Source organism: Podarcis vaucheri (genome assembly GCF_965113315.1).
Source record: "Podarcis vaucheri genome assembly, chromosome: 8".
NCBI classification, from domain to species: domain Eukaryota; kingdom Metazoa; phylum Chordata; class Lepidosauria; order Squamata; family Lacertidae; genus Podarcis; species Podarcis vaucheri.
This window is the reverse complement of record NC_138766.1, coordinates 9,228,142-9,349,120: the sequence shown is the minus strand read 5'-3', so window position 1 is coordinate 9,349,120 and position 120,979 is coordinate 9,228,142. Positions and strand designations below refer to the sequence as shown.

The 120,979-nt window shown below is 44.5% G+C and overlaps 2 protein-coding genes and 1 long non-coding RNA gene across 5 annotated transcripts; 1 reads left to right on the top strand and 2 right to left on the bottom strand.

The window, feature by feature from the left end:
* Positions 1 to 2,806: 2,806 nt before the first annotated feature.
* Positions 2,807 to 21,243, top strand: RGCC (regulator of cell cycle). The gene is made up of 4 exons (XM_082234734.1): positions 2,807 to 3,305; positions 15,794 to 15,901; positions 18,141 to 18,203; positions 18,982 to 21,243. The coding sequence occupies exons 1-4, from the start codon at positions 3,020 to 3,022 to the stop codon at positions 18,987 to 18,989; spliced, it is 465 nt and encodes a 154-aa protein (XP_082090860.1). The 5' UTR covers positions 2,807 to 3,019; the 3' UTR covers positions 18,990 to 21,243.
* Positions 21,244 to 21,284: 41 nt separating this feature from the next.
* On the bottom strand, positions 21,285 to 117,696 carry VWA8 (von Willebrand factor A domain containing 8). 3 transcript variants are annotated; one of them, XM_082234156.1, is made up of 46 exons: positions 117,504 to 117,696; positions 112,333 to 112,410; positions 109,463 to 109,593; positions 107,102 to 107,212; positions 105,894 to 106,061; positions 104,858 to 105,022; positions 103,700 to 103,749; positions 99,996 to 100,104; positions 98,459 to 98,563; positions 96,303 to 96,434; positions 94,991 to 95,125; positions 94,339 to 94,416; positions 93,135 to 93,295; positions 89,796 to 89,909; positions 86,937 to 87,105; positions 86,174 to 86,251; positions 81,508 to 81,623; positions 77,189 to 77,295; positions 75,683 to 75,789; positions 74,985 to 75,056; positions 73,835 to 73,911; positions 72,145 to 72,220; positions 71,652 to 71,787; positions 66,167 to 66,286; positions 63,921 to 64,126; positions 60,003 to 60,154; positions 55,150 to 55,249; positions 54,801 to 54,939; positions 54,101 to 54,294; positions 49,216 to 49,332; positions 48,072 to 48,136; positions 47,834 to 47,959; positions 45,832 to 45,941; positions 44,804 to 44,952; positions 43,214 to 43,415; positions 41,979 to 42,060; positions 41,607 to 41,811; positions 38,839 to 38,947; positions 38,347 to 38,503; positions 36,626 to 36,734; positions 32,895 to 33,020; positions 29,005 to 29,163; positions 27,233 to 27,331; positions 24,352 to 24,590; positions 23,038 to 23,174; positions 21,285 to 22,105 (listed from the first exon to the last, which is right to left on the bottom strand). In XM_082234156.1, the coding sequence occupies exons 1-45, from the start codon at positions 117,679 to 117,681 to the stop codon at positions 23,066 to 23,068; spliced, it is 5,727 nt and encodes a 1,908-aa protein (XP_082090282.1). In that variant the 5' UTR covers positions 117,682 to 117,696; the 3' UTR covers positions 21,285 to 22,105; positions 23,038 to 23,065. The 3 variants fall into 3 exon arrangements, with proteins under 3 accessions (XP_082090282.1, XP_082090281.1, XP_082090283.1); XM_082234155.1 differs by having other exon boundaries at positions 21,285 to 23,174; XM_082234157.1 differs by having other exon boundaries at positions 21,285 to 23,174; positions 54,101 to 54,291.
* Positions 24,598 to 27,216, bottom strand: LOC309538946. Its single transcript, XR_014222535.1, has 3 exons — positions 26,921 to 27,216; positions 24,850 to 26,033; positions 24,598 to 24,679 (listed from the first exon to the last, which is right to left on the bottom strand). It is a non-coding gene; the product is annotated as an uncharacterized lncRNA (long non-coding RNA).
* Positions 117,697 to 120,979: the final 3,283 nt, after the last annotated feature.

Genomic DNA, 120,979 nt, shown 5'->3' with positions numbered 1-120,979 from the left:
GAACACTGGGTTTTGTGAAGGTTTCTCTAGGGTTTCGGTGTTAACTAATTCTAATATCCATTGTGGGATGTTCATGAATCTCCGTGAGAAAGGAAATATGTAAGAAGTCTCTAAAGAAAACAAGAAAGGCAAAAGATGAGTTTTATAAACAAATGCACGCATGCATGCACACACACATATTCTATATTGCTTTGAGGAGCTCACTTCCAGGTCACCGATTCAAAACACAGCTTTTAGCATTTGTTAATTATTATGTTAATGCCTCTGTGATTTCTTATGTTAAGTTGCCTTCTTGGCTCCCGCTCAAGTTCTGCTGTTAGACATCTGTTCACATTACAAAATCCACAATCGTAGCGAAGTTAGACTGCCAAATTCAGTAGCAGCTTCTGGGTTTGAATTTATCCAATTCTTGTAATATGATGTAATAGAAGCAGATTGGTAAAAGCTCACTTTATTGAGTTACCTGCTAAGTCACAGACTTATTTATCTATTTATCCCCTTCCCCTTTTTATGAAGATTACCCGGGATCCCACAGCTAATTCTTCCCTGGTCTCCTCGCTGGATTTCCCCCTAAATTGATTTTTGAATTCTGAATTTATTGTTATTCACATTTTATACTGTATTTTAGGCTGTTTTTTGTTGCATCAGTTAATGTTTTAAATTTGTTAGCTGCCCTGAGCCTGGTTTTCTGAACCAGGAAGGGTGAGGTATAAATAAAAAATTATTATTATTATTATTATTATTATTATTATTATTATTATTATTATTATTGGCATCCTATAGAATAAAAGTTTTCTTGGTGCTTACAGTAAGTAAATATAAAAGCAATCATTTCTTGACTGGAAGGTTCTTGGGGTGATCATGTTTGCTTTGCACTGAAAGAAGGGAGTTGTTGTTTAGTCATTTAGTTGTGTCCGACTCTTTGTGACCCCCTGGACCAGAGCACGCCAGGCACTCCTGTCTTCCACTGCCTCCTGCAGCTTGGTCAAACTCATGCTGGTAGCTTCAACAACACTGTCCAACTATCTCGTCCTCTGTCGTCCCCTTCTCCTTGTGCCCTCCATCTTTCCCAACATCAGGGTCTTTTCCAGGGAGTCTTCTCTTCTCATGAGGTGGCCAAAGTGTTGGAGCCTCAGCTTCAGGATCTGTCCTTCCAGTGAGCACTCAGGGCTAATTTTCTTAAGAATGGATACGTTTGATCTTCTTGCAGTCCATGGGACTCTCAAGAGTCTCCTCCAGCACCATAATTCAAAAGCATCCATTCTTTGGCAATCAGCCTTCTTTATGGTCCAGCTCTCACTTCCATACATCACTACTGGGAAAACCATAGCTTTAACTATACGGACCTTTGTCGGCAAGGCGATGCCTCTGCTTTTTAAAGAAGGGAGTACTGCACATGAATTCCTGCTCACCGCAGCTCAGCCCCCTGACCTTGGCTTTCAGCAAAAGAGCTGGAGGGAGATCCATGGGGCAAGAACATGTGGCGCAAGGAGGAGCCTTGGGCAACAGGGCCGCTCAGTCCCAGGAAGGAGCCTCCAGGGGTACAGCTGTGCACTTGCATGCTCACTGTTCAGAGCTGCTCCTGGCTCCATTGGGGGGTGGGGGGCAGAGCAAGTGGACCCCTTGGGCATGAGGCAAAGCACTTGGAGGGGCCACTCCTTGTAGCTGTCAACTGTCCCATATTTGGCGTGAAACTCCCTTATCCCAGCGCCGTGTCCCGCTGTGGTCCCGGATTGATGATGTCCCTTAAATTTCCCGGATTTCATGCTCGCCCGGCTCAGGAGGAAAGCGGCGGATTGGGGTCCTCCGCCTTGAAAGAGAGAGCGCACAAGCTGCCATGTCTCCGTCTCTCCCTTTTCCCCCTCAGGGGCGCATCGTGAGGAGATGGGGGGCGGGCGAGCAGGCAGCCCCTCTCTTGCGAGACTTCCTGAGGGAGGAGGAAGAGGAGGGGATGGGGAGGGATGCAGAAGGGCGGCGCTTCAGCTGCCGCCGTGGCGCCGCAACCACCTCATGCCAGGCTCGCGGACGGCGTGGGCGAGAGTCTCCCTCCCTCCCTCTCTCTCAGGTGGGGAAGGGCCGATGGAACTCCTCGCACCAGGACGACGGCAGCCCCGACGTGCTGCTTAGCATCCCCTCCAACCAGTGCAGCATCTTAATGTAGTGATTTCCCCCTCTGCATCCCTTTCATAAGTCTATTTTTATAAATCATTTGTCCATCCATAGTTCAAATTTTTACTACAAGTTTTCTGTCAATCCTACCAATGTATGTAACTCTTTACAATAGCTTTTCAGCTAAATTATAAGCTTTCCCCATTCTTTATTAAAGAGGTCCTCTTCCCGGTTTCTAATTCTGCCTGTAAGCTTTGCCATCTCGATGTCATTCATCAGTTTTGTCTGCCCCTCTTCAGAGCGGTAGACCCTTAGGATCATCTAGTCCAACCCCCTGCAAAACACACAGTCAGTCGCAGCAAAAGCAGCCTGGCTCCATCAGTGCCGGATTCCTGTATAAACTAAACCAAAACCCCTTCTTTTGGCTGCTGATCCCTTATTTTCAAATCTGTAAACTGACAGCTATGTTCCTTCTGCATTTGCAGAAACGCTCTTATTCCCAAGACATGGGGAGCAATGCACAAAAGAGAAATCGCGCACGATACAGAGCATATGCTACTTCAATGAAAACTTACCAGAACAGCATCCTGCAGTTTAATCGGCGATAACTGCAATTGCACGCACGCGCGCACGGATATCCCCATTTGTATGCCGCCCTGCGCGCGCCAAGACCGTCGGGCGGTTCGCAGCCAGCAGCCGGCGTCGCTGGGCGGGGCGCCGGGGAGCCTTCTCGCCTCCCTCCGCCGGAGAGACAGAGAGAGACGGGGCGGGGAAGAAGCCGGCTCCGTGGGCGGCCCCTGCCTCTGCCTCCCGTTCCCCGACGGCAGCGGCGGCGGCGGTTCCCGGTCGGCTCCGTCGGAGGGGGAATTGGGCGCCTCTGGCTCGACGTCTCTCTCTCCGCCCGGCGGCCATGCAGCGTCCGGAGGAGCAGCAGCAGCAGCCCTGGGGCGCCTTGGAGCCGTCGGGGCGTCGGGGATCAGCGGAGCTCGGCGGGCGGAGGCGCCCCTGTCTCTCCGCCGACGGGAGCGTCTCGGCCAGGCGGCCCCCTGGCTGCTCCCTCGACGGGGCTCCCGGGGACCTGGCGGAGGAGCTGCGCGAGTTCGACGCCGTGCTGGACGCCTTCTCTCCCGGCGCCCAGGAGCGCCGCTTCCCCGGCGAGGAGCCTCCGGAGTCCCTCTTCCGCCGCGACGCCCAGAGTGAGTCCATGTTCTGCTGCTGCCAGGAGGGAGCTCTCCCTCTTTATTTCAGCCCCTCGGCCGGTCGTGGGCTTAAGGATCTCTCGGGGATCCTGGGCTCATCTCCTCCCCGTCCTTTTGCTCGACGGACACGCGTCTGCCCCACAGAAAGCGCTTGCTTTCTCGAGCGCTTCAGGGGGGAGCTGAAGTCGACCCGGTCGTGTGCATGAATGATGGGGATTCAATTGCCCAGAGCAGAAATGGCTCTGAAGTTCCCGGTTCAAGTCCAGCTCTATGGAGCACACACGGGGCTGCTTCACCTGTCCTGGGCATTTGAATGTTAGTGCGCTGAAACTTGCTTGCTTGTTTAAAATGTGCAGATAGATGTGCAGTCCTGTGAAATTGACTGCTGTTCTTCCTGCCTTGGCAACTAGGAGATGCCCACTCTGAATGGTCATCTATGGACTTAATTTCGGGTTGGCACTTAGCCTCCCCCCTCCACCCATGCGTTTGAGAACCTCAGGTGTGCTGCCGCTTAGTGTCAGTGTTCTTCTGAAAAAGGTACTGGCTTGACCTTTATCTTTTGCATCTCTACTCTGATAGGCTCCCAAAATTGTTTCTTATTTACAAAAAAACCCCCTCTTTACGACAAATGCGTTTTCTGACAGTTTGCTCAGTGCCATTCATAGCAGAGCCGGGACTTGACTGCTGCACTTGAGAATTAACTGCTCCAAAACATTTGCTTCCAGCAATTTGCTGCCCAAAGCCGTCTGCTTGTTTACCCGGCTTGTTCTTGAGAGAGGAATGCTTCTCAAAGCTATTTTTACCTGTCTTGGGACACAGGCACCCCCACCCAACAGAAACAAAAGCGCAGCTTTGTTTTGTGCCCGTGTTTTTCCTGCTGACGATATTTATTGCGATATATCTTGTGTCATTAAAACTCTGGTGGTTGGGAGATCTAGTCCTAAGCCCCTAGAATTCACTGGAGTGGACTTGTATAGAAAAGTGCTAAAAATCTTCATGATTGGCCATGGAAGCAGCTAGGGCTGGGCAATATCAACTTTCCAACATCGCAATGTATCGCCAGCTAAAGAATGTGATCATAGTGATTGTAGAATTGTAGAGTTGCAAGGAACCCTGAGGATCATCCATTCGGGGATCGAACCGGCAACCTTGGCGCTATCAGCACCACGCTCAAACCAACTGAGATCCATTGTGATGTTGAAAAGGAAGGGGCGTCATTTGGCCCCGTCCCCACGTGGCGCTGATGTGAAACCGCCTCGGCTCTCCCCACTGCCAGCACCCGGCTCAGGGAGGAAGGAGGCAGCTGGAGAAGGAAACCAAGGCTTGACAATATACCTCTGAGTGAAGGTGCCATCATGCTCCAGCCCTCAAGCCAGTCCTGGGCAATGGGTTGATACATAGCCCAGGCCTAAAAACAGCATCTCCACTGTGTTGAATGTGAGGTGCCACGCAGTATTGAAGTCCTCTAATCCCGAAAAGATAAGCAGAGTACTCCCACCCGTTCTTCAATGGAACAGTAGAACATCTGGAGGGATCTCTAGAGAATGGGGTTGTTGCAGTTGCTTCAAACCACAGCTGTAAGCTTGTTCCATAAGTGCCAATTCCTAGGGTCCCAGGTCCCTTCACACACACCCCAGTAAAATATTTGAGGGGGCTGGTCTTGTGGTAGGACCAGGTGACTGACAGATGGTGACCCTACCTACCTGTCACAAGGGACTGTGGGGAACCTAATGGTTTCCCAAATCTGCAGTGTGGCATAATTTAGCACACACAAAATGAGAATTCAAACATTCTGTTTCTTAAAAAAGAAAACACAATGCAAATGGGCAGCTGCTGTATAAAGATATTTGGAACCACACAGGCAATATTTGGAAAAAAAGGCTTCTGTTGCCCTGCCAGCCAACCTGTCCTCCTCTTGCAGCTTCCATTCAGACAACTTTTAACACCATCCTTCTTGCTACGATGTCGTTTGACCACAATCATATTCCAAAGCAACAGTGAAAATCCAAATTTAATAATGCCTGAAGTATTGCCATGATAAAGCATATGAAATAGGGGCTAAAGCACCATGTCCAGTCTGTTGAGTGGGTAGAACGAGGGAGATCACCAAAGATGGTTGTTGGGTTCTCAAGAAGACGATTTAGCTCTAGGGCAGGAATGGGGAGCTTGTGGTCCTTCAGACCTAGCCAGGGATCATGGGAATTGTAGTCCACCAACATCTGGAAGGCTACAGGGTCTCCATCGCTGTGTATATCCATCTCCTCAGAGTATTGCGGAAGAACAGTGTCAATCAACATTTGATGATCTCCTTCTTCCGGTCCACAATAGAAAGTGTCCTTTCATACTGCATCACGGTGTGGGACGCTGGTTTGACATCAACTGATAGGAAGTGCCTACAGAGGGTGGTGAATATAGCACAAGATATTATGGGCTGTCCCGTGAATCCACTGGATGAAATAGCAGAAGAACGTTGCCTCAGGAGAGTGAGGAAAATTCTCAGGGATGATTCACACCCTGGCCAGCACTTTCTTGATCTCCTGCCCTTGGGCTGAAGATATGGAAGCATGATTAGTCGCACCAACAGGGTAAAGAACAGCTTTTATCCGTTGGCTGTTAGGCTGCTGAATGAAAAGATAACAACCGGGCAACTGACTTTCGGGTTTGGCGGGTGTGAGTCAGTAAACGAGGGGAATTAAGACTAAGAGAGCTGAGTGGGAGGTGCTCATGTAATCTCTCTGTGTACAAGTGACAATAAAGTATTTCAATTATATAAAAAGACAAGTCGGGGTCTGGGGGTGTTTAAACCCTCGTCAAATTGGGAGGAGGCAGACTTCTAGTTACATGGACATGCCTTGATTTCTTTCTTGGTATTCTTGAATGGCCAATATAAAGAAACGACAGTGACCTTTTGTAAAGAAATCTGAAAGGCGTAGCAGGATTAATAGAGAGGGCCTTTATTCTAGGGAAATGCACAGATGTCATAACTTGACTGCTTCTCCTCCTTGGCCTTCTATGACACACACTGCTAAATTTACAGCCGCTCACAGTCCAGTACTGTTCAAACATCGACTCTCCCTCTTTGAATACAAGTTTATTCCCCTTTTTGTCTCTGTAGCGAAACTGTGGTGCCAAATTCATTACCCCGCCGTTTCCTTGGTAACGCTTATGCGAAATGTCAGTGTGGGAGAAGCCAGGCCACAAGGAGACATGCTCTAAAAACACAAATCTGCAGCAACCGCAGTATTAAAAAAAGAAGGCGGCTGCTAGGTGGTATTTTGTCGGTAAACAACTTTTATTGGATGGAACAGCAAGCCACCTTACACATACCCTCTCCTCTGGCTTCCTGCAAATTCATATCGGCTTCTTCTGATCTCTGCTAGCTAGTAGCTTAACCACAAGCCAAGAAAAGCATTCGACCAGCTCTTTCTACAGATCCTCTCTCTCTGTTTTGGGACTAGGGCTGTGACTGTACTGTGTCTCTGTAACCATCTGCATTGCGCAGTGGATCGAAAACTGAGAGTCTTGATAGCTAACCTCCCCACTTTGCCTTTGACCTGCCCACTCCGTGTGTGATCGTGATGGGTTCCAGAGCAGGAGGTACTAGGTGTAGGTTCTAGGTGTAACTGCAGCACCAATGTGAGGGTCTCTGCTACCAGCACTGGAGCTCCTATTGCCTTCTGGCCCTTGGGATCCAACAGTGGTTTCTCCTTACACAGCAACCTTTATTTCTTCAATGTAGAATTTGCAGAAGAGTCGAGTGTAATGACTAGTTTTTATAAAGGCTCTAGATGGCCATTTCCTTTTGTGACCTTCTTTGGAGCAAAGTATAGAAGATGAGTTCATGCGATTTAAACAGATTTGCGAGCTAAGATTTGTCTAAATCCAATTCTGAACGGACTAAAGACAAAAGCTAAGGCCGTCCCTTGTCATCACTGTTATGTATTTGCCTTGGTTTCAGAACCATTAGCTACAAAAATAATCAGTTAATTTTTACATCAAAACTAATTCCCAAAACTTATTTATCCAGTCACTACTCTGAGGCAATAATAGAGTTTTCCATTTGTGGGCAAACAGTATTGTCACTGCAACTATCATGTAGAAGGTTAATTCTATATGTTCTGTACTGACTAACTGAGATGTGCAATTTCAGAACAATAGTAGGGAATCTAATATTTTAGACAATAATCTTATAATAATGTTCCAGTACGTATTTCTGTCTCGTTTCTATTTCAATATATTCTTTTCTATACAAAAATGAAATGCTTATTGTGCACATTAGTAAGACTTTCTTGTGAAATATAAATGGGAGATCTAGGGGTATTTATTAAGTAAGTTAAATTCACACTACATGTTTGTAGTAATTCTTAGCTGCTCGTTTCTCTGGCTCTCTTCCTGGATTGGAACCAAGGTGTATTTGCTTGCATCCGAACAAGCTTCCCTCACTGCTGGAAGAATAGCTGGGCAGCAGACCTACAGTGGATAAGCAGTACCATCAAAAGAAGGACGTTGTGCACGATTGTGCAGCAAATCGGAACTGGCCATCCCTGTGTGGTTCTCCTGAACCAGGGCGCTTAATGCCTAAGAGCTCCTCCATCTGGAAACGCCTAGTTTGTGCCAGCAAGGCTGGTGGGTGTCTGAATCTCTGTGTGTAAATATACCAAAAGCAGCATGTTCACATTGGAGATGGAGGGAAAAGGTGATGTTCCAGTAACACATTAATGAGCCATAGAAAGACTTTCCACTCATGCAGAAAAGTTGATTCCCCTCCCTTCAAACCCCGCAGTCCTGGCTATGGACTTTTGTCGGTGGCCCCAGGACACACATGGGGCCTGATATTCTACACCAGGGGTAAAGGTAAAGGAACCCCTGACCATTAGGTCCAGTCGTGCCCGACTCTGGGATTGCGGTGCTCATCTCGCTTTGCAGACCGAGGGAGCCAGCGTACAGCTTCCGGGTCATGTGGCCAGCGTGACTAAGCTGTTTCTGGCGAAGCAGAGCAGTGCACGGAAATGCCGTTTACCTTCCTGCCGGAGCGGTACCTATTTATCTACTTGCACTTTGACGTGCTTTCGAACTGCTAGGTGGGCAGGAGCTGGGACTGAGCAACGGGAGCTCACCCCATCGTGGGGATTCGAACCGCTGACCTTCTGATCGGCAAGCCCTAGGCTTAGTGGTTTAACCCACAGCGCCACCCGCGTCCCACACCAGGGGTAGTCAACCTTTTTGTACCTACTGCCCATTAATGCATCTTTCTTGATGGTAAAATTTCCTTACCGCCCACCAGTGCCCGATGGAAGGAGGATTCAGCTTGTGCCGTAGAACCGCCTACCGCCCACCTAGAATCCTGAAATGCCCATTAGTGGGCGGTAGGGACCAGGTTGACAACCCCTGTTCTACATGGACAGTTATTTGCAGATGCAAAGAGAGTTTGGGTGGCATCAGCACTTGGCCAGGGGTGGGGAACATCTGGCCAGATTTTGCTGGAACTCCAGCTCAGATCAGCCCTAGCCAGCATGGCTGAGGGCCAGGGTGGATTGAAGTTGGAGCCCAACAACCTCTGGAGGGCCACAGGTTTGCCCAGCCCCATAATTACCTATTCATGGCACAGATTTCAGTGGGGCGTTGTCAGAACTGGAGCATAACCTTGTGAAGGCATGGATTTTGTGGCTTGTATCCTCCTGGAAACTTTGATATTGTGCTGGATTGTAAAATGCTCTGAGGATTTCGCTAGTTCTGCTGACTCTTCTGTCTCAGGTTTGGATGACTACCACTTGATTGGATGTTAGACATAATTTATTCTTGGCCCAACAGCCAAGCTTGGTCTCTCCATGCTTTCATGCTGAATTCAGTCAGTGGAACTCCACCAAAGATGGATTGTGCTTTTGTGGCACAAAGCTATAGGACTAAATCCAACTCGACACAGTTTAGAACTGCATCTGTAGACTTCCATCTCTGAATAATAGAAGGATAAGTCAACCTTGCCCACCTATTGATGATGTCAAGGTCTTGGTGTTTTGCTGCAACAAACCTGCAAAGCATGTCTCTGGCAAAAGCACTGGGGTCTTCTATTCCAAGTTAGACCATTTTGAATAAGTTTTGTTTTTGTTCGCATAGAGAGATGCTGGTTGTGATGCATACAAAAAAACCCCAGAGGTGTAGCATGGGGAGGCCCACGGGGCCGTGGCCCCAATGCGCACCTGTTGAATAGTTTGTTTAAACGTTAGGGTTCATTATTGTTTCACAGGATGTGTACCACTTTAAAAGCCAGGGTGCATATCCTGACCTAGTTTTTACATCTGTGTAGTGGGTGGCGCTGTGGGTTAAACCACAGAGCCTAGGGCTTGCCGATCAGAAGGTCAGCGGTTCAAATCCCCGTGATGGGGTGAGCTCCCATTGCTCTGTCCCAGCTTCTGCCAACCTAGCAGTTCGAAAGCACGTCAAAGTGCAAGAAGATAAATAGGTAACACTGCGGCAGGAAGGTAAACGGCGTTTCCGTTCGCTCTGGCTTCTGTCACAGTGTCCTGTTGTGCCAGAAGCGGTTTAGTCATGCTGGCCACATGACCCAGAAAGCTTGTGGACAAACACCAGCTCCCTTGGCCTGAAAGCAAGATGAGCGCCACATCCCAGAGTTGCCTTTGACTGAACTTAACCATCCAGGGGTCCTTTACCTTTTACCTCTCTCCTGGGCATCAAAGGATTTCTGTTTGAATCCAAGACTATCAGAGGAAATAAACCATGTATCATTAAGACTCCACAGTGCCTCATTCCCAAAGGAAATACAATCCCATGGAATCTTGCACTGCTCGGAAGTTGGACTGGCGTGGAAGAATACGTTTAAGTCAAAGATGCAGGGTGACTTTCTGCTATAACACTAAGGATTAAGGGTTGTCTTCTAGGACACTGGTTTTCCACCCATTAGTGAGGCATGATCTGACCTCAAGTGGGTTTCAGCATCACTGCTATCACTGTATAGATTATATGGTATAAAGTTAAAAATCGGATCCCGCAGTGCATGTCTGGACTAAAGGTGGGTCCCCAGTCAGAAAAAATAGTTGAGTACAGCTGTTCCAGACTAAATGTGTTGTTTAAAAATAATTGCATGGTGATTTCTTCCCTTTTTGCTCTAAAAGGAAACTCTGAGTGTTCTTCCACTGCCCTTTCGACTAGTGTAATAACTAACTGTTGCTTAAGCGGCAGTCAGTCCTGCATGTAAGTAGATCTCTTGAGGTTTCGCTGAAGTCTGGAATAGAAATAACTGGAGCTAACCATGAATTATTTTGCCTGCCAAGGTAAGCATCCATCTTTCTGTACTCCAAACCCTTCATTAAGTAAGTTTTGCTTCAGCCAAAGCAGGCTGAATCTGCTTAGGAACTTGAATTCACATTCAAAGAACTGGGCTTGACGATACTTTCCTTAGAATTTTTCGTAGTCTGATCCACCAAAGTTAGTGCGACCGGCAACAGGAGTCAGACGCAGGCGAAGGACATGGTTGGGACACTTGGTGCCCACATTCTATCTGGGGTGATGCTAAATATTAAGCGATACATTCCCAGGAATCGAATCCCCATGCTACGAATTGAATCCCCATGCTAGGATCCAAGAGGGTTGAAGAGAGAGACAGTACAGCCCAAAAGCTTACTGTTCGGTATGACATGGTACTTGGAACATCAGAGGGCTGGTGTGTAGAGCCATGCTCCCTTCAGCTGATGACAGTTACAACTTCATCTTCAAGGGCAACCCCACATGAAGTGCATTGCAGTAGTCATTTTTTAAAAAAAAACATTTCTGCTTTAGGTAGTTGAAAATTTCTAATTAGGAAATAATTTTGTAGCCTCAATCAAAGCATCGCATAGTGCCAGTTTTGCAGTAGTTCATACCAATAAGTTTGATGTGGGTCCCAGTAGACACCAGAGATTTCCCTTATGCTCACGGCTCTTTGCCCTTTCCCTGGAGCCTTTGGCAACAGCCATGCATAATGATAGAAATAGAAGGGCTTACAGGAGGGAGGGAGAATAGTATATCCTGAACCTCTATGCAGATGATATGATACGCATGACTCAAATGACGCAGAATACCTTAAGAGCATTGTCGAAAAACCTGGCGAATTTGAAAGGGTGGCTTTTTGGATACATCTTAAATAACGTATTTCAGTATACCCCCAATGATTAAATGCGGCTAAAAGAATGGATAAATATTCCACAATGCCATAAGGATTTCCAATACCTTGGGATCTGGATACCCTGAAACTTGAACAAATTACATGCTTTAATTTGTTCTTTTAGTGAGTTTTTTTTTTAAGGGCATGAGTAGATGGAATAAATTACAGCTTTAGGAAGAGTTGTGGCAGCACATATTATGATACTTCAGAACTTACCCTTTTTGTTTCAAGTTCTCCCCACCCCTCTCCAAACAGGTAAAGGTAAAGGTAAAGGGATCCATGACCATTAGGTCCAGTCGTGACCAACTCTGGGGTTGCAGCATTCATCTTGCTTTATTGGCTGAGGGAGCCGGCATACAGCTTCCGGGTCATGTGGCCAGCAATGACTAAGCCGCTTCTGGCGAACCAGAGCAGCACATGGAAACGCCGTTTACCTTCCCGCCGGAGCGGTCCCTATTTATCTACTTGCACTTTGATGTGCTTTTGAATTGCTAGGTTGGCAGGTAGTTTGAAACAATGGTCCAAAATTATACCTGTTTTTGCATTTCAGAAAAAGTAACCTGAATTGGCCAGCGGAAAATCGGAAAGGGGCAGGTGGAGATTATGGTGCTTTTCAGCCGAGGCAACTCAGCTTTATTCAGAGAAAGATTGATAAAAAATGGATTATGTTGGAGCATGAGATATTACTGCACGTGGATTTAGAGGCATAACCATTTTGTAAATTGCAATACAAAAAAACCCATATACATTAAAAGATCAGGACACGGGGGGGAATGGAGGGTCATTCTCCCCCAATGCGCTTCTTACTGTTTCCGCTGGAATATCATCCTCAGGTTGTAGATTTACCTTGACAGAAAACCATTTTGTATTGGGAAAAGAAAATTATGTTCAGCAGCCTCACATTTCTCCTCAGTTATCCCTACTATATATGCGGACAGAAGCTATGAAACCAATTGTAATGGGAATTAGAGCTGCTTGTCATCAACATACTGATTTCTGCACATTGGATAGTTTAAAAATGCTTAAAGTTGCCTCTCCAAGGCAGATTCCACTGTTTAGAGTTGTGGGGTATCCTTCAGGTTCTGCTGAAGTTCATTTACTTAATTTTTATTATTATTAAAAAGAAAATGCTACCCTGAGGAGCAGACTTCCAGGTTACAGCATGGTCCACATTCAAAATGTTGCCTGCCTGTCTGCCTGTGTGCGTTTCATTTTTAAAATACCCAGTTTCATCTTTCATTCTCTACTAGCTTTTGTAGTCCAGCACCCATATAGCCATAGGAACAAGAAACTTTGAAAAAACGCTCTATATTTTCACCTAATAAATAGCATAATTTCAGGAGTGTTGCTATTATGGGAGCCCAGAATGTGGAAGGGGTGATTAAAAACCGAGTGGAGCTGATAACACGGAATTGGTTAAATATTTGCCAGTTATCTGAACCTTTTGTTTTCTCTGCCGTGCCATCAGGCCATGAAGATCTTGCTCCCTATTGTGATAGGAATTTTGAGGTCTTAGATATATGGTAATGTTCATAAGCGTACCAACCAAGCACGTACATAGATCAGAACAGGAAGACCGACCTGGAACCATTTTTATTCCTAAACTGAGCAAATGTTTTCTCCGCAAGGTCAAAGTGGGAAACCTCCCCATTGTCTCTTTTATCACAAATCCTGTCTTAAGGGCACATTTAAGATATGAATAGGGTGTGAGCCTGTGACCTGGCCCAGGAACTAAGTATTTATCACTACAAGAGAATGGCCAGGCTCCCCAGGCAATCCAATCAAGTAACCTGCCAGACAGGAGATAAACAACAACAGGAGAAAACAAAAAATTCCTTCCAGTAGCACCTTAAAGACCAACTAAGTTAGTTCTTGGTATGAGCTTTCGTGTGCATGCACACTTCTTCAGATACGAAAGCTCATACCAAGAACTAACTTAGTTGGTCTTTAAGGTGCTACTGGAAGGATTTTTTTATTTTGACTATGGCAGACCAACACGGCTACCTATCTGTAACTGAAACAGGAGAAAACAATATTGAAATTTCTGTTTTAGACTGCCTTTTCTGTGATGTATGTATGATGTTTCTGGGGGTGGTCTTGATCTACAGGGTGGCAATTTTAAAAGTCTTTATAAGGCCTTGCGCACCATTTTTCTGGGTCCTCCTCCTCTCCTGCGGGTGAGGGGAGCATCCTGTTGCAACCAGGGACGCGGACTTATAAAAAATATTGGGGGGGCCCGGGAAAGCTCATGAATAATAAATAAGCTCATGAATATGCAAATAAAGTGGCGCCGCCTCCTCGTGAGCGAATAGGGGAGAGCGTGCTGCGCCTATTAATCAGCTCCAAAGGAAATTGGGTGGAGCTTTTGCTCGGGAGGGAGGGCAGGAGGCATGCAGCCCGACCCTGTGCATTTTGGGCTGGGGGAGGGGCGGCGGTGGCGCTCTGCTGGAGGGGCGCCCGAGATTATTGGGGGGGCCGAACCCCCCCAAACGAATTTTTGAGGGGGCTCGGGCCCCCTCAAGCCCCATGGAGTCGGCGCCTATGGTTGCAACAGATCAATGAAGATCAAGCTTACTAGCTGCTTTGCTTCTCAATATTCTCTGGTTGGCCTCTGTTATCTTCTCCTTCCAATAGGGAACCTATGTAAGGACTCTATACGGGCTCTTGGATACCCCATAAGGAAAAAGGGCATTTTTTGTTTACAACACTATCGAATGGCCCGAAGGCAGAAGTTTGTTTTCAGCACATCCGAGCTACATCAGATCTAATCAGCCGGGGCAGCGCATGCTTTCATGTGTCTGGCCAAAAGCACACAAATCCACACAGATCAATTAGATTCCTATTTTAATAGACACTCGGATGCAGGGGAGCTTTTCAGCCCCTTAAAACCCTCCCCCTATTTCTAGAGCTGTACTTCTGTGGGCACGGAGCCCATAATAGCCATTTACATAGGGGCCTGGAGCAGTTTGGGGGAAGGTCTCAGCCTAGTTAGTGAACAGGGGCTTTATGCCAACCTCTCCGAACTTCGCGAAGGACGAACAGAAGTGTAAATAAACACACATACTGTAGCTAGTTGTGTTGGGTTCAGTGGGATGTCTGCTGCATGCAAGAGTACATTAAATATTTTCACCCCCTTGCCCACCTAGCCTATTTCATTCCGTTAGAAGAAGCCGACAGCAGAAGAAACCTTTTATGAGCTGCTGCGCATGAACCACAGCCAAAGAGGCAGAGAGCAGCTGGTAGAGACAGAAGGAGCATTAAGACTGAAGCACAAAAGTCAAACAGCATTAAATCTTGAGAACGCCTTCGAAGCCACGCTGCCATTGTCAGCTGCTGCCATTGTCCGTTTTGCGAGTGAACACACCATCTTACCTTTAAAGCCAGGGCCTTTTCAGTGATGGCTCCGACCTGGTGGAATGCTCTGTCCCATGAGACCAGGGCCCTGCAGGATTTAACCTCCTTCCGTTGGGCCTGTAAGATAGAGCTATTCTGCCTGGCCGTTAATTTGAATTCAGCCTGATCTTTTATTTCCCTTCTCTTCCCTCCCCCTCCCCTTTTATGAAGATTACTCTCTCTGAGACCCCACAGCTAATTCTCCCCTGGCCTCCTCGCTGGCCCAAGTAGGACCAATTCAGCCAGCTAGCCCTGGGGATCATCTAATATTTATTAGATGGATTTCCCCTAAATTGATTTTTGAACATTGAATTTTATTGTTGTTCATGTTTTTATATTGTATTTTATGCTGCTTTTACAATTAAGTGTTTTAAATTTGTTGTTAGCTGCCCTGAGCCCGGTTTTTGAACCGGAAAGGGCGGGGTATAAATAAAAAATTATTATTATTATTATTATTATTATTATTATTATTATTATTAGTGGGAGGGAGGGATGTACCCATTATTAAGACACCTTTGTGACTTTTATCTGGTCTTGGAACCCTGAGGCCGTTCTTGTCGTCTATAGCTGCACCTCAGACTATCTGTCTCTGACTTGGTTCATTGCAGGCTGTGAATAAAGCTCGCTTCCCGCCCACCCCCCTTTTACACGTAAGAGCCTCTGTTGAAGATTTGGGACAGGAGGCAGGATTAGCACACAGAGAGTTAACTGTGAAACCCTTCAGGAATCTGTTGCTTCTTTTTTCTCATTTATTTGGGGTGGTGGAGAAGGGATTTTAATCAGCTCTCATTGATTAAGTCTACGGGGTAATCAAATTTTGCAGCACTAGCAGAATGGCATGGGTATAGTCATTCGTTCTCTCTCTAGTGGTGGGAGGGGGTTGAGGAAGGGAGCTACTTTCCTGCCCTAAATGCTTGATATGTTTTTGTTGCAGGTGCAGATTCACTCTGCAGAAATAGTTTCGGTTTCAGTGACGGAAAGCTAAATTCCCCAGCGCTATCTCCTGCAGCTGTGTCTACTCCAACAATAGCTTCTCGCAAAGGTAATGCAATTCTGAATAGCACAGGTGTGTTTATAAGGTCACGTTTATGCTGAGCATCCATGTATCTTATTCAGTGTTGTAGAGGTAATCCACCCTCACCCCCCAAACCCCTGGATTGGCTTGATTAAGCTCCCACTGTGAGGAGGAAGAAAAGACCACCATGAGCTCAGAGAGTGTGCAGGCTAGAGAGGGATTTCTCCTTAGGAACCACCCTCTTTGGCCTCTAAGCTCTCACATGTGGCTCCGGGCCCCTTTTTCCGTGGGATGGTGGCCATTGGATGCCTGCCCTACAAAGACAGTGTTTGCCTGTGCTTCAGGATCGCATTATGGACCTCATTTCTGCTAGTGCTCAATTTGTTTCCATGCCAAGGCAGAACCTTTAGGATCTATAAAGTACAGTGGTGCCCCGCAAGACGAACGCCTCGCAAGACGGAAAACCCGCTAGACGAAAGGGTTTTCCGTTTTGGAGGCGCTTCGCAAAACGAATTTCCCTATGGGCTTCCTTCGCAAGACGAAAGCCCATAGGGAAATCTCCGGGACAGCGGGGAAGCGCAGCGCGTCTTCCCCACTGTCCTCGGACCTCCTCCGAAGGCTTGCGGTGGGGAGAAAAGCCCTTCTCCGCACCGCCAGCCTGGCAAGCGGTTTCCATAGGAACGCATTAATTGATTTTCAATGCATTCCTATGGGAAACCGTGCTTCGCAAGATGAAAAACTTGCAAGAAGAAAAAACTTGCGGAACGAATTAATTTCGTCTTGCGAGGCACCACTGTAATGGGAAATAAAACTTGTTTCTCAGGAGCGCAGGTGCATTTTCCTTGCCACTAAGGAACTCTACAAGACACTCCTTGCAGCCAAGTTTAGGAAGAAGGGCTTCTGGATCAGGGAGAGCCATTTTCCTATCCTGCAAGGGCCAGACATCTTTTCACAGAAATAGGGAGAAATCAGTTAACACTTAAAGGTGGACCTAACACGATTTGCACCTTGCAAAACAGTACGAGAACTGAAACACAGCCATCCTTTGAAATTGGTGTCTCTCTGAATTCCCAGTGCTGTTCTCTAGCCAAGTATTGCACACAAATATGCACTGACTGCAGTAAAGTGTGCATAGAAATGCATATATAGCATTAGTGAAAATAACGTACAAAAATTCATTATATTTTGAAAAATTACTTTGCAAAAAATGTTGATACTGCTTACAGACTTGTGCATATTAGGACAAATTAGTGTGTGTTTTAATGTTATTGTCAGGGGTTCAGGAGCAGAGACGCAGAGAAGGGAGGAAGCAGAGAGCGAGGGGGAGGAATCCGAAGGGAAAATGAGTGATGATGACGACCCGAGATCTCCAAGCCTAAGCAGTGAGTCAGAGGACTCCCAAAAGGGAGCCCCAGTGAGCAGAGCAAGGGGGGGATCCGGGGGGACACCCCAGGAGGAAGGGAACAGAGGAGATTCAGAGAGTAGCAGCTGGAAGTCGGGACCCACGCTCATAACTGAGGGCGGCAGCAGCTGGAAGTCGGGACCCACGCTCAAGACTGAGAGCAGCAGGGAGGAAGGTAGCCAGGCATCGGGTTCCGGAGGCTGTCAGCAGGAGGGAGGGCACGAGTCAGGGGTGGTCACGCCCTCCTCAGAGAGCGAGGCAACGGTTAAGAGGAAAGTAGAGAGTTGGGCGCGCGCGCCAAGTTCAAATGCAGCGGAAGCTGGAGCAGTAAGCAGCCCGGAGAGTGAGCCAGGTCCCAAAGCCCGCCGCAAGGAGGCAGAAGGATCAGGGGGGTCAGCGTCAGAGGAGAGTAGAAGGGAGGAGGCCCAGGGGGGCAGAAGGACCCAGAGACGTAGGGAGAGGCGAAGGAGGTGGAGCAAGGCTAGGGTATTAAGCTGGTGTGCAAGAGGCGGGGACTCAGACGGGTCTTCGCCGACCTAGGGCAGAAGGTGTAGAGCTGCACGCTGCAGTTCGGAAATGAAACCTGTAACTTAATAAAGACTCTTATAAAGTGAACGCTGGCGGACTTGGTCCTATGTGAGCTGGGACTGGGTGGCAGCTCTGACAGTTATGTTCTTTGCTGGGTTTTGATGGATGGATGTAGTTGTTTTCTTTCTGTAAGTTACTTTGGGTTGCCTGTGAATAATTTCTCAAGTGGCATTAGAACTCTGGAAAACTCATGAATTTGTGTCTTTAAATGTTCATTGTTATTTATTTAGACATGCACCATAAAGCACCGTATCAATCTTGGGCTTGTTTTTCCAGGAAAACTTGGAGACACAAAAGAATTAGAAGATTTTATCGCTGATCTTGATCGGACCTTGGCAAGTAAGTCAGGCTAATGGGAAACCAGACTCAAATTCATTTATTGCAGATGGCTGGGAAAGGATGGCTGCAGTCTCACCTCTCAGATCCTGGGCACGAATACCAGGGGAAAACTGGAACCTACTTTAGACAGCTGAGGCAAACCACAAAATGGCATCTGCCAGGGAAGAAGGGGCGAGCGAAGATCTACTCGGAAACAAGGGGGAAATCCAACCAACCTTACTCAACAGTTGAAGTGGGAATCAGAGGTCGTTGCAGGGGAAATCTGAATCACTCCGGGTGTGTGCAGAGCCCAGGAGACCCCAGAGGGCAGCCCTTGCCATTACCTTCCTAGGCATGGGAGGAGACCCCCCCAGTACCTGCTATTCATTGAGAGGCCACTATAGAGGCGGCCTTGGGGGGAGGGGGGCTGAGCAGGAGGCAGGTCTGACCCCCCCCCCAAAGTGGCGCCACAGCCATTGCTGCCACCATGGCAGCAGCGAGGAATGCATCCCACCGGATCTGCTCCTATGGATTCTGCCACCTGAGGCTGATCGCCTCACCTGGTCTCAGGGGTGGGCCGGCCCTCGCCTACTTGTCCCCATTGCATCCTCAGTTTGGCCATAAGGGCTGGAGTGATTACTCCTTGTTGGTGTAACTTGTGAACCTTCCCAGCAGCGGTGTGTGACCTTAGCAAGGTTATCTTGCTGTTGTAGAGGTTTAAGGAAACTGACCCCAAAAATACGGTTGAGTCCATGACAGCAGGCCATTTTAATACCTGCCCTGCCTTATGTTCTTATAGGTATGTGAAACAACTGTTTTTGCCTGAAACTGGCCTACAAAAGGATGAGGTTGAGTCTGGGCTGATCCTGTTCTGTACGACAGAGACATAGACGGAGACCCTCATCTCCCAAGCGTGCAACCTGCCATCTTCTCTTCCACTTTTAACCGTGACGACTCTTGTAACTTTCCCTTCAAATAACAAATTTGCTGATGCCGTACTTTTTCATAAGATATAGCTTAACATTAATTTAAAAGTGCTGACGAAAAGATTTGTAATTTTATATAGCTAATGTAAATGCTTTTTTTGGTTAAATATATTTTTGTATGCAAATAAAATACAAACTGGATTTTTTTTGTTTTGAAAAAGGGGGCTGTCTGCTATTTGACACTTTCATCCCATTCTTTCAGAAGCTTACAGCGGTTAACTTGGGAAGCCGCCATCCTTCTGACACAGATCAGTGTGGTTCTAGTTCACCCTGTGCCCATTGGCTTGCAAGGATTCCATCTTGCATTAGATAGCACGCTGGCCGGCTGGCTGGCACAATTCTGCCTCTCTTTCTCAGTGCCCATTTACAGTGACGAGAGGCGTACTCATCTGATATGACAGACATGGATGGGAGCGACAGAGCTGTAGCAACTGAGCTTCTATTGAGCATAAAAACAATGGGAACGCTCGGCTGGCGTACGTACGGTAGTCTGTGAAGCCAGATCTCTTGCATTCGGTCTGGTTTCATAAGGAATACCTCCCCCTCCCGGCATGTTTCCTGACCCCGTTTTAATTAATGTAGACATTCATTTCAGTAAAAGCAACATTGCGTGTTGCACAGTCTTTCAATATTTGGTTACTCGTGATGAACTTTGAGGGCAAGAATGCTGAGCCTAACTATATTCCTGATATATTCATTTTTGTTGGGAAGAGGGAAATTCAGTCGTCCTGTTCTGAAGGAGGGTTGCACCACAGGGCTATTTTGAATGTGAAGATTATTTGAGGGTTGCATTGAGGGGACTCGTATCATACTCGCCTCCTGGGTTTGTACTGTTTTAGAAGCCACCTTTAAATAAATCACTTGGACAGCAGTAAAGGTTAGTTGACTCTCCCCCCAAAACCTTTTATCAAATCTCGCAGCTGCTTTCCCTGAACTGAATTCCTCCCTTCTCCAAGTGCAAATTTCTTTATGGCTGTAGTACATTAACTTCCAGAGAGGCACTGAAGCATATTTTCAAAAAGAACACTCGTGGGAAATTGTTCACATAAGGGTGAGTTCTGTTATGAGTAAGAATAGAAAATAAAGACCTACACACTGTGTTCTCTAGATACAAAGAGACCCTTATTTATTCTTTTAAATGTCAGAATGGGGAAAACGGGTTATTATTGTTCACACGTTTTTGGATGCAGCAGATGGACTATTTAAAGAAACATTTGCTGGCTTGCCAATGTGGCTGAGCTGGGAAGAGATCCGAAAACTGACTGACATTGTGAGTGTAATGCAAAGTCTAGAAAACAAGGAACGAGTCCAAACGCCAAATTATGAAGAAATCTTAAAAAATAAGAGTGCTTTGTACAGCCCTTCGGGGTCTTAGGGCACAGAAGTAGAAATGCTATCATTGTCCTTAAGAAATCAACCTTCCCCTTAGGTTTTCTATTTGTCATTGAGTTGCACATAGGAAAAAGGTTGTAAGAGATTTGTAGGAAGTGTATTTTGCATTTTACATCCAATTCTTAAAAAGCCTGGTTCACACACTGCTTTGTTGTTTCTCCAGCTCATTCTCTTGTGTATCACAACACATACAGTCTCACATGGGGTGTGTGTGACTGTTTCAGCAAACAACCACCTTGCATTGTTATTTTCCCGGGAAACAATGTTAATGTTTGAAATCTTAAAACATTTTCTAGCTGAAGATATTCTGCTGACCCGCTTCGTTTTCTGATGTACTACCTGCCTTGCCTCTCTCTCTTAATCCAAAATTTTGAATTGAGACGTTTACATTTTGAAATACATTGTGAACCGCCTTGAGGATTTGTTGGGGAGGAATGAAATCCACAATATTATTCCTCTCTTCCCCCTGGTTTGAATTTAGCAGATTTAACAAACTGATAGTAACATGTGGTCCAGAGCCAAGTGACGCATGAATTGTGAGGCATCTTAATACATAACCATTATTCACTCTTGCAACTTACTAAACTAAAATGGAATTTCAGAGCTTGCCATACGTGGATGGTGGTGCTTTCACGCCAGTCTGCTTACGAATGCAATAAAATATTACCGTTTGTGTCTCTTGATTCCTCGCATTGCCCCTAAGCTGTTTTTTTTTTTTAAAAAAAAAGTTTCACATTTAGAGGGAGCTCACGGCCTTTTCCAGTTTTATGCTATTATCTGTTGCCCTTCCATCATCAGGAACATTGTCATGCCCATGTACAGCAACATCTCACTGCCTTGGATGATGGAAAATGATGCTAAGGAGTTTGCTCTGATATTGTACTGCTCTGGCTTTCAGAACGACTCCACATTTTTCTGGCTCATTCAGTGGACAGGGAATGGCTCTCAAGTACCACTTCACTGTGGATGGCAGAGCTCTCTCTCTCTCTCTCTTGAGACTTTTTGCCGTCTCTTCATAATTGGACAGAGTCAGCATCGTGCTATGCAGTGTTTTTCTCCTACAAGACAAACAGCAGCTTCAGGAGAAACATTTAGATTGGGAAAATCTGATTTGGTTCTTAGCCTGGTCAAATATTTTCACTTAACACAGCCTCAGAAAGTCAGCTGCAACCAAATATAATGCCTCTGGGCATTTTCTTTCAGTGTTTGCAGATGCACTGTTGCTTATAATTACAGTTAGATGTCTACACAGAGCGGGAGAAAATCCTAAGCTTCTGAAAAACAGTGACGGCCATTCTAGTCCAGCAGGCATTTAAATGAAGCTTTGGAGTTTTTAATGATATTTTATTTTATTCGTTAATATGCTTTTGCAATTTCTATGTAAACCACTTGGAAACATTCATGATTAAGTGATATATAAATAGCTGAAATTATATATTTTTTAAAAAAACCGCTACAGTACTGCTTGTTCCAATTGTGCAGTACCTTTCATGGGCGAACAAATCACTGCTCACACTGCAGCCAACTCAAGGGTAGATTAACGATCTAGAATTAAACAAATTGGTTTTTCATTTGAAATTCTTGGAAGTTTTCAGATGCCTGTGAAACAACTGCAAATCATCCCAGCACATTAGCCTCCACACCTTAACACTCAAGGCAGAAAACGCAAAGGAAGATTATTAGATCTGTCTGATGTGCACATTACCACATTCATTCTTATTAACAGACAGAAAATTGTTATGAGTTTTACCAGCTCCAAAAAAGGATCAATGGGAAATGGCAAAACATCCTGCTTTTTGCAGTAGACCAGTGGTGTCCAAACTTTTTTCAAAGAGGGCCAGATTTGATGAAGTGAAGGGCTGTGAGGGCCAACCAAAGTTGTTGAGCTTTATTTAGGGTTGAAATTGCTGAGGTTTTTTTTTAGGATTTTACCCAGGAAATAAACTGCCACAGGGGCTGGATTAAACCGACCAGATGGCTGGATTAGGACTTTGGTCATGCCTGCAGCAGACAAGATATTCAGTGCAAATCAGTGTCTAAGGAAACTGTAGATGGAAAGTTTAAATTACTGAAAGCTTTTAATGTGGGTGGGGTTTCTTAAAAAAAACACCAACCACTAAGGTTTTTACTCAAATGTAGCAGTAATAGGTAGATATGCCCATTTAAGTACAATATATACTCCAATGTAAAGTATAGTACTTATTCGAATTGAAGGCCTACGGGTTGTATTCTGTGCCATCCATGAGCAGCACTTACACGTGTAGAAGGCAACTTCTTCTTCCTATCCTTTCTCCTCTAATCATGTTGAGGGCTCCACCCTCCACAGAAAACATTGAGGCGTGTGGGCTTGGGGAGGGAGGCAAAGTCCCTTTACGGAAGCACAAAGTCCACCGGTACAACGCTAGATTCCACCCAATGTTACTAGAATTAGATCACCCTCTTAAACTCCACCGAGGTGCTTCCCATATACAAGTGACCAGTTACAGATTAAAAGCAGACCCCTTCCTAGGCGTTTGACAGCATGGTGGAGGTGAAGATCTGCTGTAGAATCTGTGGGATATCCTTGGTGTCCATGGCAATAAAGGAACGGCCGGCTGGCAGCGTCCTTTGCAACCTGCAGATCAGGAAAGAGAAAAATACATGATTGCAAATTGTGTCCCACTACAATAAATATGTGGACACATGTGGCGCTGTGGTCTAAACAAAGAGCTTAGGGTTTGCTGATCAGATGGTCGGCGGTTCGAACGGGGTGAGCTCCCGTTGGTCGGTCCCTGCTCTTGCCAACCTAGCAGTTCAAAAGCACGTCAAGTGCAAGTAGATAAATAGGTACCACTCCGGCGGGAAGGTAAACACCATTTCCGTGTGCTGCTCTGGTTTGCCAGAAGCGGCTTAGTCATGCTGGCCACATGACGCGGAAAGCTGTCTGCGGACAAACGCCGGCTCCCTCGGCCAGTAAAGCCAGATGAGCGCCGCAACCCCAGAGTCGTCCGCGACTGGACCTAATGGTCAGGGTCCCTTTACCTTTACACTAAATACATCAAATAATGTTTAAATGCTCTTAAGAAGAAAGTAAAAATTTCCTTCTAAATCTCTTGTACTGTAACTGCAACCTGAAAGACTTGAAAGCTTTGGTGGGAGCAAGCGGAAAAAGCTTTGCCTCTGCAAAAGTCTTTCTGCAGCAAGACTCCTTTCTTTTTGTGTTTGCTATGTGCTATGCACATGCGTGGCAGTCAGCACAAAGGAAAGTACAGCATTAATACTCCGGATATTATGGGGCTTGTCCAATGGGACTGCGATAGGGTGTCGCCTAAGATGTGGGATATACAGCAAATCCACGAGGAAACGTGTTTTGTGTTCCCCAGAGCACAAAACCAATGACTGATTTAAAGTAGATTATTATTATTATTATTATTATTATTATTATTATTATTATTATTATTATTACATTTCTTAATTGCGAGAGGTAGTCTTTGGAGGCACAGAATACAAGCAGCCCTTTGGTAAGGTAGCATTTTACTTCAGCCAATACTGAGTTAAACACACAGCAGAAGAAAGGCCGAATCTCTCATTTGTCACACCGAACTCTGGCATGGGCAGCAGTTTTTGCTTTCTGCAAAGCTCAGCTTGGCATGAGTTCTCTGCCGCTCACAGCACAAGAAACTCTGTGTGATGCAAGGCAACCAGCCTGGCCAGAATGCCAGACCTGAGCAGATTTGTGGAGAACTGTGCAGAACACATTTTTAAAGAAAACCTATGCCATATGTATGCATGCCATGAACTCATTGACCTACCTGTCTGCCTGATCTCCTAAGGAGCCTATGAATATGGCAAATGCGTTCACTTTGGGGTTGATGGTCAAGGCTTGAGCAAACCGGGCTGCGGGGATGCCGTACCGCTCAAGGTTGGCATCGCTTAAGACTATGACGAAGTACTCGTCTGCCTCTTCTTTCGCAATCTCCCGAATGGCGTGCTCTGTGCCCTCCAGAGTGTGGTCGCCACTCATACAGAACTGCGCGTGGGCATGCATTATCTGCAGAGGGGGTGGAAACATCAACAAAAAGAGGAACGGAAATGAAAAACAAGGAAGCAAACATTTCAGCACCCATTGAATGGAAAAGCCTATTGCATGCAGTGGCGTAGCGTGGGTTGTCAGCACCCGGGGCAAAGCAAGTAATTTGCGCCCCCTAACCCATGGATTTGCACCCCCTAACCCGTGGATTTGCACCCCCTAACCCCCAGATGTTGCACCCGGTGCGGCCGCACCCCCTGCACCCCCCACGCTACGCCACTGATTGCATGTGAATTCGTGTCCAAATTTTAGTTCAGACAATAAAGCAACTTTTTGATTGGGAAAAAAAAGGGAAATCTTCCCATTTCACCTCAGGCAGCAAAATGAGATGGGACACCCCTGGGACAGAAATATGGAAAATAAATGGACCCGTGAACCAGAAACTTATCTCACTGGGAACATAAGACAAGACTTGTAGTGCCGGCTGTGGCGATCACACAGGGTCCCCGGACGTTTCACCGTCTATTGATCCCTGTGCCACCACTTTATTTCTCGCTGCCACCACCCAGGCCCTACCCGGAACAATACTGAGTCCAGTCAGGGTTAAATCGGAACATAAACCTCTGTTTATTTATTGCAGTTTAACAAGCGTGTGGTTCCCTAAATGGTATCAGTCAATTACAATCATGGGGTGCCTATCCGGTCCTATAACTTCCGCTACCTGCTCTCACTCACTAAACCGCCTCTCAGATATTTACTTGTCTTCCTAGCCCCTAACTGTTCCTGACTCAGCTTATTTCACTACACTAACTCAACCTACCCACAAACTCTATCCCAATTCACTCCCACTCCAACCAACCACCCAACTCCCAACCAAGTCCCCCCTTTGCCCCTCCCAGAGCTGGTTTTATAGTCCCTCTGACTCCACCCCCCTGGGTTCTGATTGGGTATCTTGTTTAACTATTTCACCTCCAGCACTCTCATATGTTAATGTCACACCGGCTTTCTTAGGCAAATCCCCAGTGGACTGAGAAGGGGGTAGCCTGGGTAAATGAACCATGTTGACCAAATTGGAATTAAAGAGAATGGCCCTTCATTTCTGACAGCATCGCTCCAGAGCAGAGCAGGAAAAAATGAACGCCATCCATAACTGGCCTTTGCTGGAAGGCTCAAAGTGCATGCAGAACAACCAGTGCCTAGCATTTATTTCAATAGTAAAATATGGGATATGACGCCTTAACAACAAGAGATGAGAATTTGCAGAAAAATAAAAATAAAATGTTTTGTGGTTCCTTAGAAACAAAAGGATTTGTGAAGCGTTATCTTCAGTTGACGAGATTCATTATTTGTATCTATCTCCATGCGCACACCGTTTTTGGAGAAAGCCCGTTAAACGCGAGAGGTCCAGGTGGTCTGTGAACCCTCTGCAACGCTCAAATGCATAGAAGAGAACTACAGTGGTGCCTCGCAAGACGAAATTAATTCATTCCGCAAGTTTTTTCTTCTTGTGAGTTTTTCGTCTTGCGAAGCACTGTTTCCCATAGGAATGCATTGAAAATCAATTAATGCGTTCCTAGGGAAACCGCTTGCCAGGCTGGCGGTGCGGAGAAGGGCTTTTCTCCCCACCGCAAGCCTTGAGGACAGGTACGGGAACAGAGGGGAAGCGGCGCAGCGCTTCTCCTCTGTTCTCGGGGCTTGCGGTGGGAGGAGGGTTTTTCCTCCCCACCGCCAACATTCAGAACAGCATTCTGAATGTTGGCGGTGGGAAGGAAAACCCTCCTCCCACCGCAAGTCTTCAGGACAGCCTTCCGAAGGCTGGCGCGGGGAGAAGCTCTCTCCGCCCCACCGCCAGCCTTCGGAGCAGCCTTCCGAAGGCCGGCGGTGGGGCAGAGAGCTCTCCGCCCCACCGCCAGCCTTCGGAAGGCTGCTCCGAAGGCTGGCGGCGGGAGGAGGGCTCCCCGCCCCACCGCCAGCCTTCGAAAGGCTGCCCCGAAGGCTAGTGGCGGGAGGAGGGCTCCCCGCCCCACCGCCAGCCTTCGGAAGGCTGCCCCGAAGGCTGGCGGCAGGAGGAGGTCTCTTTGCCCCACCGCCAGCCTTCGGAAGGCTGCCCCGAAGGCTGGCGGTGGGAGGAGAGCCCTCCTCCCACCGCCAGCCTTCGGAGGAGGTCCGAGGACAGTGGGGAAGACGCGCTGCGCTTTCCTGCTGTCCCGGAGATTTCCCTATGAGCTTTCGTCTTGCGAAGGAAGCCCATAGGGAAATTCGTTTTGCGAAGCGCCTCCAAAACGGAAAACCCTTTCGTCTTGCGGGTTTTCCGTCTTGCGAGGCGTTCGTCTTGCGGGGCACCACGCAACAGAAGCAACTGGTGAGAACACCATCTGGACAGGGAAGGAAATCCGTATGTTAAAGGAGGCCATTCTAGAAAGCCACTCCATAAAAACAAATAATATATTGGCAGCCACTGTGAGAACAGGATCCCCGACTAGATGGGCAAGGGGTCGGATCCAGCAGCTTCTCCTTACGTTCTTATATTCAGATTCCTAAGTGCCAAAGGTGGGGGTTTTTACAGCATGTTTATACTTTCACACTCCCTGTCTCGCTTGGTTCTCTTTCTGGGATACCGGGCACTACACAAACGTCTAAGAATTTCAGTCAGACAGGTTTACCTTCAAAATTTCCAGTCTTTGTTTATTGTTCTTCGGAACATTGTCATTCTGGACTACGGCAATGTTAAAACCATCTCCCGAATGCCCAGTGATGTCATACTGCATGGAAAAGATTTAAACATCATTTTTAAGCATCATCCCCATAATAAAATGTATGTTTTATCATAAGGCACCGATCACAGTTTGGAGCCTTGAACCACCATTTGCCACCCACCAATTTCTGTGTTATTTTTTTAAAAAAAATACCCTTGTGCTCACAGGCCAAAGTACAAATTAAGGCTGGAAGAGGCATATTTTGTGCCTTTAGTTACACATTCAAATTCTTAATATTGATTGTTCAGCCCTTTTAAGCAAACCACAACAGCATGTGCTTTTCAGCATCAGCTTGCATGGACAGATCAGACAAATTCATACTGGAATACCAGGAGAAGGGTTATCTTTTAAGCTGTCCAATGTCTGATTGCCTATATTTCTATTTCTATTTCTATGAATATTTATTTTATTTTATTTTACAAGACTTATATGCCACTTAATCAACAAAAACTAAGCAGCTTACATAAAAAATATAAAATATTCATTTAAAAATATTGATAACATTAACGTTAAAACCAAACGGACAAAAAATGCATAAACACTGTACTAGACATGTAGTAAAAGCATGCTCTGACCAACAGACATTTAAAATGTTTCCGGATAAGAGAGGGATGTTGAAACCTCTCTTACAAAGACAGAATTGCACCATGAAGACTCACAAATCTTTTGCACCATTAGCTTTTGTGGACTAGAATCAGAGAGTTGGAAGGGACTCTGAGGGTCATCTAGTCCAACCCCCTGCAAGTCTCAAGTGTGAGACTTGAACCCACGACCCTGAGCGTCTCATGCTCTGTTGATGTATGAAAAGGTCCGGGGGAAAGGAAGGCACATGAGATACCGTATTTTTCGCTCTATAGGACGCACCGGACCATAGGAGGGGGAGAACAGGGGAAAAAAAATTCTCCCCCTCTCTGCTCAGCGCCCCTTCAGCGAAGCGGCAGGAGAAACGGGGCCCCTTCCATTTCTCCTCCCGCTTCGCTGAAGGGGCGCTGCGCAGAGAGGGAAAACTGTGCAGGGCCTCTCCAGCAAAGCAAAGCCTGGAGAGCAAGAGGGATCGGTGTGCACCGACCCCTCTCGCTCTCCAGGCTTCAGGCGGCCATCTGCAAGCCTTCGGAGCACAGCGGGAACTCCTGCTGCGCTTCGAAGGCTTGCAGATAGCTGCCTGAAGCCCCCGGAGCGGAGCGGGCATTCCCACTGTGCTCCGGGGGCTTCAGGCTTCAGCGAAAGCAATGTGAAGCCTCCGGAGCGCGGGGGGAGCTCTCCCTCTGCGCTTCGGAGGCTTCGCGTTGCTATCGCTGAAGCCAAGGAGCCTGCATTCGCTCCATAGGACGCACACACATTTCCCCTTCATTTTTGGAGGGGAAAAAGTGCGTCCTATAGAGCAAAAAATACGGTAAATAAAGCTAAAGTTAAAGCTATATTGATGCAATATGCTGAAGCCTCACTACTACCAACATTTAACATGAGCATTTTAGACACTAAAGCTAGAGGCAAAACGCAATTGATTTTTGTACTCTGCAATGCTCCCAAACAATGGTGGTAAGACTGCTTTTTGGTTTCGTAAGAGAAAGAAATGTCTGTTCCTTTTGGGAGCAGAAGTGCAGTCTACATATTTCTACTGGAAATGGTCTACTGGAAAAGCTAATGCCGAAAAGTTAATAGGTTCATGTGCAAATCACCTTAAATTTCTGCTCGTAATTCTCAAAGGCTTCCATAACCATGCAAACAGCTTCCATGGAGCGCTCCAGCCGCCCGTCCACCCCGTTGAAGCGGTACATGCTGCCAGAGACATCCACGACCAGGCGGAGGCGTTTCGGCTTTTGCTGAGGGCTCCCCAGCTGAAAGAAAGCAACAGCCAGTCACGCTGGTGGAGGGGGTGGGTGAGCTTCAGTCAAAAGGGACGAACAGTTACGTGCTAGCTTAAAGGGCAGATTTAAAGAAATGTTCTAAGGCAAAATTGGTACAGAAGTACCTGGATGAACTGGGCACAAATCCTTCTAATTACTTTTTCAGGTACCTTTCTGAATCACTGTTCTAAGAGCAGGTGAGCTCCTTCTCTGCTACCTCTGCTTCCTTATTGTGCATTTAAGACGGACCCGAAGGAACAATTCTCTGAAAAGCAAGGGTTAGCTCACTGTTTTGTGAATTACACATGGTCCTCATAAAGGTCACGGGTAGCGCTGTGGTGTAAACCACTGAGCCTAGGGCTTGCCGATCGGAAGGTCGGTGGTTCGAATCCCCGCAACGGGGTGAGCTCCCGTTGTTCGGCCCCAGCTCCTGCCCACCTAGCAGTTCAAAAGCAGTTCAAAGTGCAAGTAGTTAAATAGGTACTGCTCCGGCGGGAAGGTCAACGGCATTTCCGTGTGCTGCTCTGGTTTCACAAGAAGCGGCTTAGTCATGCTGGCCACATGACCCGGAAAAGCTGCCTGCGGACAAACGTCGGCTCCCTCGGCCAGTAAAGCAAGGTGAGCGCCAAAAACCCCAGAGTCATTCGCGACTGGGCTTAACTGTCAGGGGTCCTTTACCTTTACCTTTTTTACCTCATTATACATTATACATTATACTTAGTCATTATACATGACTAAGCCATTTCTCACCTTCTCACCCCTTGCCTTTTCCTGTAAGACCTATTACAGTCGTTAAGAGTCGTCAACAGGCTCATCTCAGCTATCTGCCAATCTCCCATTCCCACCACCCTTCTGAGTAATACCCCTCCCCACCTTCTCACTATATAGAAGGATCTGGCAACTTCTGTTTCAGTGTATCTGAAGAAGTGTGCATGCACACAAAAGCTCATACCAAGAACTAACTTAGTGGGTCTTTAAGGGTGGCGCTGTGGGCTAAAGCCTCAACGCCTAGGGCTTGCCGATCGAAAGGTCGGCGGTTCGAATCCCCGCGGCGGGGTGCGCTCCCGCTGCTCGGTCCCAGCGCCTGCCCACCTAGCAGTTCGAAAGCACCCCCGGGGGCAAGTAGATAAATAGGTACCGCTTACCAGCGGGAAGGTAAACGGCGTTCCGTGTGCGGCTCTGGCTCGCCAGAGCAGCGTTGTCACGCTGGCCACGTGACCCGGAAGTGTCCCCGGACAGCGCTGGCCCCCGGCCAATAGATGTGAGATGGGCGCACAAACCCCAGAGTCTGTCAAGACTGGCCCGTTCGGGCAGGGGTACCTTTACCTTTACCTTTAAGGTGCTACTGGAAGGAATTTTTTTCTTTTTTACCTCATAAAGGTATTGTGATCCTGTTAAAATATTACGGAAAACACTTCTTTTGAGATACAGTGCTACCTTGGTTCTCAAACACCTTTTTCTTTTGTTTTTGTGACTGTGTGGAACCCAGTTCAGCTACTGATTGATTGATTGATTGATTGTGTGACTGTAGCACATTGTTTATTGCTTTCATTTTATGGATCAATGGTCTTGTTAGATAGTAAAATTCATGTTAAATTGCTGTTTTACGGGTTGTTTTTAAAAGTCTGGAACAGATTAATCCATTTCGCATTACTTTCTAAGGGAAAGCGTGTCTTGGTTTCGGAATGCTTTGGTTTTGGAATGGACGTCCGGAACAGAATGAGTTTGAGAACCGAGGTACCACTGTATTGAGAAAAATCTACTGAATAGATTTCTGGATTTAAGTTGCCCATACTGGAAACAAAATCCAAGAAACATCTCACATAAGGTTCTGCAGGTAAAAGTCTTTTTTAAAAACAAACAAACACTAAAATCTCAGATTCAGAATTCATTCTAAAAGCAAATAGGGATTTTTTAAAAAAACATGCACTGTGGGGATAACTCGGCTTTGTGTTGCAAAGCTTGTCTGCGGACATTACAGCCTTTAAAATGGGATTCTGGGCGACACTGCACTCAGACTATAAAGTAGATCATTTTAAAAGTGAAGCATCTGTTTTAACACTTTCTGGCACTGCTCCTGGATCTGAAAAGGTATTTCATGACACATGAAACAAGGCAAGCCGGAATACAAATACCAAGCTGCTTACGGAGAGTTTGGCAAACAGATAAAAACGCTTAAAATATTTGTTTTGTTCTACCAGCTTCCAATGTCATTCTTTCACTGAATCACCATTCAAGCATTTTGTTTTGAGTTCTCTTCTTCTCCACTGAAATAGAGATGCTTCTTATAATTCGGTTCTTTGTCCCCATTATTTATGATTTACTTCAATCCAGAAGACCCAGAGCAGACATTATAAGAAGAGGCTGGAATTGCGAACACTAAGCTCTCTGGAGTTCCAACAGTTGCAGGCCTTCATACATCACACATCCAAGCAGAGGCCTTCATGGTCAGCCATGGGAAGGAAATTCCCCAGGAGGGCACACAGCCAGCAAAGAGAGCCCAGAATGTGGCTGCTGATTCAAGTTGCCCATTACGAGGTTCATATAGCAATTGTCTCCATATTCTGAGGGCCAAATGGCAGAAGGAGGAGGAGTATCAGGAAGAGTGGATTAAATTTAATGATTATTTAGTTACATATGTTAAGTTAAACTAACTGAAAACAGCTTGCAGATACTTAATTGGCTTGGGATTTTATTTATGATAAGTGATGAATTAATATGTTTAATTTCATAAAGTGAAGATTTAAGGATGTTAATGTTTAAGTTAAATTTTATAAGAATTGTGACTTGGAAAACCGTTAAAAGGATATGCAATGAAATTCAACCAAGGGGAAGCGGGGAAGTCACTTAACAATGTTAGTAAGTGTAATTTTCAACAAGGCTATGATTTATGTTTGTTTGTCTTGTGTGTGTGCTTTTTTATAATACTGTGAAAATCAATACAAAATTTTGAAGGGGAAAAAAACAAATGGCAGAAGACTGTGGGAAATCTGTAACTGGGTCTCCTGCTATTCTTTAAAAGTGTGCTACCTGCAGAGAAAATAGCAGCTTTGGAGAGGGCAGTTTTATGAGGAAAATGGAGGGAGGGGAGAAAAAATCAACTTCTTCCAGCCGCACTGCAGTCCTTATCAGATTCCTCCTCACCACCTCCAGCAGCTACTTAGTAAATAAAAAGGGGAAGCTGCTCTAATCCCAGACCTAGTTGCACCCTGGGTCCAGAAAAGGTAAAAACAGCTGACTCAATATCATAAACGCAAGACTGAGAAAAGTTGCTCTCAAAGGCATGTTTGGAGACAGAGTTACGTCACACAGAGCTGCAGCACAAAATGAAACGAGCACAAACGAACTATCTCAATGGACTCCGCAGGAGAACTGACTCCATCCCAAACATAATGCACATCATGTGATTCTGGAACCTGCATGGAGCTGCAGGACGGCCACAGTGGCACAGTGGCCTCCCAGAACAGGCAATAATTCTGTGGAAATTCACTGTGCCAGACTCCAGGGGGGCATGTTGGCTGGGCAACATTTAAGTTGCCATGCAGGCTCTGTGCAAGATCTGCCCTACGCGTGAATAAAATGTGTGAATAATGGGGCGGGCGGGCAGAATTTTGTAAATTACACCAAATTACCCAGCAAAATGTTAAATGGACTGAGAAAAGCATGTATGCCAGGAGAACAGTTGGTGTGCGTGCACTTTAACTTTGTCTCAGTTAACTTACTTGTGGGTCAAGATCGCCCCGTCGCTTATAGATAGTTTTTTCTCCTGTCAGACTGTCAATTATCTTGGCATCATCTAGTTCTCCAACAGCCTGGTTCCTGAGCCACTGTCTTTCCTTTCCTTTCGCCTGTGAAAAAAAAGGAAACACTTGTCTTTACAATTATTTTCTTTCTGAAAAGTCTTTGGAAGTACTAATGGGACTTCTGCTGCAAATTCTACAATGAGGTTTGGCAGAAATATTCAAACCAAAACACGAATAGGCAAGTATTTAGGAACACAGGGCTCTGCCTTATACTGGACCCGGACATTTCCTACCTAGAGATGCCAGGGATTCCAGCTGGGACCTTTTGCCAATGAACGACAGCCCTTTTCCATTGATAATCAATCCTTCCTATCAAGCAAACTGTTAATGGTTCAAGTTGCATGGCTTAAGTGATGATGGGCAGATGACACAGCAAATACAGATAGCAAATATAACCCTCAAAACACAGTTAGCTTTCAGTTACTGACATAAGTAACTGGACTTTGAGAGACGTGTTAATAGCCGGCCATCACTTAAGCTACATGTAGTACAGTGGTACCTTGGGTTACAGACGCTTCAATTTACAGACGCTTCAGCTTACAGACTCCGCTAACCCAGAAATAGTACCTCAGGTTAAGAACTTTGCTTCAGGATAAGAACAGAAATTGTGTGGCAGTGGCGCAGCGGGAGGCCCCATTAGCTAAAGTGGTACCTCAGGTTAAGAACGGTTTCAGGTTAAGAACGGACCTCCGGAACGAATTAAGTTCTTAACCCAAGGTACCACTGTACAATGTCGTGACTTGCCCTGTTTCACTGGTCTAAGGATGCTTTGTGACTCTGAGCAGGAGGGACTATTGTGTGCATGTTAAGAAGAAGCTAAGTCCAGACCACGTCTCTGTGGCATCCATTGTCCATTCAGCCACACGAACCTCCAGCTTGAAGCAGCACCACACAGGCGCATGTTTATCGCCTCAGTGAGAACTAGTCCCAAATAACGGGATCATACACCAAATGAGCAGGTTGTTAAGTTTCACAGTTATATGAGTCTTTTCCTCCTCCTTTTTTTTTTACAGGCGACAAAGAATGTCTGGTTTCTTGGTCAGATAGTTTTGCTACACATTTCCCGGGAAGACAATGCAGCCTCAGGAAACAGAGCATACGGCGCTTTCCCCATTAACTTAAAACAACCTTTTGTTAGTCTAAAGGAAAACGGATGCGCTTCCTTCCCTGACGTTGTGGCAAGTGCTGCTCTGTGTCTCTAGGCACCAGGGACCAACTCCTGAGACCCTGGCCCTGAGGGAGGGGGCACAGGGCTAGCGGCTGCTTCCTCCCTCCCCCTTCTGCCTCAGCAGTCCTGAATTGTGGAGCCCAAAGCCTAAAATTCAATATATAACATGTAACAACAGTAAAGTGTCTTCAAAAAGAAGATTTTGATCATATTATTATTACTTACTACAGTGGTACCTCGGGTTACATACACTTCAGGTTACATACGCTTCAGGTTACAGGCACTGCTAACCCAGAAATAGTGCTTCAGGTTAAGAACTTTGCTTCAGGATGAGAACAGAAATCGTGCTCTGGTTGTGCGGCGGCAGCAGGAGGCCCCATTAGCTAAAGTGGTGCTTCAGGTTAAGAACAGTTTCAGGTTAAGAACAGACCTCCAGAACGAATTAAGTACTTAACCCGAAGTACCACTGTACTACCACTACAAACAGAATTTTGAAGGTTTCTTCACTTATGACCTGGAATAACTATTTGCGGGGCTTTTTACACAAAAAGAGAAGCTAGGGGGGGAAGCACACTGTCTTAACAATTTGGGGGCACAGTCAAGCTCTTTTAATCTCTACAAAGTATGAGCTCCTCAGATTTTGAGAAAAAATATTTCCCTGCACACTTTGCAAATGGAAGCTCATCTTGATTCTCTCTCTGCATTTCTCCTTCTCTCCCTGGCTTTCAGACAGTGAAACACAGATGTCAAGAAAGATCACGCCATGGACAAATAGCTGAAACACTCCTGGAGCAGATGTAAAGGCTCACCCAGCTGAAAGCATTCTCTGAGCACAATGGCATGAGTTTCAAGGATCAGTGAACTATGACACGAATCACCCTCTCTTTCAAAACTAGATGCAGCACCTCCTAAAGCAGCAGCGGGAGACGGATGGACAATGGCCCAAACGAGCTCACAAGGCCATTTCCCACAAGCTCCACCCACCTTCCCGGCATCTGACATTAGATATAAGGTCAGGTGTGGAGCAGGAAAAAATGCAGCTCACCTGACCTCATGGCAAAATCAAGTGAGTGACAGATGGGGAGCCCTACCCACCTATCAAAATGGACCTGTCAAGGGTGCTGGGGGAGCTCAGAGTCCGCCTATATATTTACGGCTGTCATTCCAATATTCTAACCCCTGGCCACAAATAAGCTTAGCCCTGGTTCATACATGCACACATTAGGGAACAGAAGGTTTTCCATGCCTTTCCATTCTGTGGATTCCCTGCATTCTGTTCTTCCTTTTGGTTTAATTTAATAAATTAATTTTCGAATTCACACGTTCAGAATTTGCCGGTTTCCACATGTATCGTCCACACATATTTGCATTGATTAAAATTCACACAAAATGGAATCTTGGACGGATCTTACAACTCCTTTCTGAGCTGCGATTTAATTTGTGCGCAAATATATATGTTGCATGATCACATCCTGATCCTTTTTTGTGCTGTGTGTATCCTGCCAGGAAGGGATGTGAACTGAAAACTGTGGCAAACTGCACAGAGGCCTAGGGAAACTTGGAATAAAAAACAGGAAAACAGGTAATTGATGGTGCATTGGTGCAGCTTCAGAAAAAAGGCTGAGATGCTTTGGGACTCCAAAATGTGGATTTAAATTCAAAGCAGGAAGCACCTCTTTTTCACATGGATCTACTGTTCACAGCTGTAGACTTGATGGGCAGCAGCTGGATGTGTGAGTTGCCTCTGCTGAAATGCATAATGTATAGGGGAGGTAAAGAGACGCAGCAGACATGACAAAAGATCCCTATTGTGACAGTCTACTCAGACATGCAACTTGTGTCCAGTTGGTTGGGTCAGCAAGTAATGAATTCAAATATCACAACTCATTCCTAGCTGATAATATAGTTTTCTACAGCTAGAGAATTCTGAGTGGGACCCGTAAAACAGCCCCCACAAGTCATCCATTAAACCCTCATACCAGAGAGACCCCTCCCGTCTTTTCATATATTTTTTTCCCTTGCCAGTAGGTTGAAAATAAATAATTTCCTGTCAGGTAAAGTGCAGAAAGGGACGCGGGTGGCGCTGTGGGTAAAACCTCAGCGCCTAGGACTTGCCGGTCGCATGGTCGGCGGTTCGAATCCCAGCGGCAGGGTGAGCTCCCGCTGCTCGGTCCCAGCGCCTGCCAACCTAGCAGTTCGAAAGCACCCTTAAGTGCAAGTAGATAAATAGGGACTGCTTAGTAGCGGGAAGGTAAACGGCGTTCCGTGTGCTGCGCTGGCTCGCCAGATGCAGCTTTGTCACGCTGGCCACGTGACCCGGAAGTGTCTGCGAACAGCGCTGGCTCCCGGCCTATAGAGTGAGATGGGCGCACAACCCTAGAGTCGGACACGACTGGCCCGTATGGGCAGGGGTACCTTTACCTTTACCTACCTTAAAGTGCAGAAAGGGGAGTTTATCAGTTTTTAAAAAGTCAATTAGTACCTGTAAATTATCCAGGATGATTTGGAGTAAATGAACTTGCCGTCGAACAGCTCCAGAGAACCTCTCATACGTAGATGCATCATATTCACTCATCTGGATTTCTTTTAGTCTGAAGAAATGAGATGGATATAGAACAGAATGAGTAAGAGGCATTTTACAGGACATGCAAGTGCTGCAGTGCAGAATAAAACAGGCCTTCATAGCTTAAGTTCTAAAACAGACATTCTACCACATTAACTGGGATGGTCCAAATATCAACAGAATTTGAATCTCAGCTAGACTATTTTTATACTGAACTCTCACATCCTGAAATCTGGCTTGTCTTATCCTGTTTCGAGAAGATATAGAAGTGAAATCAAGAAAACTGAAGCATTCAGGTAGGCACTTTGATTTCCTTCACATATACTGGAGGTTTTTAAACAGAGCTTTTGTGATTCCTGCCTTGCAGGGAGTTGGGCTAGAATTAGGTTGCCATATTTTGAAGAGCAAAGAAGGGAACAAATCTGCTGACTTCTACTTTTAACTATGAATCACTATGATGACTCTATCCATGGCGTGTCATGGAAAAAGAGGGCATGTGACAACTCTAGCAGGTTCCCTTCCAACTCTATACAGTTCTATGACTCTGTCTCACAGCTCATCCAGACTTCCGCTTGTCCTGCCACTTTCTCCCGAGGAAACCCAATCTTTAGCTCCCCATAAGAGCACTTCACTAACAATGTGCCCGCATGCTCCCAATGCGATCACGTGTGTAACGAGCAGGTTTCAAACTAAATAGCACAATATCTTTCAAGTAATGGCGCAGTCAAGACAATCGGTGTAAATTATACATAACTGCAAACAACTTCCTGGGGGGATGAAGAAACAAATCAAGTGGAGAAAGGAGGGAAAGGAGCAAATAATTTACTGAGCAACTGCATGTGCCTTCTTATGCATACTCATGTTTTTACAAGAGCTGAATGAATCCCTCCCACGCATAGCTGTCAACTTAAGGATTTGAAAATAAGGGATCAGCAGTCTCGAAAATAAGGGATCAGCAGCCAAAATAAGGGATTTTAGTCAACCGGCAGCCAAACGAAGCCTCAAGCGGTGGTTCCCACAGCGCAGCAACCTGGCAAAGGGGATGCAGCAAGGAAAACCACCGTCACCTCTCTCAAAGGCGAGTCCCCAGGCAACGCGGCCGATTTGATTGGCACAAGGCATGCAAGCTTCACCCCCCCAGTCGTTCTTAGACTCCTTATTGGGTGAGCAACGCAGCCAAGCAACACAGTTGGAGCCTCTCTCCTCCCTGGCCGGCAGGGAGGGAGGGAGAGGAGCTGCTTCCTTTGAAACCCGGGAAATTTAAGGGACATCATCAATAAGGGGCAGCAGCGGGACACGGCGCTGGGATAAGGGAGTTTCCCGCCAAATAAGGGACGGTTGACAGCTATGCTCCCATGTATTAGCATCCTTTTTATTAGAACTGCAGCCTGGGGCAGGGGGGGGGGAAAGAGAGTGAACTACCCCTGGTCCCTACATGGTACAGTCCTGATCGGTGCTCCTCTTGTTGCTGCTTAAATGACAAAGATCAGGCATGTTAAATGCACACACATGCATTATCTGCTGGGGCCCTTGATGGATCATGTGTCTAGTAGGCACAAGGGATTTCACTTTATAAACCCAATGTTTCTTTCAAAGTGTCCATTGCATGAAGAGAAATCCATTACAAAGTGAATATTAACCTCTGTTTAAAAGCCTTTTCTCCCATCTCCCTGGCGGCTTTCTTCACCTCTTCAGGCACAGCATCTTTCTCCGCTTGAGACACCTGGTAGACCTTGTGGCCAGCATCCAGCCGGTACGGACCGCCTTTGCCGCCCAGCCCAGCCGTGTCTCTTCCACCTAGAAAAGAAGCAGAAACAGCGCTCTTGATTTTGGATGGAGGAGAATCCAATGGCTTTTCAAACGTCTCACATTGGTGACACACTTTTTAGACATCGTGCATCATTGCGCGACACAGTCGTACAGTTTTACTAGCAAACCGAAGGTTGTGTTGTGTTGTGACACACAGTTTGGAAAGCTCTGCCCTAGAGAATGAGGAGATCAGCACACTGTCATTTCAAGCGAATTGTTTAGAACTGCATGCTACTTACGCAACAGAGCCTGGGACACCCTAACCACTTCAGCACGTTTCAGGGATGGCTCCTGAATATCAGGCGCAAACAATGGTTTTGTACCTGTTCCACCAGCCCACATGTTTCCACCAACATGAGGAGTGTTATCTGGATCTATCTTCCCATGCTTAGGAGAGCTGACATCCAAACCGCTTTCTCTCTCGATAGTTATCTGTTGAAGCAAAAACAAAGTTTGCAGGAAAATGATGGTTATAGGATACTCCGCCATGCGCTCTTTATAAGATCTAGGCATAGAACCAACTTGACCATATTAGTATTCCTTTACGCAAAGGATGGCTGATGGACTGCATCAAATAAAAGGTTTCCTGGGAAGGAAAGAAGATCAGGGCTACATCTGGGGCACTGAAAGAGTGTGAGCAAATCAAAACATATAAAGCATAACAGAAGGGTACCTGTTCAAATGAGCAGGGCTCCTTAGAGAAATCAACAAGGGGGCGGAGAGAACGAAAGGAGTTAATTTGAATTTTGTCAAAATGCTCTTTATGCTTCCTTGCTCCCGAGAAGTTAGGGCACAAAATGCGGAAGTGTCTGAACTTGCTTCTGAGTCTGGATCTTAACTTCTTCCACCATCAAAGGTGCTAAAAACATGAAACTTCCCGTCAAGTCCAGGCACCTTGCCCTAAAGATCAACATGCTCCTCTCTCCTGGGCAACTCAATTGCATGGCCTTGAACCTCACCGCTTCCTTTGATGGGCCAACATGAATGCCTTCTCTGTTTCTTCCAAAATAGTTTATTATATATATTTTAAAGTTATCTTTTAGTTCAGTACTGAATAAATTCTTGAGGACAATTTCTATAGTCATTTCCAATCTTCATTAGAAATTTGATGCTGAACACACTGGATACATTTATCACCATGTGCTCCATCCATGTCCCTCAAGGGATTATAGATACCTGCTGTGGGTTAAACCACTGAGCCTAGGACTTGCCAATCAGAAGGTTGGTGGTTCGAATCCCTGCGACGGGGTGAGCTCCTGTTGCTCGGTCCCTTCTCCTGCCAACCTAGCAGTTCGAAAGCACATCAAAGTGCAAGTAGATAAATAGGTACCACTCCGGCGGGAAGGTAAACGGCATTTCCGTGCGCTGCACTGGTTCGCCAGAAGCGGCTTAGTCATGCTGGCCACATGACCCGGAAGCTGTACGCTGGCTCCCTCGGCCAGTAAAGCGAGATGAGCGCCGCAACCCCAGAGTCGGCCACGACTGGACCTAATGGTCAGGGGTCCCTTTACCTTTAAGCAGTCTTTTACCACAGCCTTTACAGAGAATGACTCTAAGGGAAATGCCACTCTATGAACTGTACTGTATATTTATATTTGACCAATGGATGGTGCTGTTGTTCCTCTGTTCTCTGATGAGAGCAGATAGCCCTGGCAGAGCAATAACACCAGGAACAGGCCGCCAGAAGCCTTTTTTTCTCATGACCTGCGAAAAGCATTTGATGACTCCAATAGCAGGAGCACGTCAGCAGTTACACAAGGTTCTGTAAACAGAGAGCATCTTGCAAAAAGGGAATATGGGACAGAAAAGACCGCCCAGTGAAAGGAACTTTGCTTCCTGCATCCTGGTTCCATAACCAGCCTACCAGGTGCTGCTGAGGTTTAAGACATATTGTTCAAGATGAGAAACGATTATCATTTTAGAAAAGGCAGAAGGTGGAGGCTAAAAGTGGTTGCCTGGATATTGTTGGTATTATGGGCTGTGTGCAGCAATCTGTGGCTCCGTGTCTGGATTCTTTACTACATTCTTCTGCGTAGTTAACCTTGCCATCTCCTGCAGACATCTGTGAGGAGCCTTTTCTTCAGATGAGAAGCATTCTGCCTTTTTGTACTTTCAGACCAGTCTGGTACTGTACCCACATCCAAACCTGAAATATGCTGTCTTCAATCCAGGCTTTGAGGGAATCTGGAGCCATAAGGGAGGTTAGGGCTCTGGAGCCTGCAGGGCGGCAGGCAAAGATAATAATGGCCTTCTGGTAAGTTCAGGGCAGAAAGTGGGGCTCCTAGTACTGACTGTAAGCTTCCTTCCTAGATTTTTATAGCTGCCCCATAAGAGAAGCTGTCTGCGAGGTTCACAAAATAAAAAGCAAAAAATTAAAGCACAGCATAAAACGGTAAGAACCCTAAACTATTAATAAAAGCCCCACAAAATGCAAATAAGACACAATTTTAACAGTCAAACCAATCCAGAGCCATCATACTGAATGCCGTTTTCAGGGACTGCTTTCCCTTTCTGTCCTTGAATAATAATAATAATAATAATAATAATAATAATAATAATAATAATAATAATTTATACCCCGCCCTCCCCGGCCAGAGCCGGGCTCAGTAAAATTACAGTAAAAACATAATAGAAAAAAACCACCAATTTAAAATACAGGTTAAAATGCAATTTAAATTGCAGCCTCATTTTAAAAGTAGCCCATAGATCAAAACCATAAGGGGAGGAGAACATAAGGGTCAGACTGAGTCCAAACCAAAGGCCAGGCGGAACAGCTCTGTCTTGCAGGCCCTGAGGAAAGATGTCAAGTCCCACAGGGCCCTAATCTCTTGTGACAGAGCGTTCCACCAAGTCGGGGCCAGTGCTGAAAAGGCCCTGACTCTAGTTGAGACCATTCTAACCACCTTGCGACTTGGGACCTCCAAAATGTCGTCATTTGTGGACCTTAAGGTCCTCCGCGGGGCATACCAAGAGAGGATTTTTAGGACTGAGCACCCCCAGGCCCAGGTAACTCAAAAGGCTGTGTTTCAGCCTAAAAGCACAAAATTTAACCCCTGGAGCCCCCGATGTGGAATGTGCTTCTCTGTCTTACCTGCACAGGCCTGCCATTCTCTTCTCCAATCATGGTTCTCCATTCCTGGAGTGATCTCTGAAGACTTTCCAAGCTGGTTTCCCAGAGCCTGACATTGCCACCCATGTCAACAGTGACCACACTTGCTTCGCCGAGTGCGGCCAACAAGACGTCCGTGTCTGAAATCGCCGAGAGCCACGATGTATAGGGAGTCAGGTTTGTTGGTCTGAAAACCAAGGGAAGCTGATTTACCAAAAGGGTATTTTAAAACTACGGAGAATTGAAAATGGTGCTGAGCTTTGAACAAAGTTAGGGAAGCCCTACGGATTAAAATATTAGTGCAATGGCTTCTGTTTGTTGTTTGCGGCTGAGACAGATTTAAACATGAAATACCTGGGAACAGGAATATATTTAAGTTTCTTTGTTGTAAGATCCGTAATTTCCAGGTAACCAGCAGCTTGGGGAGGAGTAACATCTGGAAACAGAAGTATTGGAGGGATATTTTATAGTTAACAGCAAACTCTTTTAATAAATCACATTTCCACATCTCTCAAAAACACTTTATAAAGCTTAATTTCAGAAAAAGAAATGAAAGCAAAGACAAATGCTTATGCCATGAATGTTGAAATATAAGCAAACATGAACAAAACCTGATCAGGCATGACTGACCCCAACTTAATCTATCATCTCGTAACAAACACTAAAATGTACACTTGAAGAGCATTTCAACACAGAATGCTTTGGAAAAGCTGAATGCCAGAGATACAGACTGAGACAAGGATGCCCCAATGGATTTACTCTTCCAGATTTTTAGAGACTAGCAGATTTTAGAAGCTGCAAACATGATTTTTCAGTTGGTATTATAGTTATCTAGCAGCATTAAAACGGTTAATGCATGTTCATACAAGAAAAAGACTTAACTTGCACTTGAACCATTTAGACCCAGGTGGGTCAAACATAACTTCTATACTGACCATATTGGCAGCTCTACTCAGTCACTCAAGCCCCTATAGACATCTGCTGCAGACAACTGGCAAGAGCTGATTAGTAAGCATTAGCAAGCCCTACCACAAAGCACACTGGAAATCTCTCTGGAAGGCTTCTGCTACCACTACAGAATAGTTTCACAAGCATAAGGGCAAAAAACTTGCTTTCAAAATAAAATAAAAGACCTTTTTCCCCCCAACCAGGCCTTTGGCTAATTAAACAATCTATGGCCTTTTAAATGCGTTTGTGGGAGGGGGTCATTTTTTGTTCTTGCTATTATGTTATGTATTTTGTGTTTTCATTTTTATGTTGTAAACCGGCTGTGATAAAGAGTGGTACAGAAACATAATTAATTAATTAGTTACAAAGTGAGCTTCTTGTTATACGCCCAGCATCACATTCTGTGCATTTACACAGAATCATGAAGCACAGAGTCCTGGCTACACTACACAACAGAGTACAAAATTCTATATTTGCCAATTCAGCATTCTGTTGTAGAGCTTGCAGCTTCTCAAAGAATCCCACAGCCCAATTCTATGCATATTTATTAAAAGTAAATCACAGTATTTACTTCTAAGAACTGCAGCAACCTAGGTGAAATGTAATTTAGTAATCCCACTCCTATTTGGTATTTGTGTTACCTTTGGGATAAAGTTCTTTCAAAGGCACATCTCCAGGAGCCAGAACTCTGACCACCTGATTGGCAGCTGCAAGAGTCACACAATTTGGTCGCTTTGCTGTTCCACCTTTGCTGCGCTTTCCATAATACAACGGATCAGAAGCCAAAGGCTGCCTCTGGCCCAGGACAGAGTCCCTCTTCCAGCTGTAAACCTCATTGGGAGACTGCAAGAAAATCACAAGAGAAGCAGGACGATAGGACTGCACTGCACAAGAGAGTATACAATCCTGTGCTCAGTACAACTGGTCCATAAAATGTGTTAAGGATGAACAATGAGGAAAAGGGAAATATCAACTTAAACATTCACTTCCTTGAACAGGGACGAATGAAGGCTCAACAGGCTTCTGCAATGAAAAGTTCACCAACTGAGGCTCCTCCTAGCCACAGGGAACCGTGGTGTGGTGAAAGGTAAAAGGTAAAGGTAAAGGGACCCCTGACCATTTGGTCCAGTCATGACCGACTTTGGGGTTGCGGCGCTCATCTTGCTTTATTGGCCGAGGGAGCCGGCGTGCAGCTTCCGGGTCATGTGGCCAGCATGACAAAGCCGCTTCTGGCAAACCAGAGCAGCGCAAGGAAACGCCGTTTACCTTCCCGCCAGAGCGGTACCTATTTATCTACTTGCACTCTGATGTACTTTCAAACTGCTAGGTTGGCAGGAGCAGGGACTGAGCAACGGGAGCTCACCCTGTCACGGGGATTCGAACCGCTGACCTTCTGATCGGCAAGTCCTAGGCTCTGTGGTTCAACCCACAGCGCCACCTGCATCCCTACTGTGTGGTGAAATCTACCTACGAAACATCTTTCAAGGTGTGTTAACAGGAACACCTCCTAGATCTTGTTTGTAATGCTGTTGTTAACTAAGCAGATATTTAAATGAAAAATGTATATTACTTTTACTGAAATGTTATATTTAATTTTATCTACAATGCATTGTCTAATTTCTTAGGTATATTTCAGTTAAATCCCGCTGCACGATCCAATAATTAATAGGTGGCGGCATCTCCTCTCCAATTCTGGGCAACAGATGATGGTAAAAAAAGGTAAGGTAAAGGACCCCTGGACGGTTAAGTCCAGTTAAAGGCGACTATGGGGTTGCGACGCTCATTTTGCTTTCAGGCCGAGGGAGCTGGCGTTTGTCCACAGCTTTCTGGGTCACGTGGCCATCATGACTAAACTGCTTCTGGTGCAACAGGACAACGTGACAGAAATCAGAGAGCACGGAAACGCCATTTGCCTTCCCACTGCAGTGGTACCTATTTATCTACTCGCACTGGCGTGTTTTTGAACTGCTAGGTTGGCAGAAGATGGGACAGAGCAATGGGAGCTCACTCCGTCACTGGGATTCGAACTGCCGACCTTCCTATCAGCAAGCCCAAGAGGCTCTGTGGTTTTTATGGTGGCACCATAAATGCCTCCATTATATGAAGGGCATCAACTGCTACCATGTAGGATCAGAATTTTATCAAGCTTGTCCAGAGCTAATTATCTACCTAGTGTGGCATCCTTGATGCTGGCATTTCACTTATTTAAACTAAGTAAAAGCGATGCCTACCATGAGGTGTGGAAATCCAACAACGAGAGAAGCATAATTATGTTCATCAGAGAGCATTCTGTTGGGGGAGCTGATCTTCTGCCCAAGTGCTACACTTAGGTTTTCGGAAGACAACTGGTCACATGAAACTGCCTGTGGCATATGCAGTTCTGAAGTGAGGCAAAAGTGAAGCAAACAAATAATAATAATAATAATAATAATAATAATAATAATAATAATAATAATATATTTCCCTAGCCACTCTGGGCAGCTTCCAACAAAATACAGTGGTACCTCAGGTTACATATGCTTCAGGTTACAGACTCCACTAACTCAGAAATAGTGCTTCAGGTTAAGAACTTTGCTTCAGGATGAGAACAGAAACTGTGCTCCGGCGTTGCGGCAGCAGCAGGAGGCCCCATTAGCTAAAGTTTCACCTGTATGGTGGCTCTGCCAGCTTCCATTCGCACTATTGGAAACTAGGTGTGGTTCTCACTGAGACAGTAGGAGGCTAGACTAAAATCTTTCTTCCTGACATGCTAGTCCTGACATGGAGAGAACTGTGAGAAGTAAGTAGGGGCAGTGACCATTTCGCACGGGGGTTCTGTTCTCGGCCCCCATGTTCATCGGGGGAGCACACCCTCTGCCCGGTTACGCCCTGCCCCACCCTCTTCCAGGTCCAAAAGGACCCTCATTTTGGCAATTGTGTGGCTACTGGACACGCCTCAAATGCTCACCGCCTGTACTGAGGCTCCCAGTTAAAACAGAAAGACATAAATGAGTTGCAACTAACTTTTCCTGTTGATTTCAATTAGACTGAATATAAACTTTCTTTGGATGTGAGTCACTACATCTTGTCATCTGAAGTTTTAACTCTCCTACTTTGGCATTTGGAAGGGACACAATTGTAGAAGAGGCCACAGTCTTGTTAGCAGTACTGTAGTTAGTAAGACTGGAAATTGTCCCTTTAAAGCTTTTAATTCACATAATACGTGTGACCAGGTGGAAACCCGACTCATGCAGTGCCAGATCGATTTTAAATTCCCTACCTGTTTTTATCCCAGATTCGGTCTCCGTTGGCTCTTCATTCAGTGCGTGTAACTGGCAAATTCCATTCATTTCAGATTCCATATGCGTAGGCTTAGTTAAAAGATATTTTCTGCAAATCAGGTGGAATTGCCCAGTGGTTATTTAACACGACCATATTTATCTCTTGTCCATTGCACTGATCAACACCGTCACAATTGTTTGGTTCCTGCGCCCCCAATCTCTCTCTCCCACCCTCAAATTAGCCTTAGGACTTATTCTCAGGTTAACAGTGACATAGCTACCACTTCAAAATGACTCCTTCCTTCCAGTATAATACCAGCAACATCTTTATGCAGGGAATTAAGGGAGACAGGCTGATGACATGACTTCCTCTTCCCACATATGTTGCTGATGTCCATGAGGTGCCATGGCTATGATGCAGGAAATGTTATTGGTTTCAGAACTCACAGGGTTAAGGAGTTCTGGTGACGTCTCTTCCCTGAGGCGTGGTTAGAAACACATACGGGAGTGGCTTGACGCTAAGTGTGTCAGTCTGGTTTCGCTTTTGCGGAGAGAGGACGCAAGATGTGTGCGTTGTCACCAGGAGAGATTTAAGAGATGTTTTACTTCATGATTAAAGGCTAACAAGATAAGGAACGCCTTTGTGTCTGACTTATTACCACATGCTGCAATTGCTTCGTTCTGCTGTGTTTACTCTGCTACCGGCAAGAGAAAGAGGCAAAAGGATTTTTGCATCGGCACGGACAACAGCAGAGTTGCGGAGAGAAAGCGTGCCAGGCTCCATGTTTTGGCCTCTGTTTACACTCTTGACCGGCTTAATTAGCACAGGAAAGGGGCAGTCCCACCTCCCTGGGCACAGTAAAAATGTTCCCCACTCTTAAATTTAGGGTAGGAGATCACAGAGGTAATCTTTTTGTGATGACACCAGATAGTCTTGATCCTTGTAGACACCATTAAAAATAATATTCCATTTGCTTTACCAATCTTAAGATTCATAGGTAAAGGTAAAGGGCCTGACCATTAGAGTCGTGGCTGACTCTGGGGTTTCGACGCTCATCTCACTTTATTGGCCAAGGGAGCCAGCGTACAGCTTCCGGGTCATGTGGCCAGCATGACTAAGCCGCTTCTGGCGAACCAGAGCAGCGCACGGAAACGCCGTTTACCTTCCCGCTGGAACGGTACCTATTTATCTACTTGCACTTTGACGTGCTTTTGAACTGCTAGGTTGGCAGGAGCAGGGACTGAGCAACGGGAACTCACCCAGTCACGGGGATTTGAACCGCCGACCTTCTGATTGACAAGTCCTAGGCCCTGTGGTTTAACCCACAGCACCACCCGTGTCCCTCTTAAGATTCATACCCCATGTTAAGTGCTTGAAAACCTTGTGGATTTCAATGGGTTGGAGCAAAGCAAGTTTTTAACTCATTAGCATGAACACTAAGCCAAACCATGGCTTAGCAAGAATAAGCAGGTCCCTGGAGTGAAAATCACAGCTGCTTTGCTCCTTCCCTGAACCTGCTGCCGCCATGCAACCCAAAGCTAAGCCATAGTTTGGTTGACTGTCATGTGTGAAACCAGGTTTGTGGTTTGTCTCCCCCAAGCAAACCACAAATGGTAAATCAAGAACAAAACTTTGTTATATACTTTATAGGGAGAGAGACAAACCACACGTCCAGGCTGTAAGCCAAGCACTAGGCCAAGCCACGGACAGCAGCAGCATGGCCAAGGGAGGAGTCAAGTGGCAGCCATTTTCACCCCAGATACCCCAGGATTACCAGCTCTTACTAAGCCAAAGTTTGGCTTAGCGTTACATAAAAACCACACCAGTATTTTTGGCTGGGCCATGCCAAAAAACTTGCTAAAGCAGCAGCAGCAGGGGTTACAAAAAATGGAAATTCCCAAGTTATGGAGAAATATTTTCATGCAAATATTTAGGCATGGAGAGGGCATGGATATGTCTACGTTTCTGGGTGGAACATGCAGGCATATCTAGTATCTTACTGGTTTGTTTTGCTCTCGACCAGGAGCCAGTGGTCTTCAGCCACCAAAAAGACGGAGGAGAGTTTGATAGGCAGCGTGATGGTGTGAGCATGGCCTTCCAGGACATCTAAAACGGTAAGGTGACTCCTGGAAAATAAAGGGGTAAGAAAGACAAAATTAGGCTGAGGACAAACGCAGGAGAGGGACCTCTTTTTTTTGCCGTGAGGGGAGGGAATAGGAAACAGGAGTTCTTTCTCACCCTTCTTCTTTATAGAACACCAGCCAGTTTTTGTGTGAAAACTCCCTGCACATTTTGTGACTCTTCTAAGAAAAAAAACAAATTACAAAATTACCCAATTCAAACTCACAAAGTTACCAAATTCTTCATAACTTCAGTTGTAAAAGAGTTGTCTGCCTGCTTACAGGAGGAAAAACAAACAAACAGCAAATGAATATTTGGCCTCTGTCTATATGAATGAAAAGTGCTTCAGATCAGGCTTTTACTTCCATAGAGACCTTGTTTGGCAAAAAATATAGTACTATATTCCAAAAGCCAGCAGGGTGCACTCTACTGATATATAAATGCTTAAAACCGCAGATTCCCTGGTTTATTTGACGTAAACTGGATTGAGACTGGAACAAAGGAGATTTATCATGCGAAGCTGTCAGACCGCTGGGTCCATCTAGGACAGAAGACTTTACCCTACTCTTGAAGAATTTTGCCCAAGATATTTCTAGTTCTTTTGAATTGAGATCCTGGGTACTGAACAAGAGACCCTTTCACATGCAAATTATATTGCATCACGACTACATAGCTCCTCCAAAGCGCATTTCCTATATCTGACTGTAAGGGAAATTTAATTAAAAATACATGCATACAAATTCCTGAAGGGTAGCTATGTCAGTGCCTGCAAGCAAAAACAGTTGTCCTGTAGTACCATAAAAAAACAAAACTAAAGAAATGCACCCCGGCATGAGGTTTCAAAGGGAAGAGCTTCCTTTATGTGTTGCTGTTCATAAAGGCTAGACAGAAAAAACTCCGATAACTAGGCTTGGAGGAGACAGAAGCTTCTCATTTTGCACAAAACATAGTTGGCTACCTCAGGGGTGGCCCAATTGCCTTCTCCATCCAGCCAGCGGACGGTCCGGGAATCAGTGTGTTTTTACATGAGTAGAATGTGTCCTCTTATTTAAAATGCATCTCTGGGTTATTTGTGGGGCCTGCCTGGTGTTTTTACGTGAGTAGAATGTGTGCTTTCATTTAAAATGCATCTCTGGGTTATTTGCGGGGCATAGGAATTCGTTCATTTATTTTTTTTCAAAATATAATCGGGTCCCCCCACATGGTCCGAGGGCCAGTGGACCGGCCCCTGGCCGAAAAAGGTTGGTGACCCCTGCCTTACCTGCTCTTCCTTGTTGCCCCACCAGGATGACCTTTTAGGACCCTCTTTCACATCTGGCGACAGTAAAAGTCGGCGTATGGATCCAGTGTTAATGTCCACTAATAGAATAACATTGCTCTGCAAAAAGAAAGTAAAAAATTACATTCTTTTCCAGCATATGCCATTTTCATGGCATCATTGATTTCTTTCACTGAAAAGATTGACACTGAAGACATTTTAGAATTTTGAGTAGATTTCTCTTTGTTGGAAACCACTACCTAAGCTTCTTTCTTTCTTTCTTTCTTTCTTTCTTTCTTTCTTAAGAGGCCCCTCAACAGCATTTTGTCAAAGTTCACTGTTAGGTTGAAATCCTTGACTTAGAAGAGAAATATATGGTTGGTCTGTTGTGTCAAACTGGTCCCAAACCATGTAATCTCATATGAATGGGAGTGCACCAAAGAAATAATCACAGATTAATTCAAAGATCTGCTACAGATCACTTCTATGGTTATTTTGTTGAAGGAGACTGGAGCAAGTGAAAGTGTCCAAGCAACCTGGTATAAGATGAGGCACAATCTAGGACCATAAAATTAATGCATGTCTATTTGGAAATAAGTGTGGTGAGACAGCTCCCTTATCTTTTAGGATATGGCACTAAGGTAAAGCACTTCATTTCTTTCTTTTTAAAAATTCAGCTACCTATTGAAGACTGTGACAACTGGGGTCTCCATGCCATATTGCTATAACTTCACCCTAAAAAACAGGCAAGCATCAGTTTGGCAGAAATGTAAATTATGTGAATTATGTAAATGTGAATTATGCCTTGTTGTTACTGGGGTGATGAATTTGTATCCAGGCGATAACACTTCAGGTAGCAAAAGGGAACACACTTGCCTGAATGTTCCTTCAGGCAAAATAATTCCTTACACAGAAAACTTGGTATCAGGGATAAAGCTTCTAGCCGAGAACCCCTTGTTGTTGTTGTTTAGTCGTTTAGTTGTGTCCGACTCTTTGTGACCCCCTGGACCAGAGAACGCCAGGAACTCCTATCTTCCACTGCCTCCCGCAGCTTGGTCAGACTCATGTTGGTAGCTTCGAGAACACTGTCCAACCATCTCGTCCTCTGTCATCCCCTTCTCCTTGTGCCCTCCATCTTTCCCAACATCAGGGTCTTTTCCAGGGAGTCTTCTCTTCTCATGAGGTGGCCAAAGTACTGGAGCCTCAGTTTCAGAATATGTCCTTCCAGTGAGCACTCAGGGCTGATTTCCTTCAGAATGGAGAGGTTTGATCTTCTTGCAGTCCATGGGACTCTCAAGAGTCTCCTCCAGCGCCATAATTCAAAAGCATCCATTCTTCAGCGATCAGCCTTGTTTATTGTCCAGCTCTCAGATCCATACATCACTACTGGAAAAACCATAGCTTTAACTATACGGACCTTTGTTGGCAAGGTGATGTCTCTGCTTTTTAAGATGCTGTCTAGGTTTGTCATTGCTTTTCTCCCAAGAAGCAGGGGTCTTTTAATTTCGTGACTGCTGTCACCATCTGCAGTGATCATGGAGCCCAAGAAAGTAAAATCTCTTGCTGCCTCCATTTCTTCCCCTCCTATTTGCCAGGAGGTGATGAGACCAGTGGCCATGATCTTAGTTTTTTCGATGTTGAGCTTCAGACCATATTTTACATGTAAGAACCCCTTACATGTAACAAATCTCCACTCATACATTCCGGTTCGTAGTTATATTCAGCAAATCAACATCTCTTCTTAAAAAAGAAAGGTTTTTAACTCAAACCCAGTAAGATATTGCCAAGCACTTGGCATTATACCCTACGTAACTCCAAGAAAGTGTTTGCAGTGCTCCCGGCCCCTATATATACAAAAGTACATGAAGGAGACGATTAAAAATGCCTTCTTGATGAGTCTCGAATGCACATTAGCACAATCCAACTAAATAAGGGGTTAAGATTTCCTGGCCATTGCAAGCCTTAACAAGGCAGTTGTGTTCTTTCACGTAGTGGTGGGCTCAGGAGGTCACCATAACAAGAATCCTTTCCCAACCCTTGCAGACGCTAATGGCTCCCATCTGTAACAGGGACTGGTGGTGTATTGGTTTGCGTATAAAAATAGAAATTTGCATCACTGGTGAATACTTCCAGTTACAGCTTTGGCAATTCTTCAAGTGGGCTGGGAAGATATGCTGTGCTTGTGCAGAGTTTTGGTTCTGTTTATTCTTTACTGGGAGAAAAGAAACCTTTGGGTGACCTCATGTCCCCAGTGCCTCGAATTCCAAATACTCAACAGATGTAACAGCCATTATTTTGAGGCGCCGCTCTTTTATTTTTAGCTACTGCAAAGCTTCCCTTTCCTTGATTCAGTTTGTTCCTTTGCCAGGGTTTTCCTCCCTTGGAAGAACTTAGTTCAAATAAGGGTGTAATTGCGACTAAGGGAAAGGGAAGCTGATGTTAGATGGAAGGAGGGGAGTTTAAAAATGCAGAGGAGGAAGAAAGGATAGAGAAGAAAATATTTGAACAGGACTTATTTCCTTATTGCTTTGCCATCCCTCCTTTCCTGCAGGCAAATATTTCCTCCAAAGCCATACCCAGTTCCCCCTTTTCATGCCCCCCAAGAACAAGAAAATACTCAATATTTTTCTTTTGTGCATGTACATGCACAAAATGTAGCTGTACATTTACTTGAAAGAGCTTTGGAGGCATTCATTAATTTCCTTTTCTCTTCACTTTCTGCTGGAGCTCTTGAGACTGTTTCAGACAGTACAAGCGCATTGCAAGAGCAATAAAAGCAAACAACATTATTTTAGCGCTTAATGATGAGCCCCAGCTTTCATCTGCTTTCTTGTACGAAGTCTGCAAAAGGAAATTAGGATTTAAACTGGACTCTGAATGGTGGCGGTGGTGGCAAACTGCTTTTAGCCTGCAGAACAATTATCTGCATTTCTCTGTGCCATTAAGGTCCTGGAACATGAATAAAGGCATTTTGCCCCCAATGCACCAGTTAAATGAAATATCCAGAATGCATTTATCTTGTTAGAGCAGACTGTATAGGATAGGAAGAGCAGCAGGAAGCAAACAGATGATTTGGTTCAGGAATTATGCGAGTGCGAAGTTGCCATCAAACGCAGCAGCAACACCTCTCTTTTCACTTTCAGTGTTTAGCAATACAAAACTGGAGATATTATGTCACCATAAATTTTGCTCTGCCTAATAAGTGGAGCGAGAACAGAGAAACTTGCAAATGGCAACTTTGTCGCTCCATACTTTTGCATGAATAACCAGAAGGAGCAGAAGGAGACTGCCTAGCCATTTGCCGGCTGTACTGCGTAATGCCGACTCAGAAAAGTTAGTGTTCATACAATTGTTTCATTCAGCCCAGACACTGAGATCCAGTGCCGAGGGCCTTCTAGCAGTTCCCTCATTGCGAGAAGCGAAGTTACATGGAACCAGAGAGAGGGCCTTCTTGGTAGTGGCGCCCGCCGTGTGGAACGCCCTCCCATCAGATGTCAAGGAAACAAGAAGCTATCCTATTTTTAAAAGACATCTGGAGGCAGCCCTGTTTAGGGAAGATTTTAATATTTAATGCTATATTGTTTTTAAACACTCGATTGGGAGCTGCCCTGAGTGGCTGGGGAAACTCAGCCAGATGGGCGGGATATTATTATTATTTTGCTTCACTTTTGCCTCACTTCAGAACTGCATATGCCACAGGCAGTTTCATGTGACCAGTTCTCTTCCGAAAACCTAAGTGTAGCACTTGGGCAGAAGATCAGCTCCCCCAACAGAATGCTCTCTGATGAACATAATTTCAATGCATGGCAAAAAGATATTTCTAAATATATTTGGCAAGGGGGAAAAACCTAGAATAAAATATAAAATATTGATAGATGCAAAAGAGAGAGGAGGTTTCTCCCTGCCTGACATGAGATTATACTATGAAGCATCTTGTCTTTGTTGGTTGAAGGAATGGATGACATTGGAGAATTCACATATTCTAGACTTAGAATGTCATGATAATATTTTTAGTTGGCATGCTTATTTATGGTATGAAAAGGTGAAAGTACATAAAGGATTTACAAATCCTATAACTGGGGGGAAATTGTATAGAGAATGGAATAAATAGAAAAATCTATTAGATGCAAAAACAGCACTTGGGCTGTCACCACTGGAAGCCATAGTGGTAAAGAAAAATAATATGATGGAAGGTTGGACAACTTATAGAAATTTATTTTAAAAATTGTGATGAGTATAAATTAGAATAATTTAAGGAATTATCAGGAAAATTGACAACATGGATACAATATCCTCATTTGAATGAAGTACTTAAGTAAGATAGAATACAAGGGACTGGGGAACAAACATCACAACTGGAGAGAGATCTGTTGGAATGTAATGTAAAAGCACTGTCTAAAATGTGTAATATGCTATTGGAATAGAAGACAAAGCTTGCAACAAGTCTGTAAGGTAGTGCCATAGAAGTATCCCTCTCTTGCAGATGTGGATGTGGAGGCAAAGTAGCGTGTCTAAAGGACCCCCAATTAGTTTTTGGACAGAAAATCCCCGGTGCGAATCTTGTCTCCAATTCATAATGCAGTATCTTAACCCCCATACTACACCAGCTCTCATGCGGTACAAGGAGCCAAGTTTACAGAGGACTGCAAGTGAGCAAGCAAGATGTGTCACAAGCCCAGTGGGGACATGTTTGGTGAAAACAACAAAAGGCAGTGCCATACACCAGGGGAACGTGTGTCCTCCATAATCCCAACCAAGGTGAACTGGATGATAATTATTTTTGATCTCAAAACCAGACAGACATTAGAGCTTGAGAAATATGAGGGATCCCACTACCTGGTGCTAACATATTAACCCCAGAAATGGAAAGCATGTTGGCTTTTTTCACCTGTTCTTCGTGTAGAACTACTTGACCTTTGAGAGGGTTACCCAGAGGTGCCAATGTCACAAATGGTTGCCATATTCCACCAACGGTCCTTGGGAAGATGTCATACAAGTCTATAATGCATCCATTCTTACTGGCCGGATCCATGACATATAAGGACACAGGATTGCATGTAGCCACATAAAGGGCGTCTTCTGCTTCCGAAAGTGGGAATAAGATACAGATTACATGAAAGCAAACATATGAACAGATTGATTATAGGCACAGACATTGTTTGCATAAATATATTGATATATGGAATGAGTCTATACAGAATATAGCAGGTTATTAATAATCCTATATGTATTCGCATATATATGTATTCACATATTATACAAAGGTAAAGGTAAAGGGACCCCTGACAGTTAGGTCCAGTCATGGACGACTCTTGGGTTGCGGAGCTCATCTTGCTTTATTGGCCGAGGGAGCCGGCGTACAGCTTCCAGGTCATGTGGCCAGCATGACTAAGCTGCTTCTGGCAAATCAGAGCAGCGCACGGAAACGCCGTTTACCTTCCCGCAGAGGGGAGGGAATTAATATAGAGCAGAGGGAATAAAATAAGGCAGCATACAACTAATTTATATTAATTATGATCTAGATATCTACACATTCATACTGTTTCTCTTCATCACTAAATAAACAGAAAATAAAATTTATACTCTACCTTGAGCCGCAGCAACATCACACACAAAATTAACTTCATTCAAAGGCAGCGACCAAAAGGCACGTTCTTCTGTAAAGCTCAGGGATCTGGCTTCGTGTCTTTCCAGTGGGAATGCCTGCACATTTAAGTACATAGGACCCTAAAAGAAATATAATTTATATTTTGAATTAGACACATATGCGGGCACCAAAATCTTTTAAATGCTTAGGGCCTCTAAGGGTCTTAATCCAGCCCTGGAATTGGTAGACTACAAATTTTGAATACATGAAAAAATTCTGTATGACTTTAAAATCCTGGAAAATAGGGTATGCTTACAGTCAACATTAAGATTTATTTTTTAAAATCTTACCTTTATATCTATGTGATGTGTTTCAGTTGGGCACAAAAGTTTCTGTTGTGGCTGGCTGACTTTCCAGTAGCCCATTAATTTTGCACTTGGCAATGGCAACCTGCCCAACAAAGAAACTATTATTATTTTTTTGTTTTTTAGGTAGGTAGGTAGCTAGCTAGATAGACAGATGGTAGTTTTCAAACATTTACAGACAACAACAACAAAGAGAACAGAGGAACAAAACAAAACCAAAATCAATGTAAGAGGGAAAATGCAAGTTATTGGCATCTGAAGTGCCATGAATGCTAACCCACCCATAACTTTCTCTTTTTAGATGGCATTTCATCTAAAAATACATTTCTGAGCTGAAAAGTTTCCTTGTTGACACAATCTTAATCTGCCACAGCGCCAGCAGTCTTAAAATCTCAAGGAAATAATACCAGGAGGAGTCCCACTGAAAATTATGCTCTGTGAGGGAACGACTTGGAAACCCAAATGGCCTGTGCAAGTATAAGCTGTGTCCCAACATATCCAGAAACACTTCGGCTGCACGGAGGCCACAGGTTTGAATGCAACAACTGACAAAGGAAGAAGGAAATACATTTCTAGAAAATACAAACAAGTTCTGCCAAATAAGAGTTTAAAGAGGAGGCCAAGTTGGGTTCTTTTTTTCTGTGGGGTGGGAAAGATAGATGGGGAGCTGACAAGATCAAGGAGAGACTAGATAAAAATAATAGGAAAAGTCCTCTATGCCAGGGCTGCCATACGTTCAGAATTTCCCAGAGATAGTTGGGATCTGTACGTCAAAAATGGCGTCTAGGTGGAATTTTTGAAAAGCAGCACGAATGTCCAGGAAAACCTGGCAGCCCATATGGGAAGTGTTGATTTTTTTTGGTATTTTCCTTTTTTAAAAAAAAAGGTTTAAAAAAAGCACTCCATTTTTGGGGTAGATTTTGCAAAAAATTGAAATATGACAACCCTATTGTATAAAACTCAGCCCATTTTCATTAACTGCCATGACTGATGAAGCATTGCCATTGAACAGCTGTGATTCCCTCAGAAGAAGGTCTCCCAGCATTTCCTGCCTGTCACAGAATGAGGTCAGGGCACAGAATCGGAGCGGATGAGGACACACATTATCTTAACACATTAGTTAAGATAATGCTTGTTAAACCTGCCAGACTTCCAACATTATGACTGTTAAAGGTCAAGGACCCCTGACAGTTATGTCCAGTCGCGAACGACTCTGGGGTTGTGGCGTTCATCTCGCTTTACTACTAAAACATCTAACAATACAAACTTGACTCTGAGGGCAAGAGTTCCTTTTCAAACAAGTTTTCTGAGGAAGCAGGGGGACAGTGAGCTTGCTTCATAACCCAAAGATCACCAAGATACCAAGGAGCCACTTAGGTGGCACAGTGCCGAAGATGATGCTTGGGAGCGATCATGTCAACTGCCCCTTTCATATTGTCATTTCATAGGGAGGTCAGCGCTTTGACAGAGTCATTCAGGAACACATCAGTTCCTTCAAATAGGCCCACTTCCCTTACTGGCAGGAATTGCCACTACCAAGCCAAACTTCACCAGACCAGGTAATGGTCCACAAATAACAAGGGACTGCACTGCATTCCCTCATTTTCAAACCATCCCTCACATCACTCAAGGGTGTGCCCAGCCTAATCTGTTGGCCCAACAGCCACTTGAGGCATTCCCATGGTTGTCATGGAGGACATGAAATTTCAAACCAGCCCAATATCAGCCTCCACAGGGACAATGGAGTCATGCAGGACAACTGTCCCAGGATCCTCTAACACTATGCTGGGGACCACCTTGTCCAGCTCAATTTCATTGCAAATTCATTATTCTCGGACTTCTGGGGAGGCATCATAGCTGGTTAGCCGTCTCTGTTGAGGCTCTATTCTCAAAGATAATTAAGTGGTGATTAACGATAGCTACTGTCTCGTATTATTCTCTGAGGAACAGATATAACAGGGATTATCTTCCAAATGTTCCGGAAGGATTGCTCCCACCATGGGACCAAGAAATCTTCAAGGAACCCAAACGGTTGAATTTTGCCCAAACACCACTTAATAGCCCTAGAGGTCAGCCCCTAGGGCAAAGATAATCAAAAGCTCCTTTCTTCAATTATTTCTGAAACTCCTATAAATTACTACTATGACTATCTCTCTGCTGGTTAAAATGTTCATTCGAAATACAAACCAATAGCTGGCTTAAGAGGAGACGCCATTAAGGGGCTGTAAACAAATAAATAAAAAAGCATGCTCTTATTCTACATACCAAAGAAAGTTTTTCAAACAGGTAAGAGATTCTCCAACTTTGAGAAATTTTCATCTTATTTTGTTCTAGTCTTAATCCTGTTTTACTGGTGAATGTGCTGCTTTGTACTGTGAAACTACATGGCTGCTCCCTGTGAGAAGGCAATGTTAGAAATGCAACTTCCTGCAATTTCCAGATAAGCAAGGACTGTGTGAATTTCTGAGAAAGCACTCAGGCTGGTGAAAATGCTGAAAAATACTGCATTGACTGTTGCAGTTGTGCAACAATTATTAAATGAGCAATTAAAGGAAATAAGAGTGGAGCTGCATAAAATGTTAAATGTCAATTGGGCAACACTGTGGCTGGATAATATATATAGCCTTTGGAAAAAATACTGCTGGAGATTTGCCAGACCAGGAGAATGGAATGATATAGTTGAAGGCAAGGGATGATGAAAGTGAGAAGACCTCCACACAGGTGCCTGGAGGAATGAAACAGCCAAGCTATGATGTTGGAGGAGGGGAAGGGGTCCATGGATGGAAAGACTAAGAAATATCCTGAGCTGGCAGAGATGAGTTGAGAACGAAAGGATTCTGTGTAAAATTTGGAATAAATCTCGAGGGGAAAGCTACTTACTCTTGTAACACGTTTGGGAAAAGAATGGAAAAGGAGGAAATGGAAACTCTCTCTTTCTCTCTCTCTCTATATATATTAAAGGACTGAAAACAGTGGCCATCAGGAAATGGAACTGGAAGATATGGATTCGGATGTGAATTAATGATTATAAGTAAATAGCTATCTATTATTGTCTTAACAAATAACCAGAGTGAATAAACCCTTGAGGAATAAAAAACAAGGACGGAATGTTTCTTAATATTGGAGTTTCAGTTGTGATGTCGGACTGGAGGAAGACTACTGCTGACTTTTATATATAATAGCATAATAACAATCGGGGAACCTCTTTTGGACTTCTTATCTGGAAGGAAAAAGGAATGAACTTGAGATGTCCAGACTGAAGGCTGGGAAAAGTCACTTAGCAGAGGGAGGAACAGCTGGATACTACCCTGGAGTAAATATTTAATTATTTTGAAGAACTCTTGTATATATAACTGGCAAATGGGTAGTTGGAAGTCCCTTTTCCTTTTCTTCAGGAAGAAGTGCCGCCACTGGAATTCAGTTGCTACTGTAGTGGCATTGCTCCAAACCATGCTGATCTGGGCTCAGGCCAGCATAACATACCCCAGCTTTGACCCTAACCATATTCTGTGCCGGAACTGTACATATGAAGCTAACAATGGAAAGAGAGGTAGTTCCCAAATGCTTTAACGAGATTTTTGCACCCATATAGTCTCTCAGAGATCCAGATAACGGTCTCAACCGTAAGCCAACATTCACTTTTGCTCCTAATATTTCCTCGCCCTCAGTAATCCTTGCCCCAATATGCCTTCCACCTTGCAGCTATGAATAAAATACAAAGAACTGCCTGGCGAATGCTGATTGTTATGTTATGTGCAATGAGCACAAACAGTCCCCATCATCTACAGCCAGGAAGGAGAGCAAATCCAAAATTGTTTTGGATTACATTAACAACTGTAATTGATTAAAAAAAACACAACTCCTAAATTATTGACTGGAATGAGGCAACATGAACCTATTTCACCAATTTTAAAACAACTTCACTTGACTACCTGTTTGTTTCTATGCCCAATGCAAGGTGCTCCTTTTAATCTTTAGAATCCTAATTTTAATTTAGGCATGCATTTCAGATGGTATTTACTAACTAACTAACTAACTAACTAACTAACTAACTACCTGGCCCTTCACCTAGGCAGTTTCCATAAAAACCAATTTGCCTAACACCAGTGGTTTGTATGTATAAAGGGGAATATTTGTTTTTCTTTAAATAGTTTTGGAAATTGGTTTGCAGCGCGATCTTATCCATGTCTGCTCAGAAATAAGTACTACTGAAATCAATAGGGCTTACTCCCAGGTAAGCCGAGATAGGACCACAGCCTTAGTAGTTATGACACATAAATTATGTGCATTTATTATACTCATCAAAAAAGCTGTCTGAAACCAAATATCATGAAGCAAACTGGATGGCCTGTAAGAAGTTTGTGGAGTTGTGGTTTTGCAAAGTACATGCCAAATGTCTGGTGATGGGAATAAGTATTGAAATGCTAACTTCACTCAAGAATAAGTTACTCTTTGGACATGTTCTACAAAGTATTTTGAAAGATTTGTGCAAGAATAGGGGCTAACATATTTCCCCACTATTGATAAAAAGAATTTGGATTTGCTACTAATTATGAAAATAAATTGCAAAATGATCATTCAATGAAGAGAAACCGAGAAGAACGAATTTTCCCCTTTATTGGATCCATTTAATCATACAAATCATCACTATTCATAATATAATACATTCACAATTTATACATAATGCTGTAAATGTGCAGAGTTAAAATAGTATAAATTAATAATAGTTCAATAATATATCAATCTGTTTTCAGGTATTAGCAATATTTGCTTCAAGCATTCAAGGCAGACAGGTCGATCTTAACTAGCAGCAAATATACAATCTATGTTAGTCTTACTCCTTAGCCAGGTGTACATTGGTGGGTTTTGCTCCAATGGGGATGCCATGTTTATGCAGAGTCCGAATTAAAATCTCACGCATTTCGTTATTGTAGGAGTCAAAGTCAAATACATTTCTGACAACGTTGGCAAGCCCTTCTGTTGGAAATTTCTACAGAGAGGGAGAAAGAGAAGAGCACAAGATTTATGAGCTCCCCACGGACCGAGATGCAAGGTTTCACAGGTTCTGAGATGCAAAAATGGAGTTCTAGGTAAGCAGGAACATCTCCACTCACTAAGATTCTTTGATAGGGATGCACATTGCAAGGCTGTTTCATACCCTGAAGTGAAGGCCCTTTGCTGGCATCTGTCTCTCTCGAGAGACAATGGGAATGACCATCTGGGGGTGAAGTGCTGCATTAACAGCACTGAAGGGACATCTCTAGGCATAGGCCCGGGTGGTGTGTCTGGAGGTTCTGGGCTGCCCAGATGACAAGGCCCCCCTCTCAGCCTCACTGATGTGGTCCAAAAGAAAGCAGAGCAGTGTGTTTGGCACTGGTGGCCACCGGAGAAAGCAGCCGGCAAGCACCTTCCCATCACCAAGACAGCTCTGTTGAAAGCCACCCTCCCTCCAGCTATGTGACTATCACATCCCATCTAGGTAGGCTCCCTGACTTGCTATGGACTTCGGTTGGTCGCCTCGGGACCTGGTAGGATTTTTTTCCAATTGGTAATTGGCATATACAGTGGTGCCTCGCAAGACGAAAAGAATCCGTTCTGTGATTCTCTTCGTCTAGCGGTTTTTTCGTCTTGCGAAGCAAGCCCATTGACGGATTAGCGCTATTAGCGGCTTTTAGCGGCTTATCTGCTGTTCAGATCAGCTGATAAGCAGCTTAGCGACTTAGAAAAAGGGGGGAGGGGAAAAAACCAGCAGGAACTGGCAAGACATTTTCGTCTTGCGAAGCAAGCCCATAGGAAATTTGTTTTGCGAAGCACCTCCAAAACAGAAAACTATTTCGTCTAGCGAGTTTTCCGTCTTGCGAGGCATTCGTCTTGCGGGGCACCACTATACAGCCAGTTGGTTTTTCGCCTACCTCGTAGCAACTCGTCACAACTCCTCAGTATTGGCGGTTAGGCATTGGCAAAGGAGGGAAGTGGATGAGAGGGGGGAGGGAAGCGCCATCGCCTCCCCCACAGAAAAGGGTAGTCCGATAAAGGACTCCGGGGGGGGGGGCGTTGCTCTGTCCGAAGCCTATGGAGGTATGGGCCCAAGGCACGCCCCCAAGCGGTGACTCGAGGGGAGTTCCTAGTTGACGTGCCTCAGCAGGGCTCCCCCTACTGGTGGTTAACCCTTGCCGGTCTTCATGCAATCGGGCTGAAACCGGCTAGTCGATAGGGCCAATGCCTAAGCCAATACCGCTCATTCCTGTAATCAATAAAGTTGTGGCCTATTTCGCCCATTAACCTTATACAGTGGTGCCTCGCAAGACGAAAAGAATCCGTTCTGTGATTCTCTTCGTCTAGCGGTTTTTTCGTCTTGCGAAGCAAGCCCATTGACGGATTAGCGGCTTTTAGCAGCTTATCAGCTTATCGGATCAGCTGATAAGCGGCTTAGCGGCTTAGAAAAAGGGGGGGAGGGGAAAAACCCGCAGGAACTCGCAAGACATTTTCGTCTTGCGAAGCAAGCCCATAGGAGATTCGTTTTGCGAAGCACCTCCAAAACGGAAAACTCTTTCGTCTAGCGGGTTTCCGTCTTGCAAGGCATTCGTCTTGCGGGGCACCACTGTATTCTGGTGTCCTGTGTCTTTATTTCTTCCTGGGTGGGGGCGGGAAGTCACCACGCAACCAAGACAGCTCTCTTGAAAGCCTCCCTCCCTCCAGCTACTGACTATCACATCGCCACAGCCAGTGTGAGAAAGTGACAAACCAACAACAAACAACACAAGCAACACAATGACCAGTATGCTAGATAGCACTGCAATTCTTATTGCATAATATACATAATTTAGTACAAGCGGTGAAACTTTTTAGGCGTTCATGGTGCCGAAGTAGTAAGTGAATAACAACATAGGACAGTGATCCCAGATAATCTGACTGTTTCGCTGGAATCTTCTTCAGCACAACCCACAGATTAGAAAAATGCACAAAGTTTTACCGCTTAGCCCACAGGATACCATCTATTACTTTGTTTCAACTACAGACTTATTATACTTCTACGGACTTTCAAAGATTGACATAGGTGTGCTCATTTGATTTCAAATATATTAGAGAATTTACAAGTGTACACATTTTGTTTTTGTTGTACTAAATTATGTATATTATGCAATAAGAATTGCAGTGCTATCTAGTATACTGGTCTTCATGTTGCTTGTGTCGTTTGTTGTGTTAGGTTTCCAACACAGGGGTTTGTTGTTCTGTATTAGTGAGAGAAAGTGGCGCGCCTTCCGCTGTGGAAGCTCAATGATATGCTGAATAACGGAGAACTCCTTTCCAAGCTTCCTTTTTACCTCAGCCCTCCCAATCCCTATTCCTCTGGGGTCAAGCCTAAGAACATGGGATTATCTCATTTCTAATATTCATAAACTGCTCTGGAAGCCTTTGGCTGAAAAATGGGTAAATAGGTTTTATTATTTCATTCTGAACAAGCTACAAAGAACACAGGGTAATTTTTCTGAACCTTCTAAGAAGAGTATTTTAGGTTGCAACCCTAACATACTTCACAGGGAAGAAGCCCCATTGATCATAGCTGGCCGGACTTCTGAGTATATATGTAAAGCACTGGTTTTCAACCAGTGTCCTGTGGCACCCAGGGGAGATTTAAGGAACGTTCAGGGGTGCCCCGGGGGCATTGTTTCATTAACTTGTTGCCCATATCTTCCTGCATTATCTCCCTCTTTCTCGCTAAGCAAGATTCAGGGGAGCTGGCAGCTTTAACAAGCAGCCCATTATCTTCCTGAAATAAAACAGTGGCAAAAAAAGTGGAGAAACACTCTTGCACGACTGTTTTATCTTCTTAAAATCTCTCCCCCCCCAAAAAAAAAAAATCCTCCCCAGCTTCAGTAACTAACAGTTCCTTAGTTTTACACAGAGGGCTTGATAAATGCAAGAAAATAGCAGGGTAGCTGGAGGTTGCGTGTGGCCAGATGTGTGTGTGTGCTTTGGGGGCATGTGGCATCTGGAGGAATCAGAAGTTGCTTGGGGCTGATAAGCTTAGCAACTCCTATTTTATGAGCTTGCTTCCACACAGAAGTGGCATGTCTACAAAGCGAATAAGAATAATATAATAATAATTTTTTATTTGTATCCCGCCCTCCCCAGCCAAGGCCGGGCTCAGAGCGGCTAACATCATAAAAACATAAAACTGACATCTTAATTAAAATGCATCTTAAAATTAATTCAGATAAGTTAAAATCTGGCCAGGTGACAATTATCAGGCTGGAATTGAGCGTGGTTAATACTTGCCAGGATCAACTGTTTAGACTGATCATACAAGGACCTGTGAGCGGATTGGGGGCCTCCTTCGGGCTTGTTTTATACAAAAGAAAGTCAAACTGCACCCTGCCCAAAGGCCTGGCGGAACAGCTCCGTCTTCCAGGCCCTGCGGAAAGATGTCAAATCCCGCAGGGCCCTGGTCCTTTATACGCATAGGAAAGGGGGAATCATCTGGGCACATTTTGTCTTGATCAAGAGGAAGTCAATCAGATTCAGGCCCCTGCTGGACTTGGGTTATCCACGACTAACCTAATTTCACTGCTTTCACGACTAGCATCCTCTGGAACCAGCCACAGCCATTAAATCCCCTTAGATGGGTCCTACAAACATTTTAGGCTTTACCAATTTCAATCTACTCTTCCGAACGGTTTTTGCAAGTTAAATGTCAATATTTATCAGTGGGTCTGTTCCAAATCGCGCCAGTAGCAGAAATGTATATACTGTACCTGTAAATGCTTGACTATATTCACTACTTCTCTCGTTGAGTAAGGATAATTGATAATTCCTTGGTCGGCCAAGCTTCTGAGCTCTCCAAAAGCAGCCACCAGTTTCTGCAGGACTGGCTCAGGAACCGCAGGCCCGTATTGTCGAAGCATTGCAAGCTCAGAGCTTGGTTTGGGGTTATCAATTGCATGGCAGCTAAAAATATCTCCTGGAATAAACAAGCAAGGAATGGAGAGAGTTGTGGAAAGGTTGTAGCATATAGTAATGGAAACCCTGAAGCTATGCAAACTCCACAAAGCCAGGTGTTGTTGACTCGGTTGAATTTCTGGACTGGAGGCGGAAGTCTCCACTGAACCTTCAACCATGTTGCCCCTTGTGCTATTCAAAGGGGTCTTTATGGCAAACGGTCCCTCTAGATACCTATTGCCCAGCTTCAACGCATCTTCACTGTCAGGGAACTGACATCGGAGCGAGAGGCAAAGGGGAGGCTCCCAGATGATGCTGGCGAAGGACCCAGCAGCAGGGGGAGAAACAGCTCAGTAGAGGGGGAAGCCAATCAGCGCAACACCGGGGATAAAGGGAGGCAGACGGGGGAAGTGGAGAGAGGGCTCCAGGACTCTTCACTGGACATCAGTGAGGAGAGCCCAGGTCCTCTGCTACCCACGCCTTCCCTGCGCAGAAGACTCCCGTGCAGTGAGAGGAGGAGGAGACTGGGTGTCAAACAACTTTTATGTTGGAAGAGGTTCAAGAAACGCCCACTGACGGATTCTGCCAGTGACTGAGGCAGCCACCATGAGAAGGGGCTGTGCAGTCAGAAAGGTTTAACAAGGCAAATTAACCAAGAAAGGCACCAGTTTACGCACGAGTAACTCATACCCATTACATTCACGTATGGAAGTTCGCCAGCTGCTGAGTGCACCATAATCATTCAGTCCTCCACTTGAAAGTAGCTCAGGCAGAAAGGCTGGGAACAGATCCTTTGTATGAGATTTCCAAGAGCTAGCACCAGAGGAGATACTATGAGCTTTCAGCAACCTGCTGCCCTCCCAATGAGATGCCAACTTCCACCAAGCCCATCCAACACTGAGGAAGGTTGGGGTACATGGACCCACAACAGTCACGGAATGCCAGTATTTGGACCCCTTCCTCTCATCCCAAGTTACCTTATAACAATCCCAGAAACAACCGCAAAGCATTGGAAGACACAAGATCTACCCACCTTGGAAGACTGGCAGATGCAACTAATAGACTATATGGAGATGGCGGAAATGACTGGCAGAATCCGAGACCAGGGAGAGGAGTCAGTGGAGGAAGATTGGAAGAAATTTAAAATTTATTTGCAGAAATATTGTAAAATTTTTGAATGTTGAGGACATTGAAATGAACCGCAGGGGCTTTAGCAACAAAGTAAAATGTAAGATTGGATTAATAACAGATAAATTAATGGGATATGAATTTGCTGAATTAATTTCTAAAAAGGGATACAAGAACGGGAGACGTGAGGAAGTCGGGAAAATAAGTTAATTGAAGATGAGAAATTAAGAAAGAGGGAATTTCTGTTTTTTGTTATTATATGTGTTTTTATCTCTTTTTTCTTTTTCTTTTGATGTGTTCAATGTTTGTATTTTTGTATTGTATTGTTTTTTGTGATTTTGTATTTTCTTTGTCTTTGTATACTTTCATGAATGTTTTTTTATTGTGAAAACTTAATAAAATATTCTTTTAAAAAAAACAATCCCAGAAACATAGTTCTTCTTGCTAACATTCTGAAAAAGTATGTTCTGCTATGTGCTTAGCCAAATACTTTAAAATTCAAAATCCCTTATTTTATGCAGCCACTTTCCCCAGAGTCCATGTGTAATTCTCTTCCAAGTTTCAGATGAGAAAATGACTGACACAGCCTCCTATCTGAAAGGCTGAACAGATTTCTTAAAAAACAGCCTGTTTCCTGTATATCTTTTCTATCAGGAGGACGAGTAAAGCAAAGCTTATATTTTCTATACTGAAGTCTGTAGAAAACACAGTTGTTGTTGCAGTAGCGTAGCGTGGGGGGTGCAGGGGGGGCCGGCCGCACCGGGCGCAACATCTGGGGGTTAGGGGGCGCAAATCCACGTGTTAGGGGGCGCAAATCCACGTGTTAGGGGGCGCAAATCCACGGGTTAGGAGGCGCAAATTACTTGCCTTGCCCCGGGTGCTGACAACCCATGCTACGCCACTGTGTTGTTGGTTTATTAAGCACTGCACTTACCTAGTGTTCCAAAAAAGTCATTGCCCAAAAACGGAAATCCAGGTCTGTTTGCTAGAACGATCATCCTGAAATCTGGATGAATTACCACCACATTTTCTCTTCCACTCACACTAGCAGAGTCTAGAAAATACATATAATTGAATTAATATTTTCAACTTTACAAGGCACGGTTCAAGTAACAAAATTCATGCCCACTGAAAGGTTTTAAATAATCAACATATATGAAATGATCTGCTTAACTCTACAGTGAATATAACCCATTATCATTAAAATTTTGCAATAGAATACCCCAAAAGTACAAAAAGTATAAAATTATGCATTTTGTTATAAATACATTTATATACATATTTAAATATGGGTTTTCATACAGATTTTTTTAAAAAATACTTGGTGATTAGTGAATGACCACATGAAAAATTCATATGAACCATAAGCATTTTGATTCATCTATCCCTACATTTCCCTTGAACAATGTGTTACATTTCACAATTATTTAAATTTTACTGATTCTACAGCCTTCTCTCCTGCTGCCAAACTATTCCATTCATTTCCAGTCTAGAGAAACTCAACAGTTCAACTCATTCTTCATAAAAAGGTAGAGGATTTCACCTTTTCCAATCCTGCAGGCCCACACCAAGCAAACTTACAACAAGCTAACTCTCTCTATTAACACTCTGATCTGAAACATTTATTAAACCACAGAACCTAAGGCTTGCCGATCAGAAGGTCGGCAGTTCAAATCCCCACGGTGGGGTGAGCTCCCGTTGCTCAGTCCCTGCTCCTGCCAACCTAGAAGTTCAAAAGCATGAAGTGCAAGTAGATAATTAGGTACTGCTCCGGCGGGAAGGTAAAGACTCTCCTCCCTGAAAGAGAGGGGAGTGGTTGTGGGCGGGAGCCCGAACACCGCTCCTAGCAGGGGGCGTTGCCCCCTGCCTCCAGCTCACCTGGCTGGCACTCACGCCCCCCCCCGGTGGCCGCCCAACCAGGTGCCATGGGGGGGGGGCGTGTCCAGCAGCCTTTATGCTGCAGTGCCAGCCTTTCCCCGGCCTCATTTCTATTTGTCGTGCTGAGCGAGTCAGGAGGATACTCTCTCTTCAGTGTTCCTGCAGCGAGAAGCGTGGTGCTAACTTGGAAGAGGACTTCTGAGAAAGGGAAGCCTTTAATTCCTCCTTTACTTTACCCCCTTTACTTTGCCTTTTACCTTTACTTTAATCCCCCCACCCAACTCTGCACCTTTAATTCCCTCTTTACTTTTTTCCAAATACCTCCTAATTTCATCTCTGATCCCGAAGCCATTACTCTGTGTGTGTGTGTGCTTCTCCGACTTTAAATCAGTCACTCTGTGTGTGTGTGCTGCTCTTCAGGCTTCAAAACAGACACTCTCTGTGTCTTTGCGGGCAGCATCTCAGCGTGCTTGGAAGGGGGGAAATCTGAGCCTTCACTAGTAGGCTCCGTGGTTTGGCTTGGAGCCCTTCCTCCCCCTTCTTTCAGACAACTGCATTGCCCCAATTTTGCTATTGTCCCATTTTGCTGCTTATTGCTTTACCTTACACCCTTCCTGGAGCTCCCTCACTCCACACCCCCCCCTCGCTTGGTTTAAAAGCGGATAGTATTTCTGGGTCTGCCTGGTCTTTCTCTCCCGCTGTTGCCCCATAGTAATAATAGCTATCGCTGGGAGTGTGGACTTGTTGTGGAGCATAAAAGAGACCTGAATGCATTTGCAGCCTTGTGTCCCAGAACAACGGTGTTCTGGTCCTCCTTCCTGAAACGAACTGTTTGGCGCGGTGCGCAAAGCTGTATGGCCATTGAAAGAACCAGGAAACTCTGGTCCTTGAAACGAACTGTTTGGCGCGGTGCGCAAAGCTGTATGGCCATTGAAAGAACCAGGAAACTCTGGTCCTTGAAACGAACTGTTTGGCGCGGTGCGCAAAGCTGTATGGCCATTGAAAGAACCAGGAAACTCGTAATTCGGGCGGTGGCCCGTTGGGTGCGCTCTATGTATGGCCGAGTCATTTATCATGACCGTATCCGGATTGGCGACCAAGCTTTATACCGGAATGACGACGTCCACTTATCGGATCTGGGGAACGACATTTGGTTAGCTAGTGTCAGCAAAAGCATCTGGGATTGGTTGCAGCTTTGAAGGTATTGGCGGCGAGCCTTTAGCTCGGGTGGCGGTTAGGCATTGGAATAATGTGTTGTGGTGTGTCGAAGTGCTAGGTGTGGCCATCGCCTATGCCTTCAATTTATAGGGGTATTCCGTTAAAGGAATCTGGCGGTCGTGTATTCCGTCCGAAGCCTGCTTGGCGGGAGGCCATGGCACGACCCTCGGTGACATCAGGGGTGAGCCTATAGTTGGATTAGCATCAACAGGTGTTGACCCCCTGGTGAATAAACCCACTTGTTTTGCGATCCAATGCCTAAGCCAATACCTTTTCATTGCTGTAATCAATAAAGTTGTGGCCTTTTCTAGCCCATTAACCTTATATCACGTGTCCCTTTGTCTTCATTTTACTTCGCGGGGGTCGGGTCCTCGAACCACAAAGACTCTCCTCCCTGAAAGAGAGGGGAGTGGTTGTGGGCGGGAGCCCGAACACCGCTCCTAGCAGGGGGCGTTGCCCCCTGCCTCCAGCTCACCTGGCTGGCACTCACGCCCCCCCCCGGTGGCCGCCCAACCAGGTGCCATGGGGGGGCGTGTCCAGCAGCCTTTATGCTGCAGTGCCAGCCTCTCCCCGGCCTCATTTCTATTTGTCGTCCGGCATTTCCGTGCGCTGCTCTGGTTAGCCAGAAGCGGCTTAGTCATGATGGCCACATGACCCGGAAGCTGTACTCCAGCTCCCTTGGCCAATAAAGCGAGATGAACACCGCAACCCCAGAGTCCCAGAGTCATCCATGACCTAACGGTCAGGGGTCCCTTTACCTTATGTAATAAAACTAATATCCATTAGTGCAGCACAGTGATCACTACAGTCCAATATATGCACTTCTTTGTTAGACAGGCGCACCTGGTTATAATTTTTTAGCTAACCAATATGCCAGTGCTCTGAATATAGCAGAGGTTTTCAACCTTTTTGAGTCCGCGGCTCCCTTGACCAACTACATTCTTTTTACAGTTCCCTTGTGGGGCTCAGGAACCCAGTTATGTCACCCCTTGCCTGCAGAGCTGGCAGCCTCTCAACCTTTTTTGAACCACCCCCCCCATTGGAACACGCCTGTGGGGCACACACAGTCCCCAAATGGAGACAAACCTCTCCGGGCGTCATCCTGACGAAGCACAGCCCGGGACATCCATAAATCTTCAACCCCAGTGCACACCAGCGACACATATCCAAAGATATGTGCACGCTCAATCAGCAGAGTATAGCAGAAACGAAGTGGAGGTTTGGTGTGTGCATTCTAAGTATTTATTAAGCAATATATACAGGACATATGGAAGGGAGAGCTGGACCATAAAGAAGGCTGATCGCCGAAGAATTGATGCTTTTGAATTATGGTGCTGGAGGAGACTCTTGAGAGTCCCATGGACTGCAAGAAGATTGAACCTATCCATTCTTAAGGAAATCAGCCCTGAGTGCTCCCTGGAAGGACAGATCCTGAAGCTGAGGCTCCAATACATTGGCCACCTCATGAGAAGAGAAGACTGCCTGGAAAAGACCCTGATGTTGGGAAAGATGGAGGGCACAAGGAGAAGGGGACGACAGAGGACAAGATGGTTGGACAGTGGTCTCAAAGCTAAGAACAAGAGTTTGACCAAGCTGCGGGAGGCAGTGGAAGACAGGAGTGCCTGGCGTGCTCTGGTCCATGGGGTCATGAAGAGTCGGAAACGACTAAACGACTAAACAACAACAACATAAACAGGACAAAGCAATCATGGTGTCCTCTCACTTCTTCTCCGAGAGAGAGAGAGAAAGTAAGTAAGTAAGTAAGTACAAAGTACAATACAGCGGAAGAGATAAGGCTGACTTCCGTTCTCATACTTTCCAAGTCTGGAAAGTAAACACAGACATGTGATATAGCAGTCAAACATCCAGCAATGGAGGAGTGAAATGCTGACACCCCCACCCCAAAGAGAGGTGCCTCGCAGAAGCACCATTAGCCGGCGGAGCTTATAGCCAGGGCTGCAGCAACAAACAGCTGTGAAAGCCTTTGGGAGGCAGAGACATGAGAGAAGAGGGAGGGAAGGAAAGAGGGACAGAGGCCAGTGTTTGCTAATTTCATTTATTTCCATTTTAATTCCCAAGGCGTGAGGGGCTGAAAATTAAGAAGGCGTGTCTGCTGGACTCTTGCTGGCAGAATGGAAGTGAGGGGCAAAGGGAACACAATCTGTGCTCCTCTGTTTTTTTTAAATTTATTTTTTATTTTTTAAAAAACTGGAATGAACTCCAACAGTATTTGGGATGCATTAATTTATTCCTTGAATAGAGGCATGTTGTGGGAGTGGATCCTTTGGATCCATGCATTCCCTAGAATCCCTCCAAATCACCCTGGAAAATCCCCTCTTGAGTTTACTGACTTCAGAGCTCTGACCTCAATAGGGCAAATGGCAGGGAAGCTGCTGTGGTGGCAGCAGCGAAATGGTAGCCGTGTCTCCTTTTCTGAAGGTGGAGCTGTCTTTCTGCCTCTGATGTGGCACATCCAGTGCCTCTTGTGGCCCCTGGGACCAAAGATTTGCAGAGCCAAGGTCTTTTCCCCAGAACTATTTAAAATAAACTTGCAAGCTATCCAGCCCAAGACCGCAGCACTGGCTGGTAGTATTAAAAATCTTTGTTTCCTAGGGCAATGCATTCTTCTTATATAATTATTCTGATATTCTCAAATATACATTAATAATAAGAGACAGAGAACAAGAACCTAACGTACCGTCTGAGTGTTTGCAACCTAAGAGCTTTATTTTCTTTAGTAAACTATATTTAGATAAAAAAAAAATTCCTTCCAGTAGCACCTTAAAGACCAACTAAGTTAGTTCTTGGTATGAGCTTTCGTGTGCGTGCACACTTCTTCAGATACACTGAAACAGAAGTTGCCAGATCCTTCTATATAGTGAGAAGGTGGGGAGGGGTATTACTCAGAAGGGTGGTGGGAATGGGAGATTGGCAGATAGCTGAGATGAGCCTGTTGACGACTCTTAACGACTGCAGTAGGTCTTACAGGAAAAGGCAAGGGGTGAGAAGGTGAAAAATGGCTTAGTCATGTATAATGAGATAAGAATCCAATGTCTTTGTTCAGACCAGAAATGGAAAGAGAAGCTGCTGAATTGCAACTCATTACCAAACTTAAAACCATGGAGAGACCTGGTCTGAACAGAGACATTGGATTCTTATTCTTTTATTTTGACTATGGCAGACCAACACGGCTACCTATCTGTAACTGTATATTTAGATAGTAATTAATGACCAAAAGAAGGCCCAAACATTGGAGAAATGTGCTATTCATTAATCTGCAACAAATGCAACTGCTGGAATGCTGTGTTCAGGGGTTTACTTACTGGCAACAAGGCGCCTTCCATCAGACAGAATCATTTCTCCACTTTCCACCAAGGTTTTCAAAATGCAGGTGACATTTGTTGGGGCCTTGTCTGCCTCGTCAATAACCAGAATGTGTCCCTTTTTGACAGCTTTCACCTGGAAAATGTTAAACAGCACGCGCGTTGGAAAAGAAACTGCACAACTCTGGATGCAGTTTGATAAAGATGTAAATTTACTACCTGTGCATTTGTCATAGAGTTCACATTTTGGGTATTTAAGAGAATGCATTCAATGGATTGTTTTCTCCACTTCTCCACTTCTATTAGCAGAAACTTCTGCCAGACCAAAGGCCATTTCAACTTACTTGTTTTGAGGGCTAGAAAACTTACTTTGAAAAGAAACAGGGCATTCTTAGATTTGTAACAATGTATTTCATCTCAAGATAAGGACTTGAACCCATCAATGAAATTTAGTGAAGAACTCATATATTCAAATGTACAAATGTGGACTTACTAGTGGAGAATCCTCATAGACAATATGACCATCTTTAACCGAAGGCTGAAGTGTAAGACTCTGCACGGTCGTGTCTCTAAGATAGCAAAACATGCACAAGTCAAAAAGGGAATTCATTTATTCTTATTTCAAAATATCAGACTCCATTTTACACTTAGAAACCACCTTAGAAAGGGCACTGAGCTTTAAGGGAAAATGCTTTCATTACAAAACTGGTGTTGAAAAGGGAACCGAAGTTAGTCTTCTCAGGGAAGTTATACTCTGTTTCACCACCTCAAGATGATTTTTCAGTTAGCAGTCCCTTGTTTTAATGAGTAGAAGAGACCATGCCATTCAGCATTATTTAACCTTTGAAAGCTTTAATCCCTTTCCATTCAGAATCTTTCCACTCCAATGCATTATTTAGGACAAACAAGTTTCAATTTTGCAAAGTTGCCCCCTCTCCCCTGGTGTTCTCCATACACAATAAATCTAGAGAAACAATTTTGCTTGTCCATGCATGTTTTTTATGCCTGGGTTGCCAAGATGACACAAAGGGCTTCAGGGACGCTTGCTTTAACTCTGGACAAACCCCAAATCCCTCCAAGGCAACCTGTCTCAGCCTGGAATTCATCTAATGCACCCTCCTGTTCAACAAAGAATCAGAGAATTGTAGAGTTGGAAGGTCCAACCCCCCTGGAAGGCAGGAATCTTTCATGGGAGAACGCGACTCCTCCTCTTCCCACCCACTGGATTGAATAACTCTAAAGAGAGCAAAAGAGCAGGGCTTTCAGCCATTTTGCATTTGGCTTTACAACATGGGCTGCAAAATGGCTGCTTCTGCAGCTTTCCTGAACGGAAGGGTCAAAAGTTTAAAATAATGTTCAGCGGGATGTTTTGCTCAGGAAATTCTGCACAGGATGTTAAAAGGTTTAGATCAGGAACGTGGAAATTAGGGGAAATAAAAACTTACTCTCCTTTGGTGATTGGCTAAAAAGGTTGAAAAGGGGAGTGAAAATATTGTTTAGGAGTTGAGTTGGAAAACAGAAGAGGTAATTGCTGGAGCTGATCAGCTGAAATGGCTGAATTGAAGAGGAAGGAAACAGGAGAGGATCATGAAGAGACTCAGAAGCTAAACTGAGGGATACAAGTTGATAAGCCTTGCTTCACCAAGGGAAACATGCTAGAGCACATAGATCTGGGTGCATTTGTCTCTGTTTATTAGCTATTCATTCTTACGGGTGACTGCTCAAACTATTCAACTCACCTTTTCCTAAAATTATGTTCTCAAAAATTGTTTCATTTGTTGTCTCGTTAGAACTTTAAATGCAGCACATTTCCTGTGAGCTTGTTATTCACTCCAACTCTAAATTGCTATATCCCTCTATCCAGTACTGGAAGTAGGTTGGGCCAGCTAAAGGGATATTTACTGGAAGCACCTGTAACATTTCACCAGCCATGTGTCTGAAAAATCCTGTATAATTTATAGCAAAGCCCAATAATTGAGATAATAAAATTTATATACCAAGTGTACAAAAAAAGCATCAAAGCTGTTTACAAGAACAAAACAATAAAATGATCAGTAAAAACAGTTAACATCAGCTATTTAAAACATTTTTAAAATGATTAAAATAAATGATAAGCTAAAAACAGGTTAAACAGGTGCCTACCTGATTGTGAAGTCATGTAATATGACTACACAGCCCCTTACCTGTGCAGTTGCAAATACTCTCTTGGTCGATTGAGCAGGTGAAGGAATCTGTCAACCACCTTATTTTTCCCCACACCCTGCAGAAAGGAAAACCATTCCATTCCTTAACGGCAAATTAATGCAACAGGATTAAATATGCTTTACAACCAAGGAAAACCAAACCCCAACCATGGAAAAATGATTAACAAAAAGCAGTGCTCGTACTGTATGTAGAAACAACATTTTTTTTAGGCCTAGTTTGCACAACACAGTCAATAATGGCTTCCTGGGACTGTGGGAACATGCTGACTTCCAGAGAGGAGATCCTTCCCAGCACCTGCAGTAGCTAACTCAAGGTTCCGCTTTGCATGTCAGCTGAAGCTGGGCTCATAGTAGTTAAGGACTTCCCTTGCAAACAACGAGCTGTAGATTTGTCCTCAGCTACCATTCATGATGAAGGAGGAGAGCCCAGCCATGAGCCTGGGTTCAGATAAGTAGACAAAAGGTAAAGATAAAGGTACCCCTGACCATTAGGTCCAGTCGTGGAGGACTCTGGGGTTACGTGCTCATCTCGCTCTATAGGCCGAGGGAGCCGGCGTTTGTCCGCAGAAAGCTTCCGGGTCACGTGGCCAGCATGACTAAGCCGCTTCTGGCGAACCAGAGCAGCATACGGAAATGCTGTTTACCTTTCCGCCGGAGCGGTACCCATTTATCTACTTGCACTTTGATGTGCTTTCGATCTGCTAGGTTGGCAGGAGCAGGGACCGAACAACAGGAGCTCACCCCGTTGCAAGGATTCGAACCACCAACCTTCTGATCGCCAAGCCCTAGGCTCTGTGGTTTAGGCCACAGCACCACCCGCGTCCAGGCAGGGGCTTTGCTGCCACACTGCAAAGTAGTGGCTATCTCTTCCCTGGAGCCACACATTTTTTAACATCGCCTTAGTCTGCTTATTTTTCCAAAGCTCATTCTGAGACCCAAAGCTCATTCTGAGGGTAATATTCAAAATAATTTTACATCCTTGGATGCAAGGTTTTTTCCCCATGTACAGTAACAGGTGGACTTTTCAGTGTCCGTCCTCTGTCAAATTATCCAGGTCAGAGCTTTCAATAAATACTAATTACAGTAAAACAAAAGCGCACGCTAGCAAGAAATATTGCGTTGCTCTCACCTGGTTGCCAACCAAGAGAAGGTGTTCGCCAAGCAAAAAGTCTTTTAGCATATCTTCCATCACCATCATATGCTAGAGAGAAATTAAAACTGCTTTGTAAAACTTGAAACAACTTAGTAATGGCAAGGGCACCAGGAAAAAGTATTTTTCTTGAATGTACATGTGTAATTTTTTGTGGAGTTGGTGATGCACAGTTGCCACACCCATTTAGAGAAGCAATAATATAGGTTTTCTTTAATTACACATTAATCTATATTGGTCAGAATTTAAGAACTGATGTTGATTGGTTCAGCTACAGGTATGTCTAGCTCAGTAATGAATCTATTGAATAATACTAAAACTGATACTGATAATAATAACAGAGACTGTCCTTAACACACAGCAGAAAAATGCAAAATCCACTGCTAGGAAGGTGAACTAACACAGCAATGAATGGAAGAAGGAACCTCCCAATAAACTTCCTACGTGGCAAATGGGACTTGAAGTAAGTGAAGAAATTAGGAGTGCCACTTTTTGCTGGAAACAGCCACAGCAACCTTGTTAACAAAATTCTTCGGTGGCGATGTATTTAGCTAGAACATTTGAATAACGTTTGCAGTGTTTTAATCACATTAGATAAGGATGGCGGAGAAATCTGGTCGTAAGTATTTGTTATTAAAATCTTGGCCGAAATTGGTCAGTGAGAGATCAGCACTTACTTGGGTATTTTCATAGAAGAGAACATCGGGCACTTTCATCCTCTCCAAGGGGTTATAAATCGGGATTGTGACTGCCCCAATCTTCAGGGTTCCCGAGTCCACTTCACCTAGAGGTTTCATACAAACCACATATATGAACAACTATATCCATTCAAAGTGCAATGGAAATATTTGATTTTAGCAAAGTCGTGGAGGTGGGGAACATAAGATACATTGAGACTTGTCATTATGAAAGCGTGAGGTATTTTGAGAATGAGCTTCTAGCTAGAGAACATGCTTATCAGGAGAGTTGTGCATTCTAAAACCTAGAAACTACAGTGGTGCCTCGCAAGACGAAATTAATTCGTTCCGCAAGTTTTTTCTTCTTGCGAGTTTTTTGTCTTGCGAAGCACGGTTTCCCATAGGAATGCACTGAAAATCAATCAATGCGTTCCTATGGAGACCGTCCGGGGACAGAGGGGAAGCGCCGCGCACCTTCCCCTCTGACCCCGGACCTGTTTAAAGCAAGGGGCGGCGGGGAGAAGATTGCTTCTCCCCGTTGCCTGCCCTGCAATCTCCGGGGACAGAGGGGAAGCGCCGCGCGCCTTCCCCTCTGTCCCCGGACCTGTTTTAAAGCAAGGGAAGGGGCAGCGGGGAGAATTGTTTCTCCCCGTTGCCGCCCCTTGGTTCAAAAGGGGTCCGGGGAGAGAGGGGAAGGCGCGCGCGGGGAGATTGCGGGGCTGGCAATGGGGAGAAGCAATCTTCTCCCCGCCGCCCCTTGCTTCAAAAGAGGTCCGGGGGACAGCGGGGAAGACGCGCTGCGCTTCCCCGCTATCCCCGGAGCTTGCGGGGCAAGCTTCGTTTTGCGAAGCAAGCCCATAGGGAAATGCGTCTTGCGAAGCGGCTAAGAAAACGAAAAACTCCTTCGTCTAGCGAGTTTTTCGTCTTCTGAGGCGTTCGTCTTGCGGGGTACCACTGTATTTAGAAACTAAATACCGTGTAGACATATGATGCCATGACTTGTCTTACATGATGGTTACTACTTTTAGAGTTACAACAGATCTTCCAGGTAGCAGAAAGGGGAAGAGGCCACATTTTAGGGAAGTGGGGGAAAAGCAGCTCCATGCGATGGCTCACCGGTCAATACGTTTTTGGGGGGGATGGGGGAAGGAAATGTGATTCTGAGAAGAAAAAAGTGGTTCTGAGATGTGCATTTGAGGAATTTAGAGATCCGAATTGGAGGCCTGCTCTCAGCAGTGAGCTGTTCACTGTGCTTTGCCACTATTCTGGTTGGCCTGACTGCATTTGAATACTTTCCACTTAGCTTTTGCGTTTCCCTTTGCTTAGAGAAATGGCTGCCATAGCAAACCCTCGGAGTACTAGAGTACCAGTACGCAAATGGCATTCTAGGAGGTAGTGGGATTGAAACACCGAATCATGGCCTGTTTATCCTAAAGTTCACTTTAACAGAAGAAGCAGGGGGTGGAGGGAGAGGGAGGGAGAGAGAGAGATATGACCACAGCTTACAGCTATATCCTTTCCCCTCCATTTCCAGAGTTTCAATGGGGCTTGCTTCAATTCCAGAGTCCAGCAGATTTTTATGTAAAGCAGATTTTGCAAGGTTGGGTAAAAACCTAATGAGACAGAAATGGGAGAAAGTTTATTTTCGGGTGGGTGGGGGGAATAATCAACAATATTAGCAATTCTTCAATATGGAGAGACAAGACCATAGTGCGTTGTGGTCCTAGAATACCACCCACATATTTGCCTGAACCATTTCAGATGTGTCCATTGAAATGTGTTTGTGTTTGAGCATGGATCTTAGACACTATGTCAAGGAATTATAGACCGATAAGCTTATTATCAGTGATAGGGAAAATCTACGCTAAGCACCTTTTATCTAAACTCCTTACCTGGATGAAAAATCTAAATTTACCAGGGAAAGAACAAATAGGTTTCTCCAAAGGTTGCTCTACATTAGACCACTGCCTTATACTTATGCATTTGGTTGAAAAATATAGATCCCAAAGGCAATCTAAGATATATGCTGCTTTTGTAGATTTTCGTGGTGCATTCGACTCAATTGACCGCCCAAAGCTGTGGAGGAAACTTGCAGAATTAAAAATTGATCAGCGCTTATTGACTTTAATACAAAATCTATACTCTTCCAATGTCTGTCAAGTCAAACTTAACACCAAAGGTCACCTTTCATTAGACATCCCAAACTCGAAAGGGGTAAAACAAGGGTGTATTCTTGCCCCCTTTCTATTTAATTTATTCTTATCAGACTTGCCAGATCACCTTCAAAAAATAGAATCACATGCCCCTAAACTTAATCAGAAACCAGTTCCTCTCTTATTATACGCAGACGATGCAGTCCTATTATCATTAACGAGTTTGGGTCTGAAACGTCTTATATCTTCTCTGATCCTTTACTGCGAATGTAATAAACTCTCTATAAATTATGAGAAGACAAAAATTTTGGTCTTTTCGAATGGCTGGAAACTAGAGAAATGGAAAATAAGAGGGCAAGAAATCCAACAAGTAAAAATCTATAGGTATCTGGGAATCTTATTCCAGAGCAATTTAGGGTGGGCAACTCACCGCACAAACGCCATAAAACAGGCAAAGTGCACCTCATCAGCAGTTGCCCGTTTTTATTATCAGAAAGGTAATCAATTTATCCCTGCGGCCAATCAGATATTTCAAACAAAAGTGCAAGCCCAGATACTCTATGGAATCCCACTATGGGTCCAAGCATATAACAGTGATTTAAAAAAGATTCACTCCAGCTTTCTGAGACGTATTCTTGGACTCCCAGCTGTGATCAAATATGAAACAATGTGTGCAGAAATAGGCATACACACAATGGAATACTGGGCCTGGTCCACCTCAATAAAGTACTGGTTACGCTGCCATTTTCGCTGCTCTCCATCAAGCCTGCTCGCTGATTTGCTCGAAGACTCCTATAAATCAAGATGGTATCAGTACCTTGAAAAAAAGATTGAATCTTTAGGCATCGAGCTGGAGCCCCTGTACAATTCTAATGAGCAATACATTTTCCATAATATCCTAACTAGACTAAAGGATGTCGAGAGACAAAATATTATGGCAGCTGTAAACAAAATTTGCTCTCCTATATTCTATGATTTAAATATCTTAGATAGCAGAGCCAATTACGTCACTAATTTAATAATCCCAGCCCAACGTAGGGCTTTTATGCTGGCCCGGTTGAATGTTTTTCCCTCAGCATTTGTCTGGGGAAGATATCAAAACATCCCTAGAAACAAGAGATTCTGCAGATGTTCTATGAATGTCCCGGACACTGTAGAGCATATTGTCTTTCATTGCCCATTGTACAGTACGCTCCGTCAACGCGTGCTGTCCCCTCTTTTGGGTGGTCTGGAACCCCAGCAAGGTGAATGTGTGGGATTCTGCCTATCCGACGTTGACCAAAGGGTAACGGCGGGGGTAGCTGAGTTTTTGGTAGCAGCCCTCCAAGGAGCAGGTTAACAAGGAAAACCACTGACTCTATATGTATATATATATATATGTATGTAGTCTACCGCTGCTTTTTTATATATATTTCAAGTCACTTACATGTTACTTTCTCTTTTATGGTTTTATTTGTACAATGCCTAATAAAGGTTTGATTTCAATCAATCACTATGTCATGGGAGAGTAAACTCTCAGTTTTCTTTTCATTGCTCTAATCCTTATTGCAGCAAAATGCACCCAGATTATAATGAATACGTTAGTTATTTAAAACAACACTAGCCAAGACAAAGGTCACAAACCTATTTACTGGGGGGCTGTGGAGCACAGGGCGGGAACCTCCAGTGTACAGAGTGATCTTGGCCAGTGAGACAATTTCCCCCCAAGCCCCACCCTCCTGCCCACCAGGTGACATCACTGGGCGGCATCAGCTGATGGGCAGGAGGGCGGGGTTCAACCCAGTTGGGGTCTGCTTCTCAGACATGTTCCCTGCAAGGGAGCAGGTGTGCCCAGCCAAAGCGAGACAGACTAAACCTCTGCTCACTGATTCAATCATTTAATTTCTATATCGCTTAATATATTAAAAACATCTCCGAGCAGTGTACATAAAAGAAGCAACAGCAGAGAGCTTGAACAAAATATTGCAAAAACACACATTACCTATAGAAACAAAGTTAAAGGTACAGGGACCCCTGAACCATTAGGTCCAGTCACGGACGACTCTGGGGTTGCGGCGCTCATCTCGCTTTATTGGCCGAGGGAGCTGGTCATGTGGCCAGCATGACTAAGCCGCTTCTGGCGAATCCAGAGCAGCACACGGAAACGCCGTTTACCTTCCCGCCGGAGCAGTACCTAATTATCTACTTGCACTTTGACGTGCTTTCGAACTGCTTGGTGGGCAGGAGCTGGGACCGAGCGACGGGAGCTCACTCCGTCGCGAGGATTCGAACCGCCGACCTTCCGATCAGCAAGCCCTAGGCTCAGTGGTTTAGACCACAGCGCCACTTGCGTCCCAAGAAACAAAGTTACTAATATCTAAATCAATCTCAATTCACTTTCCTTCTGGTGCACCCTCCCTCTCAGCCACCAGGGCCCAAACAAACTCTCAGCTCACCCACTACAAGAAGACTTCCTGCAAACATGCTTTCTATGGGCAGGCCCAAGGTGGGTGGTCCTTGCTCAGGCTGCCCCTCGCTGGGTCCCACTCAGCTGCCCTCTCCACATCCAGGTCTACTATTCAGCTACTCTTTCTGGCAACCCTGATTTTATTAGCTGTGAGATTATCTGATTGCATTATCATATTTTTTCCACCATAACTCTCACTTTTTTCCTTCTAGAAAGTAAGGGGAAATGTCTGTGCGTGTTATGGAGCGAATGCCTACGGGTGGCGGGGGGGATCTGCTGCAGTCGTGAGCAGAGGATCCATGGTTCCCCTTCCTTCCCTCCTCCGTGGCTTGCTTTGAAACAGCAAAGCGGGAGAAGAGCCGCTGAGTGGGGAGGAGAGAGGGACAGAGAGCCTGCTTGCTTTAAAGGAGCAAAGCAGGAGAGGAGCCTTCTCCTCTTATACCCCTCTTCTGCATTATTAACAGCATCCTTCTCCACCCACCCCACGCGTGTTCCTTGTTCCTTGAGTGCTTTTCCTTCCCTCCCCACTTAAAACGTGGTTACAAAGCACGGATCCACATGGATCCTCAGGATTTTTGCACTGGGTCACCCCAAATTCACTATCAGATCACATAGCATGGCCATGGCTACAGCTTGCACCAAAAAAATCACGCACCCACTGTTGCCTGGAGCCGCAGTGGTGCAAAAACGTGGTTACAAAGCATGGATCCACATGGATCCTCAGGATTTTTGCATTGGGCTACCCCAAACTCACCGTCAGATCACGTGTCTGTGGCCACAGCATGAACCACAAAAATCATACATCCGCTGTTTCGTTTAGAATATTTTTTTTCTTGTTTTCCTCCTCTAAAAACTATGTGCGTGTTATGGTCGGGTGCGTGTTATAGAGCGAAAAATACGGTACATGTTTTTAGATGTTTTCAATATTGTAACACATTCTCAGATGTTTCCAAATGTTTTAAATGTGCTTTTATTTTATTTTTAATTGTATTGTTTTCTCACTTTTGTGTTTGCTGCCTTTGACTGAGAGGAAGCACGGGATATAAAGTTAAGAAACAAACAAATAATTCTGTCTTTGCCCTTTTATCGTCATAAGTGGAATTCAGTTAAAAAAAAAGATCGAAAGCAATATCTGGAATTTTCAGATTGTTAATAAATAATGTATTTGAGTTGTTAAAGTAAACACAGTAATAATAATTCACAACCGTAATAATGCAAAAATATACCTGGAAAGACAAGCTTTATTGACAGCATCATAGAGTCTTTCATTTGGGTACTGAGATAGACGCCGACAAATTCTCAATAGCTGCCGTGTAGACAAGGATGATGCCAACGACTGAGCCTAGCCAAAGTAAAATTAATTTTATTCACCATTTCTTAATCAGTAACGCAGGAGGAATACGGCTTAAATCCCAAGCTGCCCACAGTTATGCAACTGACACCAGTGCGCAATTCAATCACGTCTTTGCTTTAAGTGCTATATAACTTGAAAAAATCCAGTATTTAAATAAAAAATACAGTCATACTTTGGGTTACAGATGCTTCAGGTTGCGTGTTTTTGGGTTGCGCACTGCGCCTAACCCAGAAGTACCGGAACGGGTTACTTCTGGGTTTTGGCAATCGCGCTTTGCACATGCGCAGAAGCGCCAAATCGTGCACAGACGATTTGTGAACGCTGCACGTAGTGAACGTGCCTCCCGCATGGATCACGTTCACAACCCGAGCGTCCGCTGTACCATAAATTCACAGTGATGTCAATTACTAGATCTCAACTGAGGAAGTTCAAGCGACAAGACTAGAGAATTACATCAGCGCTAACATTAGATATGGTTAACCAGAATTCCCGCTTAAATGGAATTTGAAATCGGAGTTCGAAGCTGAATAGCAAACTCTGGTTGGCCTTAACAGTGCCAGTTCAATGCTCTACCAATGTCAATCCCATCAAGTGAAGTGAGTGGGGTGGTTTGGTGAAGAGCAAGTACACAATCCCCTAGCCTGCTTCTGAGTCCTTAACCGTGGTTAAGAGATCCCTGGGGTTATGGCCGCATGATAAACTATAAGAACAATCCATCAAACTCCAGATGTTACACGGTGAGTATAGCACAATGGGAACCAGTAAGAAGATAGCAGCAAACATACTGCAGCTTCTCTCTCAAATACCTGCACTAACAGAGCAATACCATTTGTAGCACTTTCCAAAGCCATAGTGTTTGGGATAATAATAATAATAATAATAATAATAATAATAATAATAATAATAATAATATTTTTATTTATACCCCGCCCTTCCCGGTTTTAAAAACCAGGCTCAGGACGGCTAACAGCAAATATAAAACACTGATTAAAATGTGTCTTAAAAACAGCATAAAACAGCATAAAATACATCATAAAATGCGGCATCAATATCAATAAAATTCAGGGGTCATTTTGGAGAAAGAAAAAAAAAAAACCCAGTCAGTAGACATCAAATGATCACCAGGGCTAACTGGCCAAGTTAGTCCTACTAGGGCCAGCAAGGGGAACAGGGAAGAATTTAAATGTGGGGTCCCAGAAAGGGTTTCTTCACAGAAGAGGAAAGGGGAAAAGGGAAAAGAGAATTGGGCTAATTCAAATTGAAGCCCAGGCGGAATACAGTGGTGCCCCGCAAGACGAATGCCTCGCAAAACGGAAAACCTGCTAGACGAAAGGGTTTTCCGTTTCGGAGGTGCTTCGCAAAACGAATTTCCTATGGGCTTGCTTCGCAAGACGAAAATGTCTTGCAAGTTCCTGCGGGGTTTTTTCCTCCCCCCCCCTTTTTCCCAAGCTGCTAAGCCGCTTATCAGCTGATCCTAAACCGCTAATCCGCTTAACAGCTGATCCGCTATTCCGCTTATCAGCTGATCCGCTAAGCTGCTTAACAGCTGATCCGCTAAACCGCTTATCAGCTGATCCGCTAAGCCGCTAAACCGCTTATCAGCTGATCCGCTAAGCCGCTAATAGCGCTAATCCGCTAATGGGCTTGCTTCGCAAGACGAAAAAAACCGCAAGACGAAGAGACTCACGGAACGGATTCTTTTTGTCTTGCGAGGCACCACTGTAGCTCTGTACAGAGCATTCCACCAGGTCGGAGATGTCACTGAAAAAGCCCTGGCCCTGGAGGAAGATAGTCTGGTTTCCTTAGGGCCCGGGACCTTTAAGCTATTATTATTTATGGACCTTAGGGTCCTCTGCGGGACATACCAGGAGAGGCGGTCCCATAAGTACGAGGGTCCTAGGCCGCATAGGGCTTTAAAGGTCAAAACCAGCACCTTAAACCTGACCCTATATATTTGTGGCTTAGAAGAGACACTGAATCCATTTATACAGTTGGCTCTCACTCTCCTCAAACAGCAAATTTGCACTAGTTAGCTTTTTAAATATATATATATAAGTTAACACTGCAAAGCAGAACTGCTCACAAATTCACATCCATTTGTTGTCAGCAAACTTTGCTTTTCTCCAATGGCCAAGATGCAAGCAAATTACAACTATTTATATGAGCATTTTCTAGATGGAACAGAAAGAGACTCTGGAAAATGTAACATCTGGCAGGGACATTCAAGTTCAAGATATAGGTCATGTTTAAAAGCAAGAGTAATTTGTGTATTGAACAGGTTAGCGACCAAGTTCATGCCCTGCCATTATCGCCTTACACAAGGGTAAACATGCATCTGGAACCCTATGGGGGGAGTGAGCAGCTATATTGTCTCCCTGACGCTGCAAGGATTGTATACCTAAGGCGTACATTTCAACTCGCAGCACAAGAGGGCTATTTATATCTTTCTGCAGATGTCCTGTCACTATTCATCTGTAGGAATCTCCCCTCGGTCCGAACTGTGACTCACTTCTGACGTGCAGGCCTCTGGACATTTTGAAATTTCAAAATGTTATCCCTGTGGAGAGGCCCCACTTTTCAGACTCACAGTATGTCAGAAATCTGTATCTATGTGAAGGGCCACATAGATTTTATTTTTAGATATAGCAGATTTGGGTGCTAATTAGGCATTAAATGAATAATACATTGATTTTTTTTTGCCCTTCAAAACTACAGTGGTACCTCGGGTCACATACACTTCAGGTTACAGATGCTTCAGGTTACACACTCCGCTAACCCAGAAATAGTGCTTCAGGTTAAGCACTTTACTTCAGGATGAGAACAGAAATCGTGCTCTGGCGGTGCAGCAGCAGCAGGAGGCCCCATTAGCTAAAGTGGTGCTTCAGGTTAAGAACAATTTCAGGTTAAGTACAGACCTCCGGAACGAATTAAGTACTTAACTCGAGGTACCACTGTACCAGCATCCAAGACACGTAATGTGTAATCATTTCCTCTTAAATGCAGTCATAGAATGAATGGCAGTCAAATAATACAATTTCTGAATGCTCTGGGAGATCTTCTAGGTCCTAGTTTCACTGGGAATGGCAATATGCAGAGGGTCATCAATGAACTTCTAAGTGCCCTCTCTGACCGAGGGCAGTCCAATGGGCTCCTTTGTTTTCTGAGGAATTCTGGGTAATGAAGGGTGCTGTATAATGGCTAGAGCGCAGATGGCACAAGTCTCAGTGGGAATCTGATCGAATATAGGTACAAATACACAGGTAATAGGTCAGTGGTGGCAGCAAAGAGAACAACCTCTCAGTCCCTATGGCTTCTTGATAATTGCCCAGTAGGGGTGTTTGGAGCAGCAAATTGACTGGTCCAGACCAGAGCCATATCATTAACGGGCCACTCAATAGACTCCTGTTGAGGCGCAAAGGGCGTGGAGTGAAAAATCATTCAGATCCATGATGCCACAATTAGTGGAGGTCTTTGGAGCACCATTGCAGCCTGTGGCATCAGCTTAAGTGGTTCTAGCCTCAGGGCACTTGCAACAGTGAGGCAGACTGTGTGCCCTCTCCATCCATGCCCATTAGGGCTGGTAAAATCCAGGAGGGGGATTGGCTGGATGGGTCCAGGGAGTGGATGATGCCCACTCCATAAAGTGGCAGTGGTGGAGCCTCCTGAAGAGGTCCCTTCTGGATCAAGATTATAGAAAACTTCCCCTTTCTGGGAAAAATGATCAAGAGGGATGTGGCAGGCCGGCTCTTGGTGTGCCTGGAGAAAGCAGATCATCTGCACTCATTCAGCCAGGTTTCGGACCTAGTTTTAACACCAACCCTGTGGATTCTCTCCTCTCTCAAAGGCACTACTCAGGGGAGGCACTCCTCCTGCCCAAAGGACCACCACCAGAAAGTGGTCCTCAAAGACCGTGGCTCAGTCCCATGGCTTTGAGTTGTTGGGTCCGTCAAGGGACCATTCCCTCCATTATGCAATTCAACAACCATATGAAACCATTGGGAGCCGTCACCTGCAGACCTAGGCCACGGAGTCCTCTATTTCTCCGTTCCATCTGAATTAGGGGAGGCTGTGATTAGGTGTGATTAGGGGAGGCTGTGAAGGTGTGACTGGTGTTGGGAGGCAGTGATGGGCTGAATGAGAGCAATAAACTGAGGCTGTAAGAGAGAGGCGTAGGGGTGGGGCTGCTTCTGTGTCCAGGAAGTAGGTGAATGAAATGTTCTGGGAAGGACTGCACTTCCCTCTTGAATCAACTGGGTGTTTATGCCCAGCTTAGGTCAGCTTGTCAGCTACGGTTGTTCCTAGACCAGAAGATCAGTTGTCCATACTCTGGTGACCTCCCACCAGGACTACTGCGACATGGGACTCTCCTTGAAGACAGTCTGAAGGCTGTAGCTAGTGCTGCATGCAGCTGCTAGGCTGGTAAGTGGGGCATTTGCTGATGGTCTTGCAGCAGTGCTGTTATTCTAGTCAAACACAGGACGCAATAAAGAAGAAGGAAAGCAAAACGGAACAATTGAAATTCAAATGGTTGGACTCACAGTGGGATCATTTGTCTCGCGGAGTTTGTGTGCTAGTTTCAACAGCTGCTCCACTGCAGCACTAGGAACATTTGGAACCTGAAAAAAATATATAAATATAAAATATGGCTAGCACTATATAATTCATTCATCATCTGAGCGTTGACATTGCCAAAATGGCATCATCCACAGAGAAGCATCAGCAGCCTTGGAAAATCCCAAAGTTTACAGAACTATAATGTGGGGGATGGGGGGGTGGATAAACTTAGGAGGAAAGACACCCCCCAAAAAAAACCCCCAGATCTCTGAGGACAAACCCTACTCAGTAGCCACAGAGCAGAGAATGTCTGTTTCATGAAGGGGGAACCACAAATGGGGAAGGAGGCCATGGAAGTAGAAGAGAGTAATCTGGAAAGAGACAGGCCTGCTTGCCTGTTCGATAGACACTCTGGACAGCAGACTGTCCACACTGTCCACCACACTGCAACATTTGGTTGCTGATCCCTCTTGTATACATGAAATACACATACACACCATGCATGTATTTCTGTTTATATATGACCTATTCATTTTCACAGTATAAATGAGAGGGCAGAACTCAAAAAACACCATTTGTGCAGCACCTTGCACACCTCCTGCATCTCAAAAAGCTGAGAACGGGGGGGGGGGGGGGAGAGAGAGAGAGAGAGAGAGAGAGAAAGAAAGAAAGAAAGAAAGGGTATTGGGTAGCCATTCAATGGATTCCCAAAGCCAAGTAGCAATGCAAAGTTTTGCAAATACTTACCACCCCTTTAATAACTTTAATTTCTTCACTCTTGCTCAGAGGCTTTATGTCATGGAAAAGGAAAAGCGTCAAGAGCTCTGGGCCCAGCCATTGCTGCGTGGAGCTTCCTATGACAGGTGGCTCTGCTAAGGCAATTATTCTAAAGGAAGGTTGAATGGGGAAAATGGACCTGCGAGAAAATGGTAAGTTTTAGATGTGCCATCTTGCCCAGTCCTGAAGAACACCTGAATGCAGCTCAAAAGCTCGTTTTGCTTTCACATTCCCACTCATTGCATGGTCTGAGAGGCAGCAATGGCTACATTATTCTGTTTTTCACTTTGTCGGACCAACACAGTATGGCAGCATTCTGAACAAGAATGGTACGTTAGACATCACTGCTTGGAAAGTGGCGGTTACAAAAAAAAAAAAAATCTAGTATTTCAAAGACTAAGCTGAGAACTGCTTGCTGAAAACACTCAGATCAAAATGCTGGTGGAGACATCAGTTATTTTTAGCTTAAAGTCATAAGCCTCAAAGCTAATCCCTGACTGATAAAACACAAGCAACAAAGCGTCTGAAATAAATAATGTGAAATGGGAATAATGAATATGGAATTGTCAAAATGTAGGAAACCAGCAAATGTCAAAGAAAAGCAACCATGCTCATTACAGGAAGAACTACTTTTGTAGGGCAGCTGTCTTCACATTTCTATTTCATACACTTCTATTTTCACTAGTAAACAGGATAACATGCTCATTTCTGAAACTCATTCCAATCCCTCTGTGTGATGACTTGTGTCAGGAAATGCAGGGACTCTGGCAGTCAGTTCCCTTACAGGCTGCACTGCACTAATAGGGCAAGTGGCCTTCAAAAAGAAAAAGATTCCCGTGGTAAAATATCTGTGAGCCTCTGGTGCAAAGCGTCAGCGATATGCAGCCTCATCACATTCATGAGGCTCCTCTGAGTCATTGCCAGTTAGCTACAGATCACAGCAAGTCCATGGCACCTCATGCACTGCAAATATGCTACAAACACACATACTGGATGTTAATATTTTTAAAAAATCAGGGGAAAAGTTATGAGAAGGAAAATAACGAGGATTTTAAACAAGCTATTGTGCTTCTTGGGATGAGGGTGGCGCTGTGGGTTAAACCACAGAGCCTAGGACTTGCCGATCAGAAGGTCGGCGGTTTGAATCCCCGCGACAGAGTGAGCTCCCATTGCTCGGTCCCTGCTCCTGCCAACCTAGCAGTTTGAAAGCACATCAAAGTGCAAGTAGATAAAAAGGTACCGCTCTGGCGGGAAGGTAAATGGCGTTTCTGTGTGCTGCTCTGGTTCGCCAGAAGCGGCTTAGTCATGCTGGCCACATGACCTGGAAGCTGTCTGCGGACAAACGCCGGCTCCCTCGGCCAATAAAGCGAGATGAGCACCGCAACCCCAGAGTCAGTCACGACTGGACCTAATGGTCAGGGGTCCCTTTACCTTTACCTTTATTGTGCTTCTTGTGGCCACAGAGCATTCTATTAAGCATGGCACTGTTATGCAGTGGTCCCGCTCCTTCCTCCTGGGCAGTGTCCAGAAAGTAGTGGAGGGTCTCACTTCTGGGGTGCCTCAGGGCTCCGTCCTCTCCCCCATGCTTTTTAACATATGAAACTGCAGGTATCATCACACTGGAGAGCCAGTGTGTAGTGGTTAAGAGTGGTGGACTCGTAATCTGGTGAACCGGGTTCGATTCCCTGCTCCTCCACTTGCAGCTGCTGGGTGACCTTGGGCCAGTCACACTTCTTTGAAGTCTCTCAGCCCCACTCACCTCACAGAGTGTTTGTTGTGGGGGAGGAAGGGAAAGGAGATTGTTAGCCGCTTTGAGACTCCTTTGGGTAGTGATAAAGCGGGATATTAAATTCAAACTCTTCTTCTTCATCATCACAGGGTTTGGGCTGGGTGTTCACGGTTGTGGGGTGGGTGGCAGTCAACAGATTGAGGTTGAATCCGAACAAGAAAGAAGTACTGGTTCTGGGAGACAGGAGGTGGGGCAGGTGAAGGGGATTCCCTGTTCCTGAATGGGGCAACTGTGCCCCCTAAAGGACCATGTGTGCAGTCATTTTGGACTCACAGCTGTCCGTGGAGGCACAGGCCACTTCTGTGTCCAGAGCAAACTGCTGGTCTATGACTATGATTAAACTGATTGTGTCCAGGGCAGCTGTCTATCAGCTCCATCTGGCACAACGGCTGAGACCCTCCCTGCCTGTGCACTGTCTTGCCCGGGTACATGCCCCAGTTATCTCCCTCTTGGACTACTGCAACACACGTGAGACTACATTTGAAGGTGACTCAGAAACTACAGCTAATCCAGAATGCGGCTGCCAGACTGGTGACTGGGAGTGGCCACCGGGGCCATATAACACTGGTCTTGAAAGACCTTACATTGGCTCCCAGTACGTTTCCAAGCACAATTCAAAGTGTTGGCACTGACCTTTAAAGCCCTAAATGGCTTCAGCCCTGAATACCTGAAGGAGCGTCTCCACCCCCATTGCTCAGCCCAGACACTGAGGTCCAACTCTGAGGGTCTTCTGGCAGTTTCCTACCTGCAAGTAACAAAGTTGCAGGGAACCAGGCAGAGGGCCTTCTTGGCAGCGGTGTCTGCCCTGTGGAACACCCTCCCATCAGATGTCAAGGAAATCAACAACTATCTGACTTTTAGAGGACATCTGAAGGCAGCCCTATATAGGGAAGTTTGATAATGTTTGATGTTTTACTGTGTCTGATGTTTTAATTTGTTGGAAGCTAACCAGAGTGGTTGGGACAACACGGTCAGATGGGTGGCAAACAAACATTAATCTTCATCATCATCACCACCACCACCACCACCCAGCAGGCTACCTTTGTTGTAGTTCCTCATCGGAAAGCTGTAGATCTTCTTTCAACTTCTGATATCTCTCATTCCTGAGCAATCTAGTGCCATCATACAGAGTAATGTCTCTGTCATGAATCAACCTGCACAGGATTTTACAAAAAAGGGGGCAATAAGCAAGTTAGAGGTTCTGTTCTAATAATCAGTACATGTTAATTAGAGAAACACTTCATGCTTGCCCTTCCTGCCACTGACCATCATAGCAATTCCTTCATGTGTTGAAATATCCACACATAAAACAAACCTACAGGCAAGCATGAATGAGTCGAGGGCCGTCTTCCAATCTGCACACATTTTCTGAAGGATGCAATTTACAGTGAAAGTTCAGAATCAGAGTTAAAGCTCTGATCGAGAACATGCAACTAGGACAAGGAATTAACACTTGCTTTTTAAATTATGCATGAAGTATAATATCACTAATAATTTTGCTCTCCTATCTTTTGAAAGAATGTAGTATTGAACAGTATAACAATACGTTTTAAATGAACAAAATTAAATATATGGGCTAGGACACAGAGATGTTCAGGCATCCAGTCTGCACATGCTTTCATTGCCCAAGGGTTTCTCTTTCAAAAGACAACTTCAAATTGCTCTTTAAAGCTTCCATACAGGAAAAGTACTTTGAAAATCTGGAGCAAGCACTCTAGGGGAAAATAAGAGCTAAAAATATCCTACCCACAACACAGCTTCCTGTTCCCCCCTAAATTCCAAGGTGTTAACAACAACATAACCAGTACAAATTCCAAAATGTGATTTAAAGGAAAGCATAGCAATATTAACATATAACTGAAGGCAAATTCACAGAATCAGTGGTGTTAACTAAACCAGAAATGTGCACACCAAACATTTTCACACTTTATTATCACCATCACAGATAAATCTCATTTCAATCCCTAATGAAACAATTTAGAATGATGACGTCTAGAGGGGCAGTAAGAAACCAACAGCAAATTCAGAAGACTGCAGCTCCAGTTATGAAACAACCATTTCATACTGAAAGAGTTAATGCTATGGCCTGGGGCCACTTTAGACTTTACATGCAATAATTCTTTCCTGTGTATATGCTACATGCCCACGTGAGGAATATGAAAACACAGGAAGATTGTGCTTCAGGATAACCATAGGGAGACATGTGCCAGGACTGCCACAACTAATAGGATTCGCTTTGTATGTGCTCAGTCTGGTTTCTAGATTCAGCCTTTATCTTAATTAAATGTTACAGTGTGGAATATTCCTACGTGTAATTCATATATTTCCATTCAATGTGAGCATCAGATGCAAAACCTAGGCATACACTTTCCATCATGTTTAACAACTTAAGCAACCTAAGGATAACTCAGGACCAAAATGGATGTGGCATCTGTCATGTGGTTTGGTCTTGTGTGGCAGTTTAAAAAAGCAAAACAAAATCAGTCATGGTAGGATTAGTAGAGCTAGATTAGGTCCATTGTGTGGAGGTAAAGGACCCCTGACAGTTAAGCCCAGTCACAAATGACTCTGGGGTTGTGGCGCTCATCTTGCTTTACTGGCCGAGGGAGCCGGCATTTGTACACAGTTAGTTTTTCAGGGTCATGTGGCCAGCATGACTAAGCCGCGTCTGGTGAACCAGAGCAGTGCACGGAAATGCCGTTTACCTTCCCACCAGAGTGGTACCTATTTATCTACTTGCACTTTGGCGTGCTTTCGAACTGCTAGGTTGGCAGGAGCTGGGACCAAGCAACGGAAGCTCACCCTGTCGCGGGCATTCGAACCCCTGACCTTCTGATCGGCAAGCCCAAGAGGCTCAGTGGTTTAGACCTTAGCACCACCTATGTCCCTAATTCTGAAGCACAATCTTCCTGTGTTTTCATATTCCTCATGTGGGCATGTAGCATATACACAGGAAAGACATTTGCGTGGAGGGAGGTGCTTAAATCCTATGCCCCACCTGTAGTGCCATTTAAAAGGGCTACGGCAGGGCAACAGTTAAAGCCCCCTCCCTCCACATTCTGCATCGAGATCACCCTTCTTCAGAACTGGCAATTCTGCTTGTCAAATCAGCTGTGTAAGGCCGACCTATGTGGCAGACATGACATCTGCTGTGCTCCTCAGTCCTTTTTTTGCCAACCTATTTATTTATAGTATTTTGAGTGAACTGCCTTTTTATGGCCAACTCGCACTTGCTGGCAGCTCCCCTTGTGCCTTGGAAGCATGTGGGACTGCAAGCAGACTGCGCTTGTGCAGAAACAACATTTCCCTGAACTGGGGGCTCTCTGTGGGGCTGGTATCCGAGGCTGCACAGCTCCATTGGCTTGAAAAAATATCGCCCAGACTCCATAATTCGTGACTGGTCCACTAAATTGGTGACTCTTCACAAGCACTGTCAGACTCTTCCAGAAACACTCCTGCAGAAGCCCTGGTGAGTGTGGACCTGTCCTGACAAGACAGAAGTACTGTTTTGGGGGGACAGGGGGCGTGGGGGGGAATTCCCTGGTCCTGAATGGGGTAACTGTGCCCCTGAAGGACCAGGTGCGCAGCCTGGGAGTCATTTTGGACTCACAGCTGTCCATGGAGGTGCAGGTTAATTCTGTGTCCAGGGTGGCTGTCTACCAGCTCCACCTGGTACGCAGGCTAAGACCCTACCTGCCCGCGAACTGTCTCACCAGAGTGGTGCATGCTCTAGTTATCTCCCGCTTGGACTACTGCAACGCACTCTATGTGGGCTACCTTTGAAGGTGGCCCGGAAACTGTAATTAATCCAGAATGCGGCAGCTAGGCTGGTGACTGGGAGTGGCCGCCGGGACCACATAACACCGGTTCTGAGAGATCTGCATTGGCTCCCAGTACGTTTCCAAGCACAATTCAAAGTGTTGGTGCTGACCTTGAAAGCCCTAAATGGCCTTGGTCCTGTATACCTGAAGGAGCGTCTCCACCCCCATCGTTCAGCCCGGACACTGACATCCAGCGCCGAGGGCCTTCTGGCGGTTCCCTCATTGCGAGAAGTAAGGTTACAGGGAACCAGACAGAGGGCCTTCTTGGTAGTGGCTCCCACCCTGTCGAACACCCTCCCTTCAGATGTGAAGCAAATAAGCAGCTATCCTATCTTTAAAAGACATCTGAAGGCAGCCCTGTTCAGGGAAGTTTTTAATATTTAACACTGTACTGTTTTTAACACTTGATTGGGAGCCGCCCAGAGTGGCTGGGGAAACTCAGCCAGATGGGCGGGGTATAAATTAATTATTATTATTATTATTACTTCTTAAAGCCTCGGTCGCTGCGTCCTTCATCAACACCCCACAGATCTATTCCTCTAGGACTGTCACACTGACCTTTGCAGAACAGCGAGGGTTCCTGGGTTGACACGGTGAATCCCATCCAGAATAACAAGTTTCCCCTCCAGGGCAGCTGTTATAAGTGCAGATGGTCTCCAGGAAGTGTCCCCATTAGGGAGAGTGTACCTTTGCTGCAGTAGATCTCGGGCTGTCATATCCTATGAACAACAACAGCAGCAGCAAACTCCTATTAGTGTGAGTCTCAGTAATACAAAGCATTTATTTTGCTGGCACTGTAATATTTTGCTTTAATCGACACATCAAAAAGGGAATCGTGATTGTTTTAGCCGTGGATTTATGCACACATAAAATGTGCGATAAACATATAAGCATGCTACAGCTTTGTCTCCAGAACAGGCAACAAGCATTGCCTCAAATGAAATGATGTTGCCAATTAATGCAAAATACTGTTTTAGTCCTGGTGCAGTTTAAGGATTGACCTCTCTTTTCTGTAATCTGTTGTCCTTACTTAGTTGCCACTGCTACCTAGGTATCAACCCATGTCTTTAATGGGCAATACCAAGAACAGAGCAGTAGAAAAGAAAAACTGGTTTCTAAGCAACTTCAATGTACGATAGTGTTACTATGTCATCTTATTTTTCCTTATCCAGGTCCAGGGCTCCCACAGCCTCTCCTGATTCAGACGCCATCCAAAAAGCAGAGCTGAGTGCTATTAGAACACTGATGAAACTTGGTCCCTAAACTCTTCATACAGATATTTTATGGTTCTGGTGATAAAATGGTGCCAAGACATGTAGGCTGCGCCAGACCACCTTAACACAAACCCAACTTTGTTGTTTTAAAGTAAACATAAAAGCAACCTAAACTATTAACATGCAGATTTATATTGAAAATGAAATCAGCTCCAGTTGCCAACAGATCGCAGAATCAATGGCCTACTTTTCACTGTAGTGCCTGGGCTATACCACCTCAGACTGCAGGTGGGATCTCACATTATTCTTCTATATAAAAATTAACATCCCTGCAACACAGGAACCATAGAGAATAGACTACAATTCTCAGGGCAGGGACTCTTGAAGGGACTTCAACTGCATGGCATCTGCAATGGTATAGCCTGGTCCAACCCCCTTAGTAAGGAATAGGGTAACACCATAAGAGACGAGCGACAATCCAAATGCAACCCTCTGGTCAGTGTGTGACAAGCCTAGGAGGCCAAGGGTTAGGGTATCAATAAACTTACCTGATATAGCATGACGGGTTCTATGTTATACCCTAATGTAGCTGCAAATTCCTTAGCAAGAACTGTTTTGCCACAACCCTGGAGGGAAAAAGGAGAACAAGCTGATTGAAGCAGCTGTATGTTCAACTGAGCAAGTAACAATTACTTCCAGGTGAGGCGCACAATAGAAATCAGTCTGTGATAAATTAGTATGGGCAGTTCCCCCACCCTCACCAACTGGTATAAGTTTGTGTCTATCACAATGCTGCATTAAATTTTGCGCTATGTACAGTTACATTAGGGATGCGGGTGGTGCTGTGGTCTAAACCACTGAGCCTAGGGCTTGCTGATCAGAAGGTTGGCGGTTCGAATCCCAGTGACGGGGTGAGCTCCCATTGCTCGGTCCCTGCTCCTGCCAACCTAGCAGTTCAAAATCATGTCAAAGTGCAAGTAGATAAATAGGTACCACACCGGCGGGAAGGTAAACGGCGTTTCCGTGCGCTGCTCTGGTTCGCCAGAAGCGGCTTAGTCATGCTGGCCACATGACCCGGAAGCTGTATGCCGGCCCCCTTGGCCAGTAAAGTGAGATGAGCCCCACAACCCCAGAGTCGTCCATGACTGGACCTAACGGTCAGGGGTCCCTTTACCTTTACAGTTACATTATGGCACTTACTTTTTCTCCAATCAAACAGATATCTTTAACCATGTGGGACAATATCATTTCTGCCAATTGCTGTTCATGGCTGGGAGTCTTAATGAAACTGTCTGTCCCAGAATGCAGGTTTAGTGGCCTAGTCCCAGCAGGAACCTAAAAGACAGATAGCACTATGTTAAGTATAATTGGTTTAATTGACACAGAAATGGTGAATACCTGTGTATTGGTGAAAAGGTTTAACATGGGGGTTTTCCATGGGGCTATATTAAAGCCAAGAAAGGGTCTCTGAGCTCAAGCTGAATTGATAATTAACTGTAGTTCTCTAGTAGCTAACATGTGAGTGAGTAACCTTAGATCAGGTGATTAAGGTACTGAGTTGCAAATTCACCATCTTTGGAGGGTGGTGGCTGGAATCTTTTGTTCTTTCAGACTCTATGGAGTAAAGATGTGTAAAAGACTCTTCTGAAGGGAAAGAAAACAGCTCCAGGGAAAATGGAGGGTGGAATGTAGGCAATGCCTCTCTGTCCCCCTCTGTCTCTCTCTCTCTCTCTCTCTCTGTGTGTGTGTGTGTGTGTGTGTCTGTCTGTGTGTGAGAGAGAGCGCACTACATTTGTCAGCTCACATTATAAGCTTATTTTATTTCTAAGAAGATCCTGAGCCTCTGCTGGATATGCACAAGATATGAAACTGTTTTGATGTCTCATTTACTTTTTTGTGTGTTATATTTTAAAGAACATTCTGCAAGTAAAATTTTGAATACTATTCATGGGTCTGGACCATGCTTCATTCCAAAAGCACTCTGTTTCCATGCATCCCTTTGCTTCAAACTGTGCAATATTAATATCTGTAATATGCTAACAACACATAGCTTTCTTTGCTCAAGCATTCACTCCAGAAAACAAATTCTGACATTTGCCTGTCAAATAATATAAATGTAACTTGTTTCCTGAACAATGAACAAACCATATGTAAGTCTACATCCATAGCTCAGCTTAAGTCTTTCTTACTGACTGCTGTATCATCAAACAATAAACTATGGTTTAGCACTACAAGGGTGCTCCACAACAAGCTTCCTGCTTGTGCACGCACACATAAGCACCAGGCACTGCCACAATTATGATTTTGGAAGTTTTCACTCCTGCTTCAGAATAACCATAGCTTGTCATGACACCCAAGCAAGTCTGTCAGCATCCCAGTTTACAGGAATGCAACATATTGTTGATTTTTATGTCAAATTCTGGGAAAGCCAGAAATGAAAGGAAGGCAGCAACATAGCAATACATGTGCAATAAAGCTTACCCTCCCACTTGTTAAACAATTAAATAGTTACCTGGAATGTCACAGCTTCCCCGGCTATTTGAATTGTCACGTCAGCCTGCAAAATCTTGCCATCCTCCCTCTTGTTCACATTTAAAACTCTTGTAGGTACAACAGGTCTTTCTGAATCCTGCAGCTCAAATCGCTAAGAAAGAGGAAGGAATAGAAGGTCTAGATTATTCTATTTGTGAAAGTATTTTCAGCCCCAAACTCCTCCACCTTGTTTGGTCCTTTGTCTGGGCTTGGCCACCATGCTGAACTTGCACCAATGTTACAGGATCACCAAGAGCCATGGGCAAATATTATTATTATTTATTAAATTTGTTAGCCACTTTCTCTTGCCCAGGGAAACTCAGAGGGACTTACAGTCAAATAGAGAGACCCAGTGTCTAGAAGTTGCCCCTGCCCAGTGACAGTGTTCATGGGGGATAAAGAAGGGACATGAGAAACCTGGGATGGCCTCTTGGGACAGATCACAACACTGGCTGCAGTCACATAAAGGGTGAGGATTACATCAGACAACTTCCATAATGGCTAGCTGTATGTTGTCTGCTCCTTTAACCCTCCCCCCCCCAAAAAAGAGACCCAGATGGAGATAGTATTTGCTTTCTGTTAAAGAACAGATCTAATAGCAAAATGAAGTCTCGTAACTGGGAAAAGTACAGTGGTGCCCCGCAAGATGAATGCCTCGCAAGACGGAAAACTTGCTAGACGAAAGAGTTTTCTGTTTTGGAGGTGCTTCGCAAAACGAATCTCCTATGGGCTTGCTTCACAAGACGAAAATGTCTTGCGAGTTCCTGCGGGTTTTTTTCCTCCCCCCCCTTTTCTAAGCCACTAAGCCGCTTATCAGCTGATCCGATAAACCGATAAGCCGCTAAAAGCCGCTAAAAGCCGCTAAAAGCCGCTAATAGCGCTAATCCGCTAATCCGTCAATGGGCTTGCTTCGCAAGACGAAAAAACCGCTAGACGAAGAGAATCACAGAACGGATTCTTTTCGTCTTGTGAGGCACCACTGTAAAATGATCCCAAAATGTATGATTAATTTTTCAATATTTCAGATCTAGTTTAATTAATTGTCATAATCAAATGTTAATTAATCAAATGTCATCAGTTTGAAGGGAATGTAGCAAACATGGCAAGCTTCTTGAAAAAAGTAAGGCTACAATCCTATGTACATTTACTTAGGAGCAAGCCCTATTAAACACACTGGGAATTACTTTCAAGAAGTATGAACAGGTTTGGGTTGCATATGTCCCCTTAAGCAAGAGCACTGTCAATGCAGATCTTCTGTGTTTCACTCAATTAACTTATATTTAATAAGCCTACAGGGCACCATGAACATGGAAGACTACGTCCCTCAAGACATCCTTACTATTCAATCATCATTAGACTTCAACATGTCAAAAAGAATCACGAAACATACACAGCCCAACAAGACAGCAAGAAGAATCCACCGACAGCATAAGAATCAATCTGGCTAACCTGATCCGAAAACACACACCACTCACAAACAAAAGCAAATCTCACTACAGCCAACCAAAGACAACCAACCACACTCTAAGCCACCCCCAACCTCTCTCACCACCAAGGAAATACAAGCGAATAGTAAGAGAACCCACACAAGTGACACTGACACAAAACCCCACACATACACTGAGTAGAAGAACAGAGGCACTGCCACCCCACCCCACCCCACCCCACTCACCATTCCCCTCTCCCCCTTTCCCCCCTTTTCTTCCTAACCTAACACTGTATGCAACACTAACGTCTCACAACAAATGAAACTTATCTGTAGAAAGCACAACTTGAGAAAAGAGACAATGCATGCATTTTTGTAAATTAAGAAATTTTTAATAAAATATGTATTTTAAAAAAGAACCACAAAAAGAAAACACATCTTGTGGAAGGCCTTCACTTACAGTTTTCATCAGTCCTCTCTGTCCTCACCCAAAATGACACAAAATAAATACAGAAAGCCATAATAACTAGAAGACACTTTTGGAGACACATAAAACAGCAGCAGAAGAGGAAGTTCTTGAGACCATAGGGCTTTCTCTAGCTTTGAAACCAATAATTTAGCCATTATTATTATTATTTTATTCCAGAGAACTGTAAAGTGTGGCTGCTACCTATGCCAGAATAATTTGTAGGGAAAGAGTGAACGCTTACCTTTAAGGCATCTTCTACGGCTGTCTTGCCTTCCCTCCCCAAAAGAACATTATATGGATAAAGCCACATGATTATATGCTGGATTGACATCATAGGCAAGCAGTTCTGGGAGGGGAGAGAGAGAGAGAACAGAAAAAGTGAACATAGAATCACTATTGTGCTAAACCTGAAAGAAACATTGGTGCCAACATTTTGTGAGAAACGGGCAAGTGAGTGCCATTCATCAGTATTTCAAGATTTATTTGGCAAGCTCAATTTTCTGAGGTTCCTAGGTTCTACTAGACTCCAAAAGATAGCTCTGAAATTAGAGAAACCCAAGCAAAAAAGCAGGATTTCCTCAAGGCCACAGGCAGGGCCAGCTGAAGATGGTTGACTGTCTGAAGCAAAAGGACAAAGGTTGCCTCTAAATTATTACTACTCTCTGCTTCCTGCTACGTAGCCAACTCTAGATCCACAGGAGGAATTCTCCTCTGGGTCCACGCCTGGGAAGTGATCTCAGGAGTCTACAGTGAAGTACCTTGTCAAAAGCTTTTTGGAAGCCCAAGTCCACTCTGTTAACCGGATCAGCTCTATCAATATTCTAGTTCACCTTCTCAAAGAATTTTAAAATATTTGTGAGACAAGACAGCAAAGCCAAGCTGGCTCTGCTTCAGCAAGACTTGTCATTTGCAAGCCTTGTGCAACTGAAGACCACAAGGGCTAGTCTTCTGCCTTGGATTAGTAACTATGAATTTGATTAACCTAATACAAGAGGGAGCTTAAAGAGGTTTTATTTCCTATAAATTCCATAATCTCTCAAAGTGTCGTGCAGTTTTGTTCAATAGTAACCCAAGTGGTTCCTTTCAGCTACAGTCTTGAATCTGTGGCTTTACTGGTTGAGCTTTATTCTGTTCTGCAGGATTGCTGCTGGGCAAATTTGAGCCTTGACTGGGGGATCCAAAAAACATTAGTTCATTGGCCAAGATTTGACATGGTGCTATTGGGCATTTGAAACATGCCGCAGAGTGTGTGCAGAGTAGACCACACAGACGGAATCACTGAAGAGACGTAAAGAGATCTTTGCAAGATTTAATAACAAAACTCCTCTAACATACACCTTACATAGTGTCTATAATCATCACCTATCCATCCACAAGGAGACAGAGTAAGGTACATACAGCGCATTATATACCATTCACAATTGCTGACACAGCTAATTACAGTGACTTATCAGCACCTGCTACACTGCTACACAGCTGTAAAAACTAGGTCAGGATATGCACCCTGGCTTTTAAAATGGTACACCATCCTGTGAAACAATAATGAACCCTAACATTTAAACAAACTATTCATCAATACAAAACTGATTTCAGTTACAGATGACAACTATGTTAGGAAAGAAAATAAGCCTTCACTGCAGCAATTTGCTATTTTCTCTTTTTTTTCCCTAGCTACACTGTAAAAGCAGTTTCTTTATCCTTAATACCTGAATGCTTCCCCTAAACTCCAGATAAGGAATCTCCATCTCAGTATCCATTATTTATTTGCAAGGACCTACCAGAATCTGCACAGCAGATGCTAACGTGTCCAGAGGAAAATCAGGGAGACCCAGGGCGGAGGATTCTTGGGTGCAAAAAGTAGTTGCAAATGACAAAAGTTTAGAAATTCTAGAAAGAAAAACCAAAGGCAGAAAATGTTAGACAAACAATACTTCTAAATAAAACACTTTTTAAAAGAAAAATAATATTTTTCGTAAAAGATTCATATATTTTTTTACCAACTTAACCCTGTTGGTTCCTTCACCAAATCTAATTGCAATGGCAAATGGTTCAATATCCAAACAGCAGTGATGACAAAAGAGTATCTGTGCCTTGTGTCCCAGTTTAATAAGAATGGCTCTGAAATAGCTCCATCATTGATTAGCTTGGTTATATGGGCACTATACATAGCCTTAATTCACCTTAAAATTGATAATTGGGGGGGATTCAAAATCAGATTTTCAAATGGTGATAATGGTCTCATTGCCTGAGATTTAACTGTTGAGTTTGAGATAAAGTGTTTTACCTGAAAGATCAATAGCCAATTCATATTACACCCTTCCATTCTTTCCATGATTTGCCCTGCTGTGAGAGAAATATCGCTTTCTTAAAAGTGAATCAATCTATAAAAGCCTCTTTCTTTCCAGTCGATATCCAACAGCTTCCAATCAGATGTGTGGAAGGAGGGCTGCAATACGAAGGGAGTCAGCTGTGATACTGGAGGTGCTCATTTTGATATCCAGGATCGCCCATCTTTAATTATGCTTTTGCAAAATGGGCTTGTTATAATTTCTTGGACAGTTTATGTTATGAATAAAAAATGGGTTACCTGGTATTCTGTGCTCAAATTTATCAAACTCTGATTGTATCCAAATATTCCCTTTTCACATTGTTGATCATACTACAGTGGTGCCTCGCAAGACGAAATTAATTCGCACTGCGCTTCCCCGCTATCCCCGGAGCTTGCGGGGCAAGCTTCGTTTTGCGAAGCAAGCCCATAGGGAAATGCGTCTTGTGAAGCGGCTAAGAAAACGAAAAACTCCTTCGTCTAGCGAGTTTTTTGTCTTCCGAGGCGTTCGTCTTGCGGGGTACCACTGTATAGGCAACTCCCAACTTATGTGGGGGTTGAAACACCATTGAAAAAGCCTGCAAACACCCTGTTCCACCCCTTTTGGTGACATTTTTGTGATGCTTTTGGGTCACTTCTGGGTTCGGCACAAGGCACATGTGCATGGTTCACACATATCGGATGTGCCTATAGTGGCCGCTGCTTGTAATGGCATTTTGTATATAGACCGCATCATGATATCTTTGCAGATATGTTAAACCAATAGCTCCTCTCTGGGAAGGTTAGGACAATACAGCTAATCGTAGTCTAGGTCTCTTGCCTTGATGAGTAACGCTTACAATCATTTTTTGCCATTTCCTTAGGTCCTTTGCTGAAATACTTATAGGCAGGGTTTGAAACAAAAAGAATTAAAAACGGTAAAATCGTCATTTTAACTGATGCTATCATGCCCACCCAGGAAGCTTTAATTCATATTAAAGAAACATATCCACTTCCAAATGTTTGTAAAGGCTGTGCTAGATAAGGTCACTCAAGCCTATCAAATGCCTTTTTGGGATCTAAAAAAAAGCTAGACCCTTGTTTCAGAATATAGATAGCATTAATACTATTTATGAACCTTTTAATATACTCTCAAGTTGAAATTCAGGATAAATCCAGTTTAATCTGCATCAAATTATTTAGCAATAAATTTGCTTAATCTAGCCGCCAATATGGATAACATCTTAAAATCATTGTTAAATAGAGCAATCTTCTATATGATATTGCAATAGAGGCCACTTTCTTTAGTTCCGCTTTAATTAGAGTACTAGCTTCTTTCATACGGTTGCCATACGTCCTCTTTTTCCAGGACATGTCCTCTTTTTCATGGGTATGTAAAATGAGTGTCGTCATAGTGATCCATAGTTAAAAGTAGAAGATGACAAATGGATCTTCTTTTTTGCTCTTCAAAATATGGCATCCCTAAAGTTTTAGAATATACTGACGGAAACCCATCTAGGTAAATTTTAATCTTAAATTCAAAATGCTAACTAAAGTAAGGCTAACAGTTGCTACAACCATAATATCAGGAGTGTAAACAGGAAGGCATATATCCATCCTGTGTACATGGCATGTTCACACACAACATGGGATCCAGCACAGAGTGTTTGATCCTGAAAGCCACAGTTGTTGTTTTTAAGGCACGTTTCTAACAGAGCAAGAGATCATTGCTGAAATTTAAGATGTTCTATTTCCCATCCCTGGCCCATTCAGCTTATTTATCCACAAATTCTAAAAAAGGAAACAAGCAATCAAAACAAAAAAGGTACAAGTGTCTTTAATCTCACATTGGCCCCATTCAGACTTCACAGGACCACTTACATGAACAAGCTGCAGGTCTCCATTTTGTGCATGCCCAGTATCTCCTGTTTTGCACACTAAGGAAGAGATCAGAAGCCCCTGCTTCCAATTTTAAACTGAGTGCAATTCCCCATAATTGTGGGATATAATCCACTAAGAGCAGTCAAACACAACATTTCTTGTTTTCCTAGAGAAGCATTCCGAGGGAATGTTTGGTCCAGCCATTTGAAAGCTTCCTGTTTCCTCCTGGCTGGAACATCCTTCCTTTGCATGTGACTAGAGGTGGGTGTGACCTTACTTCTCCAGGTAACAAAAGGACAAGGATTGCTGCCACACTCTTTTTTGACTTCCTCCGTTGTTGGAGCAGCAGCTTTTAGCTAGAATTGCTCTAGTTGTATTCATTCAACTTGTTTTTATTATTGCTTGTTAGCCTGGCCTTGGCTGGGGAGGGCGGGGTATAAATAATAATAATAATAATAATAATAATAATAATAATAATAATAATAATAATAATAATAATATGTTGGCTCTCAGCCAACAGAGAACACAGGGACTATCTCCATATGGGATAGATCCACATGTTTATACTTTGTAACTAAGTCTGCCTTCAGGGATCCAACTGTGAACTGATGATGTGAGTAAACTTTTATATACTTTACACAATATTGTGGCGTGTTTATTCTTTTAAGAGGGATGCAAGGGAACTTACCAGGAATCTAATATTGAGAGGCTTAAACAAGCCTTCAACCAGCTATCTGCTGTATGTTTAAAATGGGAATGTAAAACTTTGCTAAGTTATAGAACTTGCTAGCGCAAGTTAGGAAGGATATTAATGAACAATATATCCTCTCCTGCCTCCCTGAACATTTCCACAATAATTTCTGAACTTGGGGAACTGTGGTTTAAACTATGGTTTCAGGCAGATCTGAAATCACAGTTGCTCAGTTGTTTCTGACTTTTTCCTCATTAACTATAGTTTAAACAAACTACAGGACCTCTGTCATGAAGTGAAAGTTCATCAAGGAGCTCATTTAGGTTTATTCACAGAGGATTCTTGCTCACCCCATCCTAAAGACGTGAGTTTGGTTGGAAGATAGACGTACCCGAATTTTGTACCACCATTACCTAAAGTAGATTAGCCATGAAATCTGTTAGGAGGCCTAATAAAAATCTGAACCTTTGTATATCATGTCTAGATTATCTCACCCAATTCATTTGGTCATATCACAACAACTCTAATATTCTACGAGGGAAGCCATTAGATAAGAAAACTAAATTCTAAGAACATTTATGCATAGCTGTAATGCATATATTTACCTCTCAGTTGAAACGTTAGGTCCAATACAATATAACTGTGAAAGATGGTCCTAAAACAGAAGACAGTATCACCTATCAGGCCATTTACTCAAGCAACAGCACTCTGTCCACCAGGGTGCAGGATGACATCTTCATCAAGCTCTCCACCCAAGTTCTCGTTCCTGGTCCGTCAACGTCAGATGTTATGTTGCAATGCACACCACTTTACACTTGCTTACATTACATGGTGTTTGCCATTTTAACTTCTATTCAGCCAGTTTGGAGATCCTTTTGGAGCTCCTCACCGTCCTTTTCGTTTTTATATTCTGAACAATTTTGTGTCATCAGGAAACTTGGCCTCTGTCCTGCTCACCACTAACGCCAGATCATTTGTGAAGAATATAAAAAGCACCAGTTCCAATACAGATCCTTTGGGGAGCCTACATTATTCCATTATGACATTTATTCATGCTCTGCGCTTCCTGAACTTTAACCACTTGCATAGCCATAAGATAACTTGTTCCATGACTGCCAAGCTTGCTCAGAAGTCTTTGGTGGTGGGCTTTGCAACAGCTTTTCAAAAAGTCGAACACACACAGTCTACTGCATCATCCCTCCCTACATGCTTATTGATGCACTCAAAGAATTCTAAAAGGTTAAGTAGACTGGACTTTCCTTTGCAGAAGCTATGCCAGCTCCTCTTCAACAAGACAACATCAGTATGCTTGGTAATTTTATCTTTAATCATGCTTCCCACCAGTTTTCCTGGAATAGATGTTACGCTAACTGTCCTGTAATCTCCAGGATCCCTACTCCCCAACTGTGGGTTGTTTTTGCTAGATGATTAGCAATTCTAATTTTGAGTTCTTAAAGAGCTCCTGTGTAGATGCCATCTAGAGCTGGTGAAGCCTTCATTTTTAATTTGTCAACATGGCATAAAACATCAGCTCTTGTCACTACTAGTTGCCTCAGTTCCTCACTCACTTCCTGATAAAGTGAGTAAAGAGATAGGCATCTGCCCTTCCACAGTGGAAAAACAAATGCAAATAATGCATTGAGCTTCTCCGTCATTTCATTTTCCTCCTTTAGAACACCTTTGACTCCCATGTAAATGCACACATTAAAGCATCATTCAACTGTACTTTGTGTACAACCCCAGACACCTGCAACATTACTTACCTTAAACGGTAGATAATAAACATCTCTTGCTTGAAATCTAGATCGCAGAGGTGGGTCTAATGGGTTACCCAAATATCGGGGGACGGGAAGGCCCAGGGCAATGACTCTGAAGTTTTCGCTGACTCTAACAATCTTCCATGCATCCAATTCTGATTTATTATGCTCCTGAATAAATTAAGCCTATAATTAGAATTCTGCAACCACTTCAGAAAAAAGACCAACTATTCAGAGTACCTAATGAAGAGCTGTTTGAACTGGACAACAAATGGCTTATAGATCTGGAAGACATAGAGCTCTCACTCCATCAGCTTCAATACAAATGCCAGTATTAACAAAACTGTATATTGATTTTAGGATTTTAAGAGTCACTTCACACATTAGTGATCTGAATGCATGTTCCCTGTGCTTTCACAGTGAGCCTTAACCCTGAAAACAGTTTTTTTTTTTAAATCTTCCTTTAAAAAGAGGAGGGGGGAAATGTCAGTACATGGCAATGCCAGGTCAATGATTCGTAAGACCAGAGCCATCCATGACTCGATCAAGGAATTGACCTGCACGTGTAACAGAGACATGACTGGGCATGGTAGCTGCGCCTACTCTTGCCACTGCTTGTCCACCAGGTTTCTCTTATGCACAGCAACCCAGATCGTTTGGGTGGGGAGATAGGTTGCAGTGATTTTTAATAAGTCCTTAGTTTTAACCAACCTTCCTATTAGGAAGACCCAATTTTCCAAGTGCAAGTTCTGGAAGTTGGGCAATAGGGGCAGTACAGGATTCCTATGGTGCACCGACCTCCCCACTATGAGAAGCATGTGTTAGATAGATATTGTAGTATTTAAGGGCAGACATAGAAATATAACGAAGAAAGAAAGAGTTCCATGCAGTAAAATGTTACTTGAGAGATCTAGCAGGGAAGGAGTGAATATAAAATAAACCATATAAAGAATAAGCCTTCTAGAGATCAAAGCTTCTCCAGCAACTTTTATTTTAGATTTAATGTTGTTTGGGATCTAATATTGATGTAACAACCCAATACCTTCAGCAGTTTGTCATAACGTTCTGCTGACATGAGAAAACGGCCATCTTCAAGTTGCATCTCCCGGTTCTCCAGTAAATTGTTCAAGACAGGTAAGACATTCCGCTCGGCCTTCTCCAAGCCTTCCAGAACCAAGATTCTGCCTTCGGTGGCTGCTCGTACGGCACACTGCCCATCAAAACAAAATCAGCTTCAGAAGCAAAAACAGCTGAATAGGAGTTCACAAAACGAAAGCTAGGCTGAATATTTCCCACTGCACACATTTGCAGGACCATATTCCCCTGTGAAAACAGGGGTGGAATATCTGTCAACTTTCAGGGGAGAATGTGAATTGCAAAAATTGGGGGCCCTACCTTTACTTACAGCATATACTACTATAGCCAAGTTCTTCCTGTAGAGATAGAGTTGCAGTTGGGCCACCAGCCTAAATGAAAGGATGGAACATTGTGGCATCAAGGCCACCTGTGCTCTAAGGGACTGCAATGGATCCAGGAGAATCGCCGCCCCCCTCACTCCTTCCAAGGGAGAATGGCCCCTTCTACAGTAGGGACCACACAAATATGCCAGAGGAACCACCCACCACAGCATCTCAGTGTTGACTAGATTAAGCTTCAGTTTATTGGCCCTGATCTAGTCTATTATCACAACCAAGAGCTAATTCAAAATGTAAAAGGAGAAATGCAGCTGTGTGTCACTGTAGTGGTGCCAATGCTCTACAAAACTCTATGATCCCACTCAGCAGTTTCATGTAGATGTTACACAGCATGGAGCAGGGGCAGAGCTGACTCCTGTGGGAACCCACACTGGAGAATCCCCAGAGCCAAGTATTGCTCCTCCAGGAACCACATTCTGGAGCCATCAATTCAAGCAGGAATGAAACCCCTACAGCACAGTGCCCCCAATACCTAAACTCAAACAAAAGGTTACTATCGCCAACAGTATCAAAAGGTACCAAGAGATCAAGTAGGATCCATGGAGTCACACTCTCCCTGTCTCTCTCTCTCTCAACACAAGTCATCATGCATGGCGACCAAGGAAGTTTCAATATCAAAACCAGGCTTGAATTCTGGCTGAAATGGATCTAGGAAATCTGACTCCTCAAGAGTACCTGGATCTGGTTGGCAACCACGCTCTCAAGAACCTTGCCCAGAAATCATCAGTTCTCAGCAAATTGACAATAAAGACCCGTGGCGATTATAAGTACTCACCTGATCAATGTAGTAAGCAGTCCCAGCTCGGATCTCTCTCCGCTGTTTGAGATCTGTTTCTGTTGTGTCCCTGGAGAGTGCAATGTACTCCACTTCTCGCTTGGTCAACTCCTGTAGGACACAGCACAATATTTGAAAACATATAGATTACAATCAGCACAGCATCACAGCAAATTATCCAACAGAGGCAGCGACACATCACTAAATGGAATAAAACTAAAGAGCAACACCATCTCTTGAGGCCCAGTTTAGTGCTCTCCCTCAATCAGCATGGTTGCAGGCCACCTCCTTATGAACATTTCTGAAACTTTCAGCTTTAAATCACTTGGATGTATCAAAACAAATAAGGAGGCCAGCTAAAAGGAGAGATAAGAGAGACACACCGAGGTAAAAAAGATCTTGCAGTATGTTCCATCAGTGTGACTCATAGTATGACAGAGAGCAATAATCATAAACATATAAACAACATTGCTATTACTTCAGCGTCATTAATAGTATTGTTGAAAACTTTGTTTCACTTGTGTTGTATTCCTTTGGGTACATATTAGTGAAAATGTGTTTGTCTAGCACTAATGGTTGCTCATGAAATGTATTGTGAGCTGGAGGCAGAGGGCCTTTTCGGTGGTGGCGCCCGCCCTGTGGAATGCCCTCCCATTGGATGTCAAGGTGATGGACAACTACCTGACATTCAGAAGACATCTTAAGGCGGCCCTATTCAGGGAAGCTTTTAATGTATGATATTTTAGTGTTTTTTGGTTTCTGTGGAAGCCGCCCAGAGTGGCTGGGGAAACCCAGCCAGATGGGCGGGGTACAAATAATAAATAATTATTATTATTATTATTATTATTATTATTATTATTATTATTATTATTATTATCACAGCGCATTTCCTGAATATGTGCCATTCATATAATATAAATGTTGGAACACAATGCAAAGTAATGCACTGCAGTAATAGATTCAAGTAGGTAGCCGTGTTGGTCTGCGGCAGTCAAAATAAATTAAAACAATTCTTTAAAAAGATTGTTAAAAAGGCTCTTAAAAACCTAAAAGCTCCCTTAAAAGAATCAAGTCTTCAAAGACTTCAAGTAATTGCAGTAACAGACATAGACAACAAAAGTTAAGCTATTGCTGCTCAGGTAGGGGTGCAGCTGGGCTACCAGTCAATGCTGATGGAAGGCACTCCACGCCACTGAGGCCACCGGAGCCTCAAGTAACAGCAAAGGATCCTGAATATTTCCAAGCTACGTACCTGCTCCCTCAGAGGGAGTGTAAGCCCATCAAGAGCAGGCAACCTCCCAGCCTTCTGGTCTAGGGAACCACCCAGTGCCTCAGTCTTATCTGGACTGAACCACAGCAAAGCAATGCCACCCCCCAACTCAGACAGCCGCTCCAGTAGGATACCATGGTCAATGGTATCAAAGGCCACTGAAAGGTCGAGGAGAATTAACAAGGACATGTTTCCCCTGTCTCTCTCCTGACAAAGGTCACCATACAGGGTGACTAAAGTGGTTTCTGTGCCAAAACCGGGTCTAAACACCAGTTTGACTATGCCAATAAAATAAGTATACCAAATGTTTGAGGCAACAAACAATGAGAAAACAACCAGCCAATAATAATAATAATAATAATAATAATAATAATAGTTGCTGTTGTTGTTTTATACCCAGCCCATCTGGCTGGCTTTCCCCAGCCACTCTGGGCAGCTTACAGCACATATAATTTTTTAAAAAAAATTCTCAATACAGGGCTGCATTCAGATGTCTTCTAAAAGTCAGGTAGTTGTTTATTTCCTTGACATCTGATGGGAGGGCATTCCACAGGGCGGGTGCCACTTCCGAGAAGGCCCTCTGCCTGGTTCCTTGTAACTTTGCTTCTCGCAAAGAGGGAACCGCCAGAAGGCCCTCAGAGCTGGACCTCAGTGTCTGGGCTGAGCGATGGGGGTGGAGACACTCCTTCGGGTATACTGGGCCAAGGCGGTTTAGGGATTTAAAGGTCAGCACCAAGGCTTTGAATTGTGCTCGGAAATGCACTAGGAGCCAATGAAGATCCTTTAGGACTGGTGTTATATGGTCCCAGCAGCCACTCCTAGTCACCAGTCTAGAAACTCAACTGTAGTGTGTTCTTGGTTTGATTCAAAGGCTTCAAAATTGGGATGTAACTCTAAACAATCCTTGATTACCAAACATACTCTCTGCACACTGGGGTGGACAATTTACAGGGCCTTCTGCCAGAAATCCAAAAAGATACTCTCCCAGGCTACATGTCTCTTAGACTGCTAAACATTACTACACTGAAACCTAATTACTAATGTCCACTCCAGTTTCCAAATGAAAATTAAGTCTCTCTCCCCAAACTTACCAAGTACTGCATGGCAATCGATCGCCGAAGAGGCCCAGGTGGTCCTATGAGAAAGACGTCTTGGCCCAAAAGGTCTTTTTGCATGATCCATCTTAAATGCTGGATTACAGATTGAGCCACAGAGTCTGAAACTGAATGAGAAAGGCGTGGACTTTGGTCTAAATTAAGAATTTACAAACCAATATTTTTAAATTACAAAGCACCTTTAATAGTTTTGATACTGCTCTTCAATTTCTGAATTTATCTTTCTAGCCTCACTGCTGAGAGGTCCTTTTTTTTCAGAGTGCAAACATTTCAGATCTATTAAAGTTCAAACCAATGCAACTGACAGTGTTTGGGATGAATAAAATGGACTGATAGAGTCCAGTTAAATTAATAAAAGGAAGTGCCATCCAGAGTCTTGGGTTTAAAGGCGAGGCAGCGGGTGAGCTAGGTTAAGATTTTCCTCCGGCTGGACATTTGATTAAACATTAAGGCGTCTCAAGACTGGCCTGTGTTAGGCAACTAAACAAACAAATAAGTAATCTCTGCTCATCGCTGAAAGTCCCTGGGTAGACTTTAGCACATCATTTCTGCCAAGATACTTAGGAAGGTAAAATAAGAGTAACACAAAGGCAGCTCTTTTACCTTCTTGGGGCTACAAATGAGACAAATACAAGAGAGTGTCTTCTCAGGAATGGCCATTGAGCTTTTGCAGAAATAGCCAATGTGGCGGCTCCAGAGTTTGGGCTACAGTTCCCATCATTCCTGACTGCTGGCCAAGCTGGCTAAGGCTGGTGGGAGCTGGAGTTAAATCACCTCTGAAGGGCACTATGTTGGCTCCCCTGGGCTATGGAAGGTGCTGTAGTCCCTGGAGAAGGCTGCCTTTATTCTGTTCTCCACATGGCTCCTTCTCTCTTATGTGTGAGCTTCCTTTGCCAGGCTTAGGCACGGATAACGCAGAACAGGGATTTGGAAACAGCTTTAAACGCTGGTGTGGCACCCCTGGGCTCCCCTGGAGCACATCTACCCTGCACATCTCAGTTGGTTAGAGCATGGTGCTGATAATGCCAAGGTTGCAGGTTCAATCCCCGTACGGGACAGATGCCTATTCCTGCATTGCAGGGGGTTGGACTAGATGACCCTTGTGGTCCCTTCCAGCTCTACAGTTATATGATTCTATATGATCTGGCTGTTCTTAGCATGGTGTAGCCAGAAGCCGGGACTTCTCAGCAGGGGGCAGGGGGCTTGTTCACATTAAACCATAATGAACCATTAAGTACGGCTTAACATGATGTGTGATCACAGCCAGACTTAGAAGCTTGCAACTCCACGCTCCTGGTACATTTTACATTAATAAATTTAGCTAGCTCTATTTTTAGTTACGGTTTGAAGAAAAGAAATTGGATCAGATTTAAGAGACACCTAAAATGGAAAGAAAACTCAAGAATGCAAAACAACCTGTCAGATAGGAACAGAACATAAATGCATATAAGAATACCCCCAAAGCCTCAGGGCCACAGACCCACTCAAATGCACTTTTCAATACTATAACCAGCTCCTGCAAAAGTTCACTATTTCCTTTATATGAAGTAACAAGAGCACAGAAAGGCTTGTAGGTAGGAATTGGCAAATATGTTTAGTTGATTTTATAGTTTTATTTTACTAGTGCTCAGGTTAACATAAAGTAATTAATCATTACTAACGAAGGCAACTAAAAATTTTTTATCTTCCCAGATTTTCTCCATCTCGCATTTCCTTTTATCTTTCCTCCACCTTCTCTCCATCCTGAAGAGTCCATCAGACTCTTCTAATATTTATTTAACTATTTGCAGGCTGCCTTCTAGTCAAATCCTGCCAAGCTGGCTTCTGATATAAATTCACAGAATAACATCAAAAAGCTTTAAAAAATTCTATTACAGATTGTTTTTAATGATTTTTTAATATATTTTTAGCGAATCTTGTTCTTATCTGTAAGCTGCCTTGAGACGGTCAGGGAGAAGGGTGGGGTGAAATTAATTTTTAAAATCATTACTGTCAGAGCTGCCACCCGGTCCCAGCTCACACAGGACCACGCTCGCCAACGTTCACTTTATAAGAGTCTTTATTGTGTTACAAGTTTCATTTCCGAACTGCAGCGTGCAGCTCTACACCTTCCATTCTAGGTCGACGAAGTCTCGTCTGACTCTCCGCCTCCTGCGCACCAGCTTAATACCCTAGCCTTGCTCCACCTCCTACGTCTCTCCCTGCGTCTCTGGGTCCCACTGCTCCTCCTAGTCTCCTCCCTCCTAGACTCCTCTGACGCTGAAGACCCCCCACTTCCTTCCTCCTCCTTTCGGCGGGCTTTGGGACCCGGCTCCCTCTCCGGGCTGCTTGCTGCGCCAGTCTCCTCTGCATTTGAACTTGGCGCGCGCGCCCAACTCCCTGCCTTCCTCTTAACCGTCGCCTCGCTCTCTGAGGAGGGCGTGACCACCCCTGACTCGTGCCCTCCCTCCTGCTGACCGCCTCCGGAACCCGATGCCTGGCTACCTTCCTCCCTGCTGCTCTCAGTCTTGAGCATGGGTCCCGACTTCCAGCTGCTGCCGCTCTCAGTTATGAGCGTGGGTCCCGACTTCCAGCTGCTATTCTCTGAATCTCCTCTGTTCCCTTCCTCCTGGGGTGTCCCCCCGGATCCCCCCCTTGCTCTGCTCACTGGGGCTCCCTTTTGGGAGTCCTCTGACTCACTGCTTAGGCTTGGAGATCTCGGGTCGTCATCATCACTCATTTTCCCTTCGGATTCCTCCCCCTCACTCTCTGTTTCCTCCCTTCTCTGCGTCTCTGCTCCTGAACCCCTGACAATTACTATTATTCATATATGTTTAACCAGCTGGGTATTAGAAGAATATTCTTACTGTAGTTCACTGGGACAAGTTCTGGATTTCTTGGAATTTTGAGTTTGTATGATACATCTCCAATAGTAACAGTATCACCTGAAAAGAAAAGGGAGAACTGTCACTGATTGCTAACTATACAATCATCACAAATCTAACACAGCCCACAAAGAGAAAGATGTTTGCTCATTCAGGGCACATAATATTTTCTGAACCTTCCTGCAGGGCATGATCCAAGATGGCATTTTAACCATAAAATCTTTGTTATAGCCTTTGCTCTCTGTGTCAATAGTTGTAATAGTAAACCTTTGTACAGAGTAACAATCCTAGTATATCTAGCTTACCAGTATATCTAGGTTACCAGATTTTTTTCCAATGAATCCGGGGACACTTTTCAACTTCAATGGATTTTGTATGGGGACTGATTTGTAAATCCAGGGACTGTCCCCAGGAAACAGGGACGTCTGGTAACCTTAATCTAGCTTCCACTTCAACTCCTGGCCTTTGCAACCCAAGAACTTTAGAAAAAGGACACGTGTAAATGAATAGCTCCATCAGCCACTTTGCAGAGATTCTACAAAAAAACAGGTCATTCATTCAGGTTGTGATACTTAACATTTTATTTAAAGATGTGGGGTTGGATCCAGGCTTAGTCATGCCCACTGAAATCTAGTTTAAACTGATCTATTTTAATCATTATTACACCTGAATCCTGGCAAGTTGAAAGTGTGTGATTAAATGCACACAAGAATTTCCCAGCATGGAAACAGCTTTTAAGCTCTCTGCCTTGCTTTCAGGGCAAGGTCCACTCAGTGCGCCCACTCCAAGATGCGGGGGGAGGGGGACAGTTCCAAGGGCTTGAGGCCCTGTGTGAGATGCCTTCAGCATCACGTAGGCCAGTGTTTTTCAACCTTTTTTGGGCAAAGGCACACTTGTTTCATGAAAAAAATCACGAGGCACACCACCATTAGAAAATGTTAAAAAAATTAACTCTGTGCCTATATTGACTATATATAAAGTAATTCTCTTGAATAGGAATCAAATAAACACAAAGAAAGTATTTTATAATTACTTTATTATGAAATAGTAAGTAAACAGAAATATGAAAAATTATAAAATACTTTATTCAGTGCGCAACCTGGGCCTGTTTGGCTGAACACAAAGCTGATATTCTGGCTGGAATCGAACGTTGCGGACTGTTCTCTGCTCAGCGGGGATTGATCTGCTGATCCCCGCTGAGCCGGCGAATGACAGCTCCGTCTCCGTACTGTGTGCGGAGAGGGAGATGTCAGAGCCCCGCTGCTCTCTATGGGGAATCGGATGAGAGCGGACCGCCTGTCCGCTCTCATCCGATCCCATCCGATCTGATCCCCACCCAGGACGGATGGAAAATAGGGTGGACACAGTCCGGCGCCCGCCTAGTGGGCGAAAATTTGATTTTTTTTAAAAAAAAATCTTTCACATTTTTCAATTTTCCCCACGGCACACCAGGCAACATCTCGCGGCACACTAGTGTGCCGCAGAACAGTGGTTGAAAAACACTGATGTAGGCTACCCAAAACCCAATGGCTAAGTTGCAATCAGGTAAGGAGAAAAACGAAATACAGTGGTACCTTGGGTTACATACGCTTCAGGTTACAGAGACTCCGCTAACCCAGAAATAGTGCTTCAGGTTAAGAACTTTGCTTCAGGATGAGAACAGAAATCGTGCTCCGGCGGCGCGGCGGCAGCAGCAGGAGGCCCCATTAGCTAAAGTGGTGCTTCAGGTTAAGAACAGTTTCAGGTTAAGTACAGACCTCCTCCGGAACGAATTAAGTACTTAACCCGAGGTACCACTGTAGGGTGTGTGGCAACAGGGCATCCTCAATGAAACACACATGACAAACTGCCCACCAAAAAAAAAATAAGCACTAAAAAGCATCCACACCACCCTCAGCTACAGATGACAAGTGGCTAGTTTTCCCTTACTGGGTTATCCACAGAATGAGAATATCTGTATTTTATTGGGAGAGAAGGGTTGTGGGTTGGCATTTTGATGAGGAGAATGCCACGTGGAGAACATGAAAAGCATGCACACCTCATATCCACTTTAAACTACTGTGTGTGTATAGTACACCCTATTACCTATTGTGAAAATAGACCAAATATGATTTTTTTTCATATTAAATGAGCAGAGCAAGTTCTGTGCTAAGCATCTGTAGATACAGCAGGTAATAAACATTTAAAATACGTTTTGCAATAGCACTGACTTGCAGCAAGCCCCCTGTGTGGTTTTCTCAGTCATTCCAAGAGGGGCAGAATAGACCCCAAAAGCTGTAAGAGTAAATTTATTTTTTTCACTAAATTAAGGAGGGGGCTCTGAAATACCACATGGCAATCACAGCTCATTACAGCTGAGAACAACATGGGGTAATGGAAGACGGACATACAAGTTTCATTATTGTTTTCAGCACTTCTGGGATTCATATGTGGCCATAGTGAAGCTAAAGAGAGCGGGAATATTTAGGGCTCAATCATCAGATTCTCAAGTGATAAATGGAAGGATGCTATACAAATCTCTGTTTGATCCTGGGGCAAACATATCCCATTTCAACAATTTTAGGATTTCATTATCTTTCCTGCCTGCCAGCTGTAAATTGTTGTATACTCATTTCTCCTTTCAAAAATAGTTACTTCTTAACACCAGGGTTAACTACTCATTTTGAATATGTTCTTTAAAGTCAACTGTTATCATTTTTCTTTAATAATGTTTTTAATGCAACTGAAATGAATCTGAGTTTCTGCGAGTCAGTTTCAGGGCTGGTGGGGGGGATGACCAGCAAAAAATTAACTAAAAGGACTTTGATCAAAACTGATGCTGTTGGGCAACTGGGTGACAAACACAAATCTTGCTGTGGAAATATTTGTTACCAGGTTTTTAAAAAGCAAGAGATAAGGAAAAGCTCAGAAATCCTTAGTGCGCCTGGGAGACAACAAGAAATTTATACTGAGAGTGAAAAATGGGCACACCACTCTCCAAACAAGATGTTATGATCACAACCCCAGCAGAAGCACAATGAAAAGCATGCCAGACGGTCAAAAGGAGACGCATCAAAGACTTCATACAGAGCTGAGCTAAACATGTAGAAAAGGTTCCCATATAGAAGCTTAGAACATTGACAAAAGAGAAACAGGGACACTTTAATCAGATTAAATGTGATGGAGAGTCAAAGCTGAGATATCATCCAAAACACATGTATGTGGCAATAAGTTCCACTAAAAATCAGGGTCACTTCTGACCACATTTAAAATATACTAGAGAGTTAAACCTAGACTAGAATAACAGGTTAAACAGTTATATTATCTGCAAACCAAAATAATAAAAGTGGTACAGAATTATATATTTTGCTTTTATATTATACTGAAATATGGAGCATCTAAGTACGGTAAATTTATTCTGGGAAATTAAGAGCAAGGCTGCAATTCTGTGTACCTCATAGAATTGTAGAGTTGGAAGGGACAACAAGGGTCCTCTTGTACCACCTGCAAAATCACAGCTAGAAGGAAATCCCACCAAAGTACAGTGGTGCCTCGCAAGACGAAAAGAATCCGTTCTGTGATTCTCTTCGTCTAGCGGTTTTTTCGTCTTGCGAAGCAAGCCCATTGAAGGATTAGCGGATTAGCGCTATTAGCGGCTTATCTGCTGATCGGATCAGCTGATAAGCGGCTTAGAAAAAGGGGGGGAAAGGAAAAAAACCAGCAGGAACTCGCAAGACATTTTCGTCTTGCGAAGCAAGCCCATAGGAGATTCGTTTTGCGAAGCATCTCCAAAACGGAAAACTCTTTCGTCTAGCGAGTTTTCCGTCTTGCGAGGCATTCGTCTTGCGGGGCACCACTGTAGATCCACAATAAACAGTTTAATAAAAGTAGCATAAACTAAGTAGTGTAAATGTGTTGTAAACCACATCTGAGGGTTTTTTCCTTAAAAATATAAAGCAGCCTATAAATTAAATAACTAATGATATTGATGAAGATATAGGCTCATCCCCAGCCTTTCTCAACTTCTGGTCCCCAGATGTTGTTGAACTACAACTCCCATCATCCCTAGCTAGCAGGACCAGTTGAGAAAGGTTGTTACTGCCAGTCTCAGGGGTGGGGGGACAGGGGCCTATTTCCTATTTATCCCTATACATGTGGCCTATTTTTCCAGTTCCTTGTAGAATTTGTAGCTTTTGTTTACTTTATTTCAACGGAAGGAGCCCAGTCATGTCAATAACAACTCCAATTATTATTATTATTATTATTATTATTATTATTATTATTATTTAAAGGAAAAAGGTAAAGCATAGCTCCTACTGGAATGAGAGAAGACTTAAAGGGGAAACAGGGTTTAGAAAAAAGGATGTCGTGTTTCCAAAGATGCTGCTAGGAAGTCAGCAAGCAGGTTAGGAAGGTAGATTGTTCCTCCCCTAAGGATTTTATTCTGTGAACCACCCTGAGACCCACGGACAGTATATAAATTCAAATAATAATAATAATAATAATAATAATAATAATAATAATTTGCTGGCGCAGAGAGGTGTGTGGCTTTTGAGAAAGCGGCAGTTCCACTGGAAGGGCTCAAGCACTCTTGGAAGAGCAACCCCATAAAAGGACCTTTAAAAAACAAAAAAACCCTTGGGGGGCAGAAATCACCCAGGCCGAACTCTTCATGGCGGTGAGTCCCATAAGCTCACTCAGCCACGGGGAAGGAAGGCCAGAGAAATTCAATTAATAATAATAATATGCTGGTGCAGAGAGGTGTGTGGCTTTTGAGAAAGCAGCGGTGTCCACTGGAAGGGCTGAAAAACTCTTGGAAGAGCAACCCCACAAAAGGGCCTTTTTAAAAATAAAAAAACAAACCCTTTGGGAGCAGAAGTCACCCGGGCCGAACTCTTCTCGTGGCAGTGAGTCCCATAAGCTCACTCAGCCACGGGAAGGAAGACCAGAAGCGGAGGACCAAGGGATGCCGTCGCTCCAGCAACCTTTTCCGTCTCAACCTTGTGGGGAAGAGTCCGATCCTGTGGGGTCCTCCGGATCCCCGGGCCTGCCGCCACGAGGGGACCCGGCAAAGACCCGGCTCCCAGTCCCCGCGGGGCCGGGGGTGACCTTGGCGCCCCAGCCGGCGGCGGCGGCGGAGGCCCGGGAAGGCGCCCTCTCGACCCCGCCGTTACCTTCGGCCTTGCCGGTCGAGTGCAGAAGCCGGGCCCGGCCGGTGCGGACGCTCCCGGCGCCGCCGCTTCCCGAGGCCGCCACCTGCCGCAGGAGCAGCCGGACCCGCCTGGTGGCCGCCGAAGCCCCGCACACCCCGCAGGCGCCGGCGCCGCCGAGGAAGAGCATCCGCGACGGCATGGCCCGGCCGGCCTGACAGGAGGAAGAGCCGGAGAGCAGCGTCGCTGGGGGACCGGTGCGGCAGTTGCACAGCGTCCCCGCGGAAACAGCGCCCGACGCTTTCGGGGCCGGGCCAGGGGGCGGAAGGGGTTTATCTCTCAAAGGCTGACTGCCTCCCTCCGACCTCGGCGGCTTCTCCAATGTAGGGAGCGTGGCCAAGATCACTATTATTTACGGATGTGAGAAAAACACTCGCCCCTCGCGGCCACGTTTGCCTCGAGAAGGTCCCGCTTTGCACAGCTGCCGGCCTGAGCTCGGGAGCTGCTTCTGCAATTCGTGCAAGAGCTGCGCGCCTCGTCTGTTGTTGTTTAGTCGTTTAGTCGTGTCCGACTCTTCGCGACCCCCTGGACCAGAGCACACCAGGCACTCCTGTCATAGCTGTCAATATTCCCCCCTTTTAAGGGAAATTCCCTTATTCCGAATAGGATTCCTCGGAAGAAAAGGGAAAAGTTGACAGCTATGACTCCTGTCTTCCACTGCCTCCCGCAGTTTGGTCAAACTCATGCTGGTAGCGTTGATAACACTGTCCAACCATCTCGTCCTCTGTCGTCCCCTTCTCCTTGTGCCCTCCATCTTTCCCAACATCAGGGTCTTTTCCAGGGAGTCTTCTCTTCTCATGAGGTGGCCAAAGTATTGGAGTCTCAGCTTCAGGATCTGTCCTTCCAGTGAGCACTCAGGGCTGATTTCCTTCAGAATGGAGAGGTTTGATTTTCTTGCAGTCCATGGGACTCTCAAGAGTCTCCTCCAGCACCATAATTCAAAAGCATCAATTCTTCGGCCATCAGCCTTCTTTATGGTTCAGTTCTCACTTCCATACATCACTACTGGAAAAACCATAGCTTTAACTATACGGACCTTTGTCGGCAAGGTGATGTCTCTGCTTTTTAAGATGCTGTCTAGGTTTGTCATTGCTTTTCTCCCAAGAAGCAGGCGTCTTGTAATTTCGTGGCTGCTGTCACCTCATGGCTGTGTGCTTTGTCTAGGATCGTCTTTTTATTCCTGCTTTGAGAGAGCTGGGCTTGAGAAAGGGATTTACGTATAAGCTAAACAAGCTATAGCTTAGGGCCCCACTCTCTTGGGGGCCCCAAAAAAAATTAAAGGAAAAAACCTGGATGTACATTTCCAAAATATAAGATTAAAAACAAATTTTTAAAAAACCCTACATACATCAACAGTGTTTTGTATTGTGTAGGCTCCTGTGATGTAAGTAATGGGCCCCGCCTGCTAGCCTGCTCCCTAAAATATCACTGGTTTGCTCATTTCTATATATAGGGTGCCTACATTCTGCATGTGCAAATGTCTCTAGATACCTATAAGGTCCATAAATTACCATATAGCATATATTCAACACAAAAAACAGTGACAATTTGTTGTTGACAAAGGAAAGCTGGACAAAAAAGGGCCCCATTACCTTCACTAGCTTAGGACTTCATCAAACCTAAATCTAGCCCTGGTCTAGTACTATCCCTAATGTCACTTATTCGTTCATTTTGTTAAAATCTCTTTCCAGGTAATAATCGAAGCCCCACCCATAAATAAGCATATTAGATTCGCTGGTTTTAGATTCGCTGGTTTTATGTGCGTACAGGGATTAATTGCGGGCTAAACTGATTTGCCTCCGGTCAGCCCTCCATTCACATGTGTGGTGATTTTACCCCTAAGCGTGTAATGAAGGGGAGAGGTATGGAGGGGCGTTTCTCTGGCATTTGCACAGTTGCTTCGCCAAGAGCCGTGGCTACTCAAAGGGCTTCTTCGCTGGCGCATGTTGGGCAGGGGCTTTCCTTAAAATGGGGGGAGAGGGAGAGAGAGAAAATGATAAGTTAAGTCTGTAGCCCTTTTCCTTGCTAAGAAGCAAAAGCTATGAAACGAAACATGCAGGTAGCCTTCTAATGGATTCCTGTGAAATGAGTCATACTGGCTCCTTCCGTCTATTGGAGTTTGAGCCTGAAATGGATAAGAGCACGGGCAGGCAACCTAAAGCCCAGGAGCTGGATGCGGCCCAATCACCTTCTCAATCCGGCCCACAGATGGTCCAGGAATTATCATGTTTTTACAGGAGTAGAATGTGTGCTTTTATTTAAAATGCATCTCTGGGTTATTTGTGGGGCATAGGAATTTGTTCATTTCCCCCCAAAAAATATAGTCCGGCCAACCCACATGGTCCGAGGGGCGGTGGACCGGCCCACAGCTGAAAAAGGTTGTTGACCCCTGGATAAGAGAGTTGTTTGGACACCAGACAATAAGAATCCTTGGGGTTCTAAAGAACTGCTATTTCAGCCTCCCCTTTAATGCACTTCTCCAGTGTTGGTCCTAGTTTCTAGGCAGAAATTCAACAGGTTAAGCCTTTTTTCATATGGAGACACAATTCACCAATATTGCCCTGTCTCCAATTTTGTGCTATGCTGTGCTCCCTTTGGCAGTGTGTTGTGACTGGTACCCCTAGTACTCCCTCGAAATTCAAAATGTGCTTCCTGGTCCAAAAGGGCAACCCCTGGCTAAGGGGGAAAGTTGGTTGCCAGGGCAAGGTGGCAAGAGTAAGGAGTGCATTCCTGCTGTTAACTTTTGGGAGGTGCTGGGAGATGGTGGTGCAGACATAGGGTCCACAGGCTATACCAGATAAGCACAGGGGGGTTGGTTAAATGGTCCTTATGAGGACATCTGTAGGCTGTGCACACAGTGTTATCCCACACTTTCCAGCGGATTTCCCCATCATTTTCCTTATTGCAAAAAGTCCAGTCCTTAGGGGACACTCGTTTATTGCACAAGACCTCGAAATAGCACTAGAAGAGCACAAGCTGAATTTGCTGGTATGTGATTGAATCGCCTGAGAACCAAACTGGAAGAAGTCTCCTGTCCTGAGCAGGCGGGCATAGGATTGCGCACTAAACTGTTTTGACATCTGTATCATGCCAGGACCTCAAGCCTTTCCTTAATAAGTATTCCAAAGAGATGTTTTCCTTTGTTATTTTATGTGTTGGTACATGGCACTTAAATTGCAGCTGGCTTGGGACTAAGGGCTTTTAAAGCCCTTCCTGCCACATCTAATTTCCCATTAATCAGCTTTGATTGTCTGCAGAAAATAAGTTTCAAGATGTACAGAAGATGAGACAATTTATCTACTTTGCATGCCAGGAAATAATGGTTATAACAATATTACAGAAACTCTGAAGTTGTAGATCAGATCCCTAATGTAATAAAGTCTGTTGCCGCATAGTTCATTTGGAGGCAGAGTGCCATATAAGCTATTTGCCCATCAATT

Bases quoted from the DNA above. Each gene is read 5' to 3' on its own strand.
- RGCC (XM_082234734.1), top strand. From the start codon at position 3,020: ATGCAGCGTCCGGAGGAGCAGCAGCAGCAGCCCTGGGGCGCCTTGGAG. The intron at 3,306-15,793 runs GTGAGTCCATGT...TTTTTGTTGCAG, and splicing joins CTTCCGCCGCGACGCCCAGA to GTGCAGATTCACTCTGCAGA. The intron at 15,902-18,140 runs GTAATGCAATTC...TTGTTTTTCCAG, and splicing joins AACAATAGCTTCTCGCAAAG to GAAAACTTGGAGACACAAAA.
- VWA8 (XM_082234155.1), bottom strand. From the start codon at position 117,681: ATGCCGTCGCGGATGCTCTTCCTCGGCGGCGCCGGCGCCTGCGGGGTG. The intron at 105,023-105,893 runs GTATTGGGTTGT...TAATTTATTCAG, and splicing joins GTTATGACAAACTGCTGAAG to GAGCATAATAAATCAGAATT. The intron at 38,948-41,606 runs GTAAGACAGAGA...TTGCTTCAACAG, and splicing joins AGAATGGCAGGCCTGTGCAG to ATAACTATCGAGAGAGAAAG.